Raw genomic sequence first — 144179 nt, forward strand, 5'->3', positions numbered from 1 at the left:
GAGGAAAGGGGCAATTAGCCAGGGATTACTCAGCAGGGGGCCGGAACGTGACCACCGAGATAACGGGATCCACAGCCAGAAACAGTTGAACAACATTGTGTCAGCTTTTGCAGATCAGTTCCAGGAAACTGGGGTTGTACCGTGGTTGAAAGATGTGCTGTGTTTAAGTTGCAGCGTTCGGAAGACTGTGACAGGATTGTGAGCTGCACGTTAGTTTCTCATTTTGTGCCATATAATAACTTTATTTGTCACTAAGGGCAAAATAATGTGCATCCTCGGTAAGTTATGATTTTTTAAAAATTCTAATAGCAAGACAGATCGCAGATGCGTACCTTAGTTCTATAGGTAGGTCTATATATTTTGTCAAATGCCCGGGGACTGATTGGAACTTCAAATGGCACCATCAAAAGTGCATGCAACTATCTTGTAATTAGCGGACGTGATAACTCAGTTCCAATGGTTCTATCTTCTCATCAAGACGGCCGAGGCTTGAGTCGCAGTCGATGCATGAAACATTTTTAAAATGGGAAGTCACGTTCTATTGATACAGATTCTACTTAAAACACTAGGTCGCGTGCCTTACCTTTCTTTATAGTACTTTTGAGTAATAACCGCATCATTTATGATGGTGTATTTTGAGTATCAACCATTCTTCGGGCTTACCTTGTACCTTAAATGGTGAGTGGATGCAGTGGCGTACCCACGAAATAATTTCAGTGCCCAAGTCTAGGCCAGTTGCGTGGATACAACTTTTCCATGGAAGGGGTTGTGAAAAGATGTTTTATTTTGTATTTAGAATTTGCTTTACGTCGCACCGTAGGTCTTATGGCAACGATGGGAAAGTAAAGGGTTAGGAGTGGGAAGGAAGCGGTCGTAGCCTTAATTGTATGTTGTATGTCCAGTCTTCAGCCCTAAGGCTGGTTGGATCCTCAACAGCTCCGCCATCAGCTGTCATTAAGGTGTGAAAATGGGAAACCACGGAAAATCATCTTTAGGGCTGCTGACAGTGGGGTTCGAAGCGGATGCAAGCACACAGCTGTGCGCCCTTAACCGCACGGCCAACTCGCCCGGTGGATATGAAAAGAAAGCCGGTCCTACCGAGTGCGGTGACGGATCTTCTGTAGATATTGATGGTTTTGATTGTTGCCATGTAATTATATCCATCAATCGAAATCATAGCTTCTGTACTCTAAACCGGCTGCATTATTGAAACTGTTCGTAAAATTGATAATACCGTTCTTCGTTTGTGAGGAAGTAGAATCATCATTTATTTTAATTTTTTTATAAAAAAAAAGAACCACTTTGGTACGACGCCCCGTGAAGGTGACTACCTGCCAGGTCGTAGATATTTCGATCACGGGAGACTCATGGCCAACTCTATTGCACCCTCAAACAAGGCTGTATATTCCCGATCCCATGCCTTTCTTAACTCTGTCAGTGGCGGGCATCGAATGCAGGATGCCTTAAGTCTAATTCTAAAATAAGGTGACCTGAAAGTAACAAGCCGACCCCGCGGTGTAGGGGTAGCTTGCCTGCCTCTTACCGGAGGCCCCGGGTTCGATTCCCGGCCAGGTCAGGGTTTTTACCTGGATCTGAGGACTGGTTCGAGGTACACTCGGCCCACGAGCTTATAATTGAGGAGCTATCTGACGGTGAGATAACGGCCCCGGTCTAGAAAGCCTAGAATAACGGCGGAGAGGATTCGTCGTGCTAACCACAGGACACCTCGTAATTTGCAGGACTTCGGGCTGAACAGCGGTCGCTTGGTAGGCGATGGCCCTTCGGGGCTGTTACGCCATGGAGTTTGGTTTGGAAAAGTGTACAGAGAAGGAAGCGACACCCCTGCAAGGCTCTTTAGCTTCCAGCTAGTTCTTCCGTCCAGTCTCGTGCATTTAGGACAGTTGGAAAACGTACGCCTTAATAAATGCTCTTCATAAAACCTGTGTAAACATACTAACTGTATTTATAACAATAATCACAAACGCCTCCTTTTCATGTGGTTCAGTTGGTTGAGTTGCTGTCCTTCTGAGTCCTAGTTCACAGGTTCAAATCCCGACTTTGGTCGGTGGCCCTCAAAACGGTGTTGAAATGGCAACAGCTCCATGTCGTTGGTTTCTGGCACGTTAATAAAAATTATACATACGAATATTAGCGTCATAAAAATATAACTTAATGCTACTATATTCTGCACCCCAGGCTTGCGAGGGAAACGAATTAACAATTTGATTTACGTCGCAACGACACGGATAGGCCTTATGGTGACGGTGGGATAGGAAAGGCGTAGGAGTGGGATAGAAGCGGCCGTTCCCTTAATTAAGGTACAGCCCCAGCATTTGCCTGGTGTGAAAATGGGAAACCACGGGAAACCATTTTCAGGGCTGCCGACAGAAGGGTTCGAATCCACTGGCTCCCGGATGCAAGCTCACAACTGCGCTGCCCTAACCGCTAGGGAAACTAATAGGGCAAGGTAAACACTCCCTAGCATATGCTGTGACATATATTTTTCTTTTCCAAGTAACAAAATATCTATACCCATACCCCTTACATTCTATATTTACTTATTTATTTATTAGTGCCTTTTTTACAGTGGCGAAGTTAGGGCTCGAGGCCCTCTCGTATACTTAACCACATACTAATCAAAATCTTAAATAAAATACTGAGATGCGCAAAACAGTTAAAACTACATAAATTAATAGTTTTAAAAATAAATTTAAATACATTACTAACTAAATTAATATTAAAACTAATTAATATTGAAAGTGCGGCTGCATGGATAAATGGTTAGCGAGTTGGCCTTTGGTCACAGGGGTCCTGGATTCGATTCGCAGCAGGGTCGGGAATTTTAACCATCATTGGTTAACTTCGCTAGCACGGGGGCCGGGTGTATGTGTCGTCTTCATCATCATTACATTCTCATCCCGACGCGCAGGTCGCCTACAGGTGTCAAATAAAAATACCTGCACCTGGCGAGCCTAACATGTCCTCGGACACTCCTGGCACTAAAAGCCATGCGCCATTTCATTTCAATATTAAAAACTCTTAAAAATGACTAATCCTCAGGCACGCACACATTCACACTTCAACCATTCAGTCAGCTGTCCTCAGCAGGTAATCTCGGCAGGTTTAATTTAATTTCGTGTGGCAATTTCTAGCCGAGTACAGCTCTTGTAAGGCAGACCCTCCGATGAGGGTAGGCGGCATCTGCCATGTGTAGGTAACTGCGTGTTATTGTGGTGGAGGATAGTGTTATGTGTGGTGTGTGAGTTGCAGGGATGTTGGGGGCAGCACAAACACCCAACCCCCGGGCCATTGGAATTAACCAATGAAGGTTAAAATCCCCGACCCGGCCGGGAATCGAACCCAGGACCCTCTGAACCGACGCTGACCATTCAGCCAACGAGTCGGACGTCTCGGCAGGTGACCTTAAATCTTAATAAAGAGGTAGTTTCTCTGACCTGAGCTGACAGGGAATTCCATAATGTGACGCCGATCACCACAAATAATCTATTAATTGTATTTGTGCGGTGCAGTAGAATAGAAAGATAGGATCTAGAACGTGTATTTAAGTTGTGAAATGATGACAAAAAGGTGAATTTAGAAGAAATATACAGTGGCTGACTTTCAGCTAACACTCCTAAACACCATCGTTAAAGTGTGTAGCTGCCGACGTTTATCAGGCTTCAGCCATGAGACAGCCTGATAGTATGGGGTGGTGTGAACATCGTACCCGATGTTGTAAATAAATCTCAGGCAGGAATTCAGTGCTCGTTGAAGTTCAAGTGTTTCTTCTCTCGTCATATCAACTAACACAACGTAACAGTAATCAAGAATAGGGAGAATGAGTGTCTGTATTAGTTTTGCCTTTAGCTCAAATGGAAATATATCGCTCTGCCGTTTAAGAGGGTGAAGCACTCCAAAAGTCTTTTTTTTTTTTTTTTACGTATTTCTTTCGTGTGACCAGAACAATCAAGTGTTTCATTCATAATTAAGCCAAGATTTTTAACCGGTTTACTGTGGGGAATAATGTTCCCATTCAGTAGGATAGGCGGGATTGCGACATTGTTTGAGCAGCTCAGTAATTTTCGTGGTCCAATTATGATTGCCTGAGATTTTGTGGAGTTCAGTATAAGAGAATTTCGTTGTGCATATATACTGAGTCATCAGAGGTCATTGTTAATATCTTGTCGTGCAGTGTCGATATGTTATTTCCTGTCACGGATGGTATGTCATTGATATAAATACAGAAAAGTAAGGGCCCTAGAATACTGCCCTGCGGGGCACCACTAAGTTTCATTTTCCATTTAGAGGCCTTGTCGTTTACTGTTACACGCTGTTGATGGTTACTCAAATAGTAACTAAGAAACTTAAACGCAGCCAGGTCGAAATTTAGCAGTTCCATTTACTTTATCATAGTCGGAATTTCTATAGTGTCAAAGGTGCTACTGAAGTCAAGAATGATAAGTTTTGTGAGCAGTCGTTTGTCTATAGCGTTTCTTCTTACCTTCAAAAGTGCTGTCGCGGTACTGTGACCCTTCTTAAATCCAGATTGCAAAGGGTCCAAAGGAGCATTTTTATTTAGGTATTCCAGAACTTGCTCATATACTAAACGTTCAAAGGGTTTAGAAAGCTCAGGGAGTATGAACACAGGACGAATGTCAGAGAGAGATTGTGGGACTAAACTCTTAGGTACCAGTATAATATTCAATATTGTCTGTTTTCCAGACAGTAGGGAAACTTCCGTTTAGTAAGCAGTAGTTCAGTATGTGCGTCAGTATAGGCAGGACAGCACCAATAATGTTATGTATAAAAGTAATAGGATTATCATCTACACGCGTGGCCTTTGATTTAATCGAGTACAAAGCCTTTTTAACCTGATTTTCTATGACAATGTGAAATGTGAATGGTGGATTGGCTGGAGGGGAGGGCGGTGATTCGGTGCAGTTAATTGGGGTAGGTTGAATATATATTCTACTAGAGTAATCGTTCAGTTCGTCAAGTAGAATGTCAGGAGTTGTCTGTCTCTGTTGATGTTTTCCTATTCCCAGAGCTCTAAATTGGTCCCATGCGCGATTGTAATTAAAGTTGTTAGCTAAATTCCGCAAATATGCAATTTTTTTATTTCTGATTAACTGCTTTGTGCGATTTCTTAAGATGCGGTAAGATTCGAAGTCTGTGTCATCTAAGGTTTGTTTATAATGTCGAAATAACGAGTCACGGTGGGCCATCATTCTCTTGGTTTCAACATCTAGCCATGGAGAAGGGCGAGAAACCTTTATTCGACGTGTATGTGTGTGTGTTTCTTTGCCGCATTAATCGTATAAAATGTCACTTTTTTATAGCTTATCACATGACCATTATTAGAATAAAATTACCGTATTTATATTCTGGTTTGGGGACTTGGTGTTTGTCCCAACATTTTCCTCTTCATATTCAAACAACATACTACACTACCAGGTACCAAAGAAACACACAACAGTGATTAGATCCCCCCATATAGGGTTGCGTCGGGAAGAGCATCCGGCCGTAAACAGGGCCAAATTCACATGTGCGACACAGTTCGCACCCGTGACCCCACAGATGTAGGAAAAATGGAAGAAGAAGAATAGGAAGAAGAAGAAGACGACGACGACGACGACGATGATGATGATGATGATGATTACTATTAGCTTCCGGAATCCGCACGAATCCACCACTCTTACTTGGATTCAAGGACACTAATTTCCTTTTTAGGTATTCTATACCACCTAAACTCTGGAAGTTTGGTCACCTATCAAAATAAATGGGCCCCCCCCAAACTCAAATCCTGGCTACGCTACTGCCAAGAAGTCAGTCTTTCTGAGAATCCCGTAGCGAAGCACGGGCACATAAGCTAGTCTTTCCATATTGTCAAGTAAGACTATACACTAAAAGGCAAATACCGCCACCGTATTCTCTTCTTTACTTTTAACTAGCTGATGTGCCCGTGCTTCGCTACGGAATTCTACATTGTATACAGAATTCTAGGCTAAGTAGTGTACACGTTGTGAGTAAGATTGTATTAAATTGCATAGCTCTTAACGTTACCCTAGAAACGCGACGGGGAAGTAACCAAACGTCTTTTCTCATATGAAGACTGGGTTAGGGAATTTTCATTGTAATGATAGGCCCGCTTGCCTACCATCAGTCACAATCAGCTTGGAGAGTTTTCATTATAATGGCAGATACTCTCCACCAGCCATTTTACATCCTCAGAAAGACTGTCTTGGTGGTTTTTCCCAACTGAAATGAACATAGAACATTGCAATGACGTTAGTAGGAATGGCACAATTAAAAGCAATGCTTTCATATGAAATACTCGATCAAATGAAAGACCACACACTTTCTCACTTTTAACGAATAGTATTATGCTGGAATTCCGGAGCTGGAATGACCAAGCCACAGACAGCTGTGATCCGTGAAAACTCTTCGTTTATTCGGCGGGGCGGGGGGGGGACGAATAGTGGAGAGTCCCAGGACACCCTTTTACCAATCTGTTTCTTAGGAGTACCCGATGAGTCGGAAAATCTCAATTCACTACATTGGCAACGGAAAAATCTATCTGAATTGGAGGCAATTTTTTCCTCCAAGCCAGAGGAGAAGACCCCTCTTCACTGTTAATTTGGAATTAAATGAATGTAGAATTTAATAAAAGTGAAGAGGAAGAAGCTTTTCTTAAGAAACGGCTCTTTTCAGGGTTGACTTTTTTGAGTTATTTAGTGAATTGTGGTGCTATAATTTGAAATAGGCTTAAATTTTAATTATAGACCAGGTCCTACTACTACTACTACTACTCAGTGAGCCTCTGTCGTAAGTGCGCATACAGCTCATTCAAAACAGCGCGTCAGAGTAGGGATCGAATAGCTGGATTACTATGAAGAACCAGTGTGTTACGTAACTGCAGTATCAGAAAATGTATGAACCAGAGGAATGGCATGCTAAAGAAGAAAGTTTTCCAACTCCCAAGCTATTTCCCGTCAATGTTCAGTCAGGCTGTACTACTCGGTATGCAGTAGTAATCCCATCTATCGGAGTTGAGCGGCACCATAAGAAACAAAGAACATCACAACAAACAATGGTCAGTGTAAAGTTATTGTTGATCAGTGTTATGCGTTTTCGATATTGTAGGCCTTCTGAAATACCACTCTTATCAGTCAGTACAGTAAAACTGAATGAGACATAAATGATCGGAAATTGTATTGTCTGTAACTTTTGTTATGTAGTACTTTTCGATAGCATAGGTACCGTTATTTTAAAATCAAATTTTAGGCGCCTTCCCCTAAACTACCATTTCATCTCGGGCGAATAAAATTATTTAGCCTAGACTGTAGTTTTTTATTCCCTGACTCTATACAGCGGTTTTCATTAAATTCTGTTAACCCATTTCCTCGTGGCTCGGCGTTGATATGGACTTAGCAACAAAAATACAAATTCATTAATATCTGTGTTATCAGAGCCGGTACGCTAAAAATGTATTGGAAATTTAACTCTATATAACTTTAGTTATATAGTATTGAACCGTATCCTACCGGCCCATAATAATAATTGGAATATTATTTGCCCAAACATGTGAAATTTATTCAGAAAAGTTACAGTCTAATATGTGAAAGCATCGTACCCTAAGGTAGTTGATACCGGATGTTGAGCAAGACTGTGGTTCGCTGGATGTTGCTTCATATTTCCGTATGACCGTGAGAAAGGATAGCGTACCCAAGCGTTGGCAAGGATCGACACGTGTATTAGATGCTGACCAAGCAAGATATTTCAGCCAATGGGAACTTAGGGATTTGGCAAACCTGGAGGCTACACCGCGCCAAATATTAATTCCAGGATGACCAACGTGCTCTGTGGATAAAGTCAGTTTCTGTAAGAGATCGGTTTTCCACAGTTTCTGAAGTCAGATATATTTGGAAATGTATTATAGAAATTGGTGGAAGAGATTTGCTAGTGTTTGAGCTGTGTTTTGTAAATATATTACAATAAGTATTATGTCATCATACATGACGAACTCTCTGATTGGTAGTTGGTTCAGACACCCGGGAACCCCAACATTATTAGCGTACCGAAGCCTCCTCAGTAACCCTTAGCTCTGGAGAGCGTCACTCTGTAGTAAAAGTTTGAACAGTGCGGATGCACCAAGTCCGGAGCAAAGATTTGAGCAGTACGGTTGTAATAACTTTGTATTCCGTAGTTGAAGTTTGAACAGTGCGGATGCACTAATTCTGTGATTTCAGTAATAGTAACTGGTTATCATTGATACTGTAAATTGTGCAGTCGCAATAATTTACTGTGCTTGAGCAAATGAAATAGTACAATTTTGGCAGAGTTTACTTTAAATTGATAAAGACGGTGTTTAGTGACCGCTGAGTAACAAGTGTAGTGGAAACGTGCCATTGTTTCACTATTTCGCGACGGGCGCGTATTCGCGTGGAACTTCCGTACCGAACCGTGGGCTACTTTAAAAACTGTGTTTTTACCCTTTAAGTGAAGTGTGTTATATATATGTGAGTCAGTGTGTTAGCTGATCTGGTAAAAGAAAGGGTATCTCGGCTCGCAGCATTAAGCAGTGAAGAGGTTATCAATAATAGTCTTCTGTGTTCCAGTGAATTGTTTTCCAGCAAGATGATGGATACGCCTGCAGAGGAATGAAGTGCATTCCCACATGTTAATGCTGTGATTAACATGGAGTAAACACATAAGTAGTGGGGATGTAAGCTACTATCCTGGTTTCCCGAGAGTCACGTAGAATGTAAAGTAAGACGCATGTATTATTTACGGCATGATATGTAAGTTATGTTAAGGTACTAGGGCAGTGTAGATAGAATTTTAATTTTTATATAAAGTAAGCCTGACGGCATGTATTTGTTTAACTTTGTTACTATGATAGATTCGGATACGAGATTAATGCATGTTTATTTTATTTTCATTTTGCTTTATGAGTAGATGTTTGGGAAAATGAGGGATTGATAGGATCAGTTATTGTTGTACATATAGTACTTAGCGTAGGATATTCCGAGTTTTCCTCAAATATATGCTAGAAGGGCTAGATTGACAGGTTCATTTTTATATTACGTCAAACACGTATTAATTCATTTTATTTCGGATATTCAGAGAGACAGGTATAGCTATTTTGCATGATGCATGGTTTTACAGAAGCTGCCAGAAGGAGCTGCAGAACGTCGTTGTTAAATTAAGATCTTTGAAGTTAAGTTGGATTCTGTTTGCCTGATGGTCTGCCAAGGACTCGAACTGCGTCTCGTTATGTGGAAAGGCCAGTGGGATTCATGAGGAATAATGAGATAATAATTGCATGCTGAATTATAATGTATTGGTGCAGGCTGATGGTATGCCTGACAAGATAGAGTATTATGCAGATGTGTGTGCCTGCTTAGTGTCTTCTGAGTGTATTGTGATCAGAATGGACAGTGTTAATTCCAGACTATTGAGTCTGATGTTGTTAAATGGCCCAAGCATGCCAAGAAGGAATAAATATACGGGAGTTTCCGTGTAGTTGATGATGGGCGTTATCTCATGGCAAGCTGATTCCTGGCCTGTGTTATCGGCATGTGTGAAAGAGACAGTATTTCCTTGTGGCGGCCTTGGGAGACAAAATCCAATCTTTAGCGTAGTGGAGTTCAATATTTCTTTACAGCTCGTAATCTACCCGGAAGTACATGACGGATGACCGCGCTGTTGAGCGCTTAAACGCAGCAGAAGGAGGCAATGTTGCCCATTGCTTTCTTCATGATATCAAGGATTATTTATATGTTTTTCTCTTACAGGTTGGTTTTACATTATTATTTTGTGATTGTATACCTTGTCTCGTTGTTTTTAAAGGGAACAGCCCGAGTGCTGAAGTATCGTTGGTTTATCTAGTTCTGTCTAGATCTTTTGTAGTGAACCGGGATTCACATTAGAAGCAGTGTAGCATTTAAGACTTTACTCGATATCCGATGTATATATATGTTTAGTTTGATTATTTGAATTGCTGTAAATATAGTGTAGGATTTGCCCCTAGTATTTTGCAGACCTTACATAGCGTCCGGTGCGTCTAAATTATTTTCTTTCCGTCGTAATTTTTCTTATTATGTAACTTTTATTTTACGGAAATAGTTTGACGACTCTCGGGAGTAACTTAATTTTGAAACCGTATCGTTGGGATGCGATAGTGTGAAACTCCATACGGAAATACCACATGGCAGTGTTTGCGTACACTTGTTGCCATACAACATAAACATTGGACTATACGAAGAAATTCAGTCTTGATTTATATTAATGTTCTTTGTTGAACTTGTTTTTCTTTTTAATGTCAAATTTGTACAATTATTCAATTAACGTTTCTAATTTCAATTTATTTCTATACTTTGAGTTCACTTTTTTACAAATTTTTTTTTTTTATGATTCAATTATTTTCATGTGATTTGATCGGGGATAATTGTTAATAAATCCATCTTACCCCCTATGGTTGTTTCTCATTCGTGTTATACCTCCATTTCCTGTTATTGATTGCTATTTTAGTGTAGAACTTCGACTTTTATCCTGACCCAATCGACAACCAACCCACACTCTGCCCAACCCTGAGTTAGTCGGATGTTCATACAGGAATGGAGGCATCGTCCTAGAGGGTATTTACCCCTGGGTACGGTACAGTATTTATCGATTGGACTGCTAATAATATAAATATTCAATAATTACATTTAAGGCCTTCCCCTAAACTACCATTTCACTCAGCGTGTATACAATTATTTATAGCCTAGATTGTAGCGGCTCATCCCCCGACGTTATATACCGATTTTCATTAAATTCTCTTCAGCCGTTTTCTCGTGATGCGTGTACAGACAGACAGACAGACAGACAGACAGACAGACAGACAGACAGACAGACAGACAGACAGACAGACAGACAGACAGACATTACGGAAAAGTAAAAAGTACATTTTCTTGTTACTATGGACATGACCGATACAGAAATATCATTCTTTTCAAATTCTGAGCAATGTACAGACAAAACTCTTATTTTATATATATAGATGGCTTATCACTGCTACCAACTTGACTAGTCACATATTCAAATCAGGAGACATAACCATCAACAAACTAACCTCAATGTACGTATCAATAATGAAGGTTCCCTTACCCAAGTAAATGATAATAAATGATCAATCAAGATATTCATAATTCAGTCGGTTTTCAAGCTTAATGAGGAATTAAGGAAATGCACACTCTCTCTCACCCTCATTCAATTTCATGTTATATATTTCTGCCTTTATTTAGATATACTCATTACTATAACCGTGTTAGGTGTTTGCCTTGTGTAAATAATTCAGCTCCCTTCTTCTGAGATTTGCTATTACTCGTCGGACTGAAGAGAAACCACGCTGTAATAATACACACAAACAAATATATTACATGTACATATGCCGTAAGTCAATAAGAATACACAAAGGCTAAGTCTGCAGATCGTACCAAATTCGTGACAAGACAAGGTTAGTTAGGTTGAAAACGAAATTTTCTTCCATTTCAGCTGCAGGGGTAATGTTGCTTTCCTTCTCGGACATTTCTTGCAGATTTTTCTTGCTTCTTAAGATACCCTAATCGAATTCCATACGTACTGTAAGTATTGAATGATATAAGAACATAATTAATAAAATACTGCGTTCATCATTTCACATCAACTACGTTATAAAATGCATTATTCGAACAGTTCTACTTATCTGGTATTACACAAAGGGATTTAGTTTTTTCCCTTTTTTGGCTATATGTTTTACGCCGCACCGACACAGATAGGTCTTATGGCGACGATGGAACAGGAACGGCCTAGGAATGGGAAGGAAGCAGCCGTGGCCTTAATTAAGGTACAGCCCCAGCATTTGCCTGGTGTGAAAATGGGAAACCACGGAAAACCATCTTCAGGGCTGCCGACAGTGGGATTCGAACCCACTATCTCCCGGATGCGAGCTCACAGTTGCGCGCCCCTAACCGCACGGCCAACTTGCCCGTTCAAAGCGATTTACAATCCCACAGAAAAAGAAAACATGATTTAATTATACCCGCAAATGTAAGACTAGTGATTTTAACAATATGGTAGTAGCAATACATAATTCTCGCAAATCAGGAAATAAACCATGACTGTGTAGTGCCAACGTGCCAGATTGTGTAACTGTAGGACGTCGTATCGGCAAGTAGGGTCCCTAAACTCTATGGTTAGCGACACTGAATGGAACCCAACAATTAGAAAATAAATATAAATCACTGTCTTCAGTATTAACAGGGGAGAAAGATTAGGGTTGTACCCTTAGTTCATAGTGTTACGAGCCGAAGGGTATATCAATGGGAACTTGTCCAATTCGTAGTTAGTCGCCACACCATTTCAGTACATTGCCATCTTGCCGTCAAGAGTGAAGATGCATCCTGTCACCCGTTCGCGATGAGACCTAAATATAACTACAAATATAGCCTACTATTTGGCACCTAGAAGTTACAATGGGTTAAATATCTTGGACTAATAATTGATTGCGCACTCTGCTTGACACCTCATACACTACATTTAAAAAATAAAATCTCTGCCTTTGTTGCTATCATTGGCAAGATTAAGGGGTGTTTAGGGGTTGTAGTAAGGATGTAAAGGAGAGGGCATATAAGTCTCTGGCAAGACCCAAACTAGAGTATGGTTCCAGTGTATCGGACCCTCACTAGGATTACTTGATTCAAGAACTGGAAAAAAAATCCAAAGAAGAGCAGCTCGATTTGTTCTGGGTGATTTCCGACAAAAGAGTATCGTTACAAAAATGTTGTAAAGTTTGGGCTGGGTAGAATTGAGAGAAAGAAGGAGAGCTGCTCTACTAAGTGGTATGTTCAATCAATCAATCAATCAATCAATCAATCAATCAATCAATCAATCAATCAATCAATCAATCAATCAATCAATCAATCAATCAATCAGTCAATCAATCAATCAATCAATCAATCAATCAATCAATCAATACTGATCTGCATTTAGGGCAGTCGCCCAGGTGGCAGATTCCCTATCTGTTGCTTTCCTAGCCTTTTCCGAAATGATTTCAAAGAAATTGGAAATTTATTGAACATCACCCTTGGTAAGTTATTCCAATCCCTAAATCCCCTTCCTATAAATGAATATTTGCCCCAGTTTGTCCTCTTAAATTCCAACTTTATCTTCATATTGTGATCTTTCCTACTTTTATAAACGCCATTCAAACCTATTCGTCTGCTAATGTCATTCCACGCCATCTCTCCGCTAACAGCTCGGAACATACCACTTAGTCGAGCAGCTCTTCTTCTTTCTCTCAATTCTTCCCAACCCAAACCCTGCAACATTTTTGTAACGCTACTCTTTTGTCGGAAATCACCCAGAACAAATCGAGCTGCTTTTCTTTGGATTTTTTCCAGTTCTTGAATCAGGTAATCCTGGTGAGGGTCCCATACACTGGAACCATACTATAGTTGGGGTCTTACCAGAGACTTATATGCACTCTCCTTTACATCCTTACTACAACCCCTGAACACCCTCATAACCATGTGCAGAGATCTGTACCCTTTATTTATAATCCCATTTATGTGATTACCCCAATGAAGATCTTTCCTTATATTAACACCTAGATACTTACAATGATCCCCAAAAGGAACTTTCACCCCATCAACGCAGTAATTAAAACTGAGAGGACTTTTTCTATTTGTGAAACTCACAACCTGACTTTTACCCCGTTTATCAACATACCATTGCTTGCTGTCCATCTCACAACATTTTCGAGGTCACGTTGCAGTTGCTCACAATCTTGTAACTTATTTATCACTCTATAGAGAATAACATCATCCGCAAAAAGCCTTACCTCCGATTCCACTCCTTTACTCATATCATTTATATATATAAGAAAACATAAAGGTCCGATAATACTGCCTTGAGGAATTCCCCTCTTAATTATTACAGGGTCAGATAAAGCTTCACCTACTCTAATTCTCTGAGATCTATTTTCTAGAAATATAGCAACCCATTCAGTCACTCTTTTGTCTAGTCCAATTGCACTCATTTTTGCCAGTAGTCTCCCATGATCCACCCTATCAAATGCTTTAGACAGGTCAATCGCGATACAGTCTATTTGACCTCCAGATTCCAAGATATCTGTTATATCTTGCTGGAATCCTACAAGTTGAGCTTCAGTGGAATAACCTTTCCTAAAACCGAATTGCCTTCTATCGAACCAGTTATTAATTTCACAAACATGTCTAATATAATCAGAAAGAATGTCTTCCCAAAGCTTACATACAATGCATGTCAAACTTACTGGCCTGTAATTTTCAGCTTTATGTCTATCACCCTTTCCTTTATACACAGGGGCTACTATAGTATCTCTGCATTCATCTGGTATAACTCCTCCGACCAAACAATGATCAAATAAGTACTTCAGATATGGTACTATATCCCAACCCATTGTCTTTAGTATATCCCCAGAAATCTGATCAATTCCAGCCGCTTTTCTAGTTTTCAACTTTTGTATCTTATTGTAATTGTCACTGTTATCATATGTAAATTTTATTACTTCTTTGGCCTTAGTCTCCTCCTCTATCTCGACATCATCCGAGCTGTCAGCGGAGAGGTGGCGTGGAATGACATTAGTAGACGAATAAGTTTGAGTGGCGTTTATAAAAGTAGGAAAGATCACAATATGAAGATAAAGTTGGAATTCAAGAGGACAAACTGGGGCAAATATTCATTTATAGGAAGGGGATTTAGGGATTGGAATAACTTACCAAGGGAGATGTTCAATAATTTTCCTATTTCTTTGAAATCATTTCGGAAAAGGCTAGGAAAACAACAGATAGGGAATCTGCCACCTGGGCGACTGCCCTAAATGCAGATCAGTATTGATTGATTGATTGATTGATTGATTGATTCCTACTAACAATTGACACTTTTCGTCTAATTTATTTCACAATGATACAATCTGGACTTTCTTACTTGTGTTTCGTTTGGTGTAAAGCAACCCAAAATAACTTAAATACTTCGGAGGCTTTTTTAAAAACAGGGTTATCAGATTTATTTTATTTTTACAATTTGCTTTACGTTGCACCAACACAGATACGTCTCATGGCGACGATGGGATAGGAAAGGCCTAGGAGTGGGAAAGAAGTTACTTTTTTTTTTTTTTGCTATTTGCTTAACGTCACACCGACACAGATAGGTCTTATGGCGACGATGGGATAGGGATGGTCTAGGAGTGCGAAGGAAGCGGTCGTGGCCTTAATTAAGGTACAGCCCCAGCATTTGCCTGGTGTTAAAATGGGAAACCACGGAAAACCATCTTCAGGGCTTTTGACCGTGGGATTCGAACCCACTGTCTCCCGGATGCAAGATCACAGCTGCGTGACTCGAACCGCGCGGCCAATTCGCCCTGTTGGGAAAGAAGCAGTCGTGGCCTTAATTAAGGCACGGTCTCAGCATTTGCCTGGTGTGAAAATGGAAAAACATGGGAAACCATTTTCAGGACTGGGAACAGTGGGGTTCGAACCCACTAGCTTCCGGATGCAATATCAGATTTATGTATCGATTCCTTCAACTATATTCTCGAAATAAAATGTACTCTGAAACCAATTTACTACCACTCAAGCAATAATCTCATTAAATACATCACTTGTTGTTCATGAAGTCTTGTATAATGGAATGTTCTCCAACTCTAAATTTCCTAAAGTCACCGAAATCCATTTATATGCCACAAGGCAAAAAAATTAAAAGGTTTTCAAGATTATACAACAAAGTTTGGCACTAAGAGAGTGCAACACAACACGTACTAATACCCGAATATGACAGTCTTCCTGACAACATAGCAATCATCTCTAAAACTGTGCCATTTCGTAATAAGCTTAAGAAGTGCCTCTTAGGCACTCTGAATGTGTGAGTTATTCCTCTTATATTGCTTTTACTTCCAAAGTCACCTTAAAAGTTGAAACGGATGTTTCTCTTGCATTGTTACTTTGATAATTATCCACCTACTTAATGTAATCCTCTCTATTAGGTAAAATGTGATAGTCAAAGCATATGTAAAACAACTACAATTACTCTTTCGCTTTTGGACCTTAGATCTTAATCGTTAATCCACCATTGTTGTAATTATCTATGTATTGTTACTTTCGACAGAGCTCTTTATCTCTGAAACCTTATTTATCAATTAATCAAATCCTGTACCCTACCTCTGAGAAGAGTCCTCATACAGGTACAGTCAGAGGCGTAGTCAAAAGAGGGTTACTCCTCTCCCGCATGGAAATTTTGCAAAATAAAATTACGAGAAACTGGCAATAAAGAAGTGAACGTAGATTCAAGGGGTTGACTCTTTCGAACATTCACAGAAACACAATTTATTCTGAAAAACCAACAAATTTCTTGAATCCGTTTTCTAGCAAGTTGGATTTTTACATTGTTATCTGAACATGCCATTTGCAATAAAACTGTTCACCTTGATCATATTCCTTTTGTTCTGTATTTTAATGCAAGATTTTGTAGTGTACCGGTACTGCAATATCAATTTCAACACAATTTACTTGCATTAGTGTCCTTATAATGACACTCACGCATGCGCGCACCACACACGCACAAGCTCCTTTATTGTGTTCTATCATTATTTTGTAACTATAATCCTCTCCTCCCCCCAATCGGGTGCGGTGTGTATGTATGACTACACGCCTGCCTCGAAATGAAAACAGACGACAGAAAATAATTCTCACCACAGTCGAGGGTGGGGTTCGAACTCACTCCCCTCCCTAAAGCAGAGCTTGGCTTCATAGCCGTAGCGCCACTCCAGTCACACCACTGCCCACTCATCTCCCGAATGCAAAGCTCGGCTTCATAGCCGTAGCGCCACACAAGTGAGATCGCTACCCACTCATCTCCCAAATGCAGAGCTTGGCTTCATAGCCCTAGCGCCACTCCAGTCACACCACTCCCCACTCATCTCCCGAGTGCAGAGCTTTCAGACCGTGGCAACCGTTCAGCAAGCTCGATGGTTTCTTTTTAGTTGTCAAACAGCTCCTCAACTGTAATCACGTAGGCTGAGTGGACCACGAACCAGCCGTCGGATACAGGTAAAAATCCATGACCAAGCCGGGAATCGAACCTGGGGCCTCCGGGTAAGAGGCGGGTAGGCACGCTACCTGTACACCGCGGGGCCGACGTTTCAACGCATGGCAAATGTTTAAATCATTTCAATGGAAAACTATAAGTTTCGTGATGCTCAGAAGTGTACTGAGCTTTGTAATCCATGCAACATTCGGCGTGGAATACAGAGTATTGTATATACATCGTCAGTCGCAAGACACTTTCCGGTTAAAGACATTGCTTTTCGTTCAATGGACAGATGAGAACTTCAAACTCTGCGTTTTACGATTATGTTCGGAACTACCCGCTAGTGAAGGACGCTCTTGGCTGACTCAGTGACGAGTTCAGTCAATAAAACTCTTGGTCAAACTTACAACTTGTCTTTTCATCCCATATACATCCATACCATTGTCTGCTGTCCATCTCGCGCTACATACGCTTGATACAATACATCTCCGAGGACCCTGATAAATAGAGAAATAGGAATCTAAATCTACACGTAAACTGAATTTCAACCTACAGTAGCTATGCCTTTCAATTTGCTCATATATTCCTGGCTTACAAATTACAACAAATCGGTAGTTATTTCTCTCAAAGATGAGTGATGTATTAGAGTACAAGTGGGGCGTATATTTATTGTGACAATAATATGCATTAGGTACCGGTACTGCTTATTTCCATACGTCCTACATTTGAGAACATTTCGCCACACGCAGGTCCACGGCATAAGAAGCGAGCTGGTGGTAGCCAGCTGCACCGTTCCGCTCGGACGCGCTAGCAGCTTCATTGAACACTCAAGCAGCGGGAAAATCGGAGACAAATTGCTTCCTTTGAATTTCTAAAGCCTTGTAAGCATACAAACAGATGTTTCCTGACTTTCTTGGCGTCAAAGTGGCTTATTTGCGCACACCATCAGCTGATGTATTTCGTGATTACCTCATGCAGACGTGCTAAGTTTTATAAAACACGGAACACCGAAATGAGATTCTGCCAACACAACACTAAAACGTACATTCTAACGGAAGTGATGTTTGAAATCTTGGTCATAAACGTGCGTGTATGGCCGTAAAAGAGGAAATTGGCGGATTGCTGTTCAGAATCACAACAACGGAAATGTTCTCATATCCTAAATTATCATCGTTAACATGATGTTTACATACCGTACTAATGAAATTACAAGTTACAAACTTCATAATTATTCCGTATTGACTTTGAGATAGGCCTACTCCAGAATAAAAGACTTGAGGATTTCCATATTTTCAATACAATTTAATCACACTTGGCGATTAAATTATATTTTCAAACTTAGGGTAAGGTGGGGGCAAACGGACATGGGGGCAGGTGGACACTCCGTAAGAAAATTTGTGGTATCATCTCGTTGAAGTTGGCTTCTTATTTTCTCGTTTCAATTCCCCTCCTGAGTGGGAGGGGCGGGCCCCCTAGAGCGTAACGCACTGCTCGGGCCGGGAGAGGTGGAGAGAACAGTGAGATGTGTGGAATGAAGAAGGTGGGAATGGCTGATATAAGTTGATAGAGGAGAAAGGGTGCAAATGTTAGGGGATGTGTGTGAGGAGTGAAGGTTTAATTGAGGGTGCTAGGAAGGAGTTGAAGGGTTAGAAGGTGGAGGATTGATGTGATATTACATGAGTTGATGAGGAGTCGGAAGAGTTCAAACTGCGGAGGAGGTTGATAGAAGAAATTAGTTCGGGTTAGGGGTGTACGGACGGATTGATTAGATGGAAATGGACGAGGAGCTGGCCGGGTGCGACGTCGTGTGTTGGTAGGATGGCGAGGAAAAGGTTGGGGTGGGGAGCGAGAGGGTTCTACCTTTTGGAGATGGCGGTAGATGTTAGGCACCATTGCTGATGAGTCGCTGTACATCTTCGTCGGTGGGCAGATGGAGTCGGACCACATAGGTGGGACCAGAGGCGTGCATGATTCGAAAGGCTCGGCGTGCTGGAACACCTTCTGCCTGTAGTTCGCGTAGTATGTCCCGGTCGGAGAGGTTAGGATCGACTCCGCGGATTACGCAGCTATACATTGCTTGAGAAGATGGTGGTGTCAACGGTGGTTGTACGGAGCCAGCTGAAGTGGTGACAGGCGTGGCAGGTCCTTCGTCTGTGGCGAGAGAAGATGGCGATGGCGGTGATGATATCAGCGGTGGTGCGGTTGCTCCGATGGCGGAAACTGCGTCGAGTGGCTGAAGACTAGGTTGAGCAGGGGTTTGAAGGTTAGGGAGAGTGGAAGTATTTGCTGGTGACGGGCGTTGAAAGTAGCTGGGCGAGTCACGGTATGGAGGAAAGGTACATGAAGTCGTAAGGAGAGGCGAGGGATGGGAATACGTTAGAGTCGTGATGGGAGGGTAGGTAAAGCGGAAGATGGAAGCCGTCGTCGTAGTGGTCGTGGTGGTGGTGGTCATAATGGATAGAGAGGTAGGTAAGCTGGGGAGGCTGATTGAAGTTGGCAATACTTCTTCCTGCAAGTCAGATTGCTGTAGTGTGGTGTATACGAGTGTTTGTGATAATTACCTATTGAAATCCGCTATTCAGTATCTCCTTCTGGCTTCTGGACTTGCATAGGTAAGAAATATATGGTGTTCGGATATCTCTGTTGTTCAAAAGATTGTTTAGGATGTAAGAATTGATTGTTTTTCAATGGATTCACTGAAGTTCTATCCAAGGCGTGGTAGCTCCCTCCGTCCTCCCCGATTCAGGATGCAAGAATACTAGGGTAGTGCCATCTGTTGAATTTTAGACACACTAAATCAAATAGTGCTCGTGGGGACAGGCGGACAATTGCTCGTGGGAGCAAACGGACATATTCATTTTTCTTACTAAAAGAATATTAAGGTGGACTTATAAATAAATGTAATTGACTATCAATTTTAATACATGTTAATTATGTCAATGAATGCTGTACTTAATTACAGAACGATGCTTCATCGTCAGAGGATCACAGATCGATGCTCTTGGACAGAAGAGAATATGCAGTTAGCCATGTAGGATTTTAAGAAAGACGACAAGCCTCTGGCAACAGGTCTGTAACCTTCTTTAAGAAGGCGGGTGATTAGTAATGTGCATATTCCTAAATTCGGGCAGCATACATACAACTTTTTTCTGAAGATACACAATTATTGGAGCTGGTAGAACATCTTTTGAAACTAGGCGCTATTGGATATGGGTTAACGCACAACGAGGTACAGTACGTAGCTTGGCATTTTCAAATGGTTTAAAAGAAAGGAATTAATAACGTGGAATTTGGAACAATTTTTGCTGAAGCTTGCAATCGTGAATTATTCATTATTTCTGAGCAGAATATCAAATTTGACGAAAAATGAAACTTGTATTAGTGATACAAAATAAACATTTGAAATTGGGATTTTTAATGGTTACTTTGAACAATCCTCTTAGGACGACCGTTTCCCCCAACCTTACCCTACCAGTACATGTTTCGTCTCGTGAGAGACATCTTCATCTCCTAGTTAATAGTTTACATTAAAGTAGTCATAACATACATTAACAGATAATACAGAATAGTCAAAAACTTTTAAAGTTCCTAAAACTTAACAAACATGCACTGAGTAAGCTTGAAATAAAAAATGATGCTTAGAACTAATGATCACAGTCTTAAGAACAAAAAAACGCCATCTGTTTCTTCATGCTACATTTAAAATCCACTTTAAAAATATTTCCTTAATGTAACATTTCTTAAAGATTTTTAAGAATTTCCTTGAGGTAATTTTTTTAAGATTTTAAAGATTTTTTTCTTTGCTATTTGCTTTACGTCGCACCGACACAGATATGTCTTATGGCGACGATAGGATAGGAAAGACCTAGGAAAGGGAAGGAAGTGGCCGTGGCCTTAATTAAGGTACAGCCCCGGCATTTGCCTGGTGTGAAAATGGGAAACCACGGAAAACCATCTTCAGGGCTGCCGACAGTGGGGATCGAACCCACTATCTCCCGATTACTGGATACTGTCCACACTTAAGCGACTACAGCTATCGAGCTCGGTTTTAAGATTTTTCAAGTGTATTTTAGATGTAACACGAAGAAACGGATGGTGTTTTTCTGTTCTTAATACTCTGATCAATAGTTCTAACCATCAATTTTTATTTCAGTGTACTCAGAGCATGCTTGTTAAGTTTTAGGAATTTTTATGTCTACTTTAATCTAAACTATTAACAAGCAGCTGAAGATGCCTCGCATGAGACGAAACATGTACTGCTAAGTTTGATAATGTAATTTAATCGCCAAGTGTGTCTGCCTCTCTGGTGTAGTGGTTAATGTGATTAGCTGCCACCCTCAGAGGCCCGGGTTCGATTCCCGGCTCTGCCACGAAATTTGAAAAGTGGTACGAGGGCTATAACGGGTTCCACTCAGATTCGGTAGGTCAAATGAGTAGAAGGGTGTTCTATTCCCTCCTCAGCCATCCTCGAAGTGATTTTCCGTGGTTTCCCACTTCTCCTACCCAAGATATTTCGAAGGATTCTTATTCAACAACTGGATTTCTCCCAGGTATTTAAATTTGTGAATGCAATGGGTGTCCTCAAATTGTGTTACAATTCTATCCACGCCAACGGTTTTGTCTAGGCCAATGACAGCTGTTTCTTCCTATTGTTGCCACAACATTTTGTAGGGCAGTATTCGAGGGTATATACGGGTATACGCCGCATGCTCTCTGGTTAACTCCACTCATTAGAGTATGCCTTCTGATTTCTTTTGCGTATACCTTCTATTTCGGCTTCTTTCCTTTTTTAATTTGGCCAATCTCTCAGTGAGTATTAACTCGCCAGTAATCGTGAATATCGAAGATTCAGCTTGATCACTTAGCTAAGGTCATCATTATTCGTTGCTTACATCTCCATACATTCAAATGCCTCACCAGTTGACCGATTTAAACCTGAGAAATATATGAAGACGTGGCTGCAAAACCACCGTACTGCAACATACACCAGTTCAAGAGTTTGTTCTTGTGAAAAGTGTGATCGCAAATGAAAAGAGGCACATTGGATTGTTTTTAATAAATAGCTCTAAGTAGGTCCAGTAGAAAACTACTGTATAAGCAAATTGAAGGGCTTATTTCCAAAGTACGTATCTCCAAGGAACACAATTTTTAATTACTGGATTTCCTAATAAGATAGAGACTTCATTGTTTCTATGTAGCATCATCACTTCGAACAAAATCTGCTTGTCATTCTTAGTGCAAAGAATGCCATAAAAATGGACGGGGGATCTTGCATTTATGTCGCTTTGGAACTGAAGACTGGCTCGAAATACGAATTATGCAGAACGGTGTAGGTTAGGTTTCTTAGTAGGCGCTCAAACATTCAAAACATAATGCTTAATACTTCACAAATGTCCGACTCGTTGGCTGAATGGTCAGCGTACTGGCCTTCAGTTCAGAGGGTCCCGAGTTCGATTACCGGCCGGGTAGGGGATTTTAACCTTAATTGGTTACTTCCATTGGCTCGGGGGCTGGGTGTTTGTGCTGTCCCCAACATCGCTGCAACTCACACACCACACATAACACTATCCTCCACCACAATAACACGCAGATGCCGCCCACCCTCAACGGAGTGTCTGCCTTACAAGGGCTGCACCCGGCTAGAAATAGCCACACGAAATTACATTTTTACTTCACAAATGCTGTATTCATTCACAATTTAAGAATTTAAAACTGGATATAATATGATTAGTAAATAAAAATGTCTACAATGTTAAAAACATAAATTTAATTTAGCAAAGCCTAACATGACTGAAAACAAACATAAATATTGTCTCGTATTTTTGAACACACGTTTTCCGGGGAAAATGATTGGAAGAATTTATTGGTTCTTACACTTCACATGTTCTATACACAAAAATACATTTTAAAAATCGTTATTATATTCCAGTTGAAGGATGTAATGTTCTTCTTTGTAGGTTTCAATATTCAACAGTTGAAGTAGAAGAGAGCATTGTATCATAAAATGTCATGGTAGGATGTCCTTCACGTATACCCAGTTTATCGAGGAGGCTCTTAGTATCCTTGACTGTGTCTTCTTTCAATATGGTCCTAGTTCTCCTTCAAGAAATAACCATTTCCTACCTCTTTTCATCAGGGTGTGTTTGCGCACTGAAAAACCACGAGCAAAAGAGGAGAGTCCCGCCACAACCAGTAAGCGGTCACGTGATATATGCGCACCGAGCTATTGGTCATGTGGAATAGTGGCACTTTGAAAATAAAAACATCCAGAAATTTGTAAATAAGTACAACTTTTGGTTTGCCATTTTAATCACGATATACTTCACTTTGAAAATAAATACATTCCCACATGATAAAGTAGGCTACTAATGTGGGAATACATTTTCACGTTCAGCTTGAAATCCGAAAAACGTGGATTTGCGTCGCTTTGGGAATAGGCCCTTCAATTAATATTTTCAAATTAGTGCTGAAATCTCTCTATTAAATATAAATATAAATAATAATGACTAATGGCATTTGGGAGCCATAAATATACAAATAAATAATTCTTAAACTTTGCCGGCTGTTGAAACTCATCTTCAGGGTCGTTGCCTTGTGACAAGGAGATCTGAATCACTTGATACCTAAAAAATTAATATTGGAAAAGGAGTCCATCTGGTAATTTCCCCCACCCATAGAAATTAAACAGAATATATATTAATCTCATACAATATACTTAGTCAATTAAACCTGTATTTACCTAGAAATCCGAGCAGAGCTCGTCGTGATACACCCTTGAACATATATAACAAAATAAAGAGAATATTGATATAAATAATAAATGTCTTAATTTATGAAATAACTCTCTCTCAATAACTGGTACTCAGTTTATTCCGCAACGCAAAATATTCACACGCAGTCATGACTCATTTTTCAAGAATGGACTCCACTTTGCTGATGGCGTTGGTATAGTTTGAAAAGGCCCAACACGTTACCTTACGTAGACTCTCCGTAGAATTATATATGGCTAACATTCATAACCATAGAATGTTGTTACACTCCAGCATCTTTCTCCCTGGTTCCTTCAACAGCAGATCTCGAACTCCCAACATGGCATGGGACATCTTCCCACAACTCGTACAAAACACCTCTCCGATTACCACCAGTATCACATCTGTACACTGCAAGCTGCAACTTCCAACTCTCCACGCGTGCTTGCACCACACTAGCCCAAGCCAACACAACAGCATCTTAAAATAGCCCAGTTCCTGGAATTTTCCACCTCAGCTCCGTCAACACGTAAACCCCCGCTCGGAGACTCGTCACGTACACAACCGGGAGATAAACTGAGTGATCGAAACACACTAGTCCCAAATAAAATATAGAGAGTTTCCATAATAACGAGAGTTCCAAAAAGAGTTACTAAGCCGCGACGGCTAAATACACACATAAATGAAATATACACATGAATAAATAATAATAATAATAATAATAATAATAATAATAATAATAATAATAATGACAATAATAGTAATAATAATAATAATAATATCTGACCGGGGTTTGTCAGGTTACAATACTCCCCCTTTGTTTTCCAACAGATGCAAATGTTGGCAAAACAACACAAATCAGGTGGCTGATGGCCCAAGGACAGCTCCTCAAACTACCCATCAAATATACAATATACAACATTAGGTATCCCGATGGTATCTCCTCAAATTGAACACCTTATAAGTTCCAATACATTTCCTATTAGCATCAATTAAGGAATATGCACACCTCCCTATCCTTCTCGCAACAATAAAAGGACCCTTAAACAATTGAAAAAACTTAGACATGGTCTTATCCTCAGCGTTAGATGGGTGAGGCACTCGCAACAATACTTCATCTCCTACCTCAAAACTATCAGAGCACCTATTCTGAACTATCCTAGCACGTTTCTGACCAGACTTAACCAGCTTCTCCCTAGCAAGCTGTACAAATAGATCCTGAGGAACCTCCTCCACGCTCTCCAACCTCAATATCTTGGCCAACTCAAAATCAGGCTTTCTCCCAAAGTGCACCTCAATGGGTGTAAGCCCAGTACTCTCATGTCTTGTGACATTGAGCCAATTTTCCATCCTACTTAAATGTTCATACCAAGAGCTATGATTATGACTTACATAGGTCCTAAACATCCGTCCAAGTTCCCTCATGACTCTCTCAGACATGTCTGTCGCACCGCTTTCTCCACCTCACTGACCAAATCCTGACTTTCCGATACCATACTGTCATTAATTCTGATACTTGCATTATTAACTTTAACATCGACTTCATCCTCAACAATTTCCTCAATAACCTGAATATGACTACAATGAAGCACAAAACTACTCCTATCCACCTGATAATTAAGCTTAATCGGTTTACGTTCTTCACCAACAAGAAATTTCAAAACAGCAGTATCATAGTCAATCACACACTTGGTTTCAGATAGCCAGTCATTCCCCAGTATAACGGAATATACCAGATTAGGCACAACAAGACAACATTGCAACATGGTCTGACCACCAACCTCAATAGGAACAATAACCTGACTACGAATACGATTACTCTTAGCACCAGCTGCTGTGATAATAAATGTGTTCCTCACAGGAATCTCCTCAATAATCTCACCTCTGCGACGAGCTTCCTCACAAAATTTAAAATTTACACAAGACTTATGACTCCCCGAGTCTACAAGCAATTTCTCCTTCACATCCCATATGGTAGCCTCCATAGCTGGGTTGATCAATAATTCAGACGAACCACCTTCCTTAGCACTATCCTGGTCACACAACAAATCCTTACCAACATCAATCTCAAAAGCCTCCCTGATAACATGGATTTGCACATCAAGTGGGGATCTCCTAACGGACCTATTTAGGACATCCCGTTGGAGTTTAAATTCTGATTCTGCTGATTACCACTATTATTACCTCTCTCATCCCTTCTCCCCCTATCATTCAAATCCCTAGACTGATTACTAGAATTAAAATTCCTACTATCTTGATTCCTGAAATTAATCCTGGTTTCTTCCTGCCTATTCCCATTACCCTGATCCCTTCTGCTATAGTCATTCCCATTCCTACGATTACTTTCAAATGCTACTCCTCTCCTGTGATTATTTTCCCCCACACTCCTATGTCCTACCTGCCTACCCAAAGAATCGAAACGTTGCAACAGCCCTTCCATTCCCTTAATGGTCTTAACCTGCTGGATGCACATGGCCAACTGAATATCTTCATTAAAATGTCTAGCCATCCTCCTAACAATATCCTGCTCTGGCAAACTCTCTTCTAAGTTCTGACTAATAGCCACGTGCACAAGAAAATACTCCGTACGAGAAATACCCTCATTACCCTTATACTTCCCAGCCATAATCCTATCTCTTTCCCTACCCTGAATCTCCTCATCCCAAAACTTATCCATAAACAACTCCCTGAATCCCCTTAAACCCTTAATATGACCTCTATAAACATCATACCAACTCCTAGCTTCACCCGTAAACGCACTTGCTAACATATCATCTACCAAGTCCCACTCTAACACACCTTCTTCCAAGCTCCTAGTAAAACGTTTCTCCACTACCTTGAGAAATTCCAGAGGATTAAACTGCTTACCATTAAACTTAGGCAGCTCAATTTCCTTAATAATATGCCTTTGTATGCTAGAACTCTGAACATCACCTGAGGACCTGACTGATTGAATCTTTTCGTCAACCCTCTGTAATACATCTGCTTTCCATACATCAATATGACTAGCGTTCTCTCTGACCTGATGTTCAATTACACCTTGTTTACTTATCACATTGTGAATACTGTTAAAGTTATCTAAAATTGTATCCTGACATTTAGAATTATTTTCAACAAGTTTAGCTTCAAGATTATTAGCAACGTTACAAATTACTCGGTTAAATTCACTTTTATTTGATTCAGATATACCCCTAATTTCTTCAATTTGCCTATCATGCTCAGACAATTTACCATTAATTTCTACACATTGATAGTTTAATTCCTTCCTCATCTCCATAATACCTGAATCGACTTTCTCACTTAACCTCTTTACTTGATTATCCATCCTATCACTAATTTCCTGAACTTGTTTTTCAATTTTAGCAACATTAATTTCCATTTTCTGATTATTATCCTCAAGTTTACTTTCAAGTTTCTGTGTTAACTCATCATTCTGCTCTCTAAGTTTACTTTCAAGTTTATTAGTAAATTCACTCAAAATATGAACTAATTGGTCTAGCTGCTGGTCACTATTATCGCTACTCTGCTCTGATAGAGATGATGAAGCATTGTCCCCGGTTACCATCGAATCTAACACAACATTTAAATTATTATCGCCCATTGTGGCTTCACTCCCTGAATTAATCATGTCAACGGTATAGTTTGCTCCCCCTGTACTACAATTAATATGCACTTTCCTTTCCACACTCCTATTTCTTAATTTTAACAGATTAATATTTTCTCTCGTCCAACTCATCACCTTGCGTTTCCCACATACGCAAAATTTCCACAAGACATATTATACACTCCACAGCGAACAAGAAATCTCCACAACAACTGTACATATCATGAAATCTGAGAGCAACTATACCATTTCTGTGTGCATACCCTATCGTGACTCAGATCAGTCTTGCCCCACGTTGCTAGCGACATTGAAATCTCTCTATTAAATATAAATATAAATAATAATGACTAATGGAATTTGGGAGCCATAAATATACAAATAAATAATTCTTAAACTTTGCCGGCTGTTGAAACTCATCTTCAGGGTCGTTGCCTTGTGACAAGGAGATCTGAATCACTTGATACCTAAAAAATTAATATTGGAAAAGGAGTCCATCTGGTAATTTCCCCCACCCATAGAAATTAAACAGAATATATATTAATCTCATACAATATACTTAGTCAATTAAACCTGTATTTACCTAGAAATCCGAGCAGAGCTCGTCGTGATACACCCTTGAACATATATAACAAAATAAAGAGAATATTGATATAAATAATAAATGTCTTAATTTATGAAATAACTCTCTCTCAATAACTGGTACTCAGTTTATTCCGCAACGCAAAATATTCACACGCAGTCATGACTCATTTTTCAAGAATGGACTCCACTTTGCTGATGGCGTTGGTATAGTTTGAAAAGGCCCAACACGTTACCTTACGTAGACTCTCCGTAGAATTATATATGGCTAACATTCATAACCATAGAATGTTATTACACTCCAGCATCTTTCTCCCTGGTTCCTTCAACAGCAGATCTCGAACTCCCAACATGGCATGGGACATCTTCCCACAACTCGTACAAAACACCTCTCCGATTACCACCAGTATCACATCTGTACACTGCAAGCTGCAACTTCCAACTCTCCACGCGTGCTTGCATCACACTAGCCCAAGCCAACACAACAGCATCTTAAAATAGCCCAGTTCCTGGAATTTTCCACCTCAGCTCCGTCAACACGTAAACCCCCGCTCGGAGACTCGTCACGTACACAACCGGGAGATAAACTGAGTGATCGAAACACACTAGTCCCAAATAAAATATAGAGAGTATCCATAATAACGAGAGTTACAAAAAGAGTTACTAAGCCGCGACGGCTAAATACACACATAAATGAAATATACACATGAATAAATAATAATAATAATAATAATAATAATAATAATAATAATAATAATAATAATAATAATACACTGACTGACAGAGCAAATGCAACACCAAGAAGGAGTGGTCAGAACTTTATGCCAATTGCAGGGTAGACTGACGTCACTGAGGTATGCTCATGATGTGAAATGCGGCGCTGTGCTGCGCACGTAGCGAACGATAAATGGGACACGGCGCTGGCGAATGGCCCACTTCGTACCGTGATTTCTCAGCCGACAGTCATTGTAGAACGTGTTGTCGTGTGCCACAGGACACGTGTATAGCTAAGAATGCCAGGCCGCCGTCAACGGAGGCATTTCCAGCGGACAGACGACTTTACGAGGGGTATGGTGATCGGGCTGAGAAGGGCAGGTTGGTCGCTTCGTCAAATCGCAGCCGATACCCATAGGGATGTGTCCACGGTGCAGCGCCTGTGGCGAAGATGGTTGGCGCAGGGACATGTGGCACGTGCGAGGGGTCCAGGCGCAGCCCGAGTGACGTCAGCACGCGAGGATCGGCGCATCCGCCGCCAAGCGGTGGCAGCCCCGCACGCCACGTCAACCGCCATTCTTCAGCATGTGCAAGACACCCTGGCTGTTCCAATATCGACCAGAACAATTTCCCGTCGATTGGTTGAAGGAGGCCTGCACTCCCGGCGTCCGCTCAGAAGACTACCATTGACTCCACAGCATAGACGTGCACGCCTGGCATGGTGCCGGGCTAGAGCGACTTGGATGAAGGAATGGCGGAACGCCGTGTTCTCCGATGAGTCACGCTTCTGTTCTGTCAGTGATAGTCACCACAGACGAGTGTGGCGTCGGCGTGGAGAACGGTCAAATCCGGCAGTAACTGTGGAGCGCCCTACCGCTAGACAACGCGGCATCATGGTTTGGGGCGCTATTGCGTATGATTCCACGTCACCTCTAGTGCGTATTCAAGGCACGTTAAATGCCCACCGCTACGTGCAGCATGTGCTGCGGCCGGTGGCACTCCCGTACCTTCAGGGGCTGCCCAATGCTCTGTTTCAGCAGGATAATGCCCGCCCACACACTGCTCGCATCTCCCAACAGGCTCTACGAGGTGTACAGATGCTTCCGTGGCCAGCGTACTCTCCGGATCTCTCACCAATCGAACACGTGTGGGATGTCATTGGACGCCGTTTGCAAACTCTGCCCCAGCCTCGTACGGACGACCAACTGTGGCAAATGGTTGACAGAGAATGGAGAACCATCCCTCAGGACACCATCCGCACTCTTATTGACTCTGTACCTAGACGTGTTTCTGCGTGCATCGCCGCTCGCGGTGGTCCTACATCCTACTGAGTCGATGCCGTGCGCATTGTGTAACCTGCATATCGGTTTGAAATAAACATCAATTATTCGTCCGTGCCGTCTCTGTTTTTTCCCCAACTTTCATCCCTTTCGAACCACTCCTTCTTGGTGTTGCATTTGCTCTGTCAGTCAGTGTAATAATAATATCTGACCGGGGTTTGTCAGGTTACAGTGCATTCAGTGTCAGATTGGTGATAGAAAGTTAGAACAGGTCGATAATTTCAAGTAGGTATTTAGGTTGTGTGTTCCCCCAGGATGGTAATATAGTAAGTGAGATTGAATCAAGGTGTCGTAAAGCTAATGCAGTGAGTTCGCAGTTGCGATCAGCAGTATTCTGTAAGAAGGAAGTCAGTTTTCAGACCAACTTTGCTTTACGGGAGCGAAAGCTGGGTGGACTCAGGATATCGTATTCCTAAGTTAGAAGTAACAGACATGAAAGTAGCAAGAATGATTGCTGGTACAAACAGGTGGAAACAATGGCAGGAGGGTGTTCGGAATGAGGAGATAAAGGCTAATTTAGGAATGAACTCGATGGATGAAGCTGTACGCATAAACCGGCTTCAGTGGTGGGGTCATGTGAGGCGAATGGATGAGGATAGGTTACCTAGGAGAATAATGGACTCTGTTACGGAGAGTAAGAGAAGTAGAGGTAGACCAAGACGACGTTAACTGAAACCCATTAACCGTAAACGTCAGGGTGGTCTTGCATCCGGCATTTGTCATGCCCTGTCTTAGAGTATACCCTGGAAGAATTTTTGGACTATAGCGCTGTTTGTAGTTCTTCCCCTTGCTTCTTCTCTGCTATTAGAACGATGTCATCTGCAAAGGTTACACTGTGACTTGCAGTCATTCTCGATCTCCATTCCTTGATGACCTTTTCTATGGTGCAATTAAGGAGGAGTGGGGAAAGGCTGTGTCATTGTCCAAGGCCTGTTTTCATCACAATCGGACTTCAGCCATAAATTTAACATTAGAAATGGTCTCTGTGAGTGTTTCGCTAATTGAGGAGTGTCTGTTCAGAAAGCGCTTTTTCCAGTTTTTTTTTCTTTTTCTTTTTTAGTATTTCGTCCACACGCATTGCAGTAGTTGAGTACTATCGAATGTCATGATCAATCCAGACCAGAAAGATACAATTCCTTAAAACTAGTGCCATGGCCGCTCATGGGTACGTTCCATGTGCCGTTTATTGTACGTTTCCTTGCATTTTTCACAAATTTCTTAAGATGAAAATAGTGCCCTTTGAACGGGTACTCCTTAATTATGGCTCTAGGAGAATTCATCATCTCGAAACTCTCAGAGAAAGTTCACGATCTAAGTAATAATACGCTTTCTTGAAATCTGCTTACTGGGCAAGTGTAAATGATGAAAATCCATCTTATGTTTGTCTCTACGCGACAAATGCGTGCGAAGAAGAAATCAAATCTAAAGCATGTATCTGCTGACTGGACGTGAAGAAAATCTTCACACCGCTGATATGAAATTCCGTGTAAAAGTGCCCTCTGTTTACTGGACAAGTTTGCGATGAAAATATTGATACTACGTGGAGCTGACTTCAATTTACTGGACCTGAGTGTATGAAGGAGCTCCACATTGAAAGTAATGGACTGTACAAGTCGTTAACGACTTCATTGCGGTGTAATGAAAACATGACCACAGATACCAAGTACCGATGAGGTTCATCAAGCAAACGGAACTGCGAGAGAAAGAGTTGTATTACAAGTAGTCACTGAAAAAGAAAGGATATTACAAATCTCTTTATGCAAGTAAAAGCCATTACTTAGCGCGCAAGACGTAAAAACGTTAGCTCGGTTGATGTCTTCATTAGAGCTGGCCGAACGAGCAAAAACAGCTGCTATTAAGTGAGCGCGAAATGTATCCAAACCTTTGGTAAGAAGCAAATCACATGTTCTGGAGTTTTATTCACCTTACAAAAGTAGATCGATATCATCGAGGTCTTTATCCGTTTCATTTACCATTTGCAACGTTAAAACCAAAAAATATACAATAATAATTAACAACAACAACAACAACAAGGCAGGTGAATATTAAATAATATAGTGCTATTAATAGCAATAATAACAGTTATTTAGGTGACTCGTATGTACTATCTGCGTCTCACGAGAAGTCGCGGCAGCTCGTAGGTACGGCTAGAGTAACAGATATTACAATAAGCTACAAACATTAGTCGTGATAAACAGTGCGAGCTCTCTGAAAGAGATGCGTGTTCATTACGCAGTACGAACATAAAATGTGTAACTAAGCACAATGGCATTACCAATTTAAAACTTCATAGCAGCACCTTAGTTCAAAAGAAACACCGCGGATGGAACCGATGTTCATTGTCAGGCCTTGAGACTTGAGATTGGCGCATGCGCACGACTTCGTCAGACGACCATAGTAATGTAGACCTTTTATTCCATGAGTGAAAAGCTTTAAACAGGAGCGAGTTAGTCGAGTTAATGTTATCTATTACCATAAAAATAATATCATTTCTGTGGAAAGAAACACTGGGATCCCTTCGTTTACGTTCCTACTTCTGAAACACATTATATCCCTCAATCCTGAGGATCGAGATCTCCGAGAATATTTCTTTGTGTCGTCTAGTGCCAGCTCGTAGGAGGGAAATTCCCTCTTCCCGGGTACATTTCACACGATGTGACCAAAGAATTGGAGAATCCTCAGGATAGACTTGTTGGTGCGAAATACTGTCCACGGTGTGGCAGCACCAGCGTGAACCGCAGAACTATAATCGTACTCCTTGGACCTTTTTAGCATGAGTGAGTGTTTTGTTTCATTATGTAATCTTCTTTGTATCCAACCTATGTTTAGATGCTCTGTTCATATAGTATGGGACGGAATATTAAAATATAGATCAAATAAAAAGGACAAAAAAGGTGATATCTGCTAATGGTTTAATCATACGATATTTGACACACGGTATGCGTAGCATTCTCCATCAACACGACATTTCAAAGGAGTTGATCTTTCTCGAATCTCTCGCCATCGGTGAAGTCTGAGAACACTAGAGTATGCAGTGACGAGACAGTTGAGTCATATTCAATTTTACCAATTTAGCAATCATATAGCTACCGTATTTTGAAACGTCATTTGCTACAAAATTTTGATTTTTAGCTCTTAGCTACATTTTTAGCTATAAATTTCCGTTGTAAGAAATTTTGGCTTTCTTGCATTTTAATACTTTTCTTTACGATTCATGGATATTTTTGTAACGCAAGTGTGAAATAAAATCATAGATCACATGCACAACGTGATAATATCTGAAAGATCGGCCGATCACTGCGCCAATCTGCGTCAGCGAACAACAGACTTATGATGCGCAAAGGTATCACCGAGATATCACTATAAAATTTGTCACAAATGGAACATAACAATTGCTTTTACACATATCAAGTGAAAAATTCCTGGCACATTAAGAAATACCGTCGTTATTTGAGAAATATGAAAACATACTTAAGGCTTGTAGACAGGACTGGTTTATGTCGTATTCCGCTGCTGACGCCGTCTTTTGTTCTTTTCTTGAGGTCCAGGGCTAGCACCGAGGAATGCGAGTGCTATGTCTGTGGATTCTCATTATCTTTGTCCATTATGAGTAGAGCGGCTAGTTCAAAAAGCAAAATGGAGGTGAACAGTATTCATTTTTCGATGAGGCAAATGAACAGGTTATTGTTAAATTACAAGACCTTAAGCTATTGCCGAAGTAGCATGATCCCTGGACCAATAAATAACTTAATGAATCAGTTAGGGCATAAGTCCACAACTCGTCGTGATCAAAGAACTTCAGCGAACAAAGACATTACACACGAAATTGTTCAACGTGTGAGACAAAAGACATACGTGTGTCACTGTGAGCGTAACACCAAATGTACTTGTAAAGTGGTAAAGTACGCATACATAATATACTCCAAAAATGAAATATTTCTTAATGTGCCAGGAATTTTTCACTTGATATGTGTAAAAGCAATTGCTATGTTCCATTTGTGACAAATTTTATAGTGATATCTCGGTGATACCTTTGCGCATCGTACCCCCACACTACAAGGCCATTCGGCGTACGTGAGGCAGAAGGTAAAATACAAATATTTGTGTCAGAACATTGTTCTCTACTCGGAAGTGACCAGGCAAAGTATTGTAACTGACATTGAGTTTAACATACGCCGAAGATGAACAAATGTTACTGTAAAATTGACCGATGAACTCGGTCAAGCTTTCCACACGATATAAAACTACGCAAATGACAAGCATTTTGTTGTTGTTGGGGAAACCCTAAATGTAGTGAAACCTTCAATGTTTAATATTGTATGTGACCTTGGTATCTACAATACAGACTTACTGGTAACCCAGTGGAAAATATTACTTACACCAAATAACAAATACTTCTGGGAGCCGCAAATTTAGGAGACCAAAAATTGAGAGCATGTTTATAAAATGGTTTATAAAATGAAGACACGTTTTTCATTTTATAACAAATGAAGGGACATTTATTTTATACACTACAGAGAAAATTATTTTTCAGGTACACATCAAGGAATGGGATTTTATTTTTGAGAAGTGCTTTTTTTAGTATTCATTTTTGCCGTTAGTTTTTTTGAAATTTGGCTGATAATTGGTAAGCGCAGTTCGCACAAGTTCACTTAAATGTTCATCAGTTCGTTCAGATCGATATGTAGATTTAATGAATTTAATTATTGAGTACAGTGATTCACACACATAAGTAGTCCCAAAGATTGAGATTAGTCCCTTGGCACACTGTTTTGTTAGTGTGTATTTTTCTTCTGGAACATTCTTCCAAAACTCTATGGTAGAAATGCCACTTCATTTGAGTCCTTTTAGTCTTCGTCCTCTTGTAGTTCTTGTAGCTCCAACTCTACAGCTGCTGTATCCTTTGTTATTCGTGATGAAACAGGACTGCCATCGCCCACAACATCAACAGAAAAGGGATTTTCCAGGGATGAAAATGAAGGTTTAAGTGATCTAAAATCATTAAATCAGCCATTGATTTCTTCAGCAAGCCAGATATTTTACTCATGTAATCTCAGTTTCGACCTGATCGCCTGGAATGCTTTCAGTAATTTTCTTCAAACATTTGGAGTGAGAAAATGTTTTAGTCTGAAGGTCTTTCCCAAAAAGCTTCAACTTGCTATGAAAGATAAATACAGTCTGGGCCAATTCAGAAATATCTTTACAAGCAAGATATTGCTTTGAGTGGGAGAGTGTGTCAGTGAGCCAGTGTCGTGAGGTGAAGCCAGTCGCGTTCATGTATAGGCAGTAACGAGTGTCGATACTGTACTGAAACAGCACACATAAAAGTGAACGCGACTGGCTTCACCTCACGATACACTCTCCCGCTCAAAGTACTATCAAATGGAAGGCGCCGGAACTATCTTCACCTTCCATGTCTTACCACTGACCTACAGCGCTAATAACGTTAAGCCGCACATCACTGCTACTGACTGCCGCTAGCCGCGAGATGTCGTTAGATTCCATTAATTACATCATTTAATTTTACTCTAAGGTGGGTGTCAAGAGCCGCACAAGACTGACTCAAGAGTCACATGCGGCTCGCGAGCCTCGTTGTGGCCAGCCCTGCTATAGAGTTTTGGGTTAAGGTAGATGATAGTGAAGAAAATTTGAACTTGTATTCTAGGCATTTCCTTTAATAAGACTACCATATTCGAATGTTGATGTAGAACGTGTCTTTGATCGCGTTAGTATTAGTAGTATAATAGGCGGGTTCTGCCGCCACCTCCACCTCAGGCTCCCAGTGGCCACCTCCACCTCCACCTCAGCCAGAGGCCTCCCAGTGGCCACCTCCACCTCCACCTCAGCCAGAGGCCTCCCAGATGCCTCCTCCACCTCCCGCGGGAAATTTGAATTTGTAAACAAAGCCACGTGCTTTTTGACAGCTGTCATCGACAACAACGCATCGCTAACCTCAGTACTGCTATCTTGACGGGCCTAAACCTCAGTAGTGCCAACTTAACCTAACTAGCATGAGGTAAACAAAGCCACGTGCTTTTTGACAGCCACGTGCTTTTTTGACAGCTGTCATCCGCCATCTTTAAACCACAAAGCACTGTGCTACCCTCTTTCGTCACCTGTCATCGGCAGTGCTGCCATCTTGACGGGTCTAAACCTTAGTGCTACCAACTTAACCTAACTAGCGTGAGGTAAACAAAGCCACGTGTTTTTTGACGGCTGTCATCCACCATCTTTAATCTATAGAGCACAGTGCTGCCCTCTTTAGCTACTTACCTTTGAAATGCGGTGGCGGATAATTTGAAAAATGCTTTTTTTTTGACAGCAGCCATCTTGCATCGCAAACCTCAGTGCTGCCCTCTTTAGCTAGATACCTGTGGTGGCAGACAATTCCACGTGACAGCAGCCATCTTTAATCAAGAGAGCACCGTGCTGCCCTCTATGTGGTGGTGGTAAATTCCACGTGGTCTTGTTTGGAAACAAACTCACGCGCTTTTTTGACAGCCGTCATCCGCCATCTTTAATCACAGTGCTGCACTCTATGTGGTGGTGGCAAATTCCACGTGCTCTTGTTGGGAAACAAAGCCACGTGCTTTTTTTTGACAGCTGTCATCCGCCATCTTTGAGCACTGTGCTGCGGGCAATTTCGTCAGCTGTCATCCGCCATCTTTGAGAACAGTGCTGCACTCTATGTGGTGGCGGTAAATTCCACGTGCTTTACAAACCTATGCGCTTTTCTGACAGCTGTCATCCGCCATCTTTGAGAACAGTGCTGCCCTCTATGTAGCGGTGGCAAATTCCAAGTGCTTTACAAACCTATGCGCTTTTCTGACAGCCGTCATCCGCCATCTTTTAGAACAGTGCTGCCCTCTATGTGGTGACGGCAAATTCCACGTAGAAACAAAGCCATGTGCTTTTTTGACAGCTGTCATCCGCCATCTTTAATCACCGTGTGCCCGGTGGTGGCAAATTCCACGTGCTCTTGTTTGGAAACAAAGCCATGTGCTTTTTTTGACAGCTGTCATCCACCATCTTTAATCACCGTGCTACACTCTATGTGGTGGTGGTAAATTCTATGTGCTTTACAAACCTATATGCTTTTCTGACAGCTGTCATCCGCCATCTTTAAGCTGTAAATCCCCGATTCTCGACAGATTCTTAATCCGAGTTCTTTGACGTCAGGAAGGGCAACCGGTCGAAACAATAGTGTATGAGGCTAGATACTGCCAGTTTTGCATCAGGAAGGGCGACTAGTCTTAAAACAAATTCTTGCGATTTAAAATCTTAGTCAGGAAGGGCATCCGGCCGTAAAACAATAGTTCGTGATTTAAAATCTAGCAGTAAAACCCCCGATTCTCGACAGATTCTTAATCCGAGTTGTCAGGAAGGGCAACCGGTCGTAAAACTATAGTGTATGAGGTTAGATACTGCTAGTTTTGCATCAGGAAGGACAACTCAACAAATTCATGCGATTTAAACACATTTTTATTCCCAAGAGAATCGAACCCGAGACTACCGGGTGAGAGGCATGCATACTGTAGGCTATAGATTTGTTCTACAGTCCTCGAAGTATCGGCACAGTCATTCTGAGCGAGTTGTGTGGAATGCGTGTGTTAGCTGAAATTGTACACGTATCTTCCGGCTCGACCTTGAACGAGGACACTACATGCTGATAAGCAGCTTGTAACTCGCGAAGGTCTTCTTAGCTGAGTACCATTCAAGCTCTTAAAACACAGTACCAATTAAGGTTGTAAAATATTCTGAAATAGTCCTCCTCTGTGGTGTAGTAGTTAGCTGCTACCCTCGGAGGTCCGAGTTCGATTCCTGGCTCTGCTACGGAATGTGTAGCATTTAGCCTATGTAAGTTCCTAACGTAAAATATCATGATTGTACGGAGAGGTTAAAACACACACAGTGCCTACTCCTATCGAAAGAGCCTGCACGGTACCGGCATGTAGGCTTCTCCTGGTGAAGGAGCTTGCACATGGTTTAACGCCTCCTATCAACAGCCCTTACTTAATGCTGGCTTTCTTGCACACCCCGCCTCACACCATAGTTTTATACGACCGGCTGCCCTTCCTGACTAGGATTTTAAATCGCAGTATACGTGATAAATTTGTTGTAGCGGGTTTTATAACTAGATATCCCGGTACCGACACATAGCCTACTCCACTGAAGAAGCCTGCACAAGGCTTATTGCCTCCATCCGACAAATGAATCAGCATCAACACTCTTGTACTCAAAAAATCATTTTCGAAGGAGTCTGCACAAGGTTTAACGTCCCCATCAACAGCCCTTACTTAATGCTGGCTTTCTTGCACACCCCGCCTCACACCATAGTTTTACGACCGGCTGCCCTTCCTGACTAGGATTTTAAATCGCAGTATACGTGATAAATTTGTTGTAGCGGGTTTTATAACTAGATATCCCGGTACCGACACATAGCCTACTCCCGCTGAAGAAGCCTGCACAAGGCTTATTGCCTCCATCCGACAAATGAATCACCGTCAAGTCTTGTACTCAAAAAATCATTTTCGAAGGAGTCTGCACAAGGTTTAACGTCCTCACACCATAGTTTTATACGACCGGTTGCCCCTCCTGACTAGGATTTTAAATCGATATCCCGACATAGCCTACTCCTACCGAAGAAGCCAGCTTAACACCTCCATCCGACAAATGAATCACCCTCAAACACTCTTCAATCATTTTCGCTACTTCGGAAGATAGCGGGTTCGAACTGGAAGCCGTAAATGTTAGGCGAGGGACCTGTGCGATCGTCATAACATGATCTAGCTAGATGCCCTTCCCGACGGTATAAGTTGCCAGGATTTGAATCGCGTACCCCGACTAGAAGAAGCCTGCACATAGCTTAACGCCTCCATCCGACGAATGAATCACCCTCAACATTCTTCAATCATTCTCGCTACTTCGGTAGATAGCGGGTTCGAACTAGAAGCCGTAAATGCTAGGCGAGGGGCCTGCGCGATCGTCATTACATGATCTAGCTAAATGTAGTTTTAGCCCAATACCTTTAAGTGCCTACAGGTAAGGAATACCGCGGATGTAGCTTAGTACCCTCCCGTTTAAGTCCAGAAGTCGAGGATCGCGCGCTAACTTTCCAAGGCTCGATCCACTGCAGAACTCTTAAATTCTGACACCTCGGCGTCAACAGGAGGTTCGATTCCGGCTTAAATACGTCAGCCTGCGGGACTACAGGAGTGCTCTTGTTGCATTCGTTCCGACTGTACTGCAGTTGTCAGCGATTTTTTCACATCCGCTTGGTAACAAGCAGCATATTTACTCACCGCAGTTTGCGTGAAGTGCTCACAGTTCTCTGTATGCGTTTATCACGTACACATCTCCCGTCTAAGTACTGTCTGCTGTGAATATTATTCTTCAGCCTTTATCTTAAGGTAAGCTAGAACTGTTAGCAAAGCAACTTCTACGCTAGGTAATAGACATCTACATTCATATATGTTTGTTCTTTTCTTTTTAGGTACCGTTCGAGTTACAGGCTTGAAAGTACGCATTTTATTCATCCGAGTAACAGTCTGCAGCACATGCATTTTTAAGGTATGTTTTCGAACTTTGAGTTTGTAAAGATAACTAGGCTAGCTGATACACCCTACACTACATTCATATATGTTTGTTCTTTTCTTTTTTAGGTACCGTTCGAGTTACAGGCTTGAAAGTTCGCATTTTATTCATCCGAGTAACAGTCTGCAGCACATTCATTTTTTTTAAGGTATGTTTTCGAACTTTGAGTTGTAAAGATAACTAGGCTAGCTGATACACCCTACACTGCATTCATATATGTTTGTTCTTTTCTTTTTAGATTCGACCAGAATATTATCATTCAAGTTTCAGGCTTGAACGCACGCATTTTATTCATCCGAGTAACAGTTTGCAGCGCGAAGATTTTAAGGTATGTCTGACCTCTATTCGTTGAAACTTGGTTTCTTCTAAAACATCGTAACTTTAGTCTATTGATAAATAGTTGTTCTCTTTAATCCTTACGCGGGGTACGTACATAGCTATGTCTGCCCTCAACAGGTTGAAAGTTGGTTTCTTCCGAACATCGTAACTTTAAGCTAATCATAAATAGTTTTTCTCTTTAATCCTCACGCTATAGACGTGGTATAATTTCAAACACGTACACATAGCTATGTCTGACCTCAACGGGTTGAAACTTGGTTTCTTCTGTAACTTTAGTCTATTGATAAATAGTTATTTTCTTTAATCTGCATGTCATAGAAGAGGTTAATCTTATAATTTCAAACACGCACGCATAGCTATGTCCGTCCTCAACAGGTTGAAAGTTGGTTTCTTCCGAACATCGTAACTTTAGTCTATTGATAAATAGTTGTTCTCTTTAATCAACATACTATAGACGTGGTATAATTTCAAACACGTACACATAGCTATGTCTGCCCTCAACGGGTTGAAAGTTGGTTTCTTCTGTAACTTTAAGCTAATCATAAATAGTTGTTCTCTTTAATCAACATACTATAGACGTGGTATGATTTCAAACACGCGCACACATAGCTATGTCTGCCCTCAACAGGCTGAAACTTGGTTTCTTCTGTAACTTTAAGCTAATCATAAATAGTTGTTCTCTTTAATCAACATACTATAGACGTGGTATGATTTCAAACACGTACACATAGCTATGTCTGCCCTCAACGGGCTGAAAGTTGGTTTCTTCTGTAACTTTAAGCTAATCATAAATAGTTGTTCTCTTTAATCTACATACTATAGACGTGGTATAATTTCAAACACGTACACATAGCTATGTCTGCCCTCAACAGGCTCAAACTTGGTTTCTTCTGTAACTTTAAGCTAATCATAAATAGTTGTTCTCTTTAATCAACATACTATAGACGTGGTATGATTTCAAACACGCACACATAGCTATGTCTGCCCTCAACGGGCTGAAACTTGGTTTCTTCTGTAACTTTAAGCTAATCATAAATAGTTGTTCTCTTTAATCTACATACTATAGACGTGGTATAATTTCAAACACGCACACATAGCTATGCCTGCCCTCAACAGGTTGAAAGTTGGTTTCTTCCGAACATCGTAACTTTAAGCTAATCATAAATAGTTGTTCTCTTTAATCCTCACGCTATAGACGTGGTATAATTTCAAACACGTACACATAGCTATGTCTGACCTCAACGGGTTGAAACTTGGTTTCTTCTGTAACTTTAGTCTATTGACAAATAGTTATTTTCTTTAATCTGCATGTCATAGAAGAGGTTAATCTTATAATTTCAAACATGCACGCATAGCTATGTCTGACCTCAGCAGGCTGAAACTTGGTTTCTTCCGAACATCGTAACTTTAAGCTAATCATAAATAGTTGTTCTCATTAATCAACATACTATAGACGTGGTATAATTTCAAACACGTACACATAGCTATGTCTGCCCTCAACGGGCTGAAACTTGGTTTCTTCTAAAACATCGTAACTTTAGTCTATTGACAAATAGTTATTTTCTTTAATCTGCATGCCATGGGAGAGGTTAATCGTATAATTTCAAACATGCACGCATAGCTATGTCTGACCTCAGCAGGCTGAAACTTGGTTTCTTCTAAAACATCGTAACTTTAGTCTATTGATAAATAGTTGTTCTCTTTAATCCTCACGCTATAGACGAGGTGCGTACATAGCTATGTCTGCCCTCAACGGGCTGAAACTTGGTTTCTTCTGTAACTTTAAGCTAATCATAAATAGTTGTTCTCTTTAATCTACATACTATAGACGTGGTATAATTTCAAACACGCACACATAGCTATGTCCGTCCTCAACAGGCTTAAACTTGGTTTCTTCTGAACATCGTAACTTTAGTCTATTGATAAATAGTTATTTTCTTTAATCTGCATGTCATAGAAGAGGTTAATCTTATAATTTCAAACACGCACGCATAGCTATGTCTGACCTCAGCAGGCTGAAACTTGGTTTCTTCTAAAACATCGTAACTTTAGTCTATTGATAAATAGTTGTTCTCTTTAATCCTCACGCTATAGACGAGGTGCGTACATAGCTATGTCTGCCCTCAACAGGCTGAAACTTGGTTTCTTCTAAAACATCGTAACTTTAGTCTATTGATAAATAGTTATTTTCTTTAATCCGCATGCCATAGGAGAGGTTAATCGTATAATTTCAAACTCACAGTCATGTCCGACCTCTATAGGTTGAACATCGCAACTTTAGGCTAATCTCTATTGGTTGTTCTCTTTTCAGATGTTTCCCTGCTCGCAGTGTGATATAACGTTTACAAGAAGAGATGCCCTCACACGACATTTACAAACCAAACATAGAGAAGCGTCTACGTTCACCTGCGAGCAGTGTGAGACATCGTTTACAAGGCGAGATAACTTCATGCGCCATATGAAATCAAAACACCCTAGCATAACATCTGCTTTATGTGATGCTTGCGGGCTGTACTTCGCTAATGTAGAGCAATACCAGGCTCACTTAGCAGAGGTACATCAAATATCTACTTGCCCTCAGGTAGTAGTAGGGAAAAAGCGTGCAGCTACTGATGTAGCTGTAGAAAGTACTAGTAGTAAAAAACCTAGAAAAAATCATGAACTTCAAACTATTCACTGCGAGCACTGTAACACTGATGTTCCATCTTCGCATTTTCAGGGGCACTTACGGAGTAATGCGCAAAAAAATAATGCGTGTAGAAGTGGTAGTAACGCAAACATCGAGGAAATTAATACAGCATTTAAAAGTAGGATTGCTAGTTACCGAATTCGCACCAGTCAAAAGTTTCAGAGCACTTCAAACTTTTTAAATTGCGTTCAACCGGATGTACCACAGCTTCTTGCTAAATCTTTGTCCAATCATAGTTTATTTAAAGTTAATTTTGAACTTTTCGCCTTGTACATTAAAAGCACGGATGAATCCGAAATAACGGACATTAAATCATTTAATACGAAGAATTTTGTCATAAGTGAGTCGACTAATTTTGGTGATGTACTTAGGGATGTCTCTAACATTATTTCAACTAAGAGCGAGGAATTTCAGGAAAAGGAATCAGGGTGGGCTTTAGTTGAGATAATGTATCTAGAAGTTAACATCAATAAGTACAATCCTATGCGTGGATCTTCGCACATTGAGCTGCCGACATGGATTCAGCAAAGAAAAGCTGTTGTAAACATCCAAAACAATGACGAAGCATGTTTTGCATGGGCGGTGATGTCGGCTTTAAATCCTGCTAAATCGAATGTAGCGTATAGAACATCATCGTATCCACACTATTCAACGCAGCTAAATTTCGATAGTATAGAATTTCCTGTGCAGATAAAGGATATTAAGCGCTTTGAGGAACTAAATAACATTAGTATTAATGTGTATGGTGTAGAGAAAAAGTCTGTAGTAGGTCCTCTGTATTATACATGTCATAAGAAGAGTACTCACGTTAATTTACTCTATATTGAAAACAGTGAGAATAGCCACTTTTGCTGGATTAAAAATCTGAGTAGACTTGTTGGCAGTCAATTGTCAAAAGATAAGTGTAAAAAGTGGCTATGTGATGGTTGCTTGCAGTATTTTAGAACTGAAGACCAGTTAACGAAGCATTCCAAGAATGACTGCAATCATGTACGTACAGAGATACCTACTACAGGCAATAATGTTTTAAAATTTACAAATTTTCACAAGCAGATGTGGGTACCGTTCGTGATTTATGCAGACTTTGAAGCCATCCTCACGCCATGCAACACATGCTCACCTAATCCTGACAACTCTTTCACTAATACTACGCACATGCATGTCCCGTATAGCTTCGCGTATTACATCAAGTGTAGTTACGATAGTACGCTTAACAAGTTAGAGCTGTATCGAGGACATGATGCTGCTAAAGTATTTTTAGAAAGACTTGAAAGTGATGCAGTTCGTCTCGGTCATATTCTGAATAGTAATATTCCTATGAAGCCACTCACCGACATTCAGTTAAATGATCATGAACGTGCTACAAAGTGTAGCATTTGTGATGGGGAATTTTCCGAAAATGACCCTAAAGTTTTTGATCATGATCATTTAACTGGTTTCTACAGATGTGCCGCTCATTATAGCTGTAATCTTAAGTATAGAGTTCCTAAATTCATCCCTGTAATTTTTCATAACTTATCTGGTTACGACTCTCATTTCATCATTTCACAATTTGGAGCTTCAGATGAAAAAGTAGATATAATCCCTCAGAATAAAGAGCGGTACATTGCGTTTGCAAAGTCTGTAAAAGTAGATGCTGAGCATTCTATAAAACTGAGATTCCTTGACTCGTTTCGCTTTATGGCGAGTAGCCTCGATAAACTTTCTAGTCATTTACAGCCTGAACAATTTACAGAAATTCGACGCGTTTTCCCCGAAGAAACGCAGTTTAATTTACTTCGGCGTAAGGGTGTTTTTTGTTACGAATATCTCGACTGCTTAGACCGCCTCGAAGAACGTGCCTTACCATCGAAACAATCCTTTTACAGCTCGCTGAATTCAGCAGATATTAGTGGTGATGACTATTTACATGCGCAACATATCTGGGAGCAGTTCCACATTCAAACGCTGGGTGAATACTCTGATTTATATTTAAAGACAGATGTACTTTTGTTAGCTGATGTTTTTGAAAATTTTCGCTGTGTTTGCATGAACACCTACAGCCTTGACCCATGTCAGTATTTTACTGCACCTGGGTTAAGTTGGGACGCGATGTTAAAATACACGCGTGTGAATTTGGAACTGCTGTCCGATATCGATATGGTGCACTTTATAAAAGCATCCATTCGAGGCGGTCTGAGTCAGTGCAGCGGCCGGTATTCGAGTGCTAATAATAAGTACATGCCGAGTTTCGATTCCAGTCAGGAATCTCGGTATATCGTTTACCTCGATGCTAATAATCAGTATGGGTGGGCGATGAGTCAGCATCTACCGGTGAGTGGTTTCCGCTGGCTGACGCAGTGCGAAATTGATGCTTTACAGCTACACGCCCTAGGCGATGAAGCTGATAAAGGTTATTTCCTCGAAGTTGACTTACAGTATCCTAAAGAGTTACACACTTCTCATAATGACCTACCGTTCTGCCCTGAAAATATGAAGTCCCCGTACATTACATCAACGACGAAAATGCTCATTGCTAATTTATGCGATAAATTAAGTATATCATTCATTACCGAAATTTAAAACAGTGTTTGCAGCATGGTTTGAAGTTATCCAAAATTCATCGCGTACTAGAATTTAATCAGTCACCGTGGCTAAAGCCATATATCGATCTGAACAATAATTTAAGAACGAATGCGGTTAACGAGTTTGAAAAAGATTTCTACAAGCTCATGAATAACAGTGTGTTTGGTAAGACTATGGAGAATGTTGACAAACGCGTTGATGTAAAATTGATTACAAACTGGGATAATATTAAGAAAAGGTATGGTGCTAACTATTTAAGAAGTAAACCAAATTTCCACAGCTGCACCATCATACACGAGAATTTAGTTATTATACAGATGAATCGTGTCAAGGTTAAGTATGACAAACCTACCTACGTCGGCTTCACAGTACTTGAATTGGCTAAAACACTCATGTATGAATTCCATTACGATTATATGATGAAGAAGTACGCGCATAATGCGCAATTGCTCTACACAGATACCGATTCGTTTATTTATCAAATCAAAACTGATGACTATTACAATGATATAAAGCCTGACTTGGGTAGGTTTGATACAAGTAACTATCCTGCAGATAATCAATATCATCTACCGCTAGTGAACAAAAAGGTTCTAGGTAAAATGAAAGATGAATGTGCTGGGAATATTATCGATTCATTTGTAGGTACTAAATCTAAGTCATATTGCATAAAACTCTTAAATGAATTACAAATAAAGAGATTGAAGGGGGTTAAAAAGAATGTCGTTCAGAATCAGCTAAGTTTTGAAAACTATAACAATTGCATTAAAAGTAATCCACCTGTTTTGCATAAGCAAATGTCTGTCATTAGAAGCAAGAAGCACCAGTTGTACACTCATTTAATTAGTAAGGTAGCCCTTAATAGCGATGATTGTAAACGGTTTGTCATCCCAAATTCTACCAACACGCTAGCCTGGGGGCATAGTAGTATTGATAAGTACTACTTTACATAAACATTATGCTAGAGGTGTGTGTACTCACGTTACGCTGTCTTACATCACAAAGAGGTACGCTGAGAGTGTAGTACGGCAAGTTTAAACTTGTACATTCAAGAATTGCATCGAGAAGTACGCAAAACATCACTGGGGTAAAATGATTCGAGATAAAACGTGTACATACAAGATGTAAATAAATAATGTAGAATTAGCATATTCTTTTATTTTAGGTTAGGTATCACCTTCCTCCCGCTCCTTATTTGCAAGATAGAGTTTTTGTTTATTACTCATAGAAGAAGGTGATGAGCAGTTTCGTAAGTATAGTTCGGTAAGTATCTCGAGAGCAGAATTTTTTTTTTGTCAAAAAAGCACATAGGTTTGTAAAGCACGTGGAATTTGCCGCCACCGGGCAGCACGGTGATTAAAGATAGCGGATGACAGCTGTCAAAAAAGCACATGGCTTTGTTTCTACGTGGAATTTGCCGTCACCACATAGAGGGCAGCACTGTTCTCAAAGATGGCGGATGACGGCTGTCAGAAAAGCATATAGGTTTGTAAAGCACGTAGAATTTGCCGCCACCACATAGAGTGTAGCACCGAGGTTTGTGATGCAAGATGGCGGATGACAGCTGTCAAAAAAGCACATGGCTTTGTTTCTAAAAACAAGAGCACGTGGAATTTGCCGTCACCCGGCAGCACGGTGATTAAAGATGGCGGATGACAGCTGCACATGGCTTTGTAGAGCACGTGGAATTTGCCGTCACCACATAGAGGGCGGCACTGTTCTCAAAGATGGCGGATGACGGCTGTCAGAAAAGCGCATAGGTTTGTAAAGCACTTGGAATTTGCCACCGCTACATAGAGGGCAGCACTGTTCTCAAAGATGGCGGATGACAGCTGTCAGAAAAGCGCGTGAGTTTGTTTCCAAACAAGACCACGTGGAATTTACCACCACCACATAGAGGGCAGCACGGTGCTCTCTTGATTAAAGATGGCTGCTGTCACGTGGAATTGTCTGCCACCACAGGTATCTAGCTAAAGAGGGCAGCACTGAGGTTTGCGATGCAAGATGGCTGCTGTCAAAAAAAGCATTTTTCAAATTATCCGCCACCGCATTTCAAAGGTAAGTAGCTAAAGAGGGCAGCACTGTGCTCTATAGATTAAAGATGGTGGATGACAGCTGTCAAAAAACACGTGGCTTTGTTTACCTCACGCTAGTTAGGTTAAGTTGGTAGCACTAAGGTTTAGACCCGTCAAGATGGCAGCACTGCCGATGACAGGTGACGAAAGAGGGTAGCACAGTGCTTTGTGGTTTAAAGATGGCGGATGACAGCTGTCAAAAAAGCACGTGGCTGTCAAAAAGCACGTGGCTTTGTTTACCTCATGCTAGTTAGGTTAAGTTGGCACTACTGAGGTTTAGGCCCGTCAAGATAGCAGTACTGAGGTTAGCGATGCGTTGTTGTCGATGACAGCTGTCAAAAAGCACGTGGCTTTGTTTACAAATTCAAATTTCCCGCGGGAGGTGGAGGAGGCATCTGGGAGGCCTCTGGCTGAGGTGGAGGTGGAGGTGGCCACTGGGAGCCTGAGGTGGAGGTGGCGGCAGAACCCGCCTATTATACTACTAGTATTGTAAAATCAAAATCAGGAAAGAGAATGATGACACAAACATTAGATGCCATTCTGCTTGTGCGTTTTGGCCTCAAAACAAGCAATAGCTGTTGCCATTCATACAAACTCTCAACTAATGTGCTTAAAATAATTGGCACCACAGCAGTACACTCTTTCGCGAGTGCTTCTAATACTGCTGCCTCCAGTTGTGCTGTTGGAGACAAAGAACAGGATGAGGAGACCATAGTTTTCAATAATTGGGTGAGTTCATCTCGCCTTTGGGGGGGAAGGGGGGAGCTATTTCAGTCTATAAATTCAGCCACTTTTAAATACAGTTCGTGTTCGTGAGTTGGCAACACTGTTCATATTACTCCAAGGTACGAAATTTGACAAACAATTTCCATTTCTCTGGAAGTGATGGTTTCAATTAATTTGCTGGCCCTATCAACTGGCTGCAATTCCAATGTGTTGCTCTCGTGCCACAAGTCCTGTCATCTCTCCATCATCAACAGCGATGAGCACTGTGTCATTTGCATATCGGACATTAGATCCGGGGAGAAGCGTCAGGGGAGACAGGCTAGACAGCGTGTACCCTTAAAATTTTGTGAATGAAAAATTGTCCAGTTAATTCAATAATTTTTTTAGAACATTAATAATTTCCCCATACATGACATTATTGTATTCCCTGCTTTACTTATTTTCGTCTCACTTCGGCAATGCTCGAGGTCACGTCAGTTACATGAAGCACGTAGGCGAAAGTAGACGCTGTCTATTCTGTGTATGTTCCCTTTGATTTTCAAAGCTTTCAGATAGAGCAACACTAATGCTATCTGTAAGTGCTGACTGTGGAACTATGACTTTCCTATAGCGAGATTTCTCCGCCCAGTAGACAGACTTACCAGCGTCTCTTCTTGCTCTCATAGGCTAGTATTTGGATCTCAGTTATAAGGATGCTTTTATTGGCTACCCAGATGAGTAAAGGGAAATAATTTCGTCCCAGAACTCTCAGGTACTCGCCCTCAAAAAAAAGTCAAGCATACTTTTAATAATTAATTTGAATTTACTTTATTGTAAAACACGTCTAAAATTAACATAATGATATAATAATGTTCAAATACGAAGTATAGGAAATTTACACCTAATAAATGCCGGGCTGAGTGGCTCAGACGGTTGAGGCGCTGGCTTCCTGAACCTAACTTGGCAGGTTCGATCCTGGCTCAGTCCGATGGTGTTTGAAGGTACTCAAATACGTCAGCCTCGTGTCGGTAGATTTACTGGCACGTAAAAGAATTCCTGCGGGACTAAATTCCGGCACTTCGCCGTCTCCAAAAATCGTAAAAGTAGTTAGTGGGACGTAAAGCCAATAACATTATTGTTATTACACGCAATGAATGAACGATAGCATCAAAACCCTTCAAGTGCATGCGTTTTCTTGCCCGCCAATATTAATTACGGTATTACAACCCCAACAAATATTGGCTTACATTCTCAATAATTAACTCTAGAGTGTGTATACTGCACCCGCCCACCTCCTGAGTCCCAGACTAGCATTTATCTCAGGGGTGATCAGTTCGAAAACGAAAAAAAAAAAAAATTTTATATCAAAAAAATATATATATCGGCGCATCAAATGAACACAGGGATGAACGGGGCATGAAAATTTAAGGTTACGGGGGACGACTCATTCATGGATACAAAATTCTGACTCCATAATAGGACTGGGAAGTGACAACTTAAATTCCATGGGCATACTGGACTAACTACAATGAAAAGATATGGAAGCTGTTTCCTATTGAAATTGCAATGAGGAGCAATTTATTCACTTATTTTGCATACTACACATGATGACAAATTTACATTGGGACACTTTTAATCCTGAAAAATAAATGACATAATACTTGGATTTTACCTCACTACTCTGGTAGTGTAAAACATCTGGTGAATTCGTCCCAATTGGTTACTGGGGATCGAATTCACATCCGTATGATTGGACGTTTCACCGCTGGAGATATTCTTTCGAAAACGAAGGCACGACAGTAACTTTTTACTGTCGTCTCCTCGTTCCGTTTGGACATGAGACACTTCCGGTATGTACATTCTGGTGAGCCGGACACCCACCGTAGAAAATGTTATCGCCTCGAAAAAACGGGAATTTATAATACGGACAAACTCTAGCCTATTATTTCCAGATTCACAAACACACCAGGTAGAGTTCATTAACTCAAAAGCTACTTTAATATTTACACTTGTCAATACGACAAGACGTACGGAAAGGTTCATTACTCTGCTCTGACCCTGCAAACATGTGCCGTCCGTGGGTTATTTACGGATCTACCGCTATCTCCCCGTGAAAACCCAACATGTGGTTCGGAGCAGTTCGACACAGGATGACTGTCCCTAGCATATCCTCCTATTATTATTAGATAATATCATTACCATTCTTTATCTGATCATTAGCATATACTTTGACTACCATCAATTAATTTTATTATATCATTAATTTCAATTATAATCCGGTATCTGATTATTATCATTTGTCATCCGGGATGATTATATGCCAACCCTGCCGACGTTTCAAACGAGGGTCGTTCTTACTCCTAATTTATCCGCACAATATAATGATCAGCTTCCTCATAAATATTATTATTATTATTATTATTATTATTATTATTATTATTATTATTATTATTATTATTATTATTAGTGTTAATAGTGGAAATCGTGATTATCGTAACCCGTAATCAACCTTGCTATAATACTTCAACTTCTCGCTCTTATTAAATTCATCAAAAAAAAATAAGTTTAAAAAAAATACCTTCATTGGTTATTCTTCTTCTCCTTTTTCAAATATTTTATTTATTATTATTATTATTAGTTAAAAATCTCAAATCTTTCATTTCATCTCCCAACATCATTATTATGTCCAAAATATAAAAAAAAATTATTCTTCAAAAAAAGTACTTTTCTTAATATTTATTATTATTATTATTATAAAAAAAACTTAAATTCGCCTGTTACACGGTAGTCCACTCTTAATATGTTTAACGCATAACCCCTTTTACAATTCCGATTTATCTTGGCACTAAGCACTCGATTTAAGACAAGATTCACTTGGACTATGATTATTGTTATTATTATTATTAAAAATGGAAAGATGATATTTTAATATCCACTCTTTAGAATTTAGTCACATATGTTAAATCCCGTTATGAACCACTAAGATCTGCTTTATATCGGTCGGGACAATACGGTATTCGGGACCGTACCTTCAACTTCGCAATGCCGTTAATTTTATATGGGGACACCTGTCCTCCCAAGACACCTCTCACAACCTATGGCACATCGCGGCTGGGCAAATACCTCCAATGCCGGCGATTGCTAAACTATTCCTTCAAATTTGAAGTCCATTTCCTTTCATCGGAACTCTTCAAACATTTAATTCATAAAATAATCCTCGGTGCGTGGATTCTACCACTAAGAACACCGGCATATGCATTTATATCATCTTAGGCCTTGAGATTCATCTATTTCATCATTACAAACAATACGGCTCAATTTATTTCACGCCGGATATTCGTCCCTCATGACTTCCAACTCTAAATATGGGCTCAAATCATTCTGGGCTTTTAACATATCGTGACCATTCTAATTCACGTGCCTATATCGCTTTTAAACAAAATTTTTATGGTTAAATTAAAGTCCAAAAACGTAAAATCAAAATTTTACGTAAAATCAAACTGACTACGCGAATGAAAGTCTTTAACGCTACATGTCATCTCCACTTTGATTATTATATCTGCACTGGCTAACTCGCGAAGCACCGTCATTATTATTATTATACTTTAACTTGCACACGCCCAAATATTATTATTATTATTATTATTTTACTTTCCTTTGTCGACTCACAAACATGATTATTATTAGTATTTTAATGACCTTCCGTACGCAACACAAATCTTCCATACTCTGGCTTTTTCATAATCTGGCTGTCTAATAGAAATTATTCCTAATTAAATTACAAATGATCACCTCAGTGATTGAAGATCAAATAAATGGGTTAGCACAAAAAAGGAATTTAACACTTGAAATGAACTTAAGTCAAAGTATTACAAACAGCATGCATTAATTGAAAGAATATATCCCATATTTACATTATATACAACAAACAAATGCTCAAATTAATTAATCTAACCCATTATTACGTTAATATAAATTAGTTCGTCCGTCTAACAAAAAAATAAAAATCATGGACTCGGGAAGCGGACCATGTTAAGTAACCATAATTAATTTACACTGAACCCCGTTTAGTCGCGATAACATCCCCTAAATATCAAAATTGTGTACTCATTCCTATGTAGAATTCCATTGTCTCGTAGCGGAGGAGATATAGGCTTTACGGCCCCATGGTGATTTAACCGTCCATCATGTCGCACAATACAAATTTAACATAATAAAACACTTCTGGGTGACTACCCATGATTAATACCTTATTACACTATTTTACACAAAAATATTAATAACAAAAAAAACACTTATAGGTGCTCCTAGACCCATGACACTCGCACAATATACTCTTCATATACGCCCGAAACACACGTCGTGACACATTACGGCGAAATGTCGTTCATTTGAACCGGCGCGTATCGCGTCTTCAACCGGCACTTCCTGGTTTATTTTCAAGCCGTCTTGATCATCGCCTAGCTCCTATAATTCCCTGCTCGGATAGTTATTCACCGTCTATCTTGAGGTGTTTACTTCAGGCTCCGCACACTGCCTTCCAAAGGTACTATCGGCGTTCCGTTAGTTAGTTATTATTTAAACACATGACATTCATTAATTTCAACATACAATTGTACTGATTATACACACTCGGTACTATGGATAATTTCACTGTTCGTATTCATTCTCCTAATAATTCACGTACTTTCAGCTCTAATTGACTTCGAATACGTCCCGAGGTACTGACTTACAGAGTCAACATGTCAGAGTCTCAACTACTTCATTACGACTGACACGACTGGTGACCGATAACAACTGGTGACTGGTAAGAACTGAGTACTGGTAAGAACTGAGTACTGGTAAGAACTGAGTGATGTGAGGTCCGCTTCTGGACTTTTATGGACGATATGATTTCCCGCCGGGGTCATCCGCGGTCAACTTCCTGGAGAGGGGGGTTGGTTTCCTAAATTGGCATATGCAGGTGGATTTGGATCTCTTGCTTTATCCTACTTAATACACTGGTGATACACATGCATGTGTCGTATTCTGAACTCCTATCGTTCGGTGATCATGGAAATATCACTTAATTTCTGTCCTCCACCTTTCGCGCGCTAACTCGGCGTCCCTGATGGCGTGCCCATCTCGACCAATGGCGAGATAGCGTGGGTCATTTCCACGAATTCATTACTTTAATTTATTACGATTACCATTATTCAACATGGGAACGATATCACAAAAATCCCCTCTATTCAATCATGTGGTTGGAATAATTTAATTATTGTTATCGGAGAAGCTAACTGGAGTTCACTCTGAGTTTTTCTTATGTTGGTTCATCTGCGGCCTACGATAAATTTTCTCATTGGTCAACACCGCTTTGGTTAGTTTTAAATCTCTCCCTGTTAAACGTGGCCACACCAAATGCCTCGGGCGTGAAAATACCCGGTACGTCATATTCTCGGTATTGGCGATACACCTGCTCGGCCTTGGTCCGAAATATATACTCTTTCACTTCCTTGTAGTAATTATTCTGTTGTTGTGAGCTCTAGATTTTAATCCTCTTATCTTTTGACCAGGAAACCTTCTTCCCCTTAATGACAAGCTTACCGTGGCGCCGGACTGTCGCGATCATGTTGAAATTCTCCCGTCCACACAAAACTGACACTGTATTTATTTAATATTCCAATATATCTGTATTTCTCATATCAAAATCAAATCATGAAACTAGGGGCTATCTCATCAGGGTACAATACGGAAACAGCAACATTGCTTAACTTGAATGCTGTCTATTTCGTTAACGTCAATTTCCAGTGAACGCGCTATGAGTGCCTTGAAACGAATTAAAACCTATTTAAGGAATTTGATTACCAGAGAGTGTCTAACATGGGAATACTAGCTATAGAGAAGGAACTGCTTTGGCATCTTAGCAAGACTCCTGACTTCAAGACGAGAGTAATAGACATATTTGGTGACCTGAAGGACAGGCGGATAGAACTAATTTACAAGAATGTTGTTTAAGGTGATTTGTACGAAAATCTATTTATTTCTTATTTTATTAAATCTACATAACAATGAATTATATTGCTATTTCTTATTCTAAAAGTATGTTGTTATTTAAGAACTCCGCGCAGCCTATTTAGTCTGTATTTAAAAATAAAGAAAGTGCACGTAGGGTTATAGGTTGTTATAGGGTCTGTCTTAGTTTCAGAGTCATTTATAAAATATTGAAATCAGATCTGTATGTTTCGAAAATAAAATTCCATATATAATATGATTTAAATAATTTAAATAAAAAATAAATCTCTGTCTACCCCCTTACTTAGTTCACTCTTCGCCACTGCATTGGATATTTCTCTTCCTCCAACAGGAAATCCAGTGAAGCCTCTCATTGAATTAGCAATATCATTTTATGCAAATCGCAGTTTAAGATACGTCCTGAAAACTCTTCTTGTATAATTTTGATTGTATATATCGGGCCACTGACAATAACACATTAATGGCCAAGTGCATCAACCTTGTTTGAGATATGGTTAATTAGTGTGTACGTAAACGTGTTTTAAATTTAAGGACTGGTTACGAGGAATCGTGAAGCACCATTCTTAATCAATGATTTCTTAAGCACGTTTAGTTGGCAGTGAAATTAAACACTACTGTGAAGTTTTGCTTGCCAACGGAGATTGGGGATTTCCTGGTAAATTCATAACAAATTCCCCCAGATACACAATAGATCGCGAGGTATGTAGGATTGAAGATAAGACAGTTGAGAGTTTGTCCTTCATCTTAGACCACTTGAATAATCAGACATGTTAAAAGCCCCAGCCCTTATGCAATGTTTATGATGGACTGATAAAGCAGTTTCCTTTCAAAGATAACAGTCCGAAAGTATTATACTCAAGAAGATGAACTTGTATTTTGTACGGATGTTTCAAATCTTCTACGTCGATTGGGAGAGAAAGAGTATGATCCTAGTAACTGGCGTGTTTTTATTGACTCTTCCAAAATAAGTTTAAAGGCTGTTTTGCTTCATAATACAAATGTTCTGGCATCCGTCCACTTGCACACTCCACAAAAATGTCTGAAACATACGAGACCTTAAGGTTGGTGCTTGAAAAAATTAAATATCATGAGCATGGGTGGTAAATTTGCGGTGATTTGAAGATCATTGGATTGTTGCTGGGACAACAAAAAGGCTATACAAAATTTCCCTGTTTCCTATGCGAATGGGATAGCAGGGCACGGGATAAACATTGGGATACAGTGAATTGGACAGAAAGGAAACAACTACAACCAGAATCCAAAAATATCTTGAATGTAAGTCTTATTGACCGTGAAAAAATTCTACGTCCACCCTTGCACATCAAATTTGGATTGATGAAACTGTATGTCGCGGCATTAGATAAAAGTAGGCTATGCTTCCAATATTTATCCACTAAATTTCCCTCATTATTAGATGCAAAAATCAAAGAAGGCGTATTTGATGGATCACAGATTCGTAAACAGATGAAGGATAAAATTTTCACAGACACGATGACCAAAATTGAGAAAGAGGCATGGAACGCATTCAAAGATGTAGTGACTAAATTCCTTGGCAACATTAAGGACCCTCAATACAAAGAAATTGTAAGGAAAATGTTGGTAAAGTTTAAAGAACTCGGTTGTAATATGAGCCTTAAGCTTCATTTCTTAGCTTCGTATCTGGATTATTTCCCTCTAAATTTAGGAGCTGTCAGTGAAGAACAAGGTGAAAGGTTTCACCAGGATCTCAAAGATGCAGAACGACGCTATCAGGGACGTTGGTATGTGAATATGATGGCCGATTACTGTTGGTCGATTGCACGAGACGATCCTTCTAGAGATCATTCAAGAACTTCAAAAACCCGGAAATTCCACGGAAAACGGGAAAAGACGGAGGTGTGAATCTAACCTGCACATAATGTAAGTAACAAAAGTATGTATGTTTAACCATGTAATTTTTATTCACGGTACGGTTATATTAATTTAAAAGCAACTGTACAGTCGAAACTAAATAAGCGCTTTATGCTTCAGTTTCACGAATTTCAATGTACATTAAAAATATAATACATACTATCTACTTGCTTACAAAGCAGCATTCATGTGTATCCAATGCGTGAAAAATATGATTGCATTTTGCAAGCTGAAATTTACATTAATACATCAAATTTAATCAATACTAAGTATCAACAATTTTACGTAAGAACAAAATAATATTTTGTAAAATTGCCACCAAACCAGACGTGATTCGCCAAAACTAATTTTTTTCTCTCGAATTCTGCGTTAATAAATTCATAAAACCCACCTAGTTTCGTTTTTACCGCACAAAAAAAGTCTTATTTTGCAGGCTAGTGTATTCAATTATCCATTGCTGAAAATACTTATTAGCAACATGGGACAACAAATGAGAATAAGGTCGTCTAATTTTTCCGATTTTGAAACCCATATTTTAACAGAATTAGTTATCAGACACAAAGACGTCATTGAAAATAAAAATACAGCTGGAGTTACCATAAAACGGAAAGAAGAAAAAGGAAATAAAATCGCAGGATTGATAACAGAAACAAAATTTCTCTGCTTTGGAAATGTAGGTTATTTTGCGTCGATTCCAGAAAAAATGAAACTGTTTGTTTGAAGAAACGAAATCCTTCCACAAATGTTCTATGACTAAGTTCTTAAAAAGGATCGCCTTTCTCCACTATTATATCTTTGCACTCATTTCCATTCTGTTCCAAACATTCCAGGTACAGCAGCTGTTCATCTTCAAAATCATCTCCAAATCTGGAAGCCATTTTACGTTCGCTGCTAATCACTGTTTATGTTTGGTAACCGCTCGAACTTGACTGTTTAGCTTTAATCGAGAATAATCAGGGATTTAAATTACAATCAGAAATTATGTTCCGCAGCTTCATTTAAACAAGGTTGAGGAAGAATCTTAAGCGCTGATGAACAGGCTTCGTGCACTTGACACACTTAAAACAGGTTGTTTTATGAAGCTGCTGTTTTTAATCAAGCTAGTAGCTGTTTCAAAGTAGCAGTTCGGCCTTTTTCCTTGTTCCATCTCTACTTATCTCCTTCGTCAGCCGCTTTTCATCTATTCACATTCACGGAATCTGTGAAGTATGAGAGACAAAAGCTGTGGTACTAAGGCAGAACCAGATATGTCCAAAAACCTGATTTTTCAGGAGACGCATTTTAAATTTTGCGAGATTACCCAAAATCAGTTTTAATTCCGATTAGCTCGTAACTGGTGTGGTAAGGTCATCAATGGGTTTTCAACCATTCTCTGTGAATATTGTTGTAAAACTTTCAAAGGGAGCGAAGATACTTTCACTCATTGGACATATCGTGCTTTGCCTCCGTTGATTCAATACAAATGGTGCATTGTGCTTGTGACATATACATTGTTATCTATATAGGGTTTTGCCACCTTAAACCTCGTTAGTCTATGCACAAATTGGTATTAAAAACAAAAAATAACGTTTTTGGCCATATCTGGGTCTGGGTCTGGGTCTGGGTCTGGGTCTGGGTCTGGGTCTGCGTTAGTACCACAGACAGGGAACAAGAAGCGAACTAGAACTAGAAGTGATCTTCCTCAGATTTCCCTCTATCCTCCTGAACGTATTTCTGATCCAGTGTTGCCAACTTATATTTTCAAGATCCGCTAAATTCTACTAAAATCCGCTAAAATTCCGCCAAGAAATCCGATCTCAAACAATGGGCAATAATAATAATAATAATAATAATAATAATAATAATAATAATAATAATAATAATAATAATAATAATAATAATAATCTGTGTAAAATTCTCGGCCCTCGAAAAACAGAAGATGGATATAGACTAAGGTCACGCAATGTGACAGAAGATCTTTCCAACATTGCAGCAGACATCCGAAAAAGACGTCTGAAATTTTATGAACACGTACATAGAACATCTAAAAAATATTCCATGGGTACTAGAAGTGAAGAAGGATCTGAAAAAAGCCCAGATGAACTCAAATGACACCGCGGACAGAAACCTCTATAGGAAAAGAATTAATGGATGGAAAGCGCAACCAGAGAACGAAGTTAAAAAGAAGACTGGAGCAAAGTGGACAGAAGAACGAAAAAGGATCCACGGAGAAAGGATGAGAGCTGTTTGGCAACTCAGAAAACAGAATCGTTAGAGCTTTGCGTGATCCATTTGGTCCATACGCAAATAATAATAATAATAATAATAATAATAATAATAATAATAATAATAATAATAATAATAATAATAATAATAATAAATGTCTGTACTCACCTGATCTGTGAGTTTCACTAGCATTAACCCCCTGCCTGCGAGCCGGCGAGCTAAAACTTGTAGGCGTTTTAATGCCTGGTGCAAACTAGGTGAATCTCCTACCTCAAGGGCCACACACAGAAAAGGCCAGTTCATTAAACGGTCTTCCTTCATAGCATAAATATAAATGCTACTCTCTCACAGTTTCATTATCTGTCGTCATTCGTCAACTAAGAGATAAGTACCTTTCCCCACGCATTACAAATTTATGATACCATGATCTCATAACATCAAATCCAAATAACATGTTTTCCTCATGTGACTGCTAGCTCCGGACAAGAAATACGGATTAGCTCGGAGACAGCCTGGAGTACACATTTTTTTCAGAAAAGTAATATAGATAAAACCCTAAATTCCGCTACAATAAATCTAGAATTCCGCCAAAAAAATCCGCTGTCCACTAAATGATATATTTCTCCGCCGACAGTCTTCTAATTCCGCCAAATCTAGCGGAAAATCCGCTAAGTTGGCAACACTGTATCTGATCCATTTATACTACACCGAAGAATTAACCGCACAACGGACCTGATCACGAAGTTGTAGGAGACGGAGTCGCCTGCACCACTCGCCATGAATCATTTCACCTTTCTAGCTGTATATTAACCAGTTAGAGATCACTTTCAGAAGCCGAACCTCGTCGCACCAGGCCGGATGTCTTTTATAGCCTATGCATGCTCTTACAAAACAGAGCGGAAGTGAGGCTGGTTGCTCCAGGGCTTGCTTGGTCCTGCAAAAAGTTGTCTTTAATTTATTAGGATTTCAAATATGACCTCAGTTTCTTTCCACGGAGCAAGTAGCCGTGCTGTGCGCTTGCATTCGGGAGATAGTGGGTTCGAGCCCCACACCAGGCAAATGCTGAAACTGAACCTTAGTTAAGGCCTCGGCCGGTTACTTCCACTCCTAGATCTTTTCTGTCCCATCGTCGCCATAAGACCTATCTGTGTCGGCGCGACGTAAAGCATATCGCAAGCAAAAGGTTTATTTCTGTCAAATAAGGTCGTTTTAGAAGAGAAGTGCTCACGCTAGGCAAATCGTCCCGCGGTTGCCCAGCACTGTAAGTAGGTGGGCAGGCAGCGTATGCTATTCAGCCACAGTGACGTGGTTACCAAAGTGGATAGAAGGAATGGAGGTTACTTCACAGGCCGTGTTCCAGCAGCATATGCCCCTTCCCTCATTCACCACTTTCATTTTTTTCTCCCACAAGCTTTTTACAATTGTCAATAATTTCGATAATTTCCCTGTCCTTCTCCATTCCCTGCTTACTAATTTGACAAGAGTATAGTACTCAGACACTCTTTCCATTTTATTTATCTCTTCCGCTTCCAAGTATTTAACCCGTAATGCTCTTGTATTTCACACTGTCTCAAAAAAATGTGCATTTCCTAACTCCTTTTCACACAATAAACATGTATTTGCAACTTCTGTAAATGCCTTATTTTTATAAACTCCCATCAACCACCATATCATTCCCCTATATTCTCTTTTGGTTAATTTATCATGTATTATTTTTATACCTGGATACATATTCATGAATTGCTCCAGAGTTCTCCTATTATTACCCTCAGCTCTTAGCCTTTGTATTTCTATATCTGCTACCCTCTGTGCCACTCTCCCACAGACTTTTCTCTCTTCTAAATCGTTTTCCCAATAGTTGCCCATCCCAATTCCTTCACTCTCGATGACTGCGGCGATACCCGAGTTGGAAATGGAGGCAAAAAATAATTAAAGACAAAGGACAGATATCCACGTCATTTTCAAGTTACGTTGTAAGGAATATGTTCATTGCAGCTTTCGTATTTTGACCGGCCTACAACCTCAAATAATTTTGTACTGTACGTAATGAATTATAGTCCGCCTCCGAGGGGAAAACCAACCCTGGAGTGTAAGCAGATTAAGAAAGAAAGAAATACACGTTATCCCCGAGGGACATGGGCTGTATTTTATTTTCAAAACAATTCGAGGTGGGGAGCGACGGGGGAGATATAAAAATAATAGGCCAATATGGGCGATAAAATCTAATTTGTCGTGCAAGGACGAGACTAAGCTCATTTTAGGCTCTTTGATCCACAGAACAAATCTCGGTTAGCCCTACGAGCCCGAAAACCATGCTTTAAGACCCTAAAACTGACCGTTATGGAGATATTGGCACCACACTACACCTGCTCTCTGAATCGGATAAGGAAATGAACTGCCGTAACCATGGCAACGCCAGAGCCAGAATTCTACAGCAGCGAGATTATGCGTGTACGTTTGGGCATAGCCGCCAACCAAAATTTGTACACATAATCCCTGAGCATATCTACAATATATCTCAAAAACTTAACATGTTACAGAAGTGAAGTGGTATTTATAATCTCTTTTGAAAATAAAGAGGCATGTATTATTTTGTTTTCGGAAAGACACTTAAGGGGGGAGGGGGGTAAAAAGGACTGAAATGTGGGTTGGCGTGAATTTTTTAGATGAGCATATCTGCTATCTCAAACACTTCAATTTTCACATCTGTAACATGTTAATATTTTAAAATAAAAACAGGTATTATTTTGTTTTTGAAACCTTTCTGGACAGTAATAAAGAATCTTAGGAAGGGAGGGAAAAAGGAAATGAACAGTGTTTTGAGTAATTCAGGTGAACTCATAACAGATCCCAGGGAATCACTGGAGAGGTGGAGGGAATATTTTGAACATCTTCTCAATGTAAAAGGAAATCATCATGGTGGTGTTGCAAACAGTCAAGCTCATGGGGAGGAGGGAAATGATGTTGGAGAAATTATGCTTGAGGAAGTGGAAAGGATAGTAAATAAACTCCATTGTCATAAGGCAGCAGGAATAGATGAAATTAGACCTGAAATGGTGAAGTATAGTGGGAAGGCAGGGATGAAATGGCTTCATAGAGTAGTCAAATTAGCATGGAGTGTTGGTAAGGTACCTTCAGATTGGACAAAAGCAGTAATTGCACCTATCTATAAGCAAGGGAACAGGAAGGATTGCAACAACTATCGAGGTATCTCATTGATTAGTATACCAGGCAAAGTATTCACTGGCATCTTGGAAGGAGGGTGCGATCAGTCGTTAAGAGGAAGTTGGATGAAAACCAGTGTGGTTTCAGACCACAGAGAGGCTGTCAGGATCAGATTTTCAGTATGCGCCAGGTAATTGAAAAATGCTACGAGAGGAATAGGCAGTTGTGTTTATGTTTCGTAGATCTAGAGAAAGCATATAACAGGGTACCGAGGGAAAAGATGTTCGCTATACTGGGGGACTATGGAATTAAAGGTAGATTATTAAAATCAATCAAAGGCATTTATGTTGACAATTGGGCTTCAGTGAGAATTGATGGTAGAATGAGTTCTTGGTTGAGGGTACTTACAGGAGTTAGACAAGGCTGTAATCTTTCACCTTTGCTGTTTGTAGTTTACATGGATAATATGCTGAAAGGTATAAAATGGCAGGGAGGGATTCAGTTAGGTGGAAATGTAGTAAGTAGCCTGGCCTATGCTGACGACTTGGTCTTAATGGCAGACTGTGCCGAAAGCCTGCAGTCTAACATCTTGGAACTTGAAAATAGGTGCAATGAGTATGGTATGAAAATTAGCCTCTCGAAGACTAAATTGATGTCAGTAGGTAAGAAATCCAACAGAATTGAATGTCAGATTGGTGATACAAAGCTAGAACAGGTCGATAATTTCAAGTATTTAGGTTGTGTGTTTTCCCAGAATGGTAATATAGTAAGTGAGATCGAATCAAGGTGTAGTAAAGCTAATGCAGTGGGCTCGCAGTTGCGATCAGCAGTATTCTGTAAGAAGGAAGTCAGCTCCCAGACGAAACTATCTTTACATCGGTCTGTTTTCAGACCAACTTTGCTTTATGGGAGCGAAAGCTGGGTGGACTCAGGATATCTTATTCATAAGTTAGAAGTAACAGACATGAAAGTAGCAAGAATGATTGCTGGTACAAACAGGTGGGAACAATGGCAGGAGGGAACTCGGAATGAGGAGATAAAGGCTAATTTAGGAATGAACTCGATGGATGAAGCTGTACGCATAAACCGGCTTCGGTGGTGGGGTCATGTGAGGCGAATGGAGGAGGATAGGTTACCTAGGAGAATAATGGACTCTGTTGCAAATCGAGGATTGTGGCGACGTTTAGTAAATTCTCAGAGGCTTGCAGACTGAACGCTGAAAGGCATAACAGTCTATAATGATAATGTATGTATGTATGTATGTCGAAAAACCACTTAACGTGGAGGGTAAAAGGGACTAAAAGGGGGGTTGAATTAATTTTATTATGGTACTGATATCTCAGAAACTAAAGATGTTACAGACGTAAAAATTGGTATTTAGAGTCTGCTTTAAAAAGAAAGAAATACGTATTCTTTTAGTTTTGGAAAATCCACTTAAGGGGGGATGAAAGGACTGAAATATTAGTTGAATTATTTGTATGAGGATACTTATATCTAAAAAATCTAAAGATGTTGCAGACGTGAAAATGGCTATTTGAATACCACCTTTAAAAATAAAAAGCACTCATTTTTGTGGGTAAAATTAACTTTGAAGGGGGGGGGGGAGGGTTGAAATAGTTGTTGAATTATTTTCATGAGGATCCAAATATCTCAAGAACTGAAGATGTTACAGTCGTGATAATTGATATTTGGCAGCTCCTTTATCAATAAACACGTATTTTTTGTTTTCTGAAAACCACTTAAGGTACTGAAAATAATTAAAAAAGCAGGTTAATTTTTAAAATGAGTACCGGAATATCTACAGTGTATGTCAAAAACTTTACATGTTACAGACATGGAACTTGGTACTTGGAATGTCCTTTAAAAATAAAGAAACATGTCTTTTTCTTTTGTTTTCGGAAATATGTATTTGGAATATCCTTTAAAAATAAAGCAACCTTTTTTTTTTTACTTGAGAGAAGACGTTCTCACGTGTACAGTTCTATGTCGCATGGTCATCTTAGCCCCATAAGGCAATACCACAAACGTGGTTTACAAAGACTTTCTGGGGTAAATGAAACTCAGCTTTTCAGTGAGGTTTTATACGTCAGGGATTTTCAGATAAAGACTTAGTATAGTACCGAGGAACGATTACTTTTATCAAATTACGAAATCCAAGCGAGAAGCCGCGGGTAACTGCTAGTGTGTACATAAAGTTCACCGCAGATCGTACAGCACACAAAATTAACGTCTTTCCCATCACCGTCAACTGCAGGCTTGAATACCAACCAAATACGACTTTTAAGTTTAGGATCCGGTTCAGAAGTCTTGTATTGTGCGGTTTTTAGTTCGTTTGCTGTTTTTTTTTTTTTTTTTTTTTTTTACTTCACGATTTCTTTTCGTTTGGAACTACAGTCCACATTCGTTTCCGATAACAGGATAGACGGAGAAGTCAAACTGAAAACCACAGCAAATTTGATCGGCTCCACTCGACCGTAATGCAACGCAATCCGCTGACACGCAGTGCACTGTACACATTGAAGCAGAACTACCACAGCGCTGTCCTTGGCTCACCGCGTACGAATGACAGAGCGCTGCCCAGACCGGCCCGTGCGATGACGTCACGGGCTTCGTATGTTCGAGCCTTTCGAAGCCCATTGCAGACTACTGCCGAAGCAGCTCATGGGCTGGGCCTCCCTGCAGGACTCTGGTGTGCTCTGTTTGTAATGCAAACTACGAATGGCTGTGTAAGTAGGAGAGATTAAAGAAACTTACTCGAAAATTGAATTTAGCAAAAAGGACAGCTAAGAATAACATGATGGCCAACACGATTGGCAGTCATAAGAATTTCTAGGGGAAAATGGAATATTTCCCACGTTCAGTTCCAGATGACTGTCCCGACAGTTCCTCTTTCTCTCCACCTCCTTGCCCAGTTTCATCTACCATCATTAATCTTCATTAGCACCTCAATTCAAATTGGCATCAGAAAGGGCAACCGGCCATAAAACATGCCATTTAATATTATTTCACTTCATCCCCAACTCTGTATCAAGATATTTACAAAAAACAATATTAAAATCAAAAGCTAAAAATGCAACTGGGATTGAGAAGATTTCTAGAGATATACTAAAAGTGATGGCTGAAGTATTTATTTGATTATTGTTTGCATGAAGGATCTGTACCGAATGAATGCACACATTCTGTAGCAGGCCCTGTGAAGAAGGGGAGGGTGATAAATATAAAATGGACAATTACAGGCCAGTCAGTGCTCCATGTAAACTCTGGGAAGGCATTGTTTCAAAGACACGTTTAAAACATTATTGACTGTTTTGACAGAATGTATTTCACAGTTTAGAAAGGTTATTCCACTGATGTTCAACTTGTAAGATTCCAGAAAGACATGTCAGATACAGTAGTTTAGATTCAGGTCAAATGGACTGTATAGCTATTCACCTATCCAAGGCTTCTGATAGCGTAGGACATGGGAAACCGCTGACTAAAATAAGAGCTATTCAACTTGACGTAAAGGTGGTTGAATGGGTGGCTACATTTCTAGAAAATAGAATTCAGGGAATTCGAACAGGCGAAGCATTATCTGATCCTGAGGGGTCACATTGTGCATTATTATTGGATCTTTATGTTTTAAAATGCTATGAGTAAAGAACCCGAATCACGGATAAGGATTCCTTCAGATGATGGTATACTGCATATAGTAGTAAATAAGTTAGAGGATTGTGAGCTACTACAAAAAGAAGACCTTGACAATGTTGAGAGATGGACAGCAGGCAATGGTATGATCATAAACGGGGTTCGACTGGCGAATCAGTCAATGGTAGTTAGGTTAAAATACAATACTATGTCGAAAGTTAATGTACAGATGATTTTAAAATATGTAGATTTAATACTGAATCCACATCTAAAACACGTGTTTAGAGCTTGAAGACTAGCAGCATACATCAAAATTGTTAATGATGTGATATTGCCGTTGAACAAGGTTATTAGAGTGTTGCTCTCGGAGAAATTAATTTCAAGTCTCTTATGGTTGCAGGCTAATCCACCGGGCAAGTTGGCCGCGCGGTTAGGGGCGCGGAGCTGTGAGCTTGCATCCGGGAGATAGTGGGTTCGAATCCCACTGTCGGCACCCCTGAAGATGGTTTTTCGCCGTTTCCCATTTTCACACCAGGCAAATATTAGGGCTGTTCCTTAATTAAGGCCACGGCCTCTTCCTTCTCACTCCTAGGCCTTTCCTATCCCATCGTCGGTGCGACGTAAAGCAAATTCTCAACAACAACCGTTACATGATGAGTTGTAGGAGAAACTTCCTTTGAAAAATGCACTGACCGGGTGCCAGGTTTTACCAACAGATGTAAAAATAGACCTAGAATAAAAAATTCACAAACTAGATTGCCAGAGAAATTATGAGTCATGTGTAAAAGAGAGGTCATCTGACTACTTACGTCTCCACCGATCTCGTGTTGTTCGACTAAAGATTTATAACTTTCCAGAGCTGAACACTGTTAAATAATTATAAATGTATTTAAAGCGATTGCACATTTCACTGAAATAAATATATACTGCTCAATTCACGTCATACAACACCTTGTCCTCGTTCCTGTCTGCTACATATCATAACAAGGTTCGGCGTTCTACAGCGCGGAATTTTGACAAAAGCCATTCCTATTTTTCATGCTGGCAATAGTCAAAGCGAGCGGACAAGACGTGTCCAGTTCACTTACCGTGATCAGAGTCGGTGACTTCCTCCGACAGCTCGCTGATGTCACTGGCGTCTTGACGTAACTTCCGTTGTAGCTCACATATGTGGTCCAGAGTCACCTGTACCAAGTCCCTGGCATCTGGTTCGGGCTGGGTGACCTGCAAACAATGCCAGTGCAAGGTTATGGACAAAGTACTCTTAAAATATAATATATATTTAGCATTTGATTAATGTTGGTTTAATAGCGGCTCACTTCACAAATTTTGACTAATTTTAATTATAATTTCCACTTCAGTCCGCCTCTGTGGTGTAGTGGTTAGCGTGATTAGCTGCCACCCCCGGAGGCCCGGGTTCGATTCCCGGCTCTGCCACGAAATTTGAAAAGTGGTACGAGGGCTGGAACGGGGTCCACTCAGCCTCGGGAGGTCAACTGAGTAGAGGTGGGTTCGATTCCCACCTCAGCCATCCTGGAAGTGGTTTACCGTGGTTTCCCACTTCTCCTCCAGGCGAATACCGGGATGGTACCTAACTTAAGGCCACGGCCGCTTCCTTCCCTCTTCCTTGCCTATCCCTTCCAATCTTCCCATCCCTCCACAAGGCCCCTGTTCAGCATAGCAGGTGAGGCCGCCTGGGGGAGGTACTGGTCATACTCCCCAGTTGTATCCCCGACCAAAAGTCTGAAGCTCCAGGACACTGCCCTTGAGGCGGTAGAGGTGGGATCCCTCGCTAAGTCCGAGGGAAAAACCGAACCTGGAGGGTAAACAGATGATGATGATGATGATGATGATTTCCACTTCATTCTTCAAGTAGTCGCGTATTAATTTTTCAAAAAATGTGTATGTAAGTATGTTCAGTCCGTCAGCCCTAACGCTGGTGGGATCCTCAACAGCTCTACCATCAGCTGTCATAGAAGGCCTAGGCATCACTGAAGAGGCGCACTGGGGAAATGAGGAGTGAGGTAGTTTCCCGTTGCTTTCCTCACCGAGCCAGAGTAGCTATTAAACATCAGTCGGAAAGCCCACTGAAATGCATACACCAACCGACCCTATGAGCAACGTTTTCACACTATTCATAGCAGGGACTGGCTGCATAAGGATTGGCATTACTGGCATCGCTCATACTTCAGTCACTTTCATATTGTCAAAGCGAAGGATAGGACAGAGAGATCTATGAAAGTAACAAAATTGCTCTAGCCTATACCAGAAGACATAGTACACTGTAACCACTAGGTTCTGCCAGCAAAGGCATAAAAAATGTGTAGATAAAGAATATATTTTGCCGTAAAACGAAATGCTGCCTTTTAACATAATTTTGTAAGGTGTAATTTGTTCAGGCCTCTGTGGTGTAGTGGTTAGCGTGATTAGCTGCCACCCCCGGAGGTTCGATTCCCGGCTCTGCCACGAAATTTGAAAAGTGGTACGAGGGCTGGAACGGGGTCCACTCAGCCTCGGGAGGTCAACTGAGTAGAGGTGGGTTCGATTCCCACCTCAGCCATCCTCGAAGTGGTTTTCCGTGGTTTCCCACTTCTCCTCCAGGCAAATGCCGGGATGGTACCTAACTTAAGGCCACAGCCGCTTCCTTCCGTCTTCCTTGCCTGTCCCATCCAATCTTCCCATCCCTCCACAAGGCCCCTGTTCAGCCTAGCAGGTGAGGGCGCCTGGGCGAGGTACTGGTCATTCTCCCCAGTTGTATCCCAGACCCAAAGTCTGAAACTCCAGGACACTGCCCTTGAGGCGGTAGAGGTAGGATCCCTCGCTGAGTCCGAGGGAAAAACCGACCCTGGAGGGTGAGCAGATTAAGAAGAAGTAATTTGTTCAGAACATTTTTGAAATTTCAGTATAAATATATTCACCAATACGTACTTTTCTCAAATGAAAAAAGAATTACACTTTTTGCTCGCAAGAACCATGTAGGCCATGTAGGCCTAACCAAATAAATATTATTATGTAGAAAATCTGACTATCTGATTAACTAAGTACCGGTATATTAAAAACAAAACGAAAAAAAAAACCACGGCACTTAACGCCCTTGAAAGGGCTCTGGCCTGTCCAGCGACCGCTGCTCAGCCTGAAGGCCTGCAGATTACGACGGGCCGAGCGGTCAGCACGATGCATCCTCTCCGCCGTTATTCTGGGCTTTCAAGACCGGGGCCGCCATCTCATCGTCAGATAGCTCCTCGGTTCTAATCACGTAGGCTGAGTGGACCTCGAACCAGCCCTCAGGTGGAGAGAAAAATCCCTGACCTGGTCGGGAATCGAACCCGGGGCCTCCGGACGAGAGGCAGGAACGCTACCCCTATACCTTGGGGCCGGCAGTCTAGGTATATTGCTACGTAAAATTAATTCAGTCGGGCTGAATAGCTCAGACTTTAGAGCTCAACTTGGCAGGTTCTATTCTGGCTCAGCCCGGTGGTATTTGAAGGTGTTCAAATACGTCAGCCTCGTATCGGTGGATATACTGGCAAGTAAAAGAACTCCTGAGGGAAAAAATTCCGCCACCTCGGCGTCTCCGAAAACCATAAAAATGTAGTTAGGGGGCGTAAAGGAAATAACACCTGTAATATTTGTAAATAATAATAATAATTAATAATAACCATATCAATATGATATAAATAATCAAATATGAAAAGTAGCAGATTGCAGGACAATTAGACCGGAAGTCCATGGAGACATAGAGTCGCTGTATGTTGCGCGATGCTTGCTTGCAGCCGTGGGAAATGTTCAGCGTTACCAGAAGTTAGCACATCTCGGCATGTGTAGAAGTCCTTGGCCATGAGGAGTGTTCAGCCAATTAGGAAGCGAGGGTGTAGCTAATATGAATTCTGGACCGCGCAGGATTAAAATCCCAGGTTGACCAACATGGATATCTGCGTGAAGAGTATACTGATAAGAGGAGTCAGTTCTGTTAGTTGGTGGATTTCCACAGGTTTGAGAGTGAGAAATAATAAGGAATACGTTATAGCAATTATCTGAGTCGTTACTAAGTCATCAGGAGTGTGTCTGATATTAACTTTAATCAATATCAAAGTCATTGTGAATAACAAGCACGCTGATTTGTTGATTCCTTGAATATACGGGAACCCCCTAGCTACAACGGCGTTGGCTAAGTTCCTTAAGCGTCCCAATCATCGGAAGCGTTATTCTGATTGTGTGAGTTGCCGTGAAGTGAACATCGTTCTATACTGCTCTTATATCTGTGCGCGTATATTGCCACGTGGGCAGACATCTAACAGCATGAAGGTCTTTTCGACCAAAAATAGTGCATTTAATTGTGAAGAATGCTAAGTAAACTGGTGCAGTGATAAATTGCCAATTGCACTATGTCGCAAAGTTTTACTCTAAAGTCATGGACGGTAATGTCAGCCGCAGACTGGTGATTGAGTGAGAGACGCTCATCAGCATTGTATTTTCGAGTCGGTCGTGTATCGCGAAGGACTTTCGTATCGAACCGCGAGCCGCTCTAAATAACTGTATTTAAACCCATACACCAGTAGCCTACACAGAGTGAATTATAAGGCGCGATCAAAAATTTTCCGTTTGAGGGCGTTGCTGCAGCGGACATGCACAGTAGCGCGACTCCGATGCGGGTATATATGCACGGACGTGTGCTCAGGCTCAAAGGGATTAGTGTGGCAGTCGTATGGTGCTGAGGTGTGTGCGTTAAATACGGCCACGCGAACTATGGCGACGTTAGTACCAAATACTTCCAAACAGGACCAACGTGCTGTTATTCTGTTCTTAGCTGCCGAAGGACAAACACCGGTGGACATCCATCGGAGAATGAAGACCGTGTATGGGGCAGCATGTCTGTTGTGGAATGGTGCACCAAGTTCCGTGCGGATCTCGACCAGGCAAATGTTCGATCTGTTCGGTAAAGACAATTGAATCAATCAGTCAATCAATCAATCAATCAATCAATCAATCAATCAATCAATCAATACTGCTAGTAATACCATTCCTTCTGCAGCCAGTCCCTGCTATGAATGGTGTGAAAATGTTGTTCATAGGGTCGGTTGGTGCATGCATTTCAGTGGGCTTGGCAGACTGATATGTAATAGCAACTTCTGGCTCGGTGAGGAAAGCAGCGGGAAACTACCTCACTCGTCATTTCGCTGATACGCCTCTTCAGTGATGCCTAGGCCATATATGACAGCTGATGGCAGAGCTGTTCAGGATCTAACCAGCCTTACGGCTGAAAACTAAACATACAACATACAATCAATACTGATCTGCATTTAGGGCAGTCGCCCAGGTGGCAGATTCCCTATCTCTTGTTTTCCTAGCCTTTTCTTAAATGATTTTTTAAAAATTGGAAATTTATTGAACATCTCCCTTGGTAAGTAATCCTAATCCCTAACTCCTCTTCCTATAAATGAATATTTGCCCCAATTTGTCCCCTTAAATTCCAACTTTATCTTCATATTGTGATCTTCCCTACTTTTAAAGACGCCACGCAACATTATTCCTCTAATAATGTCATTCCACGCCATCTTTCCGCTGACAGCTCGGAATATACCACTTAGTCGAGCAGCTCGTCTTCTTTGTCCCACTTCTTCCCAGCCCAAACATTGCAACATTTTTGTAACGGAAATCACCCAGAACAAATCGAGCTGCTTTTCTTTGGATATTTTCCAGTTCTTGAAACAGGTAATCGTGGTAAGTGTCCCATACACTGGAACTATACTCTAGTTGGGGTCTTACCGCAGACTTATATGCCCTCTCCTTTACATCCTTACTACAATCCCTAAACACCCTCATAACCATGTGCAGAGACCTATGCCCTTTATTTACAATTCCATTTACGTGATTACCCCAATGAATATCTTTCCTTATATTAACACCTAAATACTTACAATGATCGCCAAAAGGAACTTTCACCCCATCGACGCAGTAAATAAAACAGAGGACTTTTCCTATTTGTGAAACGCACAACCTGACTTTTAACCCCGTTTATCAACATAGCATTGCCTGCTGTCTATCTCACAACATTATTGAGGTCATTTGGCAGTTGCTCACAATCTTATAACTTATTTATTACTCTATAGAGAATAACATCATCTTCAAAAAGTCTTATCTCTGACTCTACTTCTTTACACATATCACTGATATATATACAAGAAAACATAAAGGTCCAATAATACTGCCTTGAGGAATTCCCCTCTTAATTATTACAGGGACAGATAAAGCTTCACCTACTCTAATTCTCTGAGATCTATTTTCTAGAAATATAGCAACCCATTTAGTCACTCTTTTGTCTAGTCCAATTGCACTCATTTTTGTCAGTAATCTCCCATGATCCACCCTATCAAATGCTTTAGACAGGTCAATCGCGATACTGTCCATTTGACCTCCTGAATCCAAGATATCTGCTATATCTTGCTGGAATCCTACAAGTTGAGCTTCAGTGGAATAACCTTTCCTAAAACCGAACTGCCTTCTATCGAATCAGTTATTAATTTCGCAAACATGTCTAATATAATTAGAAACAATGCCTTCCCAAAGCTTACATGCAATTTACTCACCTTGTAGCCGAAAACAGAGTGGCCATTGCAGTCTCACGCTAGATTCCATCTGCAGTATCAGACTTGCTAAGCCTGCAGAGTTAAGACACATTAAACTTGTTGCTTGACACTAGTATTGAAATTATTAAGCTCACCTCAGCACATATGCGAATGCAATGTTTTATTATTGAGTGTGTTTAATCTCTAAGTGATGTAAACACTACGGTAGGCTACTATAGTCTCTAGAGTTCAAATCTATGATCTAGAAAGTTAAAAATAAAAATGGAATATTCCAGTCAAGCGTTAAGCTCAACTCGGAGGCTCGCGCAGCAGGCCACATCATCACCGCAAGACTTTGTTCTGAGCGATAAGAAATATGTGCGCAGACAAGTTACCCTCTAACTGCTCGCTCCCCCACATCTACCGGAGCATCCACATACGTCTCAAACGATGCCAAAACGGAGCACCTCCAAGAAATGCTCTGTACACTCCCAAAGGAAGTTCCTAAAAGATGCCTAAAATGCTCCGCAGCAACACCAAAAGAAATGTATAAAGATGCACCGTAGCACCAGCCGAAATCTGCACCTTTAAAAGAGCCCTCCTATAACCTTTAAAGAAGCTTACAGACCTGCGTCAGCTCGGTGACCTTGAGGGAGCGTACGGTTAAACTTGCACTCTTATGCACATAGCCTGGTCATCAAACTTATAACAAAATACGCAACCCCAATTTTCAAATCGTCCACAGACATATTTTCAAATCATCCGCACTGTCATTTATGCGGCATAAATCGCCCGCGCTCTCGTGCAAGCCCTCTTAGACAGCTCAACAGCATAGACACGCCCACTTTTCAAATACCCCGCGACATATTTTGAAATCTCCCGCGATGTGAAGCCACCCCCCCCCCCCCAGCTTATCAGCAGTCAGAACTGTCATGTGGCTGTGACATCACACGCTCAAACGCCAATCAGCGCTTGGTCCATTGTGAATGCGCATACCCTACAATCGGTGTTTTTAATTATAAAACGTGTAAAAACCTCCCCAAAGAATTCCATGACAGAAGAAAGACTGGCAACTTTGCGTATGCTAATATGTGAAAATACTTATGTCAACACGATAGACAACTTTAACAAGAAAGTGACAGAAGGCTGATTGGTGACTGTTGTTTGATCTTCAGAGGGTCTAGTGTCAACATCTGCCAGATGAGTTGTGCTTTTCATTATTTTGGCAAAGACGAAGAACACGTCTCGTAGGTAACTGGAACAATGTACCGGTTCAGATACTGGTGATCTGGCAACCCTGTTGAGATCTATGAACGACAGAATATTAGTAGAACCGTTGCCTACGCTATAATCACCGCCGTCTCAATTTCTATATACTGCCTGCTGTATGTTATGCGGTTAACATAGAGCTTATCGTGACACGGCCGACTTAATGCGTCGCTCTAGCTAGCTGAAGCGCAGCGAGGGATGCAGTCAGCCGTGATCGTGAGCGCTCAGTATCACAAACCTCCGCTAGGGGCGCCAGCTAACGCACCGAGCTTATCTCCGTACCCACGTTATTGAGTTCCCGCGCGTTTACTTCGAATATTTATGTGTGTGTTTCTGGCTGTAAAATGGTGAATTTTTGTGTTCCTCTCTGTAAATCAAAGCAATGGAATCCAAATTCTTCAGGTGTGATGTTTCATGACATCCCCTCAAGCAAAGAAGGATCAAACAAGGGTAGTGAATGGATTCTATCCGATTATTCTAGTGTTTGTAGCCAACATTTTAGTGATGGAGATTGCCAAGAAAACTGTATGAGAAAGGTACTGAAGCCAGATGTTGTACCTAACCAGTTTCCGAATTATCCCTGGGCAGCGATTTCTTGGGTACAAATCCTTGAGGGAACGAGCACACGAGATCCAGGTGAACAATGATGTCTCAACTCAAGTCGATACCCCAACGAGTAATAATGGCAGCAGCCATCAGAAGCTCCGATCGAGAATTCTGAGATTGCTAGAAAAGATGATGAAGAAGGACAATGAACTTAAAAGACTACATAGGAAATTCGAAGACAACCCAGAATTTGATCATCTGAAGGGAATAAGGGAAGCCGCTGAAGATAATGATCAAAAGACCGTTTATCTTCCTGATCAAATCAATAATTTTCGCAAGACAATACCCGCGTAGTCAGAATAAACCATAAGGTTCTCTGTGCCGTGTAGAATAGAATCCCCAAAAGGTTACTAATATGGGAGGACTCCCAGTCGTGTCAGCTCCATCGCGAAGTACTCTGGACAAGTACACGGGAAATGTTGAGTGTGGTGTCGCGATGTCCCAATTAGTGACGGAAACCTAAACCTTAAAGTGAAATTCCGCAACCAACAGAGAGGATTGTAACAGTGATTGCCGAAGAAATGACTATTAAGAAACGGCTCCTTTACGACCAAACCAGTGATAAGTTCGTAGGCGTGGTCAATGCTGAGGGTGTTTACGGCTTAGATATTGGAAAATCTCCTGCTCTCGCGAATAAACTGTTTTCTTTAAACTGACTTTCAAAAAAAGTTCACTATTCCTGTTGCTTACTTCCGGTGGGGTGATGCTTATACTGTCATGCTAACTATTACTCACCACATATACTTCCTCACCTCATACTTCTGACTTAATCATACACATATAACACATATAACTGGGTGCTGGTATTTCACTCCCGTTTACTTTACATCCTTGTAGGAAGACATTGCAGGGCTGCAATATAGTTTTCTTTTTATTGGTAGATCTCCTAAAATGAAATGCATTCTTTCAGGTTTAGTGTTCTCTTTTGTCGGTTGGAATCGAAGCCGTTATCATGGGTCTGATACCACCACTGATCTCCCGAGGAAGTGAATGATGGGTACGGCCGCTGCAAAATTCAACATTTTTATTTAATAGTACCGGTAATAAGCCGGCCCCGTGGTGTAGGGGTAGCGTGCCTGCCTTTTACCCGGAGGCCCCGGGTTCGATTCCAGGGCAGGTCAGGGATTTTTACCTGGACCTGAGAGCTGGTTCGAGGTCCACCCAGCCTACGTGATTAGAATTGAGGAGCTACCTGACTGTGAGGTAGCGGCCCCGGTCTAGAAAGCCAAGAATAACGGCCGTGAGGATTCGTCGTGCTGACCACACGACACCTCGTAATCTGCAGGCCTTCGTGCTGAGCAGCGGTCGCTTGTTAGGCCAAGGCCCTTCAAGGGCTGTAGTGCCATGGAGGGTAGCGGTAATAATAATAATAATAATAATAATAATAATAATAATAATAATAATAATGGTGCATGGCAGATGTATAGGCTTGGTGGTGACCTAATAAATGGCGAATCAGGGCGATCATCCCCCTGTGGGTGGGGGTGGTAGAATGACACACATGGTATTCCCTGCCTATCGTAAGAGGCGACTAAAAGGGGCCCCAGGGGCTCTGAATTTTGGAACGTGGGTTGGCGACCACGGGGCCCTTAGCTGAGTCCTGGCATTGCTTCCACTTACTTGTGCCAGGCTCCTCACTTTCATCTATCCTCTCCGACCTCTCTTGGTCAACTCTTGTTCTTTTCCGACCCCGACGCTATTAGGTTTGCGAGGGCTAGAGAGTCTTTCATTTTTACGCCCTTCGTGGCCCTTGTCTTCCTTTGGCCGATATCTTCATTTTTCGAAGTGTCGGACCCCTTCCACTTCCACTTGATTAATGTTATATAGCGGATGGTTGCCTAGTTGTACTTCAAACAACGTACTTTCTCTCCCGTGCGAAGCGAATGAGCGAGTTCTTAGGCTTACAAGTAATGATGAATATATTTATCCGTAATGGTAGTGAATACGTTCGAGTTAGGTAGACATGAAAATGAAAACCGGAACGTTAGTACCATCGGATGACGTTCCATGCAGGTCTCGGAACCTCTGTAAAAAGATCAACATTTTTCCGATAAGCGGGAGAGAGGCTTCATTTTTTGTACCATTTTAATTGTTGTTTGCTGTACAAGTCAGTTATGTATATCTTCGATGTCCCTCGAAATCGGGCTCTTACAAATTGAGATGTACGTCTACCTGTATTTTCCATTTACTTTTACCAAGCTCGATAGCTGTAGTTGCTTAAGTACGGTCAGTATCCAGTGTTCGGGAGATAGTGGGTTCGAACCCCAATGTCGGCAGCCCTGAAGATGGTTTTCCGTGGTTTCCCATTTTCACGCCAAGCAAATGCTGGGGCTGTACCTTAATTAAGGTCACGGATGCTCCCTTCCCACTCTTAGCCCTTTCCTGTCCCATCGTCGTCGTAAGACCTATCTGTGTCGGTGCGACGTAAAGCAACTTGCATTTTTTTTCATTTCCGGGGAAGAAAATGGCGTATGGCTTTTAATGCCGGGAGTGTCCGAGATGTTCGGCTCGCCTGGTGCAGGTCTTATGATTTGACACCCGTAGGCGACCTGCGCGTCGTGATGAGGATGAAATGATCATGAAGACGGCACATACACCCAGCCCCCGTGCCAGCGAAATTAACCAATGATGGTTAAAATTCTCGGCCCTGCCGGGAACCGAACCCGAGACCCCTGTGACCAAAGGCCAACACGCTAACCATTTAGCCATGGAGCCGGACTCATTTTCGGGAACTTCACATTGATAGAACATGGAGTAAAGCGTTTCTGCACAGTTGGAGGACGGATGCACACTAGCTCAGCTATGCATAACCATCACCACCGTTAGTGGTTGTACTTCCTTACATAAACCCTTCTGGCAGTGTTGCGATAGACGAACATCCCATTCAGTCAAGGGTCTGATGGATATTATCAGTTCGATAATACACGATTATTTGTATGAGAAGAGACAGGTATTAACATGCTTGTAAGAATTTCAACATACAATAATTACAAAAATGTTGGAGTAGAGAGCTACACTGTAGGAGCATCATTTAATGTAATGGAAAGATTGCTTCAGGTAATTGCATTGAAGGAGCTGTATTTAAGTTAAATTACTCGTGTGAATACCAACACCTGTTAACCTGTTGACTCAACGAGCATGTGTGGACACTCGCTGCCTTTTACAAATTGTGTCTTCTGTGGATCAGTGGTAGAGCGTCTGGCATGTCTGCCAGAGTAAAACAGAACTACGAAATGGACATGCAGACACCATAGATTAGCCTGCGCATGGTACGAGATACAAACAACTGTCTCCAAATATTGAAGACCTCAGGGGTAATGTGTGGAAACCCTCATATGGTTACGTGCCAGAAGCGATCGTGCCGGATGCGACCCGGGCCATTATCGTGACGTATGCGACCCATCAATCACAATTGATCTGCATTTAGGGCTGTCACCAAGAGGCAGATTGCTTATCAGTTACTAACATAGTATTTTCTAAAATAAAGGTCTGACACCGTGGTTGGCCGGTTCGAGGGCCGTTGGACGAAAAAATAATTGTGCTAATGTTGCTAGCTTTACGTCCCAGTAACTATGTTTCTGGTTTAAGGAGACGCCGAGGTGCCGGAATTTAGTCCCGCACGAGTTATTTTACGTGCCAGTGAATTCACCAACACGAAGCTGACGTATTTGAGCATCTTCAAACATCAACCGGACTGAGCCACAATCAAACCTGCCAAGTTGGAGTCAGAAGGCCAGCACCTCAACCGTCTAAGTCACTTAGCCTGGATTTAAAAAAAAATTCACCATCAGAATGTAGGCCGACAGGGTAGGAAAGTTGGTGGTATACAATTTGAAATCACTAGATCGCTTGCCAAAAGCCTGGATTCAAATCCAAACCTCTTTGCATTGTTCAAATGGAGTGAGGGAATATGATGCTGTTGATGATGATTCGTCCGTCGGATGACGACTTAAAGCTTTGAACAGACCCCTTGGTGTTATTCGAGAGGATTAGGCTACGTGTCAACACCGGGTTTCACCCTCTCCCTACCTCATTATCATAACCTCACAACAAGAAGCGCAGACCGCCCATGGGAGTCAGGTAGAAAGACCTGCATCAGGCGAGCCGAACACGTCCTCGGACACTCCCGGCACTAATAGGACACGATAAGTAAGTAGGCCTAAGTCATAAATAACTTCTGAGAATTAGGAAATTTATTGAACATCTCCCGTGGTAAATTATTCCAACCCCTAACTCCTCGTCCTATAAACGAATATTTGTCTCAATTTGTCGTCTTGAATTCTAACTTTATCTTCATATTGTAATCTTTCCTACTTTTAAAAACACCACTCAAATGTATTCGCCTACCAATGCCATTCTACGCCATCTCTCCACTGACAGCTAGGAACATCCCGCTTAGTCGAGCAGCACTTCTTCTTACTTCTAAGTGTTCCCAGCCCAAGATTTGCAAAATTTTCGTAACGCTACCCGTGTGTTTTGTTACCAAACATTATCGATTGTTTTCTGAAAGGGTTTCAACCTTAATTTCGGAGTCCCCGGTACTGCGTAATTAGATTCCGAAACAAATTTAGATATGACTACCTGATGTAGCCGTGCTTCGCTACGGAATCCTACATTGTATTCAGAATTCTAGATTAAGTACTCTACACGTTGTGAGTAAGATTATATTAAATTGCATACTTCTTAAAGTTACCCAGAAAAGCGACGGAAAAGTCAGCATACGTCTTTTCTCATGTGAAAACTAGGTTAGGGAATTATAATGGCAGGTACTCTTGCCTACTATCAGTCACAATGAACTTGGGAGAGTTTTCATTATGATGGCAGGCCCACTTCCTACTGCCAGTCAGTCGAGTTGGACAGTTTGATGATAATGGCACTCACTCTCCACATGCCTTTTTACACCCTCAGAAAGGATGTCTTTTGCCCAACTGAAATCATCATAGGTCATTACAATGAAGTCAGTAGGAATGTCGCAATTTCAAGCAATATTATCATATGAAATAATCAAATAGAAAACCGCACATTTTCTCATTTTTCAACGAGCAGTGCTATGCTGCCGATCCAACAATCCAAAGTTCCCGACCTGGAATGACCAGACCGCAGACGGGCGTGAACACTCCTCTGCCATTATTTCTTTAAGTGTGCACACTGCTCATTCCAATCAGCACCTCAAAGTAGGGATCAAATGCGTGGAATACTATGATAAACCAGTGCGTTGCGTACCAGTAGTATCACACAATCGAGGAACCAGAGAAATGTCATGCTAAAGAAGAAAGTTATCTAACTTCACATCCCTCTATGGGTGGGGGCAGTAGAATAACATCCAGGGTATTCCCTGCCTGTCGTAAGAGGCTCTCAACTTGGGAGCGTGGGTTAGCGACCACGGGGCACTGAGTTAAGTCCTGGCACTGCTCCCACTTACTTGTAGCGGGCTCCTCACTTTCATCTATCCTATCCCATCCCCTTGGTCAACTCTTGTTCTTTTCCGACCCCGACGGTATTACAACTTTCTAGGCCTAGGGAGTCTTTCACTTTCATGCCCTTTGTGGCCCTTGTCTTTCTTTCGCTGATATCTTCATTTTTCGCAGTGTAGGATGCCTTCCATTTTTTCTCTCTGATAATCACCACATTAACACATAGCATTTCTCCTCTAATGGTTGGCGTCAAGAAGAACATCCTGCCTTATAAGTCTGCCAGATCTACTACAAACCTTGACCCGCAGTAAAAAGCGGATAAAGTAGGGAGTAACAGAAACGAGCCCAGTGGTATCACTGCTCGCTTCTCACCAAGGCAGTCCGGGTTTGATTCCCGGTCCATATGTGTGGGATTCACGAAATGAAATGCCACGTCCTATGTGTCGTATTCCACATAAAAATGGAGGTTCTGTAGCTTATGATCACAAAAGTAAGTCATGTAAAACTCTAAGCGTATTTACTTGTTAATAGAAAAACATTAAAACAACGACAAAGCGTTTATGTACCTTTTAGAGAATACCACACTTGACCAGACTGGCCGTGGGAAATGGCTTTCATTGTTACAGCAGTGTTGGAAATTACCATTGGCCGTAATACATGCTCGGCACCTTCGGAGAAAATTCTCTTGAACCTGCCTCAGTACCTTGTTATTTTGACTGATGTCCTGAGCAGCTTCCAAGACACATTCCCGGAACTCTTGCAGAGTTTCCACTTCTCTGCGATAAACCTTAGATTTCATGAACCCCCAAAAGAAGTAATCTAAGAGGTTTTGATCGGGACTTCTTGTCGGCCAATCCATCGCTGCGGATAGGCGGCGTCCAGGTGACGGCGCACTGCGTTGGTAATGTGCGGGGGTGCTCCATCATATTGCAACCACAGATGCCGTCACGTATGGAGTGGAACATCCTCTAATAATAGTAGTGGTAGAGTGCCTTCTAGATACTGTAGATAAGATACGCTAGTCATTCTATGAGGTAATATCACAGATCCTCGGACAATGCTCCCCAAAACTCCTGTCCAAACATTAATGGGAAAACCGAACCTTGTGGTGGGAACATCTCATAGCATGGGGCTTGTTCTCCGACTACACATGCGTGTTGTCAAAACTGAAGCTGCCATTCCTCGTAAACGAGACCTCATCTGTGAACAAGTCTTTGGGTTGAAGATGGACCTATTCACATAAGGCTATCTGCGGTGCATAATTTCTTGCCAATAGTGCTGAACACACTGCAAATGATGCTGATGTTGCCGGTCTTCCCGTTATGTTCGTAGGACGGACCACTCCTACCACTGCCGCGATTTGGCGAGTATTCCTGCTGGGGATCCTCTGCAGTAAGTTCTAACATGCGGCCGTCTGTACGAATATCAGGCCTAGACCCACCAGCTTCACGCATGGGCATGACGTTTTCAACGTCAGCTATTCTCTGTAGGGCCTATACCTGCTACAACACTAGAAGACACAACAAATCATTGATTGATTAACATTTTATTTTTTAGCATCTGGCTTTTAGTGCCAGGAGTGTCCGAATATGTATGCTGTGTGAGGGTGTTGCCTGTGAGTGTAATTGCACGGGCTAGAAATTGGAGAAAGGTGCCATCAAGTCGTTTTCCTGAAGATGAAAATGGGAAACCACGAGTAACCATTTTCGAGGATGGCCAACGGGGTATTATATCAATCAATCAATCAATCAATCAATCAATCAATCAATCAATCAATCAATAAATCAATCAATACTGATCTGCATTTAGGGCAGTCGCCCAGGTGGCAGATTCCCTATCTGTTGTTATCCTAGCCTATTCCTAATAGATTTCAAAGAAATTGGAAATTTATTGAACATCTCCCTTGGTAAGTTATTCCAATTCCTAACTCCCCTTCCTATAAATGAATATTTGCCCCAGTTTGTCCTCTTGAATTCCAACTTGAACCCAGCAGCCTACCGAAGTAGCTGTAACTAGTCGTGCTGCAACGCACTGACCTGACCTGCTTAGTACCTTCTCCCAGACATGGAAACGCGGCTCCATATATGGACATATTTTAGGAAAAGACGTAAACGCATCACCATATTTCGTGTTGTAAGACAACGAGTTTCCCCCAGAAGTGTTACGTAAAGTAAGGGCAGTAGCTGCTGTTGAAATGACATTGCACTCCGTACTGGTACTTCACAGGAAAGTTCTTGAAAAACAACTGAAGAAGATGCTGCTCTGTCATATCTGTTTCCCGAAAATCCAACGACTTACAGACCAGTTAACTGTAAAACAAATAATCCTTATTAAAATGTAACCGAACTTTTGTTATTCTAGTATTGTACATTTCCCCCAAAATTTTTAGGATTTTGTCCTTGAAATATCTCTTGCGTTATGCCTATTTATGACCCATCTATGTTTTCTTCAGGGAGGGAATACCTCGGTTGGTGGCGTGCCAGATGCGACCGTGCCGCATGCGACCCGTGCCACTAGCGACCGCATAATCTGTAACCGTGCCGGATGCGACCGGCGTTGACAAGCAAATTGTCATTTGATAAGTTGTGTCATCACCCAAGATAAGGTAAGCTAAACGAAGTGCAATACCATTTCAATAAGTCCTATAAGCAGCTACTGCCCCTACTTTACATAACACTTCTGGGGGAAACTCGTTTTACAACACGAAATATGGTGATGCGTTTACATCTTTTCCCACCGGGCGAGTTGGCCATACTGTTAGAGGCGCGCGACCCTGAGCTTGCATCCGGGAGATAGTGGGTTCGAATCCCACCACCGGTCACCACAAATGATCTATTAATTTTATTTGTGCGATGCACTGGAATAGAAATAAAGGATGTGGAACGTGTATTTTAGTTGTGAAATGATGATGAGATGGTGAATTTAGAAGAAATATACAGTGGCTGACTTTCAGCTAACTCTCTAAACACCATCATTAAAGTGTGTAGCTGCCGACGTTTATCAGGTTTCAACCATGAGACAGGCTGATAGTATGGGGTGATATGAACAGCATACCCGATATTGTAAGTAAATCGCAGACAGGAATTCAGTGCTTGTTGAAGTTAAGGAGCTTCTTCTCTCGTCATGTCAACTAAAACAACGTCACAATGATCACGAACAGGGAGAATGAGTGTCTGCAAGCGTTTAGCCTTTAGCTCAAAGGGAAATATAGTACATCCCTCCGCTGTTTAAGAGGGTGAAGCACTCCAAAAATCTTTTTACGTATTTATTTCGTGTAATCAGACCAATCAAGTGTTTCATTCATCATTACGCCGAGATTTTCAACCGTTTTAATGTAGGGAATATTGTTACCATTCAGTAAGATAGGCGAGATTGCGACATTGTTTGAGCAGCTCAGTAATTTTCGTGATCCAATTACGATTGCCTGAGATGTTATGGAGTTTAGTGTAAGATAATTTCGTTGTGCATATATACTGAGTCGTCGGAGGTCATTGCTAATATCTTGTCTTGCAGTGTCGATATATTTGAAGATCGTCAGCATAGAGGTGGTGTGTGTTATTTCCTGCCACAGATGGTACAGAAAAGTAAGGGCCCTAGAATTCTGCCCTGTGAGGCACCACTAAGTTTCATTTTCCATTTAGAGGCCTTGTCGTTTACTGTTACACGCTGTTGACGGTTACTCAAATAAGAACTAAATAACTTAAGCGCAACCAGGTCGAAATTTAGCAGTTCCATTTTCTTTATCATAGTCAGAATTTCTATAGTGTCAAAGGTGCTATTGAAGTCTGAAGTCAAGAAGGATAAGTATAGTGAGCAGTCGTTTGTCCATAGCGTTTCCAATGTCTTCAGTAACCTTCAAAATTTCTGTCGCGGTACTGTGACCCTTCTTAAATCAAGATTGCAAAGGGTCCAAAAGAGCATTTTTATTGAATTATTCCAGAACTTGCTCGTAAAATAAACGTTCAAAGGCTTTAGAAAGCGCAGGGAGTGTGGACACAGAGCGATAGTCAGGGGGTGATTGTGGGTCTCATCTCTTAGGTACTGGTATAATATTGGCTGTTTTCCAGACAGTAGAGAAAGTTCCGCTTAGTAAACACTAGTTCAGTATGTGCGTCAGTGTAGGCAGGACAGCACCCATAATGTTATGTATAAAAGTAATAGAATATCATCTACACCTGTTGCCTTTGATTTAATCGAGTACAAAGCCTTTTTAACCTGATTTTCTGTGACACTGTGAAATGTGAATGGTGGATTGGTTGGAGGGGAGGGTGGTGAGTCGGTGCAGTTAATTGGAGTAGGTTGAATATTAATTATTCTACTAAAGTAATCGTTCAGTTCGTCAAGTGGAATGTCAGGAGTTGTCTGCCCTATACCCAGAGCTCTAAGTTGGTCCCATGCGCGATTAGAATTTTTGTTAGCTAAATCGCGGAAATATGTACATTTTTTTAATTTCTGATTAACTGCTTTGTGCGATTTCTTAAGATGCGGTAAGATTCGAAGTATGTGTCATCTAGGGTTTGATTATAATGTCGAAATTACGAGTCACGGTGGGCCATCATTCTCTTGGTTTCATCATCTAGCCATGGACAAGAAGGACAAGAAACCTTTATTCGACGCGCGTGTGTATTTCTTTGCCGCATTATTTGTATAAAATGTCACTTCTTTATTGCTTATCACATGACCATTATTATAATAACAGTACCGTATTTATTCTAAACCAGAATATTGCATCCTTACTCAAATTGTTTATTCTTGCATTAATTTCACTTGTACTCCGAATATATGAAATGCTGCAGTTATGTTGGGATGGGAGTAACAGAGATAGCCGTTGGGGGGGGGGGGGAGGGGGCGTTGTCGTCCAAGGAGTTCAGGCATCCCAGGAGTTTTAACGAATACACTTTTATTAAGCATTTTATATATAATGTATATTTTATTAGCTTCCGGAGTCCGACTCATTGGCTGAATGATCAGTGTTAAGGGCTTCGGTTCAGAGGGTCCCGGGTTTGATTCCCGGCCGGGTCGGGGATTTTAATCGCGTCTGATTAATTCTTCTGGCTCGGGGACTGGGTGTTTGTTCCTCTTCATATTCAGACAATGTATTACACTACCAACCACCAAAGAAACACACGACAGTGATTACATCCCTCAATATATGGTTGGCGTCGTGAGGGGCATCCAGCCGTGAAACAGGGCCAAATCCACATGTGTGACACGGTTCGCACCAGCAACCCCACAGATTTTGCAAAAGAGAAAGAAGAAGAAGAAGAAGATTAGTATTATTTTCCGGAATCCGCACAAATCCACCACTCTTACTTGGATCCAAGGACATGCATTTCCTTTTTATGTATTCTACACCACCTAAACTCTGGAAGTTTGAACAACTATCAAATTAAAATTCTGGATGAAGAACTACCTTAATGCCCCCCCCTCCAACTGAAATCCTGGCTACGCTACTGAAGCCACATGTTTCTGCGTCTACAGTAAACAATCACAACACACATTCCCAAGATGGCGGATCATGTTCTTGAAGATGTACTTTCTTCTAAAGAAAATCTAATTTATAATAAACAAAACAATGAAGATAAGGACAATATTGACAGAGATGATAGTTTAAATGATCTTGATTACACTGAAATCCTGGAAGATTATGGAAGTTCATCAGAAAATAGTGAACAGATACGTTTTTCAGATGGCTAGCATCTGTGTCTACCTTGTGGTTTTGAATCTTGGTTGTAACTATTTACACGCTGTGATATAAAATACCCTTTGCAAAACTATTAATATTAGTATTTATTATTATTATCAAATCATATTAACACATACTACTAACTCTTTTCATTAAACTGGAAAGTTATTAACATAATCGCTCTTTGAACGTACATTACGCGACTGTGGGTTAGAACTTTTTACACCCGTTGATGTACTGGTACTTCAAATGTAGCTTATACAAATTAGTTTATCTTACATATTCTTAAAGACAATTGGGTAACTGAATCATGTGATTTTTTTAAAAAACGAGCGCACGGTAATCCCTTTAACACGCCGAGCTGTTTAGCTTAGGCGGTAGAGCGCTAACCTACTGAGCTTACGTTGGCGGGTTTGATCCCCACTCTGTCCGGTGGCAATTGAAGGTGCTCAAATACGTCAGCGTCGTGTCAGTAGATTTACAGATACATTAAAAAACCCTGCAGGACAAAATTCCGGCACCTCGGCGTATTCGAAACCCGTAAAAGTAGCTAGTGGGACGTAAAAGCGATAACGTTATTATTTATTCTCTTAGTTGATTGTATTAAACACAACAGTCTATATTCAACAATTTTCTTCCTTTCCTGGGGCGGTAAACAAAGCACGCAGCCAGAAATTCAGAAACTTAGATGTTTTCTTACATTGTCATGTCACTACTTTTATCAATATTGCATGTAAATAATTATGACCCTCAAATAGATAGGCACATTCAGTATTTAATATACTATAATTACCTATAATACTGATTGTATATGCATTTTTTTCCAGGGTGTTATAGAGAAGGATTGCATGTACTATTATATTGAGCAAGATGTTCCAAAGATTTTAGCAGAAAATATTTTGTGAAAAGTAATTCCTTTATATCTCAGAATTTACAAACTGTGGGTTGTCAGTATTTACTCCCGAAGTCTTCAATTTTCGGAGAATGTGACTTCGTGCAGACTGTTGCAAACTCTGATTGGCTATCCACCGACAAATCAGTGTATTTATACGTGCACATCCAGTAAAACTGATGAACCAGTTTCTGTGGTAGGTAGTGTACTTGTGAGCTGAAGTGACCGCCAATAGAATACGGGTGATTCACGTGGTAATAATAATAATTTCGTGTGGCTATTTCTAGCCGGGTGCAGCCCGTGTAAGGCAGACCCTCCGATGAGGGTGGGCGGCATCTGCCATGTAGGCCTATAGGTAACTGCGTGTTATTGAGCTGGAGGATAGTGTTATGTGTGGTGTGTGAGTTGCAGGAATGTTGGGACAGCACAAACACCCAGCCCCCGAGCCACTGGAATTAACCAATGAAGGTTAAAATCCCAGACCCGGCCGGGAATCGAACCCGGGACCCTCTGAACCGAAGGCCAGTACGCTGACCGTTCAGCCAACGAGTCGAACATTCACGTGGTGTTTGTTTAACAACACGATAGTTTTCACCTGTATATGTTGGAGCTCGATTTTGGTCCACTCAAAGAGCGTGTTGCAACTGATGAAACGTTTGCTAACCGGCGTAACAGTCACTTTGTGCAAACGATTATTTGATATTATAAATAAATATTTGATATATTTAAACACACACTATATGTACTACTACTACTACTACTACTACTACTACTAATAATAATAATAATAATAATAATAATAATAATAATAATAATAATAATATCTGTGACACGTAAAAGAGGCCTAAGCTAAAACAAATACAGTGGAGACAATACGCGACACTTCCGGATTTAGCCTTGTTAAAATGGGAGACAATTCGCAAGTGGCGGTTCTAGTGGCGTAACCTGGAAATTCGCGCTAAATTCAAATATAAATGGAAATGTATATACAGAAATGGACAAATAAATTACGTCTAGAAAGAAAGTGTTACTAAAATATTAACTTCAAAGTTGCTAAAGCAATTCTGGATAAATGAGTAAAGAATTATTTAACAGGTTATTATTTAAAGACTGAAATGAGACATATAATCAAGATGTGAAATGGACTGCTGTGAAAGGGCTTGATCTTTCATTTCTGCATTTCTTTTCTTACCTTTAGCATACCTACCTGAACTTCGACGGCTATACTTGTCTTTATATATATAAAAGCATTGTGTCATCACATCAGGACACTTGTCAATAAAAATATCGGCACATTCCTTGCACACACAATTCAATGGACAATGACTTTACATTTAAGAGCTGGACAAATTTCCTTTTAACTTGAAGCCTACTAACAGAAGGAAAATCTATAAATTTAGCCGCAAAAACATTCAAAATTTCCCTATAAGCAATACTTGCCATTACATTAGGGTAAAACAAATTTGCGTCATCATATTGTTTCAACAAAATATGTACATTTCTTAAATCAGCCATATTTTCTTTAGAGCTTGACAACGCATTACGGCATTCCAAATGGGGTAACTTGGAACGCAACCAGCCACACTCACAAGCATAATTATGTATTTTCCTGAATTAAATCAAACCCACAGATCACACCTACAACAACACATCGGTATTGAAGGTTAACTGCTGCACTAATACAATAAGCTTATCATATTTTAAGCCAGTTAAAATGTGGGTCGCGCAGGTCAGAATTTTAGGAAGTAGCCTACAATAAAAATCCCTTTGTTACTGGAAGAATATATATGCAAATGCAGTATTTACTTACATTTTCTTGTCACGAAGTAAACGGAAGACCGCAAATCCTTCTGCACTTCATTGTTATTGCAGCCAAACACAGCACATATCTTTCCACTCATATCGACAAGAGATATAAAGGAATGACACACGCTACTATTTACTTATGTTAACTTAATGCAAACGCATAAATAACGCCAAAAACTTCACAAACAAATACACGTGTTCTTATGACAGAATCAGTAACTCCAGGTCATTCCGCTAGACGGAGCTCTAATCGCTGTCCCTCGATATCCCGCAGATTGTCGCGTATTGTCTCTACTGTATTTGGCTAAAATTAGGCAACTCTTTAAACATGTTGCTTTAGTGTCATCTAGTGGCGAAACTTTGAACTGTTTATGGTTCAGATTCTCAAGTCCAAGGTCAGGACACGAATGTTTGCTTTTTAGTGTCTTCTAGTGGCGAAACCAACGAGCTAGAATAACATAGAGAGGCGGAAGCGCAGCCTGGGTGAACCTAATAGAACGAACGTCCGCCATGTTTCCTGTTGTCACACAAGCAAGGGGGCATGGCTTTTAAATGACGGAAAGTGCAGAAAATGCGCATTTTAGAATCGCTGGGGGAGAATTAAAGTCCGTTGCCGAAAGCTTGAAGCAAGAAAGCGAATACCGTCACTTCATCATATTGCGGCACGAGGCCAACATCACAATCAGTTGATTGTAGGGTAGTTCGAAATCATCGCACAGTGACATACGAATAGGCCTCGAAATCGGAACAAGAGCGTTACCCTGCTTGGCTGTTGCGTAAATTAGAATAAAAACGATGGACATGAATATTTATGACAGGAAACCTTAAAATCATAGGGACCTATAATAGGTTACAACCTCATTCTGTTAATATTTTTAAAATTGTTGCATCCTCATGAGTACTGTGTTCCTTTCTTAATCTGTTTACCCTCCCGGGTTGGTTTTTCCCACGGACTCAGCGACGGATCCCACCTCTACCACCTCAAGGACAGTGTTCTGGAGCGTGAGACATTGGGTCGGGGGATACAACTGTGAGGGAGGGCTGCACCTGCTATGCTGAACAGGGGCCTTGTGGGGGGGGGGGAGAAGGAAGCGACCGTGGCCTTAAGTTAGGTACTATCCCGACATTTGCCTGGAGGAGAAGTGGGAAACCACGGAAAATCACTTCGAGGATGGCTGAGGTGGGAGTCGAACCCACTTCTACTCAGTTGACCTCCCCAGGCTGATAGAATCCCGTTACAGCCCTCGTGCCCCTTTTCAAATTTCGTGGCGGAGCTGGGAATCGAACCCGGGCTTCCAGGGGTGGCAGCTGCTCACGCTAACCAGTGCACCACAGAGGCGGCCCATGAATACTTTACCACAATAATCGTTTAGTGTAATTATTTATTATAATATAGGGGGGGATATCATGTTTCTCCCATTACCATATCATACTGGGATTACTAGCTTGAAAGTTGTCCATTATGAAGTGTGGCATAGTTTTAAAAACCAAGGCAACAGACATCTACAATAAATGCTGTATACATTTCAAAAATAGCAGTAAAATGCTGTATTTATCATACTTGGTGTACGTTTGAACGAAATAAGTGATTTTTTGTGGTTACGTTTTCTTGGTGGTGGGCGTTCCATTTCCTTTATTTATAAATGTGAATGACAATTAAATAGGGCTGGAAATGTACAGAGCGTAAGCAACTGAATTGAGTGGGATACCATTTATCTCTTTTCGCCCTCAGAACGCATTGTTCAGTTAATTCCTTGTTCTTTAAACGAAATCTGAAACAAAATTCGACAAATAATTACCGTGGCTATCCGTACTTTCGCTAAGTAAACAATGAAATGGATTTAATTACAAACAGAAATTACAAAAAGGAATCTCGGCTATAATTCAGTAATACTTACTTAAAGTACGATATAACTTTGGTTTTATTACTCCGATTAGTACAACCATACGCTAAGCTTACGGCTGGCATTCTTGAAAGCGAGAATCTATCTTTTCACGTCTTAAAACTTAGGGAATTAAATTGGCATGCACGATCTCCCTGTCACCTCAACATATGCTCTCGCGCCAATTCGCTTTGTTTTGACAACCGTTAACATGGCTGCCCCTTATCAACTTGCTTCAAGCAGGGAGCGCTGATGTCAGGTATACAGCCCCTCTATGTTATTCTAGCTCGTTGGGCGAAACGTTGAAATTCCTATGGTTCAATTTCTCAAGTCAAAGGTCAGGACACAAATGTTACTAATGGAGCCGCCATTTTGGGGCTCAATGTGGGCGTTCCCCAAAGCATTTCCAGGTTGCGTATAGTCTAAGTGAGTTTCGGATTTTAAAAACATGATTTAAGAACACTGAAGCTGTTAAAATTGGTTTTATTTGCCTCGGATTACATGTAATTAATAGTTCTTCTATAACATCCGAATCGTGAAATAATGATAAGGTATCTATTTTGTTATCTATAAGAACTCGAGTTTCATACATAAGCCTACGTGATTAGAACTGAAGAGCTATCTGACGGCGGGATAGAGGCCCGCTCTAGAAAGCCACGAATAACGGCCGAGAGGATTCGTCGTGCTGACCAAATGTCACCTTATAATCTGCAGGCCTTCGGGCTGAGCAGCGGTCACTTGGTAGGCCAAGGCCCTTCAAGGGCTGTAGTGCCATGTAAGTTATACAACAGTGAACACCTACTCCCTAAATTTAGTATAATGGTCTATGAATTGTGTGTGTACAATAACATTTCACTCTTGAATTGATTACAACTTACATTATTGTTGCATACCCCTTGGACTACTACTACTAAAATGTTTTCATTCCTCCCCTGAGGGGGGAGGCGGGCCTTGTAGACGGTGACGCCATCTCTCAGGCCGGGAGATTTGTTACGGTGAAGGAGATGCTGGGAAACTCATTGGCTGAATGGTCAGTGTTAAGGCCTTCGGTTAAGAGGGTCCCGGGTTCGATTCCCGGCCGGGTCGGGGATTTTAATCGCCTCTGATTAATTCTTCTGGCCCGGGGACTGGGTGGTTGTGTTTGTCCCAACACTTTACCCTTCATATTCACACAACACACCAACTACATACCGGGCGAGTTAGCCGTGCGCGTAGAGGCGCGCGGCTGTGAGCTTGCATCCGGGAGATAGTAGGTTCGAATCCCACTATCGGCAGCCCTGAAGATGGTTTTCCGTGGTTTCCCATTTTCACACCAGGCAAATGCTGGGGCTGTACCTTAATTAAGGCCACGGCCGCTTCCTTCCAACTCCTAGGCCTTTCCTATCCCATCGTCGCCATAAGACCTATCTGTGTCGGTGCGACGTAAAGCCCCTAGCAAAAAAAAAAAAAAAACACTAACTACATTACCAACCACCACAGAAACACACGACAGTGATTAGGCTACATCTCTCCAGATAGCGTTGGCGTCAGGAAGGGCATTCGGCCGTAAAACAAGGCTACATGGATAGGGCTACCTGGAGTAGTATTAGGAATAGATTCGAACCTCCTTCGTACTTATCGACAAATGATCACAAGCATAAAATGAGGGCCAGAAACCAGCACACGGATATGGGCAAATTTTCCTTCGTAAACAGGACCGTAAGAGATTGGAATAAATTACCTGCAGCAGTCTTTGATAGATTCCCTTCCGGTACCAAAACGTTTAAGAAGATCATTAGTGCTAGTGCTAGTGAAAAGTGAAAGTTCGTAAATGACGGACACTGAATTTGTGATTACCTACGCATTTTTCAATGTCTGACTGTTTTTCACCTGTGCCTATTATGCAAAGACCGTGATATAAAAACATATAATATAATATTTTAATTGTGCAACCATGGAGTTACATATCTTAATGCTCCAGACAGTCCACTGACATATTCGAACCAATGTATACAGTTTTATCCCAACTTAATTATCAGTAATAGTGTTACTTTATTGATATCAATTTACTTTATCATTAAAGATTTCATTATTATTACTATTATTATTATTATTATTATTATTATTATTATTATTATTATTATGGAAAGCGGTATTTAATTTAATTCTCAATTTACTAAGTTAACAGTTTTTTTATTAATGTTATATCGTTAGCATTTTTTTTGCTAGTTCCTTTACGTCGCACCGACACAGATAGGTACAGCCCCAGCATTGGCCTGGTGTGAAAATGTGAAACCACGGAAAACCATCTTCAGGGCTGCCGACAGTGGGGTTCGAACCCACCATCTCCTGGATGCGAGCTCACAGCTGCGCGCTCCTAACCTCACGGCCAAGTAGCCCATTATTATTATTATTATTATTATTATTATTATTATTATTATTATTATTATTATTATTATTATTATTACGGAAAGCGATATTTAATTTAATTCTGAATTTACTAAGTTAATAGGTTTTGTATTAATGTTTTATCGTTAGCAAAACTATTACAATTGGAAACGTCTTTAATATCAATTTCATATAAGGGGCCATCATTATTACTTTTATCTTTGCTTGACATCCAGAATCAGTATAGTGTAGTTTATTCATTTCATTTAATTGTGTACTTTTTTCTGTATTGTGCATTTTATGCTGTCACCGGTTGTAAGCCACTTGTAGCACGAATAAATACTAATTATTCTGCTTTTGTTGATGGCCTTTTCTCTGTTGGCAAATTGAGCTCTGTTCTCCCCGCTTTTAGGGTTTAATTGTATTCTGCTTTATTCACACTGTGCTGAAAACTTAAAAGCATTGTTTCTCTCTTAAAAATTGGAAACTAAAATTGTTCCATTTAAATTTCGAGTGCTCTGAGCGCGTGTGAGTGATCGATCACTTATTATTGTTATGTTTAACCCTTTAAGTTGCAAAAGACTGGGAGACTGAAAAAAAATCAATTTTATTGCATGTTCAGAATCAAATACAATAGACTATCATACAGACATGTTTATTTTACAAAATCATATTCATTTAGTGATATATTTTTGGTGGGAAATATATATCCCACTGCCACTTCCCGACAGCTGACATTCTTGGGGTGTTCATTGGGATAATAATTTCCCACCTAGTAAATTATGTAGTATTTTGCACAAGTAGCATAACTTTTTGGCTGAGGCTTTTGTTCTCCAGTATTTCTCATAGCAATGTCGCTATTGAGTAATTAGTCTTCTGAATAAAGGGTTGAGTCGCTGTCTGACTCACAGCAGGGAATAACGGACGTCTTTCCGCTGTTGGAGAAGCAGGTATGAAGTCTGGGTCGGCCAGCGAGATGTCAGATAATCCTAATTCAGAATCATCAGAATCAGGTCGTTCTAATAATAGAGACATACAGTATTTCCTCCTCGCTCTTCCTTCACCACTGGTGGAAGGTTCCAATTCTGGCTGTGAATTAGATCTCCTCCCTAAGAGAAAGAAAATATAAAGCTTATAATTCAAGTTTTCATCCATCAACAGCATGTATCCAAATCCCATCACTGCTATTGTTGGCACTATACAGTCTTAATATTTTAATAGTCAAGCTAACTGCTAAATAAACTTACCAGAACTGAGTGAGCAATCTTCAGCACCACTAGCATCACTATTGCCTGCTCATCTGGAATTTCCTCTTCCATATTCCATATTCCTTGGTAATAAATACAAATCTACAAAATAAGCGTGTAAACACATTCATTTGTACCATACTACAAATTAGATCATATACCCAGATGCTAAAGTATACCTAACAGCCTTCAAATGAACACCAATGTGTGTATGCTGATAAACTGGTGTGAAAAATCTGCATACCTGACTTCAAGTTGGTATAACAACTTGGCCAAGATAGGGAACAACAAAATATTGCTTACACAAACAAATAAATATGTAATTCACTGATATGCAGTCCGATACTTGTGATCTGTGGCACCCGAATTTATTTCCGAAACATCAAAATTTGTAAACAAAAATATAACCTGAATCATTACTTGACATTTAACATTTATAACTGTAAATCAATGCATCAAGGGGCAAAACTAAAGCATAATATCAGTTGTGTATATGTTACAGAAAACTATTATTACCAATTAGACTTCCTCCTTGGCTCAGGTTTTCAATAAATTGCTTCAAACTCGCCTATTACAACACAACATCGTCTGTAAAGAACTTCAAGTAACCAGAGGGATATATATTTCCCACCTAGTAACATCTGACTTGCTGGTCAAAGAGTAAATATATGACTGAGGCAATTTATGCACTCCCTGCGTCCAGCACATGAAACTACATAATCCTTGCTCGGTGGGAACTAGATATCTCTCTGGAGCACTAGCTTATACTAGGTGGGAAGAATATATCCCAAAGAAACTTAAAGGGTTAAAGAAAGAGAAATAACAACCAAAAGATCTCGACTACATTAACTTCTATTTGCCATGGTGTTCTTTTTTATATTTCCTTCATCCATTTCTAGAGCTCTGCTGCCCCCCTGTGTATAATAATAATAATAATAAGAAGAAGAAGAAGAATACTGTAATAATAATAATAATAATAATAATAATAATAATAATAATAATAATAATAATCATAATAATAACAATAATAAATAGGGAACAGATTCTTATGCAATAAATTAATAATTTGTAAATGCATATTTTCAAAAATTCTACTGTTAATGCATAAATTGTGACTTTCATTTTTAATATACTTATTATTTAATTCAGAAACTTTTGAACTGATGTGGATATATTCTCTCGACTTCCACTTCACATTGCTCAATTTGCATTTTTTTAATATTACGCAGAGTTGTGAAAAGCTTTTCTTACATCTGATATTCCTTTATATTGAATGATAAGTCCAGAGCTTAGAAAGTTTCTTACAAAATACACATATTTTGAAACACTGGAATAATCAGCATTGAAAAAAGTGTGTACGTGCGTGTTACGAAGAAACGTTATAAAGATCAGGCTGAAATTTGATAGAAAAGAACTGGGTAAGTCTTGAGGAATCACCAGTGGGACACATTATGGTAGGCGGTAGGTGTTTTCTATTGGCTTAACGAATCTGGCCTATTCAGTTAATATCTGCAACTGTTATGGCCGAATGGCGGCAAATTTTACAATGTATTACTCTTACTTATGGATGTTGTTCCGTACCTGAAGTGGTGAGGTGGTGATTATTGTTTTAAGAGGAAGTACAACTTGTAAACCATCCTCTATTGAAACTAATCAGAGAGAAAAAATTGAACGGGTCCGACACTTGGAAAAATGAAAGTATCGGCCAAAGAAAATCAAGGGCCACGAAGGGCGTGAAAGTGAAAGACTCCCTAGGCCTCGAATGCTCTAATACCGTCGGGGTCGGAGGAGAACAAGTATTAACAAGAAAGCTCGGATAGGCTACATGAATGTGAGCAGTCAGGCACAAGTAAGTGGAAGCAGTGCCAGGACTCAGCTAAGAGTCCCGTCACCGCCAATCCATGTTCTCAAGTTAAGATTCCCTGAGATCTCTTTTACTTGCCTCTTACGACTGGCAGGGGATACTGTGGGTGTTATTCTATCGCCCCCACCCACAGGGAGCCTTATTTAAGGTACAGCCCCAGCATTTGCCTGGTGTGAAAATGGAAAACCAAGGAAAACTATCTTCAGTGCTGCCGACGGTTGGATTAGAACCCACCATCTGCCGAATGCAAACTCGCAGCTACGCGACCCAAACCGCATGACCAAGTCGCTCGGTCATTATTATAAATAGGAGGAGGATTCATTAGCACTAAAACAGGCAAAACATGCGTGCAGGCACATACCGAGAACAAAACTGGACTACGCACGATTAAAAATTGTCAAATGTTAGTTTATTATTGGATTACGTACCTAAATACACGTAAATATTTAAATCCTTTAAAGTTTTGTGAAAACTAATCCATCATCATCATCATCATCTGTTTACCCTCCAGGTTCGGTTTTTCCCTCGGACTTAGCGAGGGATCCCACCTCTACCGCCTCAAGGGCAGTGTCCTAGAGCTTCAGACTCTTGGTCGGGGATACAACTGGGGAGTATGACCAGTATCTCGCCCAGGCGGCCTCACCTGCTATGCTGAACAGGAGCCTTGTGGAGGGATGGGAAGATTGGAAGGGATAGGCAAGGAAGAGGGAAGGAAGCGGCCGTGGCCTTAAGTTAGGTACCATCCCGGCATTCGCCTGGAAGAGAAGTGGGAAACCACGGAAAACCACTTCCAGGATGGCTGAGGTGGGAATCGAACCCACCTCTACTCAGTTGACCTCCCGAGGCTGAGTGGACCCCGTTCCAGCCCTCGTACCACTTTTCAAATTTCGTGGCAGAGCCGGGAATCGAACCCGGGCCTCCGGGGGTGGCAGTTAATCACGCTAACCACTACACCACAGAGGCGGACGAAAACTAATTCAAAATTAATAATTTGCTTGTGACTGATAGTAAGTTGATCTACACGTTGTCAGAAGTTCCTCTGGTCTATGGTTCCAGTGCATGGGACCCTGGCTTCATTCGATAACTGGGTAAGATCGAATGAAGTCCGGCCCTGCGGTGGAGGGGACAACGCGTCCGTCTGTCACCCGGTGGCCCCGGGTTCGATTCCCGGCCGGGTCAGGGGTTTTTAATTGTCATGATTAATATCCCTGGCCTGGGGACTGGGTGTTTGTGACGTCCTTAATCTTCCTTTCCTCATACACAACATTCCACACTACCGCCATTCCAATTACACGCAGGTTCATACAATATTATGCCAGTAGGGGCAAAAGATCCACATGGGTCGACGCCGCGAACAAATAGCATTAAAAAAAAGATCGAATAGAAAGCAGCGTGAATTTTTGCAGATGATTTAAGATAAAAGAGTAGTGTTACTATAGGCTCGGAAAACTTGGGAGTAAGGAGACAAGTTGCTGTCAGTCAAGAGATGGCGTGGAATGATATTTTTTCTATTTACTTTATGTCGCACCGACACAGATAGGTCTTATGGCGACGATGAGACAGGAAAGACCTAGGAAAGGGAAGGAAGTGACCGTGGCCTTAATTAAGGTACAGCCCCAGCCTGGTGTGAAAATGGGAAACCACGGAAAACCATCCTCAGGGCTGCCGACATTGGGGTTCGAACCCACTGTCTCCCGGATGCGAGCTCACAGCTGCGCGCCCCTAACCGCACGGCCAACTAGCCAGGTACGGAATGACTTTAGTACAGGGTTTAGCTTGAATGGAAATTTTGAAAGTAGGGAGGATGTTGATATGGAGATAAAGTTGGAATTCAAGAGGAGAAATTGGGACGAATATTCGTTTATAGGAAGAGGAATTACGTTCTGAATCTTTATCGAGCGAGATATTCGATACCTTCCGAACTTTGAAATCACTATAAGGAAAGTCTGATAGGGACTCTGACAACCTGGGTGACAGTGATGGTTGACAGTGAAAATCAAACATTTTGAAACGACACGTTGGCAAGTAAAAAGCAGGACATTTTATTAGACTCGATTTACAGCTACGACGAGGTAGAAGATCCAACTCCCATACTGTCCCTATTATTACATACTAGCTGTATTACCTGCCTCTGATGGAGCAATCATATAGCATGTGCTAAGTTATCTAACTCCCCAGCTACTTTCCGCCCATATTCAGACATGGCGTTTTACTCTGGACGCAGCCGTAATCCCATTTATCGGAGATGAGTGGCAGCAGAAGAGACAAATCACATCACAACAACAGTCAATCTCATGTTTTCTGTCGATCAGTTTTATGAGTTTTCGATATTGTAGGCCTTCACATTTAGTTTTCTTCGGACTCTGGGTTATCAGAGCATCTAATGTAAAGGTAGTCCCTTCTTTCATGGACCGATGATCACGCGGTTTTGCACATTAAGACAATCATGACAAAAACCACCGCCAGTTAACACAATTAAACAATACTTCCATGTTGGCAATGCTCGACGTTGATATGGACTAAAACAACAAAAGTTTCAATTCATGAATTCTATTATCATAGTCGGTATGGTAAAACTGTTTTAGACATAAATGATTAGAACTTGTATTCTCTATTCTATAATTTTCATTATGTAATACTTTTTGATAAGACCAATGGCAGGTATTTATTTATTCATTTTTAATTTTAGGCGCCTTCCCCTAAACTACCATTTCATTCAACGCGAATAACATTTATTCATAGCCTGGACTGTAGTGCCTTATTCCCAGACTTTACACACTGATTCTCATCAAATTATGTTCACCCATTTTCTCGCGGTTTGGCATTGATATGCACTTAGCAACAAAAATCGAAATTCATAAATATCTCTGTTATCATATCTGGTAGGGTAAAAATCTATAAGACATAAATGATCGGGAATTTAATTCTATATAACTTTTGTTATATATTGACCAAGAACTTTTATTTTAATAGTGATGAAGCATGGCTACACTTAAGTGGCTGTGTAAGTAGTCAAAACAATCGCTACTGGTGTGCAGAAAATCCCCACCAGCTTCATGTATGTCTACTCCATGATGTAATGATAGGAGTTTGGTGCGCAATAAGTGCTCGCAGAATTATAGGGCCTATATTTTTCCGTGAAACAATGCTGATCGATATTTAGACCTCATTCTCAAACTATTCTTTTAAGAGCTGACGGAAGAAGAAAGGAGTAATGGTTACTTTATGCAAGATAATGCGACGACACCCACTGCAAATCGGTCTATGGAGGTAATACGGGAAGTTTTCGAAAATCGCGTGGTTAATTATCCCCCTAGATCTCCTGATTTAAATCCCTGTGATTATTACCTGTGGGGGATGCTGAAGGGAAAAAGTGTATGTGGAGAACCCTCACACAAGAGAAAAACTACAAGAGAACTTTACACAAGTTATTTCAAACATCACACGGGCTGAGATTCGCCGAGTGTCTGCAAACCTATTTACGAGGTGTCAGGCATGTTTGACAGCTGAGGGACAACATTTTGAACATCAAATGTAATGCCAGGTAGGTTTTGAACTAATAGGTTCACTAGAAATGGAAGTGTGAATTGCCGTGAGTAGTGGGGAGGAAAAGCGTGCATTATATCGGCTAGCGACGGAGTGTCATTGCTTCAGTTCTGTGTGGTCTGTGTGGTGCTGCGGAGCGAGCCAAAAAAAAAAAAAAAAAAAAAAAAAAACCCTGTACATACTGTTTGCCACAAATTTTTATATCAGTGCTTGTTTTGAACCCTAAATGTTATGCTAATTTTCAGTTGACAGTTTTGAATTTGTTATGGATCCAAGGTTCTCAAAATGTTTAAGGGTATTTATATCTTACTGCACATTTTTTAGTGAAAACAAATCGCTAAAGCGGTTTAGATACTTGATTTTGTCTTGGGTCTACCAGGCCCAGCCCGACCGTTCACGTTACGTTTTCGAGCCGACCGCTCTAGGGTTAAGTAGAGTCCACGTTGTTTGTTTCTGGCAGGTACCCGCTCAAGATAAACAGGCCATTGAGACGTGTGGAAACGAGGGTCGAGAAGGGAAATTATCAAATAATGAACAAGCCACCTGCTTTGCAAGTAAAATTTAAGAGAGTGTAGCAGAAGGGACCCTGTCATTAATAGCCCTAGTTAATGATGTGGGAGGGCAGAGCAACAAGTGTCCACAGCGATTATCCTCAACACACACAAAGGTGTGAACCTACAATCACGAGCAGATAACTCGCCCTAATTATTCTGGATCCACTCACATAATGTTATTGTGTTCATTCACCAAATTAAAGTGAAAAAATTCAAAGATTACTTCAATTTTTAAGATACTGGGAGGTTCTGTCCGTCATTCCTATGACCAGAATATTCCTTGTTGTGCATATTAGTAGGCCTATTGAGAATAGCCGAGCTGAGCCCAACTTGACAGGTTCGAACCTGGCTCAGTCCGGTGGTATTTCAAGGTGCTCAAATACGTCATCCTCTTGTCGGTAGATTTACTGGCTCGTAAAATAACTCCTGCGGGACTAAATTCCGGCACCTCGTCGTCTCTTAAAACGTAAAATTAGTTAGTGGGACCCAAAGCCAATAACATTATAAGTATCGAGAATATACAGTACATCATAAACGCCAGCCCGCCATGATATTTAAGGTGTCAAATGGTCTAACACCGTGGTTAGCTGGTTCGAGTCCCGTTGGTAGAAAAATATACTTACCATCAGAATGTCGGCCCACAGCGTAAGAGAGGTGGTAGTATACAATTTCTAATCACTAGGCTACGAGCCAAAAGCTTGGATTCAGTTCTAAACCTCTCTGCAGTGTTCATATAGAGTTTGATGCTCGTCCGTCGGATGGAGACGTTAAGCATTGAGTGCACCCCTTGGTACTATTCGACAGGAGTAGGCTATGTGCTGGCACTTGCTTTCACCCTCACTTATCACGTCACTCACGTCATCCTGTGTCTCGAGGGAAGAGAATTATGTTACTCCATACTGGCAGAAGTGAGATAAATGTTTTTACATTGAGGATTCGGGCTAGGAACAGAACAAGAGTTGGACATCCCAGCGATCATTAATGAACAAAGGAAGTATATATGCAAGGACTTACAGAAGGCAAATGTATTCAGATAGTTGGATATAACGATAATGTCCAGATGGAGGAAGCGACTAATACGCACGAACCTCGTTTATCCGGATTAAGTGGGAACGGAACTGATCCGGTCTATCGAAAATCCGGATAATTCGGAAAAACTAAAAAGACAAATACAGTACATGTTATACAATATATTGACATAAGTTGTACAGTAATACCTTTTTCCAATTGTACAAAAAATATAAGAACACTTTTCTTACATTTACGACTCTGTTTTATGCACTACAATAATGTGTGAGCTTTTTCTGTTTTACATTTGTATAGCGTTTGCGCGCAGCACGATGGCGAAGACGTTTTACCAAATACAGTAGAGACAATACGCGACACTCAGCGAGATATCGAGGGACAGTTATTAGAGCTCTCTCTAGCGGATTGACCTGAGAACTACTGATTCTGTCATAAGAGCACGTGTATTTGTGTGTGAAGTTTTTGGTGTTATTTATGCGTTTCCAGTGAGTTGACATAATTAAATAGTAGCGTGTGTCATTCCTTGATATCTCTTCTCAACATGAGGGGAAAGGTATGTGCTGTTTTTGGCTGCAGTAACTATGGAGTAGAGAAGAATGCGCGGTCTTTCTTCCGTTACCCTCGTGACAAGAAAATGTAAGTAATATTGTGTTTGCATATATATTCTTTCAGTGGCAAAGATATTTTTATAGTACTTCATAATCTTCTGACCTGCTCGACCCATATTTTAACTGGCTTTAAATATAATAGACATATTTTATTGTATAGTGCAGCAGTTAACCTTCAATACCGATGTGTTGTTGTAGGTGTGATCTGTGGGTTTGATTTAATTCAGGAAAATACATATGCATATGAGTGTGGCTGGTTGTGTTCCAAGTTACCCCATTTGGAATGCCGTAATGCGTTGTCAAGCACTGAAGAAAATATGGGTGATTTAAGAAATGTACATATTTTGTTGAAACAATATGATAATGCAAATTTGCTTTACACTAATGTAATAGCATTATGGCAAATATTGCTTATAGGGAAAGTTTGAATGTTTCAGAGGCTAAATTTATAGATTTTCTTTCCGTTAGTAGGCTTCAAGTTAAAAGGAAAATTGTCCAGCTCTTAAATGTAAATTCATTGAATCATGTGTGTAAGGAATGTGCTGATATTTTTGTTAACAAGTGTTTTAATAAGATGATACAATGGTTTTAAATGAGAAAAGAGAAAAATCTAACCGTGAACGTTCAGGCAGGAATTCTAAAGCTAAAAAAAGTAATGCATAAATGAAAGATCAAGCCCTTTCACGGCAGTCCATTTCACATCTTGATTATATGTCTAATTTCAGTCTTTAAATAATAACCTGTTAAATAATTCTTCATTCATTTATCCAGAATTGCTTTAGCAACTTTGAAGTTAATATCTTAGTAACACTTTCTTTCTAGACGTAATTTGTTTATCCATTTCCGTATATACATTTCCATTGATATTTGAATTTAACGCGAATTTTCAGGTAAAGCCACTAGGAGCGCCACTTGCAAATTGTCTCCCATTTTAACAAAGCTAAATCCGGAAATGTCGCGTATTGTCTCTACTGTATTTGGTTTTACTAACATCAGTTCTGCTGGTGTGGTTTCAGTCTGGGATTTTAAATAGGCCATCAGTTTGTCCAGGTGCATTGTTGCCTCTCCATGAGTCATTGTTTCTTCTGATGGAGCGCTGGTTTCATTTTCGAATTCACCATCACTCACGTCATTCCCTGCCGAGGAGCAAGAGGCAATAATTGATTCATCTGCCATTATACCGTGGCCTGAATTACAGTCATTTTTCAACCAGTTATTTACGTCGTTCACATCTACGTCCGAGCACCCAGGAATGCGTGCAAATTTGTCAAGGAACTCAGAAGAGTCCACGGTTTCCCATTCTCAATTCCAGGCGAACGCCGGGACGGTACCTTTGATAGACCGCGCCCGACTTACTTCCAATTCCTGTCCTTAACTCTCCTTGGCGGAAAAGACATTCAAGAATAATCGACCACGTAAAAGAAATACTGTAAAGTAAAAATGAATTTTTATAATTTTCGATCCGGATAAACCGGAGATCCGGATTAACGAGGTCCGGATAAACGAGGTTCTTGTGTACAGGCGAAGTACTGACATTCACTCATGGTAATGAATATATTTACAATATGATACCAACGTTGAAAGCTGGGATTGATAAGATTTCTGGGGCCATGTGTTGAAATCTAGTGCCATTTCTGAAATACTTATTTGATTACATTTTGTATGAAGGAGCGATACTAAATGAAAGGAGAGTTGCAATAGTAGCCCCAGTGTACAAGGGAAAGAGTGACAAACATAAAGCGGATCATTACAGGCCAGTCAGCTTGACATGTGTTGTTCGTAAGCTCTGTGAAAGCACTTTTTCTGATTATGTTAGAAATGTTTGCATAATTACTAAATTTATTTATTTATTTATTTATTTATTTATTTATTTATTTATTTATTTATTTATTTATTTATTTATTTATTTATTTATTTATTTATTCAGAATCAGCAACAGCATAACGCCGATAGCAGACAGTTCGGGTTTAGGGAACATTATTCCACTGAAGCTCAACTTGTAGGATTCCAGCAAGATATACCAAATATGTTCGATTCAGGAAGTCAAATGGACTGCATCACTGTTGATCTATCCAAGGCTTTCGATAGGGTAGATCGTGGGAGATTACTGACGGAAATGAGGGCTATTGGACTAGACAAAGTAGTGGTTGAAAGGTTGGCTAAATTTCTAAAAAATTGAACTCAGAGAATTAGAGTAGGTCCGCCTCTGTGGTGTAGTGGTTAGCGTGATTAGCTGCCATCCCCCGGAGGTCCGGGTTCGATTCCCGGCTCTGCCACGAAATTTGAAAAGTGGTGCGAGGGCTGGAACGGGGTCCACTCAGCCTCGGGAGGTCAACTGAGTAGAGGTGGGTTCGATTCCCACCGCAGCCATCCTGGAAGTGATTTTCCGTGGTTTCCCACTTCTCCTCCAGGCAAATGCCGGGATGGTACCTAATTTAAGGCCACGGCCGCTTCCTTCCTTCTTCCTTGCCTGTCCCATCCAATCTTCTCATTCCTCCACAAGGCCCCTGTTCAGCATAACAGGTGAGGCCGCCTGGGCGAGGTACTGGCCATCCTCCCCTGTTGTATACCGCGACCCAGTGTCTGAAGCTCCAGGACACTGCCCTTGAGGTGGTAGAGGTGGGATCCCTCGCTGAGTCCGAGGGAAAACCGACCCTGGAGGGTAAACAGATTAAGAAGAAGAAGAAGAAGAATTAGAGTAGGTGAAGTGTTATCTGATGCTGTTGTTATTAAGAGGCAGTAATATTGGACCTTTCTGTTTTCTTATACCGTATATAAATGATACGAGCAAAGAACTGAGAAGGCTATTTAGGGATGATATTTGTCACTTCATTGTGTTGAAAATGTGTATTCAGTGTAAAGTAACGAATATTTCAAAATGTATTCTAGTAGGCCTACACAGTATACCGGAGGCACTGTTCTCCTGTTTAAAAGAGGTTTTGTTCATGTTGTCAAATGTTTTAGCCGGCCCCTTGGTGTAGGAATAGCGTGCCTGCCTATTACCCGGAGGCCCCGGGTTCGATTCCCGGCCAGGTCAGGGACTTTTACCTGAAGCTGAGGGCTGGTTCGAGGTCCACTCAGTCTACGTGATTAGAACAGAGGAGCTATCTGACGGTGAGATAACGGCCCCGGTCTAGAAAGCCAAAAATAACGGCCGAGGGGATTCGTCATGCTGACCATATGACACCTCGTAATCTGCAGGCCTATGGGCTGAGCCACCCATTCAACCACTATTTTGTCTAGCCCAATAGCCCTCATTTCCGTCAGTAATCTCCCACGATCTGCCCTATCGAAAGCTTTGGATAGATCTACAGTGATGCAGTCCATTTGACTTCCTGAATCTAAAATATTTGCTATATATTGCTGGAATCCTACAAGTCGAGCTTCAGTAGGCCAATGCCCTTCAAGGGATGTAGTGCCATGGAGTTTGGTTTGGTTTTTGTCAAGTGTTTTAATCCCCTGTGGGTGGGGGTGGTAGAATAACACCCAGGTATCCCCTGTCTGCCATAAGAGGCGACTAAAAGGGGACCCATGTGCTCTGATCTTGGAATCGTGGGTTGACGACCACGGGGCCCGTAGCTGAGTCCTGTCATTGCTTCCACTTACTTGTGCCAGGCTGCTCACTTTCATCCATTCTCTCCGATCTGCCTTGGTCAACTCTTGTTCTTTTGCGACTCCGATGGCATTAGGTATCGATGCTTAGCGAGTCTTTCATTTTCACAACCTTCGTGGCCCTTGTCTTTCTTAGGCCGATACCTTCGTGTTCCGAAGTGTCGGATCCCTTCCATTTTTTCCCTCTGATTAGTATTAAAAAGAGGATGGTTGCCTAGTTGTACTTCCTCTTAAAACTATAATCACCACCACCACCACCTCAAGTGTTTTAAACTATCTGATCGTCAAGTCCGTATGGCCTGGCACCATACAATGTTGGCCGAGAGAGTATGAGAGGTGGGTGTACACAATTTCTAATCACTAGATTGCGTGAAAAAACCTGGATTCAATTCCAAACTTGTCCACAATTTCGTATGGATTGAGGTCATATGACGCTTTTGATGGCGATTATTTCGACGGATCGGAGCCTACAGGAGTAGGCTATGTGCCGGCAACGGATTTTACCTTCTCCCTACCTCATCATAATCTGAGTGTGAAGAGCGCATGTCACCTATGGGTGGCCACATAGGGTTAACATACGTCCGTATCTTCGACATTTAATGTAGCGTCCGCGTATATTTTTACGATTTCTGCTAATGTCCGGTTTCTTTTTTTAATTTTTGATTTTGGGAAGTAAGATAATTTGATTTTGTTTCCTTCTCGTATCGTCAACAAGTTATATTTTTATATCGATTATTGAATTACACTGTTATTAGCTGACAATCGAACTGTTATACTAGTAAAACCGAAAATATCGATTTACATTGCTTAAATCGATGTATCGATCCGTTTAGCTAGCTTAGACATAGCAGCGATAGTTCTCCTTCCTCCCGGTTTTCCCTTAACCGTTTATGTTTGTACGATACACGTGTAGACTAGCGCGGAATAGTGTATTCTTCCAGCTGCATCTTCATTAAATTACTTATTCCTCGCCCAATAAATCATCTTATTAAGTAATTTGAAACAACAGTTTCTTGATTTTCGGCACAGAACATTGTTTTATTTTATAGGTTAAAAATATCATTGCCTACGCTATAATATATGGCCTTGAAATACACTCATGGAAACGGGTGGCATCCTAGTTCACCATTCAGCCGCTAGGATCGCGTCCTTGCCCCCTTGTATTCGCATGGCCGTATATGTCAATAAGTAAATTAAGTAAATTATATCCTAAATAAAAAGAACTGGATGTTTTTGCAAGTATTGACAGTACTTTATCTATAGAGCGGTGGTGCACTGGCTTGTATATGTCATTGAAGTTTCAAAACTTTCCTTTTGAGGGGCTTCTTATCAAGTTTCAAAACTTTCCCTCTTCTACTTGAGTGGCTCGAAGCAATGTTGTCACATAGAGGTCTCAGAAATTTTCAGAGTAGAAAAAGAGGTGGTTTGTCGTCTTTACACTTTATACACTTAATTTCACTGTTGAACATATCTTTCGAAAAAAAAAAACCGTACACCTTCTAGTAACTCTCTTCGAGGCAAGTACTGAGTAGCGGAGGTGACAAATTCCGTCGTTCACTGCAAAAGTGCCACAGACGATGATTTTCGGTATCTGAGGGCTCCTCTATCTTGAAAAACATATAAGACACAATGTTGGACTTTGAGTAGCTGGAGAAGAGATATATTCTAAACAGCCTTTACAGTCTGTTTGTTCTTTTGCCACACGAACCATAATGTCATTGTATTCCGCTTGGCATCTTAGGTAGCTGAAAAGGAGCTCGATGTCATCGCTTGTTAGGTTCCTCGTAAATGCATAATGCAAATGTATACTTATGAGGTATTTTACGCAGGCCACAATGGATTGGGTAATCAAGATCTATGCCTGATACATTTCCCTCGTGAAGCTCTTTTTACTTTTTTTTTTTTGCTAGGGGCTTTACGTCGCACCGACACAGATAGGTCTTATGTCGACGATGGGATAGGAAAGGCCTAGGAGTTGGAAGGAAGCGGCCGTGGCCTTAATTAAGGTACGGCCCCAGCATTTGCCTGGTGTGAAAATGGGAAACCACGGAAAACCATTTTCAGGGCTGCCGATAGTGGGATTCGAACCTACTATCTCCCGGATGCAAGCTCACAGCCGCGCGCCTCTACGCGCACGGCCAACTCGCCCGGTTCTTTTTACTTTCTCTGAATACATTTGAATTTTCTTAATATATGACAGGAAATCGTTAATTAACTAACTGAGGCGTTCATCTTCAGTACTAAAAGATGCTCGTTTGTTCTCATTCCTGGAATATGTCCCATGTGAGGTGTTGCAGACGTCATGCGCATCGAACAATTTCATAAAATGCTCCATAAAACAAATGGTTTATTTTAAACTGTATTTAATGCTCTCGGGACAAACCACCTCCACACTTTTCAAACCAGAGATTGTTCCAGGGGAAAAAACAATATTTTTAGCCCTTGCTACATTCATTTACTTCAAATTTGTTGGGCAAATGATTTTTCTGGTTGGTTTCCTAATTTAAGATTTCTGAGTTTGAAGAAGCCTCTCAAATGATCGCCGGTCACGTAGCATTGTTTACAAAAAAGTCCAGTGACAAATTTTGGGATCGCTCGATTCTTATGACGTAACTCGGATCAAAACTTAGGAACAGAGGCCTAAGTTCATCAGCTTGAAGTCGTATCTCATGCGTAATACTTCCTCTGCATAATGTTTCGAACAGTGAACATTCACTGGAAACTTGTGAAACGAAATTCCACTACCTTTAATTTCTCGTGAATAAGCCATGACTGGAACTGCGAATGCTTAACATCAGACGAATAAATACATTCACAACCAACTCAGTTAATAAACTCTTTTAAGGCGCGAACCTGGTAGACAGGGGCAAGAAAGCGATCCTAGCGGCCCGGCATTGAACTTCAGTGTGACCACTCCGAAAGCGTTTTACGGGCTCTATTTCCAGGCCTTGTATTATAACGTAGGCAACGGTTAATATTTTTATAACTGAACAACGCTTTTTGATCATGCTTTGTTTATGTTTTAAAATAATTTCTCATCATACAGAAGAGGAAATGTACATTTACGGATAAACTCCGAGATAAATATCCAAGCTTTCGTCCCGGAAGAGTACCATGGGAAGCAGAATGTATTACTTGCTGCCCCGGGACCTACATTTCAATCACAAAATTTAATTTTAGACATGTGAACTGTAAAAACTATTTTAAATATTTGTGTCAACAAAAGGAACTGTTAAAAAAGATTCAGTCTAGTGAGAAATATCCATGAGACATGGACTCTGTAGTTTAGGTATGTGCGATGTAATCTTTTTTGTTAATTGTACAAGTATAGCTATTTGACAACATAAAATTTAATTAATAATATTTCATTCGGGATTCGGAAGTCCTAAGAGCGTATTGGTCAATCCCGTTGAGGCTGTCCTCACTTTAGGGTTTCAGAATATGGTAACCTTACGGCCACACATCTCACCAGTGTTACCGTAATGTAATTAATTATTAGTATTAAATGTCGGATATTATGTTGCCTGTACGTGTTGGTGGATCTCCTGCACCTTGATCGCTTTGTTGTCAGCCTCAAGTGCCTTCGAGAGCGTGTAATTTCTCCTGAAGAGCGCCCCTTCTTTGTGCTGCTGCCTTCGTCCGTTCTTCTCACTTATTCACAAAGATTTCTTACCTTCATTCAGTAGGGGTGCTCCAAGGTGCAGCAACATACCTACCCCGGTTGACAGCAAATACCTTCTATTTGGTGACAAAAGATCTGAACAATCAATCAATCAATCAATCAATCAATCAATCAATCAATCAATCAATCAATCAATCAATCATCAAGTATCTGCTTTTATGGGGGTTCGCCCAGGTGGCAAATTCCTTATCAGTCGTTTGCCTCATATTTACATTTATATATAATTATTGTTTACTTAGCTTTTTCTTAAATATTTTCAACGAACTTGGAGATTTTCCGAACATTTCCCTTGATCATTTATTCCGGTCCCTTACTCCTCGTCCTATAAATATACCACTGTCAAGGGTCGCCTAACCACAAGCAAAAATGAGAGTATACCTGAGTAAAAATTAATAAACATAATTTAGAAATTATCAGCAAACTTATTTGCACTGTCATACAGTTTGCATCCGCCAAGACACTAACTTCGCGGTTATCTGCGTCCGCACGGGGCACACTATGTATCCAAAAAAGCTGAAGTATCTCAAAATTTTACTGAAATTGATCCCATTCTTTATGGGGGATTGAAAGGAATATACGGAGGAATGCAGATTAACAGTGAGATTACAGTGCGTAATTCAGTAATCACTTTACCTTACGAGTGTGAAGTTGCCATGTTCTACTCGAGATCATGTAATTTTACACGCGCTGAAGGCAATGCCCTTTCTTTTACATTAACAATCGAAGAGGGACACGCCTTCCACTCGTTTGCAACTTGCGGTTAAGGGCTCGCCATCAAAGAGACGGTTCCCTATCATTAGAATAAACGTTCGGAATAGGCCAGCGGGATCATCAGGTAGTCAGATTCCCAAATAAATTACAAAGACGGAGCACGATAGCTGCAGTCGGTTAAATGCGTCCAGTATCCACTATTCGAGAGATAGTGGGTTCGAACCGCACTGTCGGCAGCCCTGAAGATGGTTTTCCATGGTTTCCCATTTTCACACCAGGCACTTAAGATCACGGTCGCTTCCTCCTCACTCCTAGCCCTTTCCTGTCCCATAGTCGCCATATGACCTATCTGTGTCGGTATGAAGTAAAGCAACTTATAAAAAGAAAATAATTCCATACTCAGCTGCAATATCTTTCTTCTTTTTCTGACCTTCCTCTACTCGAACTTTCTCATTGAGGCTCAGGAGTTTCTCCACGCTGGCTCAGCTGCTAGGGATGAAATGAAATGGCGTATGGCTTTTAGTGCCGGGAGTGTCCGAGAACAAGTTCGACTGGCCAGATTCAGATCTTTTGATTTGACTCCCGTAGGCGACCTGCGCGTCGTGATGAGGATGAAGTGATGATGAAGACAACACATACAAAACCCAGCCCCCCTGACAACGGAATTAACCAGCTATGGTTAAAATTCCCGACCTGCCGGGAATCGAACCCGGGATACTGTCACCAAAGGCCAGCACGCTAGCCATTTAGCCATAGAACCGGACAGCTGCTAGGGATGAACACACATCACAAAATTCTGCGTACAGAATATTTTTGCTTCTAGGTAGGAAATATTTCCTTCGAGAAATCGAGAAATTTGTGTAACCGAATTTCGAGTAATAGGAATTTACGTAAAGAAGAGGACAGAAAAGTAATTTCGACTAATGGAGGTTCCAGTGTATTATCATTGTTATGCTTCCTCTCTCCTCATCCGGCCAGACTATAACGTATTCATAGTATTCAACAATTCAAAATAATAATAATAATAATAATAATAATAATAATTGTCTTCCGGTATTTCCTGAAAGGGATGCCGGCCCGAAGGCGTGCCGCGGCCTCTTTCCCAAGTGCACCTTCCGGAACACGAGACGAAAATGTTCTAGTATTAGTCAATCACTAGTGATCTGCATTTAGGGCAGTCGCCCAGGTGACAGATTTCCTATATGTTGTTTCCTAGCCTTTTCTTAAATGATTTCAAAGAAATTGGAAATTTATTGAACATCTCCCTTGGTAAGTTATTCCAATCCTTAAGTCCCCTTCCTACAAATTAATATATGCCCCAATTGGTCTGCTTGAATTCCATTGAAACTTATTCGGCTACTAATGTCAATCCACGCCATCTCTCCACTGACAGCTCGGAACATACCACTTAGTCGAGCATCTCGTCTTCTTTTTCCCAAGTCTTCCCAGCCCAAACTTTGCAACTTTTGTAACGCTACTTTTTTAACGGAAATCACCCAGAAAAAATTGAGCTCCTTTTATTTGGATATTTTCCAGTTATTGAATCAAGTAATCCTGGTGACGGTCCCATACACAGGAACCATACTCTAGTTGGGGTCTTACCAGAGACTTACATGCACTCTCCTTTACATCCTTACTACAACCCCTACACCCTTTATTTCAATCATATTTATGTGATTACCTCAATGAAGATATTTCCTTATATTAACACCTACGTACTTACAATGATGCTCAAAGGGAACTTTCACCCCATCAACGCAGTAATTAAAACTGAGAGGACTTTACCTATATGTGAAACTCACAACCTGACTTTTGGCCCTGTTTATCATCATACCATTGCCTACTGTCCATCTCACAACATTATCGAGGTCATTTTGCAGTTGCTCACGATCTTGTAACTTACTTATTACTCTACACAGAATAACATCATCCGCAAAAAGCCTTATCTCATATTCCACTTGTTTACTCATATCATTTATATATATAAGAAAACATAAATGCCCTATAATACTGCCTTGAGGAATTCCCCTCTTAATTATTACAGGGTCAGATGAAGCTTCGCCTACTCTAATTCTCTGAGTTCTGTATTCTAGAAATATAGCCACCCATTCAGTCACTCTTTCATCTAGTCCAATTGCACTCATTTTTGCCAGTAGTATTCCATGATCTACACTATCAAATGCCTTAGATAGGTCAATCACGATACAGTCCATTTGACCTTATGAATCTAAGATATATGCTATATCTTGCTGTAACCTACAAAGTGAGTTTGATTGGAATAACCTTTACTAAACTCGAAGTGCTTTCTATCGAACTAGTTATTAATTTCGCAAGAATGTCTAATATAATCAGAAATAATGCTTTCCTAAGGCTTATATGCAATGCATGTCGAATTGACTGGCCTGTAATTCTAGCTTTATGTTTATCACCGCTTCCTTTATACACAGGGGCTATTATAGCAACTCTCCATTCATTTGGTATAGCTCCTTATGCAAACAATAATCAAAGAAGTACTTCAGATATGCTACTATATCCCAACCCATTTTCTTAAGTATATCCCCAAAAATCTTATCAATTCCAGCCGCTTTTCTAGTTTTCAACTTTTGTAATTGTAAATATCGCTGTTGTTATTATAGGTAAATTTTAATACTTCCTTAGCATTAGTCACTTCCTCAATCTGGCCATTATTCTCGTAACCAACAGTCTTGACTTACTGCTGACTGAATACTTCTGCCTTTTGATGTTCCTCCCACACACACTCCCCTAGTTCATCAATAATTCCTGGAATGTCCTTCTTGGAACCTGTTTCTCTCTTAAAGTACCTATGTATACCCTTCCATTTTTCACTAAAATTTTTATGACTGCCAATTATGCTTGCCATCATGTTATCCTTAGCTGATATCTTTGATAGATTCACTTTCCTAGTAAGATTTTCCTTCTTTACTTAAAAAAACGTGGCTACCCTATAGTGAGGAGCCTCACAGTTGGGGGTATGAATTCATGGTTATGCATGGCGATAAACGTACAAGTTAAAAACATCAACATTCGCAACAAATACGGAGATTTATTTTAAAAAATTTTCGAGTAGTTTTCAAAGTGGTCGCGGTCAAAAATGTTTGGGAAGAGGTGAGTCCCGTGTCCAAGCCACAGCAGGTCCTCCGTTCAAAAATAACAACCAATTCAATTAACAGTTTTTGGTGGCGTTTTACGGGAAAGTACACGTAGTCTACGGGAAAGAGGTCCCTATATGCTTTAGGAAAGTCACTCGTAAATCGAATTCTAAAGTGCGCATGCATGCATGAATATGCGACTCATTTGAAGTTCTAATCCACTGTTTCTGCTCCTCTGTAGTGACGTGATTTCTCGTTCATTACTAATATTAATGTTATTGGTTTTAGGTGCCACGATGATGTCAAGGTGCAGGAATTTTGACCCGCGGGAATTTTCTTACGTGGTGGTAAGTCTACCAACACGTATCTGAGCATCTTCTAATGATACAGGAATGAGGCAGCTTGGGCTCCAAATCCAGAGCCACTCAGATCGGCAAGTAGTTCAATACCCGCATTTCTTATTATTTATTTATTTATTTATTTATTTATTTATTTATTTATTTATTTATTTATTTATTTATTTATTTATTTATTTATTTATTTATTTATTTATTTATTTATTTATTTATTTATTTATTTATTGTGCTTCAGAGAAGTACAAACCAAATTATATGAAACACATATACATATCCTATTACATTAAATAAAAACAATATAAAAATTAAAAATTTGATTATCTCCTATGGAAGTCCTTGTAAAATAAATTCATATTAAATGAAATAAAATACTCTTTTCTTCAGTAGCTTAATATCATTATGAATTTTAAGTTACGTATGCACATAGTATAACAAGTTATTTAAAATATTAGAATTAAAATTATTTACCAACGGCTTTAAACCTATGTTAGTACTGTACTGTCCGGATCGATGGCTAAATGGTTATCGTGCTGGCCTTTGGACACGGGGGTCCCGGGTTCGATTCCCGGCAGGGAATAACCACAATCACAATCAGCCAGTTCTATCAATAACTGATGTGGCCTCTTGAAGTCTGAAACTTAGGTAAGTGTTTAGGAGTTGCCTCCACTTCCAGCGATCTTGAGCGATGTTTTGCCAATTAATTCCGGCAATTTTACGGATGTCCTTGTCCCAGCGATCCGGTGGCCTTCCTCGCGGTCTCAGTTTATCTCTTGGGATCCATTCAAGAACAACCTTGGTCCATCTGCCATCCCTTCTTCGGGCCATATGTCCTGCCCATTGTCACTTCAAAGTTGAAATTCTCGTTATGGTGTCAACGACATTTTGTGACTGCTCTTATGTCATGGGCCCTCTTTATATCTCTTCTGGTAAACCCGAGCATAGACCTCTCCATTCCTCTCTGGGCAGTTCTTAGTGTTCGTTTAGTAAACTCATTCATTGTCCAGGTCTCACAGGCATAGGTCATAACAGGGAGAATGCATTGGTCATGAACTTGCTTCTTTAGGTTTAAGGGAATAACCATAATTGGTTAATTTCCCTGGCACGGGGACTGGGTGTATGTGCCGTCTTCATCATCATTTAATCTTCATCACGTCGCTCAGCTCGCCTACAGGTATCAAATCAAAAGACTTGCACCAGTCCTCTCCGAAGGCCACGCGCCATTTCAGTACTGTATTTATACAAGATGGTAGTGATGTTTTCGAAGATGATAATGATGATGAGGTAGATGGTATAACTAGAAATAAGGAAGTGAACTAAAACTATGAACTTAACAATAAGAGTCAGCAAAGTGGGATTTTAATTTAGAACAGAAAACAATTAACTTACTTGTTTACATTGTTTTACTATGGAAAGAGTATGTAGTTTCAAAGATATCTTGTCTTTACTCATTGCTATATTTATTAAATATTTTAATTGAGCTTAACATTGGTGAATAATTACTACGTTGTTCGGTGCTTGATCTTGAGCAGTAGAAGGTAATATGTTTTGGGCATGTAGATGGATTAGGGACAGACAAGTTGAACAGAGAGAACAAGTTAGGGTTACCAATAAGATTGTTAAATAATTTATGGACAAATAGAAGAACTGAAATTACTCGTCTTTTTCCTACAGCCAAGTTGTTTCATTAAGACATCATAAGAAACAAATATACTAGCTATTTTATACGTAAGGAATCTCAAAATAATAAATTTGTTTTGCACTATTTCAGGTTTGTTTTCATATAGTTTCAAGTTGGAATTCCAAATGAGCGATGCATATTCTAGCCGACTTCTTAGAAAGGATTTGTGAAGTCACTTGCCCATCTCTTAATAAATCCTAACACTCTGTAAGGATCTGCAACAACTTCGTTTATGTGTAAAGAGAACGTCAGTGTAGCCTGTACTGGACCCGTACACCAAGAGAACAGAACCAAACTCCTCCAGAACTACTTCCTAGGTCAAAATCTACAGAAATGTGAGCAACAGCTTTGAATGCAAGAGAAGATAGAGGTTTTCTTTAGTGCAGATGAATAACACCGACAGCTTCAATAGACCCGAGGGGGCGTATTCTTCCACTTGGCTGCGTCGTCGAGGACTTGTAAGTCAGCACAACAAAACTCTTAGTGTGCGGTCCGAGCAAGAGGCGTGAGGGATCTCTCTTCCCCTCTGCTTACAGGTCTCATGCATGATCCACTATTCGGAACCTATTCCTTCATTTCATACTTTAAGTAAATTCACAAAATAATAATAATAATAATAATAATAATAATAATAATAATAATAATAGTGATTAACTGAGCGCTTAATTGGTGAATATCAGGCAGGATTTCAAAAAGGAAGATCGTGTGTAGAGCAAATTTTCAACCTTAAAACCATTCTTCAAATTCTAAAAACCAGACAAACAGTAGTCACATTTATTGACTTCAAAAAGGCATACGACTCCGTAGACCGACAGACGTGCTAGAGGAATCCCAAGTTGACAAAAAGAACAAGAGAAATGATCAAGAAAATATTGACCGATACAACATCGAAAGTAGTTTCTTTAGGAGAAATTTCTGAATCATTTGAAATCGAAAACATGAGTCAGACAAAGGGATGGATTATCTCCCTTACTATTTTAGTTCTGGAAGAAGTGATGAGGATATATAAAAATGAAACTAAAGGTATAATATTGGTAGATGTATCCAAAACAAAATTCACCTTACTTGCCTCGCATTTGCTAATGATATTGCTATCTTATCTAACAACAGACAGGAATCAACCCAGTCTGTATAAAAACTCCACGAAATAACAGCCAAAACAGGACTCCAAATTTCTTATAAAAAACAAAGCATTTAATGCATCTGGAACTATTATAATTGGTGGCAGATCTCGAATAAAGATCATCGAAAAACAAGAAAGAAAAATTATTAGGAAAATCTTAGGACCAAAGTGCAAAAAAAGAATTTGGATGAAAAAGAAAACACATGAAATCTATCAAGTTACGGAAAAAACACAGATACAGTCAAGAAACGACGATTACAATTTTACGACCACTTAGATAGAGTGGATAATAACAGGCTCACAAAGAACATTTTAAACTTAACCTTATCAATGAAAAATCACAATAATTTTCTAAAATAAATCAGAGAATACCTAAATGGAATTGGCATTAACGAAGAAACTATTCAAGGTAGAATAAAATTCAGAATCTTAATTCACAAACACAAATTTTCCGTAACGTCCACCCGACTAAATACAATATGGACTGAACAACGTAAAAAGGAACACAGCGAGAGGATGGAGAGAAGAAGAAAAACCAAAAAGTTCAAACGCGCTTTTTGGTTGGGCATAACGAATCAACTAGTTATTAACATGTGTCGACGCCAATCACTACTGATCTGCATTTAGGGCAGTCGCCCAGGTAGCAGATTCCCTATCTGTTGTTTTCCTTGCCTTTTCTTAAATGATTGCAAAGAAATTGGAAATTTATTGAACATCTCCCTTGGTAAATTATTCCAGTCCCTAACTCCCCTTTCTATAAACGAATATTTGCCCCAATTTATCCTCTTGAATTCCAACTTTATCTTCATATTGTGATCTTTCCTACCACTCAAACTTATTCGTCTACTGATGTCATTCCACGCCATCTCTCCACTGACAGCTCGGAACATACCACTTAGTCTTCCCAGCCCAAACTTTGCAACATTTTTGTAATAACCCAGAACAAATCGAGCTGCTTTTCTTTGGATTTTTTCCAGTTCTTGAATCAAGTAATCCTGGTGAGGGTCCCATACACTGGAACCATACTCTAGTTGGGGTTTTACCACAGATATGCCCTCTCCTTTACATCCCTACTAACCGCTAAATACCCTCATAACCATGTGCAGGGATCTGTATCCTTTATTTACAATCATATTTATGTGATTACCCCAATGAAGATCTTTCCTTATATTAACACCTAGATACTTACAATGATCCCCAAAAGGAACTTACACTCCATCAATGCAGTAATTAAAACTGAGAGGACTTTTCCTATTTGTGAAACTCACAACCTGACTTTTAACCCCATTTATCATCATACCATTGCCTACTCTCCATCTCACAACATTATCGAGGTCACGTTGCAGTTGTTCACAATCTTGTAACTTATGTATTACTCTGTACAGAATAAGAGCATCTGCAAAAAGCCTTATCTCTGATTCCACTTCTTTACACATATCATTGATGTATATATAAGAAAACATAAAGATCCAATAATACTTCCTTGAGGAACTCCCATCTTAATTATTACTTGGGCATGTGTTCCATGATTACCTCACAAACCGAAGTATTGTGTGGGCTACTGCACTGCCGGTAGAGTGATTACAACTGAGGTAGTGAGCCCCGGAGTCTTTTTCTCTCGGGGGAGGTCCCCAAAGCCTTTGAGGGTCCCTTCTCTGACCACAAGGCAGTGGTCTAATTAATCAGCCTGAGTTGAAAATGGCTGCCTCTTCCACCAGTTCCACAGTTACTGATGATCATCATCACCCGCCTTCATCGTCATTTCATTTTTTTTTAAATTTGGCTTTCTGTCCTATCGACCATTTAGCCAGCTACAATTGTGTATGTTTCTTATTATATTCTTAATTATGAATTGACTTGAATTGAACTTATACATTTAAGACGAACACAAACACCCAGCTCCCGAGTCGGAAAAATTAACCAGACGAATTTAAAATCCTCGATCCGGCCAGGAATCTACCCACCCCGGACCGCTGACCACTAGCCAAGGAGCCGGACTTCAGTGTCGTTGAGGTTTGCACAGGTAATATGGAATGCGACAGGCTTAACAGGAAATAACTGAATGAAGGAAGTTTATCGAGGATTGGAAGGCTATTGGCATAATAGATAAATATCCACTAACGACTGTGCAGGATAGATGTTTACAAAAACCTCGTCTCCCCCTGTGGGTGGGGGTGGTAGAATAACACCCACGGCATCCCCTGCCTGTCGTAAGAGGCGACTAAAAGGGGCCCTAGGGGCTCTGAACTTTCGAGCGTGGGTTGGCGACCACGGGCCCCTTAGCTGAGTCCTGGCATTGCTTCCACTTACTTGTGCCAGGCTCCTCACTTTCATCTATCCTATCCGACCTCCCTTGGTCAACTCTTGTTCCTTTCCGACCCCGACGCTATTAGGTTTGCGAGGGCTAGAGAGTCTTTCATTTTCACGCCCTTCGGCCCTTCTCTTCCTTTGGCCGACATCTTCATTTTTCGAAGTGTCGGATCCCTTCCAATTTTCCCTCTGATTAGTGTTATATAGAGGATGGTTGCCTAGTTGTACTTCCTCTTAAAACAATAATCACCACCACCACCACCAAAAACCTCGTCGAAAGTCACAAATGGACCGATACTAAGATCAAGATCCAAATCACAGAAGCGGAGAGAAATAGGAGCAGGAAAGAATGAAGAGGTATTGGAAAGAATGAAGACGTGCTGAATAAGTCATTCGAGATCCTAAGCGTCGACACGAATAATAATAATAATAATAATAATAATAATAATAATAATAATAATAATAAGCTACGTACCAGCTATCCTCCCTCGAACGCATAGCATCTAAAGTGTAGGGCTGAATATCGCTGTCAACAAAACAGAATTTCTGGCCAACATCAAAGAAGCACCCAACTTCATTTCTTTGGGGCACAAAATAATACACAAGGCCAACTCATTAAAATATCTTGGAGAATGGATAACCCCAAATGTTAATGAGGACCTTGCAATGAAGATTAGATGCACTAAATTAGAAAGAGCTTATCATCTTTGTAAGAACATATACAAGTCTAAATCCCTCTCCTTGAATCTTAAAAACTTAGACACTACAACACCGTAGTAAGACCATCTGTACTGTACGCCTCAGAATGCCTAAACATGACCCGGAAAGGACAACTCAGGAAACTGGAACTGAAAGAGCGAAAGATGCTCAGAAGGATTATGGGTCCTATTAAAGAAGGAGATGGGTACAGAACCAGGCACAACAAGGAACTGTACAGTAAAATAGAGAGCATTACAACAACTATGAGGAAGAGAAGACTAATGTTATATGGTCACATAGTCAGGATGGACAGCCAGAGACTCACTTCAAGGATCGTCAACACTGTATCTAGAGGGAAAGCAACAAATGCCAAATGGACGAATTTAGTTCGGAAAGACCTGCAATACCGGTACCTAAACATTGATCACATTTACATTTACAACCGAAAGTTCAGAAAGTTAATCAAGACATCTGGCTCTCTCCAGTCACTAACAACTAAATTACTGCGTCCAGAAGTAGGGGTGAAATGGACTCAAGAAAGAAAAGACATCCATAGCGCTAGAATGAAGGAATACTGGGCTAAGAAGAAGAAAAGAGCTCACCAGAGTTAAGAGCCACCTGGTCCATCGTAGGCCTAAACGAGGAAGAAGAAGAATATATAGTTGCCCCATTTCTCTCTGGGGTCGGGTATAAAGTAAAACAAATCTTCGTAGCGAGTTTTTACGACCGGGTGCTCTTTCTGGCGTCAATTTAATCAGAGGGGTTAATAAGATTAAATGAATGACGTGATATATTATAGTAGAAAAGGAGAGGGTGAAACCCGATGCCAGCTCATAGCCTACTCCTGTCGAATAGCACCAAGGAGTCTGCTCAAGGCTTTACGTCCCCATCCGACGGACAAATCACCATCAACAGCGTCATATGTCCTCACATCATATGAACACCGCGGATAGGTTTGGGACTAAACCCAGGCTTTTGGCCTGCATTCAAGTGATTAGAAATTGTAGACCACCACGTTTCCTATCCTGCTGGCAATGGTGAACTTTTTTTTTCGATCAGCGGAACTCAAACCGGCTAGCCACGGTGTCAGACCACACAACCTACAGAAATGTAAACAACAGCTCTGAATGCAAGAGAGGACAGGGGTTTTCTTTAGTGCAAATGAATAACATCGACAGCTTTAGTAGAACCGAAGGGACAATAATAATTCAGATTTCAAATAAAAATACATTGAATTATAAATATAAAATTAATAATGAAGAACTCAAAGTTGGCGTATGGCTTTTAGTGCCGGGAGTGCCCGAGGACATGTTCGGCTCGCCAGGTGCAGGTCTTTTGATTTGACTCCCGTATGCGACCTGCGCGTCGTGATGTGGATGAAATGATGATGAAGACGACACATACACCCAGCCCCCGTGCCAGAGAAATTAACCAATTAAGGTTAAAATTCCCGACGCTGCCGGGAATCGAACCCGGGACCCCTGTGACTAAAGACCAGCACGCTAACCATTTAGCTATGGAGCCGGACATCTTTCAAGGAACAATGGTTAATGATTCCTATAAGAAATTGGGTTTTATAACTAGAAATTCAAGAGATTTCACTAACACGTTTGTACTCACCTTATTGTTCAGTAGTATTGTCCGATCGAAACTTCAGTCATGTATAATTTGGTCTCCATGTTATAAATCGTATCGAAATCAAGTTGAAAGAGTGCAGAAACGCTTTTTATGATATTTATTATAAAAATATAAGATATTCTCTTTTAGAAATTATGTTTCATATGAATTTTTGTTGAATGAATTTAAATACAGTATGTATCGCTAGCCAAGAGGCGTGTAAAAGCTCAACAAATGTATCTCTATAAGATTGTTAATGCATTCATTGACGATGATAGTTTGCTTCACGAGTTATGCTTTAATGTTAGGAAAGGAAATTTAAGATTTCGTCAATTATTTATTACTCCAGTCTCCAAAACTGTATTTTTTAAGAACTCTCCGTTCATCAATATTTGTGAAACATACAATAACTTAATTAATAAGTATCTTATAGATCTTGACTTTGCTTATGAATATGACACTTATGTAAATATATTAAAAGAATTGTACTCGTCGAAGTGATTTGTTTATATGTATAATATTTACATGATTTGGTTACATTTTTGTATGATGTATTAACAGGTTTTTGTATATGAGATATTGTTTCATCCATTTCATGCAGAGCATTATCATCTCATTTACATAGCATTTTCATATTTTCTTCTTTTAGGTATTTCTGTGTTATTTGTGTCAAATAATTTGTAAAAGCCACCTATAATTGGAGTGTGTCTCTGTTGGTGGCAGATTTATTAAATAAATAAATAAATAACTAAATAAATAAATAAATAAATAAATAATCAGGGAAGACATCACGAAAAATCTCAAAGTCTTCAGGACCTCAGTAAATAAACACACATTTGTGGTCAAAACTAGCAGCAGGATTGGTCTGCGAATGGGCATAACGAAACAATAATAATAATAATAATAATAATAATAATAATAATAATAATAATAATAATAATAATAATAATAATAATAATTGTTCTGGGGTTACCCGTAGAACGCAGAGGTGAAAGAAGGTGCGGGCTTGAATGGATCTATCTACAATATCAAGAATTGAATTAAAATATTGTAAAAGGTTATATTTTTCTTTTAGAACTTCAAACTTAACAATCTTTCACTGAGTGAACACAATAATGTATCAGGTACAATGACAGTCTTTAAACAAGTCAAGGAAAATACCAAATTAGTGAATCCTATAGGTCCTGGGCTTCAAGCCCCTCGCTTTACAATTCTTGAGCTCCCAGCTCAAATTTACAAAAGAGCACAAATTTATTCAAGGGCAGAAATCCCCTAATTCACAGAGCACTTGCTCCCTAAATACAATATTTAGCCTTCCAGAGGCACTCTTTACAATTACAAAACTAGAAAAAGAGCTAAAAGGTGTGTTAAGGGGTGTTAAATACCCAACGTACTGGGCCTTCGTGGAATAAGAATAACAGGTTAAATTAATGGCCCGAAGACAAAATGAATGGAGGCATATACTTGCACTCCTAGATATTGAATAGAATGCTAGGGGCTTTACGTCGCACCGACACAGATAGGTCTTATGGCGACGATGGGATAGGAAAGGCCTAGGAGTTTGGAGGAAGCGGCCGTGGCCTTAATTAAGGTACAGACCCAGCATTTGCCTGGTGTGAAAATGGGAAACCACGGAAAACCATTTTCAGGGCTGCCGATAGTGGGATTCGAACCTACTATCTCCCGGATGCAAGCTCACAGCCGCGCGCCTCTACACGCACGGCCAACTCGCCCGGTACTCCTAGATATGAACACTAAAAGAAAACCTAAGGGGATCTAGGCCGATGAAACAGGGGCTATTCCCAAACTACTGAGGTGACTCGTATAGAAATTACTTTAACCCATTACAGGCAGAAAACCGTTACAAAACGAAGTCACCTCAAACGAAGATGAAGGGGAGCTCGAGAGGATACATCACTCTCTATCACCGATTTACAGTTAAAGATTTTATGAAATTTTTATATTAGCCAAAAGATGATTTACATTTTAGAAAAGTAGGTTACATAGTTAAAGATTCGGACCTTTCCCTCGGATTAAACTGCGGAGGTATCAAGAAAGAATAAAGTTATGTGGCCATTACCTTGTAGATGTTCTAGCTGCCGATGAAAGAAGCCGCCCGCCTCCTGCTTAACACACACTCAGAAAGACGACGATCAATTGGCCAAGAAACGTGAAAAGCCGCAGTTTATAAACCCTCAGGGAAAGTTCGAGATCACTCAAGACTAAACTAGCCACACTCTCTTGATTTTATTGGTTAAATTCAAAGGTAACACTCAAAATCGAACAAGAAGCCTGTGATAGGTAGAAAATTAATTACAGAAATTAGTGATTGGCTAGATTCAAAACTGGTGGAAAGAAAAAGGGAATATTGCTAAAAATAAGTGAACATCAATCAGTTACAAAACCTTAGAAATACAAAACTTTAAATTATAACTTCTTTCACTTTGCACCAGGGTGCATGATCATAGTTTTTGGTAGTGTCATCTGTGGAGAAATGTCCAAACTTCTTGACGTATAACAGACAAAACTAGGAGAAATTCAGTCAGTTTAGGAAACTTCACAATCTTACTCAATATTTTAGTGGTGACATCTTCTAATTAAAGTTCCAAGTTGGTGTAGTTTCAGTTTCACTGTATTACCAATACAGGAGTTCATTTAGGAGCTGATTTTGAATGCGCGGCGTTGAGGTGTACCTCCGGTACAACAACAACAACAACAACAACAACAATAATAATAATAATAATAATAATAATAATAATAATAATAATAATAATAATAATAATAATAATACCAAACCAAAACCCATGGCGCAACAGCCCCGAAGGGCCATGGCCGACTAAACAGCTCAGCCCGAAGGCCTGCAGATTGTGAGGTGTCATGTGGTCAACGCGACGAATCCCCTCGGCAGTTATTCTTGGCTTCCTAGACCGGCGCCGCCATCTCACCGTCAGATGGCTCCTCAATTGTATTCGCGTAGGCTGAGTGGACCTCGAACCAGCCCTTTGATCCAGGTAAAAATCCCTGACTTGGGCGGAAATCGAACCCGGGACCTCCGGGTAAGACGCAGACACGCTACCCCTACACCGCTAATAATAATAATAATAATAATAATAATAATAATAATAATAATAATGTTAATACAGGCAATCTTCTTCTTCTTCCTCTTTTTCTTCTTCTTAATCTGTTGACCCTCCAGGGTTGGCTTTTCCCTCGAACTCAGTGAGGGATCCCACCTCTACCGCCTCAAGGGCAGCATCCTGGAGTGTGAGACTCTGGGTCGGGGGATACAACTGGGGAGGAGGGCCAGTACCTCGCCCAGGTGGCCTCACCTGCTATGCTGAACAGGGGCCTTGTAGGGGATGGGAATAATGGAAGGAATAGACAAGGAAGAGGGAAGGAAGCGACCGTGGCCTTAAGTTAGGTACCATCCCGGCATTTGCGTGGAGGAGAAGTGGGAAATGCCATTGCTGGCGGGACGTAGTGTTTACAGTGCACTAAGTCATCTGGTATGGGCTAGAGCAATTTTGTTACTTTCATTGACCTGTCTCTGTCTTATCCTTGGCTTTGACAAAATGAAAGTGAGTGAGGTATGAGCGATGCTAGTAATGCCATTCCTTACGCAGCCAGTCCCTGCTTTGAATGGTGTGAAAATATCGCTCATAGGGTCAGTTGGTGCATGCATTTCAGTGGGCTTGGCAGACTAATATGTAATAGTAACTTCTGGCTCGGTGAGGAAAGCAACGGGAAACTACATCACTCCTCATTTCCCTAGTACGCCTCTTCAGTGATGCCTAGGCCATCTATGACAGCTCATGGCAGAACTGTTGAGGATCCAACCAGCCTTCGGGCTGATGACTAAACATACACAGAAGTGGGAAACCACGAAAAACTACTTCCAGGATGGCTGAGGCGGGAATCGAACCCCCCTCTACTCAGTTGACCTCCCGAGGCTGAGCAGACCCCGTTCCAGCCCTCGTACCACTTTTCAAATTTCGTGGGAGAGCCGGGAATCGAACCCGGGCCTCCGGAGGTGGCAGCTAATCACATTAACCACTATACCACAGAGGCGGACCAAATACAGGCAATAAAGTGCATCTATATTGACTCTCGGGTCGCGGTAATAATTGGTGACAGGATTCTTATTCGAAGTACCGGTAGTTAGAGGGGTTCCACAAAACTGTAATCTTGTTCGTAGTTTACATATATAGTTTACTAAAATGGCTGGGAAGTATTCAGTTGGGTGGAAATGTTTGCTAATGCCTTTGTGTAAGACCAGGGGCACTCTTGCTGCGTTACTGCATGTTGTTCACGCAGTTGGACGACCTGCGAGGTGGGTGGCCCCAGTGGCCACACTTACGTTTTGTCACGCTGGATTTCTGCATGTTTTTCACGCAGCTGGATGACAGGGACGTGGTCACACTTACATGTTTGCACGGCGTGACTTTATTAGTGTGTTGTATATTGTAAAGTAGCAAAGTATCGCCATTGCGCTGCATATGGAAGGAATTCCATTACATTGCGTTGGTTGTTCGTCGTCGTCCTCGTCGTCGTCAAAGAAAATATTGCATCCATTCTATAATAAGTGATAGGTCATCAAGTGGACAGTTTGTGCTCCTACACAATAAACTAAAAGACAACCAAAAGAATTTATTGAGTTTTAAAGAATGTCCGTGAACTCGTTTTAAATGCTTTTCTATTTGTTGAAAAATGCTATCAGCAAAAGAAACACCTCTCTCAACGCAGCGCCCGTTACTGATAACCACGCATCTCTCTTCATGACTCTGTTTTTAAATTCTTGGTCCTTTGTATCGTAAACGCACGAATACTTTTGTACCGCCAAAATTATTACAGTAATTCACTGTTTAATTCCATTTTGCAAAGTGAAAGTACAAAACGAACGCAGATGGAACACGCGTAATATTCAAACAAGAGCACAATACCGCAGCGTCTCCCTTGCGCAAGTGTGGTCAGACACTGAACGAGAAAGCACGCAAAACAAATGGACCTCAACGCATTCTCGAGAGAGCGACCTTGAAGATGCGCCTTTTCTCGAGTCTTGCGACGGGAAATCATGCTCTGTGTGGCCAGTCTCGTCCAACTTCGTGTTGTACATTTTTGACGCGAGATTTCACGCTGTGATCGCGCAAGTGTGGCAGAATGTGAACGCCCGTAATCTCATAGCCTGCTGGAGCTTCAAAGCAGTTGCAGTGAGTGTGATATGAAAATTTAAATTTTCAAAACTAAAACTGAGACGACTGGATGTCAGTATATGTATTCTCCCAACTTTGCTGTACGAGAGTGAAAGCGAGGTGGACTCGGGATATATTATTCATAAGTAGGGCTCAGAAGTTGAGGAAAAATCCTTTTTTTTTTTCTCTCTCGAGTGTCGGAAGACGAGGCCCAAAATAATATATGTTCATTCCGGGTCATTGTAGGCTAGAAAATTGTGGGTTTTATCAGTCCTTTTTTGCCTTTTTTCGCCGGCTTTTTTAATTTTTATTTTTTATTTTTTGCTAATTGGTCCTTTTTAACCTTTGATTAGGTCTTGTGTATGTTTAGTCTTCAGCCCGAAGACTGGTTGGATCCTCAACAGCTCTACCATCAACTGTCATAGATGGCGTAGGCATCACTGAAGAGGCGTACTAGGGAAATGAGGAGTGAGGTAGTTTCCCGTTGCTTTCCTCACGAAGCCAGAAGTTGCTATTACATATCAGTCTGCCAAGCCCACTGAAATGCATGCACCGAGCGACCCTATGAGCAATATTTTCACACTATTCATAGCAGGGACTGGCTGCAGAAGGAATGGCATTACTAGCATCACTCATACCTCAGTCACTTTCATTTTGTCAAAGCCAAGGTAAAGCTGAGACAGATCAATGAAAGTAACAAAATTGCTCTAGCCCATACCAGAAGACATAGTGCACTGTAAACACTAGGTCCCGCCACCAAAGGCACGATTAGGTCTTAACGGCTTTATTTCAAACCTCCCTTCATTCGACCACATTTTTACTGCCATTCTCAATTCGAATCATCATTAGTACATCCATCACCTCTTAAACATATCTTTTCTAGTAAATAGGTGTATTTGAACAATATCCGAAAAGAGAAAAAAAATTAAAAATGAAACTAGCGCTTGAAAAAGCCAGGTGTATCAAATTATGTGCAAGAAAAGTGAAATATTGAAAGGAGAATATTTTGATGTGAGTTCAAGTATGAGTGATTCAAGTATGAACCCTTAATATCTGGGGTGGCGTGCCAGATGCGACCGTGCCGCATGCGACCCGTGCCACTAGCGACCGCATAATCTGTAACCGTGCCGGATGCGACCGGCGTTGACAAACAAATTGTCATTTGATAAAGTGTGTCATCACCCAAGATAAGGTAAGCTAAACGAAGTGCAATGCCATTTCAATAAGTCCTACAAGGAGTTACTGCCCCTACTTTACATAACACTTCTGGGGGAAACTCGTTTTACAACACGAAATATGGTGATGCGTTTACGTCTTTTCCCACCGGGCGAGTTGGCCATGCGGTTAGAGGCGCGCGGCCCTGAGCTTGCATCCGGGAGATAGTGGGTTCGAATCCCACTGTCGGCAGCCCTGAAGATGGTTTTCCGTGGTTTCCCATGTTCACACCAGGCGAATGCTAGGGCTGTACTTGACCAGGGCCGCTTCCTTCCCATTCCCTGCCTAGTGCAGGTCTTTCTACCTGACTCCCTTGGGCGGCCTGCGCGTCTGGATGTGGGATTATGATAATGAAGTAGGGAGAGATGAAACCCGTTTTCGGCACGTAGTCTACTCCTCTCGAATAATACCAAGGGGTCTGCTCAATGCTTTACGTCGCCATCCGACGGCCGAATCACCATCAACAGCATCATATCCCCTCACTCCATTTGAACACTGCGAAAAGGTTTGGATTTGAATCCCGGCTTTTGGCATGCAATCTAATTATTAGAAACTGTCTACCACCAACTTCCCTACCCTGCCGGCCAACATTCTGATGGTGATTTTTTTTTTTCATCCAGGCTAAGTGTCTCAGACGGTTGAGATGCTGGTCTTCCGACTCCAACTTGGCAAGTTCGATCCTAGCTCAGTCCGGTGGTATTTGAACGTGCTCAAATACGTCAGCTTTGTGTCGGTGGATTTACTGGCACGTAAAATAAGTCCTGCGGGACTAAATTCCAGCACCTTGGCGTCTCCTTAAACCATAAAAGTAGTTACTGGGACGTAAAGCCAGCAACATTATTATATTTTTCTTTCGACCAACGGCACTCGAACCTGCTAACAATGGTGTCAGACCTTAATTTTTGAAAATACCAAGTTAGCTACTTAAAAGCAATCTGCCACTTGGTGACAGCCCTTAATGCAGATCTTTTGTAAGTGATTGATGGGTCGCATGCGGCACGATGCTTATCCGCTCGGTCCCTATTGGCACGATAATGGCCGGGTCGCATCCGGCACGGTCGCATCTGGCACGTAACCATATCTGGTGATGTGGAGAGAAGTTTCTCGATGTTTCGCAATGTGCTGTCTAAAAACCGACGATCCCTTACACCTTAAGAACCCGGCGACCACTGTTATGATATACTGCAAAGCCAATTGATGTAAGGTTTCCGCATTCCAATTTCTGTAACCCTGGTGTGGTTAAGCTAAATATGATCCCAGTTATACTCATTTCAATTTATTTATTTCTCCAGGAAGTCCATTGGGGGTTCGTTGAATTCGTTGTAGGTGAAAACAATAGTTTATTCTAAATCCTGCAACACGGAATTCCTGTTTTTAAATGATGGTAATTTCAAAATACAGTATATGCCGGTACTGTCTGAAAGAAGTATTTCACACACATATTTCACCACTGTATGTTGCATACCATGTAATATTACTGAATGTCAATAACAATAATAATTCACCATAATCATTAATAAGGGGCTGTCTGGCCGAGGCGGTAAAGGCGTGCTCGGTTCGCCCGGAAGGACGTGGGTTCGAATCGCCATCAGTAAGTCGTCATTTAAGAAAAGAGATTTCCACTTCCGGAAGTGCGTATGGCCCTGAGGTTCACTCAGCCTACACCAAAAATGAGTACCGGAAAAGGCGGCCGGGCGTAGAGCTAACCACTCTACCCCATCACGCGCCGCGGTTGACAATGGTGGAAGCCTTTACCTTCCACTCCTCCAAGGGCCTTTATGGCCTGTACGGAGGTGTCTTTGTCTTTTAATCATTAATAACGATTGCAATATGATCAAAATAAGAAAATATGAATAAAATAAAATACTTAATTGCCTCACGCTTGGGCGTAAATAGTAATCCAGTTCAAAAATATATGAATAAATAACTGAATAAATTACTAAAATAAATTAAATTAATAAAAATAATTAATAGAAATGTCCGTAGTATAAGCGTCAGAGTTCACCAAAATGGATCCCTCGAATTTTGATAGAGCATGATAATTCTCTCTCTCCCAGTTGTGTACATATAGCTGCGTACTGGTACATCTGCTTCTGACCTTACCTAACCTTCTGAAAAATGACTAAATAGGTAGGAACTGCACTTAGGTGCATCAATAACTCCACTGATTCTAAAACAACTGGCTATATTCTGAATAACATCCGTGCATGAGCACCTCATCAACACACCAAAATATGCATAAAACACACACAAAATACCGCTGGAAGACTCCATATTTACAATAACAACAACAGTGGGAAACAAAAGCAAGGACCAAGTTGCCATTTGCAGTTAGTCTGTTGAACAATGCACATATATGTAGATAAGTAGGTATGATGGATGGTTCTAGCGCCTCCACCTCCACCGGCTCCCAGGGGCCCGCTCCTCCGCCGCTACCCGAGGGGCCATCCGAGGGGCCCGCTCCTCCTCCGCCACCCGAAGGGCCTTCCCAGGGGCCCGCTTCTCCTCCCGCGGGAAATTTGAATTTGTAAACAAAGCCACGTGCTTTTTGACAGTTGTCATCGACAACAACGCATCGATATCCTCACTGCTGTCATCTTGACGGGCCTAAACCTCAGTGGTGCCAACTAAACCTTACTAGCGCGAGATTTGAATGGGTAAACAAAGCCACGTGCTTTTTTGACAGCCACGTGCTTTTTGACAGCTGTCATCGACAACAACGCATCGCTAACCTCAGTGCTGCCATCTTGACGGGCCTAAACCTTAGTGATGCCAACTTAACCTGACTAGCGCGAGATTTGAATCGGTAAACAATGCCACGTGCTTTTTTGACAGCTGTCATCCTCCATCTTTAATCAAGAGAGCACCGTGCTGCCCTCTTTAGCTACATATCTTTGAAATGTGGTGGCGGATAATTTGAAAAATGCTTTTTGACTAGCTGCCATCTTTAATCAACGGAGCACCGTGCTGCCCTCTTTAGCCACTTACCTTTGAAATGTGGTGGCGGACAATTTGAAAAATTATATTTGACAAGCTGCCATCTTTAATCAACAGAGCATCATGCTGCAATATTTAGCTACATACCTTTGAAATGTGGTGGCGGACAATTTGAAAAATGCTTTTTGACAGCAGCCATCTTTAATCAACAGAGCACCGTGCTGCCCTCTTTAGGTACATACCTTTGAAATGTGGAGGCAGATAATTTGAACAATTATTTTTGACAAGCTGCCATCTTTAATCAACAGAACACCGCGCTGCCCTCTTTAGCTACATATCTTTGAAATGTGGTGGCGGATAATTTGAAAAATTCTTTTTGACAAGCTGCCATCTTTAATCCACAGAGCACCGTGCTGCCCTCTTTAGCCACTTACCTTTGAAATGTGGTGGCGGACAATTTGAAAAATTATATTTGACAAGCTGCCATCTTTAATCAACAGAGCATCATGCTGCAATATTTAGCTACATACCTTTGAAATGTGGTGGCGGACAATTTGAAAAATGCTTTTTGACAAGCTGCCATCTTTAATCAACAGAGCACCGTGCTGCTATCTTTATCGTAGTAGTGGGCAATTTCTACGTCACAGCTGTCATCTACCATCTTGTATCGCAAACCTCAGTGCTGCACTCTTTAACTACTTACCTTTGAAATCTGGTGGCGGCAAATTCCACGTGCTCTTGTTTGGAAACAAATACACGTGCTTTTTGACAGCTGTCATCCGCCATCTTTAATCAACAGAGCACCGTGCTGCTATCTTGCGGGCAATTCCGGCAGCTGTCATCCGCCATCTTTAATCAAGAGAGCACCGTGCTGCTATCTTTATCGTGGCAGCGGGCAATTCCGTCAGCTATCATCCGCCATCTTGCATCGCAAACCTCAGTGCTGCTATCTTTAGCTACTACTTTTGAAATATGGTGGCGGATAATTTAAGAAATTCTACAGCAGTCATTTCACGACGCTAATTGCACAAGATGGCGGCTATACATGACTCCTGAAGGGTGCTTACGCAAGATGGTGGCTGCAAGATGGCTGCTATACATAGGTTCTTATGAGACTCCCTTGGGATGTTTGCGCAAGATGGCGGCTATACATGGTTCCTTATGAGACGCCTTAAGGTTGCTTGCGCAAGATGGCGGCTGCTCTTATGAGACGGCTTAAGGGTGCTTGCACAAGATGGCTTCAGACTCCCTAAGAATGCGTGCGCAAGATGGCGGACACAAGATGGCGGCTATACACAGCTCATTATGAGACGCCTTAAGGGTGCTTGCGCAAGATGGCTGCTGCTCTTATCAAGAAAGCTAGCTTAGAGTCTAACGTGCCGTGCCGGTTCGATTCAGTAAATTTGGGCCTTAAATGCATAATGTTAAATATCTCGAAAACGGTGCATCGTAGAGCAAAACGGACAAAATTTTTCTGCCTATTACATAGGTTCGCATTATCAGGAACATGATAGCATAAGAAAAACATAGTCTAATGATGAGATCAACGGTTCGGTTCCTACTTAGGCCCTTTGGCATTTGCTCTGTTTTAGCTTGTATTGAAGCAAGTTTTTGTAACATGATTAGGTCTAGCTATGGTAGAGAGTATAACGTGCCGTGTTGGTTCGATTCATTAAATTTGGGGCTTAAATGCATAATGTTAAATATCTTGAAAACGGTGCATCGTAGAGCAAAACGGACAAAATTTTTCTGCCTATTACGTAGGTTCGCAGTATCAGGAACATGATAGCATAAGAAAAAGTAGTTTAATGATGAGATCAACGGTTCGGTTCCTACTTAGGCCCTTTGGCATTGACGGCTATCTAATTCGACAAGATGGCGGCTGCTCTTATGAGACAGCTTAAGGGTGCTTGCACACGATGGCTGCTTCTAATTATGAGACTCCCTAGGGATGCTTGCGCAAGATGGTGGACATAAAATGGTGGCTATGAGACGGCTTAAGAGCGCTTGTACAAGATGGCTGCTATGCATAGGCTCTTATGAGACTCCCTAGGGGTGCTTAAGCAAGATAGCAGCGACAAGATGGTGACTATACACAGCTCCTTATAATACGGCCTAGGGGTGCTTGCACAAGATGGTGGCTGCTCTTATGAAGAAAGCTAGCTTAGATGCTACTGCGCAAGATGGCGGCTGCTGTTATGCATGCGGTGGAGGGCAATTTGAAATTCCACATGCTCTTGTTTGTAAAATTCTACGTGTTTTTTTACAGCTCTCATCTTTAATCAAGAGAGCATCGTGCTGGTATCTTTACAGCACTAAACCTCATACCTTTGAAATGCGGCGGGTAATTTGAAAAATTCTACGTGCTTTTTTGACTGCAGCTATCTTTGTATCGTAAAGGCATGAATACTTCTGTACCACCAAAATTATTACGGTAATTCGCTGTTTAATTCCATTTTGCAAAGTGAAAGTACAAAACGAACGCAGATGGAACACACGCAATATTCAAACAAGAACACAATTTTGCAGCGTCTTCTTCCCGGGAGTGTGGCCAGTCACTGAACGGAAAATACGCAAACCAAATAGACCTCGGTTCGTTCTCGAGAGGGCGACCTTGAAGGCGCGTCTTGTCTCGTGCCACGCGGCGAGAAATCACGCTGTGCGTGGGCGGTTCCGTCCAATTTGTGTTGTGCACTTTAGACGCGAGATTTCACGCGGTAACGCAGCGTGAAATCACGCCAGTGTGATCCTAGACTTAATGGCAGAATGTGAACTACGGAAATCGAATATCCGGGAGCTTGAAAACAGGTTGTGAGTATGATATCAAAATGTTATTTTTCAGAACTACTGTAAACTAAAACGACTGGATGTTAGTATTTATGTATTCTCCCAACTTTGCTGTACGAGAGTGAAATAATAATAATAATAATAATAATAATAATAATAATAATAATAACACCGTTGTTACGTTATGTTCTGCGTTGGTTTTTCGTCGTCGTCGTTGTCGTCTGTCAAAGAAAATATTGGATCCATCCTATAATAAGTGACAGGTCATCAAGTGGACAATTTGTGTTCCTACACAATAAACTACAAGACAACCAGGATACATTTTTTGAATACTAAAGAATGTCCGTGACTTCATTTGAAATGTTTTTCTGTTTGTTAAAAAATGCTATCAGTAAAAGAAACAAGTGAGTCTTAAGTTGATAATGGACTATAACAGGAGAAGAAACAGTGATATGGTGATAACATTTGTAGATTTCAAGAAAGCTTATGATTGCATCCATAGAGAATCTCTGTTTAAAATTTTAAGACACCTTGGACTACACCCCAAATTAATAAACATGATAAAATTGACTCTCACCAACACCAAATCAAAAGTAAAGTTTAGGGGTGAAACATCAGAGACATTTGAAATTAAAACTGGACTACGGCAGGGAGATGGGCTCTCACCACTATTATTTAATTGTGCTCTAGAAATGGTAATGAGGGAATGGTTTAGGAAATGTCCCCCCAAAATAAAGATTGGCCGAAAAATCAAAACAAATTGCCTGGGTTTTGCTGACGATTTAGCATTACTAGCAGTGAACATAAAAGAAGCAAAAACCCAGATATCAGAACTTCAAAACATTGCAAATAAAATTGGCCTCAAAATATCATTTGAAAAAACAGAAATTATGCCCCAAAAACCAACACAGCTAAACGAAGTTACCATAAATGGTAATAAAATCCAAATAGTAACTCAATTTAAATATCTTGGAGACGTAATAACACATAACCTAAATTAAAAAAATCTCAATCCAAATTAGGACAAATAGATTAGCTAAAGCACAAAAATTAACATGGGATATCTACAAAAAGAAATGTCTATCAATAAATACAAAAATAAAACACTACAAGACAGTTATAAAACCGGAAGCTACATACCTCGTATGCAGCTGAAACACTCTTGTACCTGAATAAACAATCAAAGACTGACAGACTTCAGAAAATTGAAAGGAGGATTGGAAGGACCTGCATAAACAAAAAATACCAGAAAGATGGACAGTGGCGGTTAATACCTAACAAAGTCGTGTACAAAGAGCTAGAACCCATTACAGATACTATGCATAAGAGGAGACTGGGATTCTTTGGTCATATCATGAGGATGCAGGATTCGAGACTTCTAAAACAACTAGTACAACACAATCTCGTCTCAAAAAATACCACAACAGGATGTAAATGGATCAGAGAAGTAAGAGAGGATCTGAAGGAAATAGGCCTTACAACAGAAGACACCACAAATAAGATAAAATTGAATACAAAACTCAAGAATACAAACCTCCGCTTTACCCTTACACAAAACAAACCTACAACACGCACATTTTCAACTGAGGAAAGGGCACGAAGATCGGAGCGTCTGAAGAAGTACTGGGAGGACCGCAAAGCCCGAACAATCCCTTCAAAGAGACTGACTAAAGTGATCCTATGTGGTCATAAAAGAAGAAGAAGAAAAGAAACACAAGGGAATATATTGCTGCGGAAGAAAAACGAACGCAGATGGACCGTGCGCAGTATTCAAACAAGAACACAACACCGCAGCGTCTTTTTCCCCGCAAGTGTGGCCACGCACCGAATGAGAAAACACACAAATAAAATGGACCTCGGACCATTCTGCAGCGGGTGATCTTGAAGACGCGCCTAATCTCTTGTCCCGCGGCGGGAAATCACGCTGTGTGTGGCCGGTCCTGTCCAAGTTTGTGCTCTCCATGTTTGACGCGAGATTCCACGCTGCGTTACAGTGTGGCCCCAGCCTTACATGTAGCGTCCTCTAGCGCTTGAACTCCGAGAAACACTATAGTGTAACACGTAATGATATCTATCGTACGACACTAGATTAATGGTTTCACAGTTAGAAAAAATATATAAAATTACGAATCGATATCAATAATTCGCAATAAATTCAATAAGTAACCAAACTGCAGCAAAACAAATGCAGTCCCATTTTCATTTGTGATATAAACTCACCGGACAAAAAATTAGTCACTCCTGGAGAAATCATTTGTTCTTGATTGTGATTGATGCGGTAAAGCAGAACGTGACTTGAAATGTGATACGTGGTATCCAATGGGGATTAGTCAATAGGCTTGAAGATCTGGAATTTGCTGACGATTTGTTTCTCCTGACTGAGGCACATGGCGAAATGCAAGCAAAGCTCGAAGATTTGGTAGAGGAAGGGAAAAAGGTGGGACTAATGATCAACTCAAAGAATACCAAGGCCCCACGGATTAACACCAACTAATCAGACCCATCTGTCTTCAATGGTGAATCTATCGAGGATGCGGATAGCTTCACTTAATTGGGCAGTGTAGTTGCGAAAGATGGGGGAGCTGCACAATATGTCTTGCAGCGCATTCAGAAAGCAAATGGTTCCGTTGTTTGGCTGTATCCGGTGTGGAAGAACAAGAGAATATCTATCAGGACCAAACTCCGCATCTTCCGAAGTAAGGTCAAGTCTGTTCTAATAATTGAGTCCGAGACTTGGAAAGTGACTGGTGTAATTACATCAAACTTGCAGAACTTTGTTAACCGCTGTCTGCGAAGGATTCTTAACATCTACTGGCCGTAAGTATCTCCAACCATGAACTCTGTAGTAGGACGGGAGAGAATGAGATGGACGTACAGATAAAACAACGGAAATGGAGACGGATCGTGCATACAATAAGGAAGGGGAACGAAGAAATTGAGAGAGAGGCGCTGGACTGGAACCCGCAGGATAAAAGGAAGAGAGGGAGACCCAAGAAAACGTGGCGAAGATCTGTTCACACGGAAGCGATGGAAGAAAGCAAGACCTGGTGTGAGGTAAAGTGGCTGGCTGTCAACAGGACCAGATGGAGATGCTTTGGCTTTGTTGAGTGAGTGAGTGAGTGAGTGAGTAGAAATCATTACAAGCATCATTTAATACCGTGTAACTCCGCCTCTGGACTTCATAACCGCCTGGATTCAGTTAGGAAGTGAGTCCGCAAGGTTGTGCAGATTCGTCGCATCCAGGTTTAGCCATCCGGTGAATTCCACCAAATTGCGGGGATGATTTACCCGCGGTTCCAACATGTCCCACAAAGTTTCAATGGGGTTCAAGTCAGTTGATTTTGCAGGCCAATCGTTATGCAGTAGGGTGTGGGGAGTGTTTATTAAACCAGTCACATACACATCCAGCCCGATGAACTTTCCTGTTGTCATCTGGAAAAAATCTGGGTATCAATAGCATACTCATCATGTAGGTGTTGACGGAAAGGCAACAGCTGATCACCCAGAATGTTTAAATAAACATGCTGGTTCATGTCGGTGATCACCTCAATGAGCGGGCCCGATCTATGATGCGAAGAACACCCCCAAAACATCATAGACCCACCTCCGGCTGGAGCCTGAGCTTCCACACATCCAGGATGTAATGCTTCATTTGGCCTTCGTTGCTCTCGACGACGTTCGTTATTGGAATGCAGGCAAAAGCGTGATTCGTCAGACCACATTACGTTCCGCCAGTCAGCTACAGTCCACGTTCGATGATTTCCAGCTCATTGAAAACGCGCAGCTTATGTGCCTATGTGAGCAATGGCCTCTTGTGAAGTGACCGACTCCATATGTTCATTGCATGCAGTTCACGTCGCTATGTTCTCTCGCTAACAGGTTGGGATGGACCTTCATTCACTGACTGCAGCAATTCATGTCGGGTTTGGAAGCGATTTTGATTCCGCTCCCTCCCAGCCAGGATCTTTTTGCGACTACAGTTCTGACGTCATGTTTTGTAGCCACGTGTAGTTCACCGCTGCTTGTAGACACATTGAATAGTCCCCTGCGAAACACCAACAAATCCAGCAACTTCACGCGCTGTATGACCATGGGCACGGCCAAACACGATTGCACCTTTCTGCCACTCTGTCACATCCTTACATCTATCCATGTTGACGTACAAGTGACCGCTTGAAACATCAGTGTCTCACTGATCGCTACTGTCTTATGCTTACGTAGAGGCAGTGCGCGTGAGGTTGAGCACCAGGCTCAGTCCCTGCGACATCTGTGCATGCGATTAATATTTTGTCCGGTTAGCTAACTTTGTTGATACAATATTATATTCTATTACCACAACAGATCGTGTGTATTATTCCATTACCTCGAAACATGAACAACATGATACATTGCGGTTAACTGTTAGTGAATTATAATGATTACAACCATTTTTACCAGTTAACGTTCAGAAGAAGAAAAAGAAGAATCTGGTATTGTTCATAGCGTGGAAGTGCCTTACTTACTTACAACGCGCAATACTAAGGTTCGATCCCAATTTTCATCTCGATATCCACCGGCCAAAAACACAATGATGATACAGAAGTGGAAGGAGATGCATACACTTACCTGCAACATGGGCGTCTCCTCGACGTCGGTGTTCACATCCTCAGAACTGCGACTAAACCGGCGTCGTTTAGAGCGCTCAGGAGTAGTGAGGCAGGGCTCCTAGAACATAACATTCACTGGTGTAGAAATCACATCCGACATTTCGAGGAATCAAAGTGGTACCTCTGCAGAAAAAGGGCGTGAATACAATTAGTTCCCACAGCGCTTTTATTTTGGGGACCTGCCATCTCGCACAGTGTATTTATATTGTTTCTGTTGCTGTGGTTACTCAGAGTAAATAATGACCACCCACATTTTGTAAGTTCTGAGATAAAAAGGAATGAATATTCGCAAAATATTTAGTGCTAAAATGTTTAATCATTGAAACATCTTAATCAATACAATGCTACATGTACTATCCGCTAAACTTTTAGTGACACTTCCGCTCTCTAGTGCTGAATCGATAGACCTCGGTTATCTTCGAGTTACGGATAGGACACCTATGACATCGAAAATGAATCGATTATCCATCGCCGTAAGATATTTGGCGGTGTAATCGCAAAACTTCCAATACTATCGTTATTTTTACAACAAAGCAAAGAAATATATGTGAAAATGAACTTTTGAAACCTATTGCAATGGCTGAAGAAAATCCAAGTACATCACATGAATACCTTACAACTCCTACTTGGGAAAGTCACGGTGAGGGCAGACAAATAATAGCAGACGTAGAAAACTGCTGTGATGCAGAAAAAAGAAAATAAACAGTTACTCTTCCCTTTCAGTACGGTAAGTTGATTGAATGACCTACTGTATATACGGGAAAATCTGTTTCCACAATTAAGAGAATTGAAACATTACCCGCCTCTCTACGCAGCCCTAGTAAAAAGAGGTAGGCCACTCCATTTCATTATAATTATTATTATTATGGATAATAAAAACAAATGTCACAACAAGACACGATATATACATGTGTGCGTGTGTGATGCAATTGTTCGCTTTAGATCATAAAGGTTTGGAAAAATCATATCGATCACACTACCGATGCAATTCAGATTTCAATTCCATTCAGCTGGCAGTTCTACTGGAAGAGATGAGTTCTCACCTTGCCCCTCACCCCCGTAAAACGAAGTGTCACTAAAAGTTTCGTGGATTGTAATATTTCTTTATAACATCCTGGAGGAAAAAAATGCATACAGAACCAGCATTATACGTAATGATAGTATATTAAATACTGAATGTACCTACCTATTTGAGGTATATAATTGTTTAGAAGCAATATTGATAAAAGTAGTGAACTGACAAAATAAGGAAACATCTAAGTTTCTGAAGTTCTGGTTGAAATGGTTCATTTACCGCCCTAAGAAAGGAAGAACAATGCCGAATGTAGACTATTATGTTTAATAAACTGAACCTAAGAGAATAAATAATAATTGTATTGCGTCTACGTCCCACTAACTACTCGTACGGTTTTCGAATACGCTGAGTGCCGAAATTTTATCTCGCAGGAATTTTTAACATACCGATTAAAAACCGTCACTGACACGATGATTACATATTTGAGCACCTTCACTTACCATCGGACTGAGCCCACCAACTTGAGCTCAGGAGGCCAAGACTCTACCGCCTAGCCTGGCATGTTAATGAGATTACCGTAGGTTTTTTAAAGTTCACTTGATGCAATTTACCCAGTTGTTTTTAAGAAAATAAGCTACATAGAAGTACCAATATATAAAAAAGTGTTATATTATTATTATTATTATTATTATTATTATTATTATTATTATTATTATTATTATTATTATTATTATTATTATTATTATTATTATTGGGGGCTGCTTGGCCGAGGCGGTAAAGGCGTGCTCGGTTCGCCCTGAAGAACGTGGGTTCGAATCACCGCCAGGAAGTTGTAAAATTTAAGAATTTAAGAAACGACATTTCCACTTCCGGAGGTGCACATGGCCCTGAGGTTCACTCAGCCTACACCAAAAATGAGTACCAGGTTAATTCCTGGAGGCAAAGGCGGCCGGACGTAGAGCTAACCACTCTACCCCATCAAGTGCCGAGGTTATGACCTGTACGGAGATGACTTTGCTTTGCTTTTGCTTTTATTATTATTATTATTATTATTATTATTATTATTATTATTATTATTATTATTATTATTATTATTATTATTACTGGAGTCTCCGTGGCTCAGGCGGCAGCGCTTCGGCCTCTCACCGCTGGGTTCCATGGTTCAAATCCCGTTCACTCCATGTGAGATTTGTGCTGGACAAAGCGGAAGCCGAACAGGTTTTTCTCCGGGTACTCAGGTTTTCTCTGACATCTTTCATTCAAGCAACACTCTCCAGTATCATTTCATTTCATCTGTCAGTCATTAAGCACTGCCCCAGAGGAGTGCGACAGGCCTCGGCAACCGACACAATTCCTATCCTCGCCGCTTCATTCATTGCATCCCTGACCAGGTCAAATGACTGTAAAACAGGCTGTAGGTTATTATTATTAGCGCCAGGGGCGCTTAACTTTGGAGCGTGGGTTGGCGACCACGGGGCCCTTAGCTGAGTCCTAGCATTGCTTCCACTTACTTGTGCCAGGCTCCTCACTTTCGCCTATCCTATCCGACCTCCCTTGGTCAACTCTTGTTCTTTTTAGACCCCGCCGGTATTATATATGGAGGCCTAGAGAGTCTTTCATTTTCACGCCCTTCTTGGCCCTTGTCTTCCTTTGGCCGATACCTTCATTTTTCGAAGTCTCGGAACCCTTCCATTTCTTCTCTTCGATTAGTGATATATAGAGGATGGTTGCCTAGTTGTACTTCCTCTTAAAACAATAATCAACCGGGCGAGTTGGCCGTGCGTGTAGAGGCGGCTGTGAGCTTGCATCCGGGACATAGTAGGTTCGAATCCTACTATCGGCAGCCCTGAAAATGGTTTTCCGTGGTTTCCCATTTTCACACCAGGCAAATGCTGGGGCTGTACCTTAATTAAGGCCACGGCCGCTTCCTTCCAACTCCTAGGCCTTTCCTATCCCATCGTCGCCATAAGACCTATCTGTGTCGGTGTGACGTAAAGCCCCTAGCAAAAAAAAAAAAGTAGTAGTAGTAGTAGTATAACTCCGCCTGGTGGCCATGATCGTTAAGTCTATATGGTCTGATATCGTCGTTAACTAGTTCGACTCCCGGTGGTCGAAACAACGTTCACTGACAGATTGTTAGTCGGCAGGATAGGGGATGTGGTGATATATAATTTCTAACCATTAGATTGCGTGCCAAAAGCCTGGATTAAATTCCAAACCTCTCCGCAGAGCTCATATGGAGTGAGGGCATATGCCGCTGTTGATGGTGATTCGTCCGTCGGATGGAGACGTTAAGCGTTCAGCAGATACCTCGGTGCTGTTCGATAGGAATAGACTATGTGCCGGTAACGGCTTTCACCCTCTCCCTTATTACTATCGTATATCGCGTCATTTATTTCATCTCATTAACTCCTCTGACGAGGTCATGAGGTTGATGTCAGAAAGGGCATTCGGTCGTAAAAACTGACTACGAAGATTCATCTCACTTCATACCCGATCCCGTAGAGAGTGTGCTTCTTTCCTCAGTGATATCTCAGTCCGGCTCCATGGCTAAATGATTAGCGTGTTGGCCTTTGGTCACAGGGGTCCCTTGCTGTTCACCCTGACTACGATGTCACTCAATATACCATAAAACTTGTCAACTTCATCCTCATCTGCATCCTCACATGGTGAATACACTGAGACAATCCTCGTCCTAATTCCTCCAACTGCCAAATCTACCCACATCATTCGCTGATTTACGTGCCTAACAGAAACTATGTTGCATGCAATAGTATTCCTGATGAACAACCCTACCCCACACTCTGCCCTTCCCTTTTTAACACTCGTCAAGTACACTTTACAATATCCTATCTCTTCCTTCTTATCTCTCCTTACCCTAATATTTTATTATTTACTCCTAGCATATTAGGATGCAACCTCTTTTCTGATTCAGCCAGTTCTACTTTCTTTCTTCCAAAAGCCCCATTAACACTGATAGCTCCCCATCGAATTCCACTTCATTCGACAAGTTGTTTCCAGGGAGTCCCTCGCCTGTCAAACGGGAGTGGAGTTCCGTTATACCCACAAGTCCGAGGCTTGCTTAAAACGTTCTGAACCGGGAGAGTTGACTGTGCGGTTAGGGGCGCGCAGGTGTGAGCTTGCATCCGGGAGATAGTGGGTTCGAATCCCACTGTCGGCAGCCCTGAATGTGGTTTTCCATTGTTTCCCACTTTCACGCCAGGCTGTAGCTTAATTAAGGCCACGGCCGCTTCCTTCCCATTCCTAGGCCTCTCCTGCCCCATCGTCGCCATAAGACCTATCTGTGTCGGTGCAACGTACAGCAAACAGGAAAAAAAGTTCTGAGCACGCTCGGTGAAAATTCTGTGAAGCGGGATGCTTCCCTTACCTCACGTACGGTAGTCCAAGTGAGGATCTCTCCTCTAACGGATTAGGAACCATCGGTGGATTGTACAGTCCTAACCGCCGAGCACAAGGGAGAGCCAAAACTCAGAATATGTCCGAGATGCCCACTCCCATTCCATAGCAACTGGTATCCCGACTCTCAGGACCACTTACTTGGCCACTCAACCGTTGCCCATGGTTCACGAACTAGGACGTGACTACAGTAACTCTCACAATGAACCATTCAGCGCGCTAGTCTAATCTAATTCATTCCTGGCCCTAGCTAATTGAAGTAGACACAGAAAAGTTGAAAGTTGTGTATAGTTACCAACAGCGCGCTAGTCTAACCTAATTAATTCCTGGTACAGAGCTCGATAGCTGCAGTCACTTCTTAAGTGCGGCCAGTAGGCCTATCTAGTATTTGGGAGATAGTGGGTTCGAACCCCACTGTCGGCAACCCTGAAGATGGTTTTCCGTGGTTTCCCGTATTCACACCAGGCAAATGTTGGGGCCACGGCCGCTCCATTTCCACTGCTAGCCCTTTTCCGTGCAACCGCCGCCCTATGTCGGTACGACGTAAAGTAACTTTTAAAAAAAATCTTGGCTGTAGCTAATTGAAGTAGACTGAGAGTTTCTAAGTTAGAGGTTGTAAGTTAACTATTGTTTCCAACACCACGCTGGCCGTAGCTAATTGAAGTAGGCACAGCGGGGTTGTAAGTTAACTATTGTTACCAACACCGCGCTAGTCTACACTAATTAATTCCTGGCCGTAGCTAATTGAAGTAGGCACAGAGAGGTTGTAAGTTAACTATCGTTACCAACACCGCGCTAATCTAACCTAATGAATTCCTGGCCGTAGCTGAGTTAGGCACAAAGAAGTTGTAAGTTGCGTTTAGTTACCAAGAGAGCACTAGTCTTATCTAATTAGTTCCCACCGAGCTCGATAGCTGCAGTCGCTTAAGTGCGGTCAGTATCCAGTAGATAGTAGGTTCGTACCCCACTGTCGGCAGCCCTGAAAATGGTTTTCCGTGGTTTCCCATTTTCACACCAGGCAAATGCTGGAACTGTACCTTAAAGCCACGGCCGCTTCCTTCCCACTCCTAGACCTGTCCTATCGTCGCCGTAAGACCTATCTGTGTCGGTGCGGCGTAAAGCAACTAGCAAAAAAAAAAAAAAATAAAAATAAAAAAAAAAAAAAATAAAAAAAAAAGAACTTCCTGGCCGTGGGTAAACCTAATTGAAGTAGACACAGAGTGGTTGTAAGTTTGAAATGAAATTAAATGAAATGGTGTATGGCTTTTAGTGCCGGGAGTGTCCGAGGACAAGTTCGGCTCGCCAGGTGCAGGTCTTTCGATTTGACACCCGTAGGCGACCTGAGCGTCGTGATGAGGATGAAATGATGATGAAGACGACACATACACCCAGCCCCTGTGCCAGCGAAATTAACAATGATAGTTAAAATTCCCGGCCCTGCCGGAAAACGAACCCGGGACCCCTGTGACCAAAGGCCAGCACGCTAACCATTTAGCCATGGACGTTGTAAGTTTTGTATCGTTACGAACAGCGCACTGGTATAATCTAATTAATTCAAGGCCGAAGGTATTTGAAGTTGACTCAGAGAGGTTGTAAGTTGACTATTGTGAATAACAGCGTGCTTGTCTAAGCTAATGAATTGTGAATTCAGCGCGCGAACCTCTAGTACAGTGTCTCAACTAGAGAAGTTCTCCGGTGAAATAGAGCAAGGCATCGGTTTGCAGCTGTCTGTAGAAACAGATGCACAGCGAAAGTCGTGTAACCAGTCTTCTGGCTTGTAATAACAACATTAGGGTGAGACGACACCAAGCTATGTCATTCAACTGACTTGAAGACCCACCTCACTCTGCAGGGTAGCTCTGTCCAGGGGCGTAGCCAAGGGGGTTTAGTAGGGGTTAGAACCCCCACCACCTCCCCCATGGAATTTTTACCAAAAAATGAACAGAAACTGACAAACAAGTGAAAATCGACTCAGCGGGTACCATTCGCCGTAAAACTATTCATCTTGATCATATTGTTCTTGTTGTGTATTTTAATGTAAGATTATGTAGTGTACCGGTGCTGCAACTGAATATCAACATAATTTACTTGCATAGTGTCGTTATAATGACACTCATGTATGCGCGCACCACACACGCACAAACACCTTCATTATATTCTTACATCATTTGTAACTACAAACCCCCCCCCCCCCTTCTATTGGTCGATCCTGGCCACACGACTGGTTCTGTCAGACCTCGTGAGTTACGAGGACATGGGATTACCAGAAAATGAGGGAAAGAGTGTATCGCTCAATATATTGATAGACGCAATTTATAACAATTTCTGTATTGCCTATTACTAGCTGCATTATACGATTAAAGAGTGTTGTAGAGATTATCAGTTTTTTAATACCGTATGTGACTTACGTAAGTGATTATTTTATTTTCCTTTACCGCTCACTAAAAGCAGGGGTGTAACGTTAGGGCCTGCAATGTAGGGGCCCCAACGACTGAAAATCCACAGCCTGTTTCCACTCATTCGACCGTGTCAGGAAAGGAAAGAATAAAGCCTCCATCTGGGGCGAGGATAGGAAATGTGCCGGCTGTCGCACTCCTCTGGGGCAATGATTAATGACTGACAGATGAAATGAAATGAAATGATATTGGACAGTGTTGCTGGAATGAAACATGACAGGGAAAACCGCAGTAACCGGAGAAAAACCTGTTCCGCCTCCGCTTTGTCCAGCCCAAATTTCACATGGAGTGACCAGGATTTGAATTACGGAACCCAGCAGTGAGAGGCCGGCGCGCTACCACCTGAGCCACGGAGGATGGCCCCACGGACTCCTTGCAGAAAAAAAAAAGCTGTCAGGGTGGTTTTGCAAAATCAGTCGAAATAAGTTTTTACAATTTTTTTCGTTGAGGAATTGTCACTTGGTTGCATCTAGCAGCAGCTATTATAGCACAGCTGTAACCAATGCTTGCCCTCACCATCTCTCGTAACACGTGACACGCTTCTCACGAAAGACTTGCACAAAATTATTAAAAAATAATTATAACAATGAAAATTGATACCGAAATACCACATTTTAGTTAGAAAATGATACTTTCTTGATGTGTAGTGCATCTGAGATTGTATTATGCACAAATTTTGCAGAACATTTAACTTGTGTCACACATTTATTTGACAACAATGCCAGTAAAATGTTGGTGTAGTCAAATACAGTAGGGTTGGGCACTATGTCCCTGTTTCGCGACACTGTGCCGGTGCACAGTTATGTTCCGCTGTTCCAGAACACCCAGTGTCAATTGTTCCCAAACATTCTCAAGCGATTGGGAGACACTGACTCGCAGTCCCGTCAGAAGTGCCACTATGCACTGCCCTTCGCCTACTAGCTGAACTGTGCAGTGGGCGCACGGGACGCGGGACTGTAACTGCGCAGTGTAGAGAGAACTTCGAGAGGCAACAGTATATGCTCCGCGCCAGCGGGAATGTGCCTGTACGGAACGTGCTGTGTGGTGTGTGCCTGTGTGTAGTTATGGCCATTTCCAGCATAAAGCCGCACGGAACGTGAACGAACAGTCGGAACACTGAAATTCGCGCCCAATAATCACGTTAAAGGCTGCTTTTAGGTTAAGGTTTTTCCGGTCAATATGAAATACACATAACACGGTTACAATTGCAGTGCAGGTGTTTAAAAGTAACTAATTCAAGAATATTTTCACCAGTTGAACGTATCGGCCCGTATTGTGAGTAATTAGGGCCAGGATAAAACTTCACGGCACGTGAGAAAGCAGTCGGAACTCCGAATGAAAT

The sequence above is a fragment of the Anabrus simplex genome, chromosome 1 (assembly GCF_040414725.1).
Source record: "Anabrus simplex isolate iqAnaSimp1 chromosome 1, ASM4041472v1, whole genome shotgun sequence".
NCBI classification, from domain to species: domain Eukaryota; kingdom Metazoa; phylum Arthropoda; class Insecta; order Orthoptera; family Tettigoniidae; genus Anabrus; species Anabrus simplex.